General features: G+C 55.0%; 13 protein-coding genes across 13 annotated transcripts in view; all 13 read left to right on the top strand.

The window, feature by feature from the left end:
* The window catches only part of LOC311159465 (uncharacterized protein), a gene marked incomplete at both ends in the record, with an annotated part of 15,659 nt that extends 14,907 nt beyond the window's left edge, over positions 1-752 (top strand). Inside the window, 2 exons of the mRNA XM_084215563.1 lie at positions 1-661; positions 735-752. The exon at positions 1-661 is cut by the window's left edge and continues 1,804 nt beyond it. Of these exons, the coding sequence (XP_084071689.1) occupies positions 1-661; positions 735-752 (679 nt within the window). The remainder of the gene's footprint in view (positions 662-734) is intronic.
* Positions 753-3,119: 2,367 nt separating this feature from the next.
* Positions 3,120-18,737, top strand: LOC311159464 (uncharacterized protein; the record flags this gene model as incomplete). Its single annotated transcript, XM_084215562.1, has 6 exons — positions 3,120-3,176; positions 7,309-7,540; positions 7,609-10,197; positions 11,490-11,733; positions 11,820-14,322; positions 18,732-18,737. The coding sequence occupies 6 exons, from the start codon at positions 3,120-3,122 to the stop codon at positions 18,735-18,737; spliced, it is 5,631 nt and encodes a 1,876-aa protein (XP_084071688.1).
* A 1,311-nt stretch (positions 18,738-20,048) lies between these two features.
* Positions 20,049-27,975, top strand: LOC311159463 (uncharacterized protein; the record flags this gene model as incomplete). The annotated part of the gene is made up of 6 exons (XM_084215561.1): positions 20,049-20,325; positions 20,385-22,944; positions 24,335-24,445; positions 24,514-24,635; positions 24,732-27,220; positions 27,904-27,975. 6 exons carry the CDS (start codon positions 20,049-20,051, stop codon positions 27,973-27,975), a joined length of 5,631 nt encoding a protein of 1,876 aa, XP_084071687.1.
* Positions 27,976-45,759: 17,784 nt separating this feature from the next.
* On the top strand, positions 45,760-51,128 carry LOC311159462 (protocadherin gamma-B5-like; the record flags this gene model as incomplete). Its single annotated transcript, XM_084215560.1, has 5 exons — positions 45,760-45,805; positions 46,355-46,570; positions 46,630-49,181; positions 50,017-50,072; positions 50,747-51,128. 5 exons carry the CDS (start codon positions 45,760-45,762, stop codon positions 51,126-51,128), a joined length of 3,252 nt encoding a protein of 1,083 aa, XP_084071686.1.
* Positions 51,129-51,191: 63 nt separating this feature from the next.
* On the top strand, positions 51,192-54,646 carry LOC311159461 (protocadherin gamma-A12-like; the record flags this gene model as incomplete). The annotated part of the gene is made up of 2 exons (XM_084215559.1): positions 51,192-53,660; positions 54,551-54,646. 2 exons carry the CDS (start codon positions 51,192-51,194, stop codon positions 54,644-54,646), a joined length of 2,565 nt encoding a protein of 854 aa, XP_084071685.1.
* A 4,135-nt stretch (positions 54,647-58,781) lies between these two features.
* Positions 58,782-71,224, top strand: LOC311159460 (uncharacterized protein; the record flags this gene model as incomplete). Its single annotated transcript, XM_084215558.1, has 6 exons — positions 58,782-58,859; positions 59,057-59,109; positions 59,849-62,669; positions 64,064-64,148; positions 64,619-67,134; positions 71,141-71,224. The coding sequence occupies 6 exons, from the start codon at positions 58,782-58,784 to the stop codon at positions 71,222-71,224; spliced, it is 5,637 nt and encodes a 1,878-aa protein (XP_084071684.1).
* A 793-nt stretch (positions 71,225-72,017) lies between these two features.
* On the top strand, positions 72,018-81,317 carry LOC311159459 (uncharacterized protein; the record flags this gene model as incomplete). The annotated part of the gene is made up of 7 exons (XM_084215557.1): positions 72,018-72,095; positions 73,084-73,279; positions 73,339-75,872; positions 77,218-77,329; positions 77,698-77,785; positions 77,842-80,347; positions 81,294-81,317. 7 exons carry the CDS (start codon positions 72,018-72,020, stop codon positions 81,315-81,317), a joined length of 5,538 nt encoding a protein of 1,845 aa, XP_084071683.1.
* Positions 81,318-83,683: 2,366 nt separating this feature from the next.
* Positions 83,684-97,470, top strand: LOC311159458 (uncharacterized protein; the record flags this gene model as incomplete). Its single annotated transcript, XM_084215556.1, has 5 exons — positions 83,684-83,806; positions 86,047-86,344; positions 86,406-88,943; positions 90,900-93,409; positions 97,387-97,470. 5 exons carry the CDS (start codon positions 83,684-83,686, stop codon positions 97,468-97,470), a joined length of 5,553 nt encoding a protein of 1,850 aa, XP_084071682.1.
* Positions 97,471-98,613: 1,143 nt separating this feature from the next.
* On the top strand, positions 98,614-103,254 carry LOC311159456 (protocadherin gamma-B5-like; the record flags this gene model as incomplete). The annotated part of the gene is made up of 3 exons (XM_084215551.1): positions 98,614-98,688; positions 98,944-101,935; positions 102,938-103,254. 3 exons carry the CDS (start codon positions 98,614-98,616, stop codon positions 103,252-103,254), a joined length of 3,384 nt encoding a protein of 1,127 aa, XP_084071677.1.
* A 117-nt stretch (positions 103,255-103,371) lies between these two features.
* LOC311159455 (protocadherin gamma-A10-like) lies at positions 103,372-106,535 on the top strand (the record flags this gene model as incomplete). Its single annotated transcript, XM_084215550.1, has 2 exons — positions 103,372-105,834; positions 106,500-106,535. The coding sequence occupies 2 exons, from the start codon at positions 103,372-103,374 to the stop codon at positions 106,533-106,535; spliced, it is 2,499 nt and encodes an 832-aa protein (XP_084071676.1).
* Positions 106,536-108,592: 2,057 nt separating this feature from the next.
* Positions 108,593-112,147, top strand: LOC311159454 (protocadherin gamma-B5-like; the record flags this gene model as incomplete). Its single annotated transcript, XM_084215549.1, has 3 exons — positions 108,593-108,696; positions 108,782-111,554; positions 112,106-112,147. 3 exons carry the CDS (start codon positions 108,593-108,595, stop codon positions 112,145-112,147), a joined length of 2,919 nt encoding a protein of 972 aa, XP_084071675.1.
* A 905-nt stretch (positions 112,148-113,052) lies between these two features.
* LOC311159453 (protocadherin gamma-A10-like) lies at positions 113,053-121,428 on the top strand (the record flags this gene model as incomplete). The annotated part of the gene is made up of 3 exons (XM_084215548.1): positions 113,053-115,521; positions 119,513-119,569; positions 121,072-121,428. 3 exons carry the CDS (start codon positions 113,053-113,055, stop codon positions 121,426-121,428), a joined length of 2,883 nt encoding a protein of 960 aa, XP_084071674.1.
* A 118-nt stretch (positions 121,429-121,546) lies between these two features.
* Positions 121,547-129,519, top strand: LOC311159452 (uncharacterized protein; the record flags this gene model as incomplete). Its single annotated transcript, XM_084215547.1, has 4 exons — positions 121,547-124,039; positions 125,259-128,009; positions 128,723-128,740; positions 129,463-129,519. The coding sequence occupies 4 exons, from the start codon at positions 121,547-121,549 to the stop codon at positions 129,517-129,519; spliced, it is 5,319 nt and encodes a 1,772-aa protein (XP_084071673.1).
* Between the last annotated feature and the right edge of the window lie 8,373 nt (positions 129,520-137,892).

Below are 137,892 nucleotides of genomic sequence, written 5' to 3'. Positions count from 1 at the left end.
GGCGGTGGACGCGGACGCGGGGCAGAACGCGTGGCTGTCGTACGAGCTGGCCAAGGCGACGGAGCCGGGGCTGTTCCGCGTGGGGCTGCACAGCGGCGAGGTGCGCACGGCGCGCTCGCCGCTGGCCCGCGACGCGGCGCGCCACAGCCTGGTGGTGCTGGTGCGCGACCACGGGCGGCCGGCGCTGTCGGCCACGGCCACGCTGAGCGTGGTGCTGGCCGAGAGCGTGGCCGAGCTGCTGGCCGAGCTGGGCAGCGCGGCCGACGAGGCGGCGGCGCCGGCCGAGCCGGCCGCCGGCCTGACGCGCTGGCTCGTGCTGGCCGTGGCCGCCGTGTCGTGCCTCTTCGTGGCCTTCCTGCTGCTGCTGCTGGCGCTGCGCCTGCGCCGCTGGCACCGCCAGCAGCTGCTGCCGCCGGACAGCGGCGCCTTGCGCGGCGTGCCCGTTTCGCACTTCGTGGGCATCGACGGCGTGCGCGCCTTCCTGCAGTCCTACTCGCACGACGTGTCGCTCACGGCCGACTCGCGCAAGAGCCAGCTGCGCTTCTCGGCCGCCAGCTCCTGCGACACCCTCCCGGCCCGCCCGCCGCCCGACGAGCCCGCGCCGCTGCTCGGAGATGAGAATCCTGCCAGCGCCCCTCCCGCGGATTCCGCCTCTTTCGCGGTGAGTTCCTCCGTCCTGACTTCCTTCGTAACAATTTTCCCTTTTGCGCCTCTGTGGTCTGTGTGGTGCATAGGGAGTTTCGCTGACTTAGGCGGGAGATGCCCATACAATCAGTGTTCACGTCAGACTACTGGAGGAGCCTGGAGAAATAATGCTGCTTGTGCTTGGAGCTGTTAGCCGTGGATTAACTAAATAATTAATCGCGTCGTTATTATTTCTCATTCTATCCGCATATCTAATATCCCATGAAAACTGGCTCCTCTTTCCTCTTTAGGATCTTGGTAAGACTTACAAACGTAGATTACAATATTGCTTGCGCTTTACAAATTGCATAAAACCGCTTTTAGTTTGTCAGAGCCGATAGATGTGAATCCTGGGAGCCTTTCCCTGGGGGTCTCTTGCAGTATGCAAGAGAAGGGTTTGCTGCTGTTCATCATCAGTGCTCACAACTTTATGCAGTGTTATATCCCATAGAGCACTTCTTGTTAAATGTAGTTTTTGGACATGGGTGTAAAGATTGTATTAATGGCTGCAGAATGACTTGTCTTCCAAAATACCCATGTGCCAAGGAAGAATGACAGTGTTTCGGCGTTGATTCTGATTATTGAATCTTTATCCGAGCTACATATTGCTTATAACGCTTAGAACATTTCATGTTACTTGAAGTGAGTGTGTTGAGCAATGTCCTGTACATGGATCTATTTTGGGATCCTTGTTGTCCATAAGGAGATTTTGTGTGGAAAATGTCTTTCAGTGGTTTCTGCTTTCAAAGTAGATTGTCTTGATTCATGGTGTTTCAGCCTGCTGAGGTATTCTGTCTGCACAGAGTCAGAGCAGCAGGAAGACTTTGCTGTTGTGTAGTTTGAAATGTTGGTGTAAATGTTTATTTCACTCAAGTGGGCTTTTGATTCCCTTTGTTGATCTTCTGTGCATTTTCCTTTTCTTGTTCTCCAACGAGATGACTTGGAGATCTGTGCCTCTAGATGCTACATACTCTTCTTTTGTACATACTGAAAAAGGACTACTACTACTACTGCTGCTGCTGTTTGACATAGCCATAAATGTCAAGCTATGACTCCTTTACTGTTGGGTCTTTCCCATTGCTTCCTTGGTTACGGTGTTCTAAAACTGGTTATTTGTTTGGCCAGTAGTTCTAAAAATAGTTATGTATTCAAATTATAAGGCTGGCAGAGCAGTTTCCATCCATGCCTTGATGCTGTGCAGTGGCTAAGACAAAGACATTGATATCCAGGTGTGCCAATGTGGATTTATCTGAATAATGGTTTGATATCATTTCTGGTCCCAGAGTGTAGGAACACAGCTAGAAAGCCGAGCTGGGAGCACTGCCCAGCTCATGACAGAAGTGCATATGTTAGCATTAGTAGGCCACAAGCCTTGGCAACAGAAAGCAGGACCTTGGAGAAGGAATGCAGAAGTGAGCAGTGTGCTTGGTACGATGTGCCCGGTAGGCAGAACTCACATGAGATAACACATACCTGCACTGGTTAGTAGGAGGCTTTGGATTAAGCACTGTTACCTAGTTACATGTTATAGTTGTGCTGTTTGTAGTAACTGCTGGAAAGGTATATAAGCTCAGCTTTGCAAATCAGTACATGGCTTCATGTGTGCAAACCATGGAGTCCACGTCTCTCTAATCAGTCGCCATCACCAATGCCTCTGCCTTTTTTTTTCTATGATCCCGGTTTCCCTGTACTCAAAAGCAATGGTAGTCTTATAATATAGATTTTGTACAATAAATCTGCATTTAGAAAGATGATGCATGTGTAGATGTTGCAAATGAGCAATTTAGATCACTTAAAGAATCAGTATCAGAGCTGTTATTAAAACTGTTTTCAATATGACTTCATAGAAGTGCATCCTAACAAAGGTTATGGTAAGGTTCACTCTACTCCATGCTATATGGATTAAATATGAGGTGTTTGTTAGGGAATAGCAAGTCTTGAGAGTTGTCCCTGCTCAAGGGGAGAGTCACCTGACCTTGCAGGCCAGATGCACTTCAAGGAGAGATCAAATTGAATTCATCCAAAGATCTGATGTCAGCAAAATTGTCTCTGCCTTGAGGAGCAAGCTTATATCTCTCTGGAATGTTGTGATGGAGAGCTTCTTCACAGTTCTAATTGCACTTTATTTCAGGCCTTTCCCTCTTGGAATATTGTGGTTCCTTTTTTTTTTTTCCCTTTTCTGGACCATAATGCATTAGAAGCTGTGAGTGTTCTTTTGCAGTAAATTCCTCAAGCAACTGAGACAAAATTTCATATGCCAGGAACAAAGCAACAGAAGGTAAAATAGAACCTATTGCACATTCTCAGAAGATTCATTTTGAGAATCAGACCTATAATAAGGCTTTCAAACTTAAGGCTACTTATTTGTGTAAGATGAGCAGACGATAATGTAGGTAAATCAATGAGACATGATGACAGCTTAAAAAAATGCAACCATGTTCAGTGTGATCCAGAGTAAAACTTCATCTTCACACTTTCATCTTGAGACCTCAGTGAGCTCCAGGTGCTCTTGGGGATGAATTTCCATGCTGACAGTGAAGACTAGAATGTCCTCCTTGTCAGTTTCTCTGAAAACATTTCTTTCCATTGATCAATTGGTTTTGTCCTGGGATTTTTTTTTTTTTCCAGTTCCACCCTGTGTCCCACCCCCACCCCTTTTCTGCTCTTCTGTGTATGTAGGTTTCATTTAGGTAGTGATATATCTTCATTTAGAAATGTATTTTCTGGTCCTATTAATGCTGGTGGGGAGAGCAGGAGAGGGGGGTTCATTTCTGTTTCAGTATTGTTATGGGTTAATAGACCTACTCATACCCTTAGAAGAAGTTGCATCTTTGTGGAACTGTGCATGTGATAAATGGGAGAAGATATTCCCTCTAAACAAACAGTGAGATGATGTGGGAAGAGATTCCCTCTAAGCAAAGTGAGATTCCCTCTAAGCAAACAGTGAGATGATGTGGGAAATAGATTTGTAGAGGGTTTTTAGGGCCTGACAGAAGGCCCTAAGTAGAGGCCAATACCCAATCATGACAAATATTAGTGTGCGGCTACCAACAAGACCAATTCCATAACCAGTTAATATCATTGGACCCTTAATCTTCTTAAAACACCTTCTACACCTCAAAAATTGAAAATTCTCAGGTCTTCAGCAAAAGAATTTTGTGGTAAGTTTCGGTTCTGAAGAGATCCACAATTAAATGTTTCTCCCCATGATCCTGTGTACAGAAACTCAAGTTTGTAGTACAATTGGCCTACCTCAGTACCCCCTTATAGTGAAAATGCTGACCTAGATGAGTCCCCACTGCAATTGCCAAAAGGATATTGGCTCATTTGTGGAAATAGAACCTAACAAAACATTCCCTCAAAAATTAAAAGTACCCCATGTAACAACAGACAGCTCACTCTGATAACACCTAAAGTTTTAAAAGCCATCAAGAGAAGACACAGAGAAAAAAAATTGCCCATCAGTAAGAGGAAAACTGTAATAGGGGCCCTGCAAATTGACTTACATCAGCTTTATTTCTGCCTCAACTTGCCTCAGGTGAGGTATTGAAACAATTATACCAACTTAGGTGTTTGCTGAGGCAAGAAGTCAATGCAACTTCCATTAGAATTAGTGACATGATGACAGATGTTAGTGCTGCCAGATGTGCAACCTTATAGAACAAAACCACAATGGATTTTCTTTTAGTGGCACACGGACATGGTTTAAAAGACTGTGTTGTATGAACTTGTCTGATCATTCAGTGTCCATCCACAAACACCTTCAAAAACTGAGAGATTTAACACATCAATTTAAAACAAACATTAGAACATGGTTAGTCAACTTGTTTGGAGGATGGAGTTTTGTACCTTGGCTAAAAGAACTTTTCAAAATAGGTTTATATGCATGGATTGTTATAGTAACATAGTGATAGAGCCTTGTGTACTTCACTGCACACAGCAAATAATGAACAAGGCCATCAAAGAAGTTTTTTCTGTCCAAGAGAGAGGGGGAAATGTAGGAAATGGAATTGTAGAGAGTTTTCAGGGCCTGACAGAAAGCTCATATAGTCTGCATGCCCATGGAAACTTTGAGACAAGAAAAGTTGACTTAGAAATGCCATGGAATAGGACAGACATTGCTAAGAAAGAACTGGAGCTAGAAAGAAGTTTCAAAGGATGGCCTTTCAAATAAGTCTAGATTTGGAGAAATAGATCTATGAAAGATGCATTGTAGTGGGACCCACGATGGGTAGTTCTAGATGATTGGCTTTAAGACATCTACAGCACGGTGTGACAAAAGCTGATAAGCCAAGAAACGCTTCTAGTGTATTGTAACTAAGAAATAGTTGGCTGCTGATGGTGATGGAATTATAACATCTGTACTGTCTCACCCTTCTCATGAGACTGAAAATGGAATAAATGCTTTTAAAATGCCTCTTAGTTACCCCATCTCTGAGTCAAGAACAGGGTGCTGTCCAACAAGATGATCCATTCTCTGTTGGATGACTGCATGTCATTCTTCTGAGAATATCACTAAGCACACACATGTACATTCTTTCTTGGCATGATCATGATGCATTTTCATTTCATGAGTTATTTTTGCCAGTTATGTGCCTCAGAAGCAGACCTGCAAGTTCTGTAGAGTTGTAGATGTGAGAATGTTGATGTATGGGTAGAACAGGTTATGATTGCTGTGTGATGATTCCTTTCTCCATTTGTACCTCTCTGTGACTTTTTGATGGAGATTTTCATGAAAGCAGTAATGACATTTTCCCACCATGAACCTTCCTTCAGGTTTTGTTTCGTGGAAAGTTATGGTTCATGTTTTCTATCTGCAGACTGTTCTTTTGCATCTGTAGCTTGTGTTATTTTGCATGAAATACTGACCTGCCTTTCAAACCAAATCAAGACAGAATATTTTATGTGAGCAAAATTATACAGAAACTAAAGCCGAGGTTCCTGTGGTCCTATTCACATAAAGGCCTTTGATACTGCATTTAGACTTGTGGCTTAATATTTCTTGGAAGTTAACAGGCCACAAAGTATAAAATTTCACAAGAACTGACGAATTCCCAGGTATGGACCCCCCTGCAATGTAGTCCAAAGTAAGACCTATGGGCCTTGACTGCAGGCCTCCCTTCAGACCTCACTGATTTTTGGGTGCTCTGGGAGTTTGTGTTTTTAGGCAGAGATGTGTAAAACCAGCTGTACTTGAAAGGAGTCCAGTATTTACCTGGTAGGGGCCAGTAACAGCTTTTGGTTTTGTTTCTTAATAACCAGAAATGAGTGAGAGATTTGAGGTTCTTGCTTTGCCAGAGGGACCTTGGGGACAGCACTTGCACACAGCCCTACCTGCAGCTTACTCCAAGTGGGTAATAATCATTAAAAATTATCAAGGAGTTTTATTGCATAGCAGCACTCACCTCTGATCTCTCTCTGGCAAGCTGTGGAACGTTGTCCAGGCTGTTGAGTGCTGCTGGTCAAACCCCACCTGCCTAGGCATTGTTCTTATGTCTCTCAGGACTACCCGACTATGTGCCCCTCTGTGATTTCCTACACAGGACAGGCCTGGAAGTGGCACAACAGAGAATAAACAGTTCCACTTGGGAGAGTGGGAAGGGTTGGATTTGGTTTTACTTAGAAGCATTTTTCTTGTTCTGAATAAAAGCATTGTCCAAAATTTACTAAAATCATTAGGTGCAGTCAAGAGAGACCAAGCAGCCCTTTCAAATGTGTGCATCTTAGCCGGCTTAAATCTTGAGATTTTAGTGAGTGACCTTTCATCATCTTGGGGGCGATCCTTTTAAGGCAGAAATTGTGGCAAAACACTGAAGCCCATTATACTGTCCAAATAACTTCTTCAGCAAGGTCAGATAGAGATTTGGGGTTTTGATATTAATAATTCGAAATTGCTAAAAGTGTACATCTGTTCATGCTATCCTTTGGCACCTGGGTTGGCCAGTTGATAGGACTTCTGTTTTGCAGCAAAATTAAACCAATGCGAGTGTGAAATCAATTTTTATGGCAGGCCATAGAACTTGAGGTTTCAACCACCAGCACTGATTTTGATTTTCTCCTGGATTGGAGTCAGTGCAATGATTTGCAGTTTCTTTTATTCTGCAAGGTATGGACAGTAATACGGCTTTGAGTTCAGGTCTACTGACTGCAGGCTTCACATTTCCTTGTCAGTTTTAATAACTGTTCTAAATCAGGACTGAACCTTGACTTTATAAAGTAACATCAAATTCCCACTTTTGAATGGGATGCAGTGACAGGGACAGAAAAATGAAGTATTAGCAGTTTTGGTGTAAACTGACAGAATAGGTTTGGAAAAGGTGAAAGCAGTGGTTAGAAATGCAGGATTTCTGCATTCTGGTTGCAAACTCGAGTCAAGAGTTCAGTTCTTTGGCTGCAAGACAGGGACTTCCTAATTGTTCTGACGTGCATAATTGTTTCCTTCTCCGTTTTCATGACACCTCAATCAACAAGATGGAAAGGTCTGTGGCAGTACATAATACTAGTTTAAGGCTTCCTGCAGCTACAAGAAACTTTTCGGTATGGCACGACAGTTGTTGCTGTAATCATTATATTTTCCGCTCAACATAAAACAAGAGCTTCTTCTCCCGTTGATTTCAATAACAGAGAGCCCCCGGGGCCGGTGCAGCCGCCGAGCCCCGCCCCCAGCCGGGCCCCCTTGAGCGCGGCCATCCGGCGGCTGCAGTGGCGCGGCGGCGCCTCCGGGTGTCGCTGTTGGCCGCCGCCGAGCGGCGCTGGAGCCGCCGCCGCCGCCGCCGCAGCGTCCTGCCCCCGCAGGCTGCTCGCTCGCCCGGCGCCGGCCACAGCGGCAGCGGCACCGCCAGCAGCAGCAGCGGCGGCAAGAGGCAGCGAGAAGCGGCGAGCCGACCTCGGTGCCTTTCCGCGGAGTCTGTTGTCTCTGGCGAGAGCGGCTGGAAGGGAGGCAGGGCAGCGGCAGTCGGCAGGAGCGCGGCGAGCGCAGTGGGCAGAGAATGGCGGTGAGGCGGCGGCAGAGGCGCGGGCCGGGCGGCGGGCGAGCGCTGCTGGGCGCGCTGCTGCTGCTGCTGCTGTGCGTGTGGTGCCGGGCGGCGGCCGAGCGGGTCCGCTACGCCATCCCCGAGGAGCTGGGCAGGGGCTCGCTCGTGGGGCCGCTGGCGCGGGACCTGGGGCTCAGCGCGGACGAGCTGCCGGCGCGCAAGCTGCGGCTGAGCGAGGAGAAGCAATACTTCACGGTGAATGAGGAGAACGGGAACCTGTACGTGAACGAGAGGCTGGACCGGGAGGAGATGTGCGGCGAGTCGGCGACCTGCTCCGTCAGCTTCGAGGCGCTGGTGCACAACCCGCTGAACATTTTCCGCGTCGAGGTGGCGATCGAGGACGTGAATGACAACTCCCCGGTCTTCAGCAAGGCTGCTCTGGAGCTGGAAATCACTGAATTGACTGTTCCCGGGACTCGTTTTCCGCTAGAGATGGCCCGAGATGCGGACGCAGGAAGTAACTCTCAGCTGACTTACCAGCTCGCCAGCAACCCGTCCTTCTCTCTCATCCTGGATGAAAACCCGGGTGGAAAGAAGCAGCCCGAATTAGTACTGGAGAAAGCATTGGACCGGGAGAAGCAGAGCTTATTTGAGTTGGTGCTGATGGCGGTAGATGGCGGGGACCCCGCGAGGTCCGGGACTGTAGAGGTTCGCATAAACGTGACGGATGCAAATGATAACCAGCCCGTGTTCAGTCAAAGAGTATACGAGGCACGAGCAGCGGAGAATCTGCCGGTGGGATCGCTGGTGTTGCAGGTGGTGGCCACGGATGCGGACGCAGGCTCCAATGGGCGAGTCTTCTACTCCTTCGGCAACGTCCCGGATGGAATTCGAAGATTGTTCACTGTCGACAGTGATAGTGGTGAGGTCAGGTTGGTGGGTGCCCTCGATTTTGAGGAGAAAAATAAACACATCTTCGGCTTGGAGGCGAGGGACGGCGGCGGGCTCACCGGTCACTGTGAAGTGCAGGTAGACGTCACAGACGAGAATGACAACGCGCCCGAGATCACCATTCTGTCACTGTCGAGCCCGGTGCCCGAGGACGCGCCATCCGGCACTGTGGTGGCCCTGTTGAAAGTGCGGGACCGGGACTCCGGCGAGAACGGTCAGGTGTCGTGCGAGCTGTCGGGAGAGGCGCCGCTGTCCATCGTGGCCTCCTCGGGCGGCTCATACAAGGTGGTGACATCGGGCGCGCTGGACCGCGAGCAGGCGTCGGAGCACCGCGTGACGGTGGTGGCCCGGGACCGGGGCAGGCCGGCGCTGCGGAGCAGCAGGGAGCTGGTGCTGGAGGTGTCGGACGTGAACGACAACGCGCCGGTGTTCGAGGAGGCGGCGTACAGCGCGTACGTGGCGGAGAACAACGCGCTGGGCGCGCTGGTGCTGCGCGTGCAGGCGCGGGACGCGGACGCGGGCGCCAACGGGCGCGTGAGCTACTGGCTGGCGGGCGGCAGCGCGGGCGCGGCGGGCGCGGCGCCGCTCGTGTCGGTGGAGGCGCGGAGCGGCGCGCTGTACGCGCAGCGCTCCTTGGACTACGAGCAGTGCCGCGAGTTCACGGTGGCCGTGCGGGCGCAGGACGGCGGCTCGCCGGCGCGCAGCTCCACGGCCACGGTGCGCGTCTTCGTGCTGGACCGCAACGACAACGCGCCCAGGGTGCTCTGGCCGGCCGCGGCGGCTCCGGGAGAGGCTGCGGGAGGGGCGGCGCCGACGCCTTTCGAGGTGGTTCCGCGCTCGGCCGAGGCCGGCTACCTGGTGGCCAAGGTGGTGGCGGTGGACGCGGACGCGGGGCGCAACGCGTGGCTGTCGTACGAGCTGGTGCAGGCGTCGGAGCCGGCGCTGTTCCGCGTGGGGCTGCACAGCGGCGAGGTGCGCACGGCGCGCGCCGTGGGCGAGCGCGACGCGGCCAAGCAGCGCGTGGTGGCCGTGGTGAAGGACCACGGGCAGCCGGCGCTGTCGGCCACGGCCACGCTGCACGTGGTGCTGGCCGAGAGCTTGCAGGAGGCGCTGCCGGAGCTGAGCGAGCGGCCGGCGGGCGCCGAGGAGGCGGCGGCGGCCGAGCTGCAGTTCTACCTGGTGCTGGCGCTGGCGCTGCTCTCGGCGCTCTTGGTGCTGAGCGTGGCGCTGGCCGTGCTGGCGCGGCTGCGCCGGGCCGGGCCGCCCGCCGTGCTGCGCTGCCTGGGCGCGCAGCGCTTCTCGCTGGCCGGCGCCGCCTTCCCGGCCGACTTCTGCGAGGGCACCTTGCCCTACTCCTACAACCTGTGCGTGGCGCCGCCGGCCCGCGCCGTGCCCGAGGCCGCTTGGCCGCCGCCGCCGCCGCCGGTGCCCATCCTGTCGGCGGAGGAGCTTCTGGGCGGGGATTCCTGTGACAAGCCGAGCCCGAACAGCAGCGCCCTAACGGGAGAGGCGCCCGCCGACCCGGACCTACAGCAGGTCTGTAAACCTGAGTGCTCTTCTTGTTCTCTTTCTGAGTTTCTGGGGCATGGTCTCCTTTTCTCTTTGGGTTTTTTTCCCGCCTGGTTTTGCTCGGGTAATTAATCCTGGAAGGAGTGAAGTACTGTATCCTCCTTGCACTCTCAACAAGCCGGCAGTCGTGGCATTTGGTTATTTGGTGGTAATACATTGGAGCTATTGAAGTCTCGTTCTGAGTCATGAATTCGTTTAATTCGTGATCTTCCATTATAGACACTAATATAGATGCTTCGTGTTTCAGTTTTTTTCTTAGAATTCCCTTTTCCCTAAACTCGTTTACTCGGACCTGTTTAACAGTTGAACAAATGTTGAGTAATGCTTCTGTGCTGTTGGAAGTTATTTGATAATCCTTATCGAAGCTCTAGGGTGTGTCATGTTTCGCTGGAAAGCTGATTCAGAAGTGGTAGCATGCGACTGTTTTCTTCCAGGCATTGTTTCTCTAAAGGAAAATCGTTGGTATTGCTGTTTCCCGAAGGAAAATTACAGGTTATTCCTCCCTAGACAATGTTCCCCTGTTCTCCCATCTGTCTTCTGGTATTTGCATAAGGCTGCCACGTAAACGGCAGCATTAATGGATGCATAGATTTTATCCAGACATGAATTTTCTTATATTCCATACAGCTTCGCATTTTAATATTGATCACTAATTCTTATTCTGTATAATCAGATACGATTTTTTAATTACATAATAGGGAAAATGGAACATATTCTTGGTGTTGGATTTTTTTTTTCTTCCCTTCATGAAATTACCATGTTCTTATCGGGACGGGGAAGTTATTGGTCTTTCCTCCCTGCTGAAGGAAGAAAATGTAGGCCATGTTATAAGAGAAGGTGTCTGCAAGAATTATAGCCCATATAGACGGGTTAATTATCCCGGGCATTCTTTATAATCTGTGGTTGTTTGGTGGGGTTTTTTTCTTTGGATTCCCTGAAACCAGAAGAGTGGTATATAAACGAAGTACTTAAAGCAATACGTGTTAATTGCTTAAGGCAAATATTTGTTGACGAGCCTGATAGCTATGGATCTCGGGGGTACGGTCTGAATATCACGATTCCTAATTCAGAGCACGTTTCTTTGCTATATTTAGTTATTAATGCTACAAAAATTCGTGACGGAGATTGTACTTTTGGAGTAGTGAGATAAGATTCATAATACTATGCGCGTCGTATTATGAGAATATTTTTCACCTAAGATATATCCACTTTAGTAAGTGACTTTTCCCGAGCGGTAGAAAAAGCATAAACAGAGGAAAACTGTATATTTCTGCCGGCGATGATCAAATAAGGGTCGGGGGTCGGCTGCAGAAAAGCCAAAGAGCGTAGACGTCTCCGTGGCGAATGTCCAGCTCCCGCGAGCAGCCCATGGGAAAGGCAGAACCGGAGCGCCGGGCAGCGCTCGGTGCCTGCAGTGCCGGGAGGAGGCTGCGGGCGCCGCTGTTGACCGAGAGGAGCGAGAGGAAGCTCGGAGCGCTGCAGCCCCGCCCGCTGCGGACCCGCTCGATCGCAGGATCGCTGGATTCCTAGCTCCGCGACCGAGCGGACTGCGATCGTCCCGGCAGCGCGGAACCGATCTGCAGCGAAGCGGAGACAACGGCGGCACGGCCTGAAAGCGTGAGGGTCATTGGTGAGCGGTAGTGAGGAGCTGCCGGCAGCGGCGATGTGCGCGGCGGGGAGGCGCTGGGGCCGGCGGCAGCGAGCTCTGCTCTGGGCCGTCCTGCTGGCGGCGTGGGAGGCGGCGTGGGGGCAGCTGCGCTACTCGGTGCCCGAGGAGATGCCCAAGGGCTCGTTCGTGGGCGACGTGGTCAAGGACTTGGGGCTGCAGCTGCCTGAGATCCACAACCGCGGCGTCCACATTACAGAAAGAGGTAGGACTCAATACTTCTCTCTGCACGGGAAGACGGGACATTTAGTGACCGCGGAAAGGATCGACAGAGAGCAGCTGTGTGAGGACGTGCAGCAATGCGTGCTGCGCTGTGAGCTGATAGTGGAAGGGGAAATGAAGTTCTATGAAATAGAAGTGGAAATTACGGATATTAACGACAACTCCCCCAGCTTTCAAGACGCAGAAACAGAGCTTAGAATTAGCGAGATGACAGCCCCAGGGTCTCGATTTCCCCTTGACAGGGCTCACGATCCGGACTCGGGCCGGAATTCTCTGCAGAGCTACGAGCTGAGCGGTGACGAGCACTTCTCGCTGGCCGTGCAGGCGGGCCCCGGCGGCGATCAGCGTCCCGAGCTGGTGCTGGCCAAGGCGCTGGACCGGGAGGAGGCGGCGTTTCACGAGCTGGTGCTGAGGGCGAGTGACGGCGGCGATCCGGCACGGACGGGCACGGCTCGGATCCGCGTGACGGTGCTGGACGCGAACGACAACGCGCCCGTGTTCAGCCAGGCGGAGTACACGGTGCGTGTGCCCGAGGACGTGCCCGTGGGCTCCACGCTTGTCACTGTCACGGCCATGGACGCCGATGAAGGTCTGAACGGGCAAGTAAAATACTCATATAAAATAGTTTCTGTGAAAGCATCAAAGATATTCCATCTGGACGCCGAAACAGGAGCAATCACGCTGATGCGTAACTTAGATTTTGAGGAAGGCACCTCCTACGAGCTGGAGGTACACGTTCGAGACGGCGGGGACCTTTCCCTTTCCGACATAGCGAAAGTCGTGATCACTGTGACAGATATCAACGACAACGCACCGGAGATTTCCGTGCGGTCGTCATTAAGCGAGATCTCGGAAGACGCCCCGTCGGGAACTGTGGTGGCCCTTTTGTACGTTCAGGACCGGGACTCGGGGGCCAATGGCGAGGTGCGGTGCTCGATCGACGAGGACATCCCGTTCCGGCTGCAGAGCTCTCACGGCGGCTACTACAGCGTGGTGACAGCGAGAGAGCTGGACCGGGAGCAGGTGTCGGAGTACAACGTGACGGTGCGGGCGGCCGACGGCGGGTCGCCGGCGCTGCAGAGCAGCGCGGTGCTGGGGCTGCGGGTGCTGGACGTGAACGACAACGCGCCGGTGTTCGCGCAGGAGCGGTACAGCGCGCGTGTGGCGGAGAACAACGCGGCGGGCGCGCTGGTGCTGACGGTGCGCGCCACGGACGCGGACTGGGGGCAGAACGCGCGCGTGCGCTACCGGCTGGCGGAGGGGCGGGTGCGGGGCGCGCCGCTGTCGTCGTACGTGTCGGTGCAGGCGGAGACGGGCGCGCTGTACGCGCTGCGCTCCTTGGACTACGAGCAGCTGCGCGAGCTGCAGCTGTGGGTGCGGGCGGAGGACGGCGGCGCGCCGGCGCTGAGCAGCAACGTGTCGGTGCGGCTGCAGATCGTGGACGAGAACGACAACGCGCCGCAGGTGCTGTACCCGCCGCCGGCCGCAGCGGCGGGCTCGGGCTCGGGCTCGGGCTCGGGCTCGGTCTGGACGTGGTCGGGCGTGGAGCTGGCGCCGCGGCGCTCGGAGGCGGGCGCGCTGGTGGCCAAGGTGGTGGCGGTGGACGCGGACTCGGGGCAGAACGCGTGGCTGTCGTACGAGCTGGCCAAGGCCACGGAGCCGGGGCTGTTCCGCGTGGGGCTGCACAGCGGCGAGGTGCGCACGGCGCGCTCGCCGCTGGCCCGCGACGCGGCGCGCCACAGCCTGGTGGTGCTGGTGCGCGACCACGGGCGGCCGGCGCTGTCGGCCACGGCCACGCTGAGCGTGGTGCTGGCCGAGAGCGTGGCCGAGCTGCTGGCCGAGCTGGGCAGCGCGGCCGACGAGGCGGCGGCGCCGGCCGAGCCGGCCGCCGGCCTGACGCGCTGGCTCGTGCTGGCCGTGGCCGCCGTGTCGTGCCTCTTCGTGGCCTTCCTGCTGCTGCTGCTGGCGCTGCGCCTGCGCCGCTGGCACCGCCAGCAGCTGCTGCCGCCGGACAGCGGCGCCTTGCGCGGCGTGCCCGTCTCGCACTTCGTGGGCATCGACGGCGTGCGCGCCTTCCTGCAGTCCTACTCGCACGACGTGTCGCTCACGGCCGACTCGCGCAAGAGCCAGCTGCGCTTCTCGGCCGCCAGCTCCTGCGACACCCTCCCGGCCCGCCCGCCGCCCGACGAGCCCGCGCCGCTGCTCGGGGTCGAGGACCCTGTCGGCGCCCTCCCCTCGGACCCCACCCCATCCTCGGTGAGTTCCTCTGTCCACATTTTCTCAGCGACTCTTTCTCCTAATACTGCCCTGCCCTTTCCGCGCCTTGTTCTCTGGCTTGCATAGGAGGTTTTATCTAAAAGCACGGTAAAGTTTCCTTTAGTGAAATCTTGAATTCTGGTGCAAATTTCTTTTGATATGAGAGCATCGGGTGGCTCCTCTGCCTTCCAGTTCTTGAAGACGGAAGGAGGGAAAAGGCTGCTGGTGGCAGGCTGTTGGTTAGTTCGGAGGTTTGAGTATTGATCATGTTCCAGGTATTGTTCCCCTATATCAGCTGCGCTCTGTAGAATCTGTGTTTATGTTGTCATTAGCTCCTCTGAAGGGATGGATCTTGATATTTAGAAAGAGAACTTTTTAGCAGGTTCATGCGTCTTCTCAAGAGCACACGTGCTTGAATAGGTAGAATGTGTCTTGAACAAAATGCTGATGGCTTTGCTTGGAACCTCTCTGCACGTTGTTCTCACCCTTTATCATTCTCCATGATTCATAGTGGAGGTCAGAGGGAAAAGCTTTTGTGTCATCCATGCTTTGGTCTTTGTCACCAAGAGAGGATTGGACCAGGCAAGAAGTGGTCCTTGATTATGTCTGTCTGTCTGTTGTGAACATGAAGCATCGTCTTAAAGATATTCTTTGAAAAGCCTGTGGGTGGCTGCATGTGGAGGAGGAAATGCAGGAGGAAATTGAAGAACTGCTTTGGTAATTTTCTTGTTTTTTAAGGTTGAGCTATGTCAGATGGAGCTGGATGAGCCTTGGGTAGAAAATATTTAACACGGCAAGAGAATTGCCTGGATGGGAGGGAGAGAGTTAAGGTGCAGTTGGAGATTCAAGGGGGGCATAATTTCTCCTGAGCAGATATTCTCTGCCTCAGTTTCTCTTGGAAGACTGCTCGGTCTTTCCTTTGAGTCTTATGAAGTCTCTTCACAGAACTTCAGTGAGCAGCAAATGTAGCTTCCATAGCACAGAGGTGTCCAGACAGCTGTGTGAAATTGGTGTTGGGAAGAGAAATGGTCTGGGGAGCTGTGCCTCCACTGTCACATGTTTCAATGATAGATGGGTGAAAGGACACCATGGATGGTGTGAAGGGTTGGAAATGTGAGTGCTTGAGCTGTGTGTGAATGTCTGCTGGAAGACTCAAGGAAATGTTTTCCTCCATTCCCCGTCTAGTTCCTATCTCTAGGATGCAGCAATGTGAGGTTCTCATTCCCAAAGTAATTGTCTAGAACATCGGTATTTCAGCTGCATGGAGAACCCTGGAAGGATCTTAGTATGTGTTTTCATATCATCGTAATTGTGTCAATTCAAAGCTTAAATTTATACTTATGACAGGTGGGGTATGGGAAATGCCAGCTGTGCATTCAGTGCCTATAAAAAATGTCATCAATCATCTACCATGAGTTATATCAACCCAGAAGTGTCTTGTGAGCTCTTCAATTCTGCAGGTGTTAACTTTCTGTCTCATCCTTCTGATGATCTGAAAATGGTTCTTTCATGTTTATAGATGAAAATAGAGAGACGTCCATAGAGATGTTTCTTGAAAATGTCTCTTTAATAATAATGTGGTTCTTTCTTGTCTAATGGCCATGTTGAAATGTCAAATATTACCCATAGTAAGGAGATACTATCTGAGCTTCTTTCCTTTGATGGAGCCTCTCCAAATTCTGAAGATCTGTGCTAACCAATGGAGCTGTGAGGGTTTAGGAGGGAGTGTTGGGGGTGTGGTGTGTGAGGAGGCACTGGTGGAGACATGGCATGTGTTTTTTGATCCCCAGAGCTGTTGCTGACCTTCTGATAATGAGTCAGGAGGAGACTTATGATTTTCAATTGTTTGGTTTGGAGTGAAATGGCCTGGTTTGGGTTCCATATTCCTTTGCATCAAGAGTGGAAGTCACATGTGCTTTGGGGAGTCCATGTGCTGAAGACTGGGGTCCATGCGCTGAAGATTGGTGATGTTGCCTTTGAGGTGACACTTGGATGTGTGGGTCTTTGACAGAGCTGGTAATATTTTATGGCCTATATAACATTTTCCCACTTTTTGAAAGATTTGAGTGGAGCAGAATAGTCTTAGTTGTGATGCTTGGGCTCTGAGAAGCTGTGCAGATGAGTTTTCTTCTAATGATGTCTGTATGCAAAATTTGCTTTTATGTTATGTTTGGGCAGAGAGAAGTTCTGTGTATGCATGGACAGGGCTGGTGCCGGAGTTCACTGTGATACAGTTCAAAATGAATGAATGAATTTTGTCCAGTTCTACTTGTTCTGGTATTTAGATGAGGCCCCCAGCTGTGGTCCAAGCTTTTTCTTTCTCTTGCTATCCAAGGAAATGACACAGTCTGGAGCCTGTGTAGTGACTCCTGTGTGAGGCCCTTCTGTGCATTGGTTCCAGCCCAGTTCCTGGGTTGTGTAATTGCTGCAGTTGAGCCAATGTGAAGTGTGAGGCCATGACTGATACTCTCCTGGTGTTTTCCCATTCTTGAATGGGTTGCTTTAAGTTTTCTTGGACAATATGTTTGCTTTGTTTGAGTTGTTTGTTGGCTTTCTTGTATTTTTGTCATGGAGTAAAGTTGATCCCGATTGTGCCTGACAATCTTGCAAATTCCAAAATATAATTACCCTGTAGGGAGAGTATCTCTCATCCATCCCTTGAAGCTGTGCATGTAATCATATTATCCTTGAAACACAGAATCAGGGAATGGTTTGTGTTGCAAAGGACCTTACAGATCCTCTTGATCCACTTGCTCTGCCCTGAGCAGGGACATCTTCCACCACAGCAGGTGGCTCAGAGCCCCAGCCAGCCTGACCATGAATATTTCATTCATGAAATACAACTTCATGAATGGATGTTTCCCCAAGGTGTTCTTTTCTCTGTGGCCAACATAGAACCAAAATAGTGGTTTGTGTTGATGGTGAAAGTAAAGGCTGTGAATGCAGAGTGAGGAGGGTGAGAGCTCAGTTCTGTGCCAGGCAAATGTGGGACTCAGTGTGGGTCTGTCAGAGAAATGGTTTGATTTCATGCTTGGTGCCAAAGGCAGTGCCATTGCTGTTCTGATCCTGGTGTGTCTCTGTCATGAAAGACAATGCCAGTCCTCCAACAGTAACATTTTGCACAGTGACTGTTCATGTAGAACCATAATTGTTGTCTGTAAGTCGTAATTAATCCTGTGTGAAACTTCCATTATCCATCGGTATCTCTGTGCCACACTGTGATGCAGAGTTTCCTCAGAGTTGTAATTACACTTTCATTCAGGGCTTTGTTTCCAGGAAGGTTGCAGCTGATTTTCTCAATTCTGGTCAGTACTTTGAAATATGAAACAGTGACTGTTGTTTTTCAGCACATGCTCACATCAGTCCCTTAAGACTGAATGGTGTGTGGGGACTATGAAGCAGAAGGGATAAGGGAATCTGTTGTAATTTGTCAGAAGATTTACCTTGAGAAAGACGCTGATGAGAAGCTGTTTAACATGATGGTTTCATAACTGTGCAAGGTGAGCAGGGTGTGCAGTAGAAAATGTTGCTGAGGTGAGGACTAATTCTTCAAATGAACTTGCAGCTTGAGACCGTAGTGACTTCCAGGTGCTCTCGGAGATGGATTTTAAGGCCTGCAATGAAGGCCTAGAGCACTTCACTGTGAGCATCTGTGTCTCGTTGTTGTCTTCTAATGCTTCCTTACCTTATCTGATCCATGTTTTGCATATTTCTGTGGGCTTTTTTTGTTTTATTTTGTTTTCCCTTGATTTAGTCAGTATGTGATTATCCTTCCTATTATCCCCTACCCATATTTTTGAGCAACGTATGGTGTGTTAATGCCCCTGCCCATGCTCCAGTGGGAGTGGAAGGCAGGAGATATGAAAGTGATTTTGTGTTCTCTTCCTGTTGGGAGGAATAGATGCAAATATGACTTTAGTAGACATTGCATGTTTGTGGAAAAGAGCTTGTGATAAATACGGGGCGAACATTTCCTTGAAGCCAATGGTTTGACGTGCCATTCTCCTTTGGATGACTGATGATCTTTTATTATGATTATTTATCATTTCTGTGCTCTAGAATCCTACAGTTCCTTTTCATAATGGTGATGAGGAGAGAAATGTACCTCCTTTCTGGCTGTAGCTACAGTGCATTATCATCTGATGAGAGATTTGAGCAGTGAGGAGATGGCCACAAGCAGAACCTCACAGTGGCCTGGCATAGAAGAAACAGCAGAGAGGGGAGGTCAGTGTGTGAGGCTGGAGAAGAACTCGGTCACTGCCTTGCTTGTCACATGTCACAGATAACACCAGGCTGGGCCTGCTGGAGTCCAGGGTGATTTGAGTCACTTCTGTAGAGCAAGGCAGGCCTAGAAAATGTTCTTGCATCTGTCCATTTCCATGTGTTTCTGACTCTGGCATTGCTTGTAGTCATGAGCTCAGCCTCAGGGTGTCTGATCTCATGTGGGCCCTGACTGGGCCCAGGTCTGTTCAGCACCTCCATGGCCAAAGGGATTGAGGCACCTTCAGGCAATTTGCAGCTGACACCAACTGGAGCTGATTCACGGCAGGGCAGAGGTGGCAGCCAGGGACAGGCTGGAGAAGTGGCCCCGTGCAACCATCATGAAATGGATCAAAGTGCAAGGTCCTGCAGCTGGGCTGGGGCAATCCCCAGTTGAAAGAGAGAGTGGGGGATAGGGAAGAGCTTTGCAGAGAAGTGCTTTGGGTTAATGGTGGGTGATAAGGTGGGACATGATCTGCCCATGGGCAGCTGCTGCTGGAATTGTGTCCTGCACTGCATGACAAGCACTCTGCTTGGTCGAGAGAGGTCTTTCCCCCCTTTTAAACGCTTTATGAGAGCCCAGACTAAAGGCAGATCTTGGGCCAATATCCCAATGGACATGCTAGAGTTCCTAGAAGGATCATGGAAGTGGCCTGAGGGTTGGAACATCTATGCAATGCAGAAGGATTTAGGCAGTTTGGGTCTTCAAGCATAGAGAAATGATGCATATGTGTAGCCTTATCACTGTATTTTTGTGGTTTCAGTTAACGAATAAGCTTATAGGAAATGTGGACACAGTTCTTTTTATGAGTGCCAGTGGTCATAGGAGAGCATTCAAATGTTTTTAAGTAAAAGAAGCGAGGTTTTGATTATGAGAAATCTTTCCAATGTGGGTTGTGAGGAAATGGAAGATATTGCCAAGAAAATTTGTGGATATGCCTCTCATGTTCAAGTCTAGCCGAGAGTGCTCCTGCCCATGGCAGAGGTGTGAATTAAATGACCTTTAAAGAAACGTTTAAATTGGAAGCTGAAAGTACTGTTTTGCTCTATGAAGGGCTCAGTGTTCCTTTGCACTTTCCATTGTTAGGTGCTCAGATATGGATGAAAGAAACAACCCAGATGAAGCAACTTTCATGAGTCAGAAACAAAAGAGTAAATGTTATTCTGCTACATAGGCATGGGGGTTGCTCACTATGCTTAAGGCTGATCCATATCTCATACAAAATATATCTCAAGTAATGAATAAAAATTCAAGACATGTGCTAAAGTGTGAAAAATCTCTTGAAGTCTTCCCTATATAATCTTTCACGGCTACTGTAAATAGGCCAAGATTTTATTAAGAGCAGCTGAATTCCATTCCTTAGTGGGGTGCCATGAATATTTCCTTTTGACTGTAGAATGTGACTAAAAATAATGCCTTGAAAGCAGCCGACAGCACATCTCAGATAGAAAGGCCTTGGAGTGGAATGAAGGAAGAGCTTCTGCTCTGGCTGTTTGCGGTCGGGAGAGCCCCCGGGGCCGGTGCAGCCGCCGAGCCCCGCCCCCAGCCGGGCCCCCTTGAGCGCGGCCATCCGGCGGCTGCAGTGGCGCGGCGGCGCCTCCGGGTGTCGCTGTTGGCCGCCGCCGAGCGGCGCTGGAGCCGCCGCCGCCGCCGCCGCAGCGTCCTGCCCCCGCAGGCTGCTCGCTCGCCCGGCGCCGGCCACAGCGGCAGCGGCACCGCCAGCAGCAGCAGCGGCGGCGGCGGCGAGAGGAAGCCCGAGCGAACTGTCTGCCTTTCAGCGGTGTCTTTTGTGGCCGGCGAGAGCGGCTGGAAGGGAGGCAGGGCAGCGGCAGTCGGCAGGAGCGCGGCGAGCGCAGCGGGCAGAGAATGGCGGTGAGGCGGCGGCAGAGGCGCGGGCCGGGCGGCGGGCGAGCGCTGCTGGGCGCGCTGCTGCTGCTGCTGCTGTGCGTGTGGTGCCGGGCGGCGGCCGAGCGGGTCCGCTACGCCATCCCCGAGGAGCTGGGCAGGGGCTCGCTCGTGGGGCCGCTGGCGCGGGACCTGGGGCTCAGCGCGGACGAGCTGCCGGCGCGCAAGCTGCAGGTGGCGTCTGCCGGCAAGAAGCAGCTGAAATACTTCACGGTGAATGAGGAGAACGGGAACCTGTACGTGAACGAGAGGCTGGACCGGGAGGAGATGTGCGGCGAGTCGGCGACCTGCTCCATCGGCTTCGAGGCGCTGGTGCACAACCCTCTGAACATTTTCCACGTCCAGGTGGACATTCAGGACGTGAACGACAACTCCCCAGTTTTCAGCAAAGCTGCTCTGGACGTCGAGATCGGTGAATGGATCTCTCCCGGTGCTCGTTTTCCTTTGGAAATGGCACGAGATGCAGACTCAGGAAGCAACTCGCTGCTGACTTATCAACTCACGAGTGACCCATCCTTCTCACTGTCAGTGAAAGAAAAGCCGGGTGGAAAGAAGCAGCCAGAATTAGTACTGGAGAAATCGCTGGACCGAGAGAAGCAGGGTTCCTTTGAGCTGGTGCTGATAGCAGTGGACGGCGGGGAACCTGCGAGGTCTGGGACTGTCTTGATTCGTATCAACGTGACAGACGCAAATGATAACCCGCCCCTATTTAGTAAAAGCATCTACGAGGCGAGAGTGGCAGAAAATCTGCCGGCGGGTTCTCTGGTGCTGCAGGTGCGGGCCACGGATGCAGACGAGGGCTCAAATGGGCGAGTCTCGTATTCCTTCAGCAACGTCCCAGAGGATGTGTCCTCATTATTCGCTATCGACAGTGAGAGTGGAGAGATCAAGACGGTGGGTCCACTCGATTTTGAGGAGAAGAATAAATACGTTTTTGGCTTGGAGGTGGCAGACGGCGGTGGGCTCACTGATCACTGCGAAGTGCAAATCGACATCATGGACGAGAATGACAATGCCCCCGAGATCACAATTCTGTCACTGTCGAGCCCAGTTCCCGAGGATGCACCGGTGGGCACCGTGGTGGCCCTGCTGAATGTGAACGACCCAGATTCGGGTGAGAACGGTCAGGTGTCGTGCGAGCTGTCGGGAGAGGCTCCACTGGCGATCGTGGCGTCCTCGGGCGGCTCGTACAAGGTGGTGACATCGGGCCCGCTGGACCGCGAGCAGGCGTCGGAGCACCGCGTGACGGTGGTGGCCCGGGACCGGGGCAGGCCGGCGCTGTGGAGCAGCAGGGAGCTGGTGCTGGAGGTGTCGGACGTGAACGACAACGCGCCGGTGTTCGAGGAGGCGGCGTACAGCGCGTACGTGGCGGAGAACAACGCGCTGGGCGCGCTGGTGCTGCGCGTGCAGGCGCGGGACGCGGACGCGGGCGCCAACGGGCGCGTGAGCTACTGGCTGGCGGGCGGCAGCGCGGGCGCGGCGGGCGCGGCGCCGCTCGTGTCGGTGGAGGCGCGGAGCGGCGCGCTGTACGCGCAGCGCTCCTTGGACTACGAGCAGTGCCGCGAGTTCACGGTGGCCGTGCGGGCGCAGGACGGCGGCTCGCCGGCGCGCAGCTCCACGGCCACGGTGCGCGTCTTCGTGCTGGACCGCAACGACAACGCGCCCAGGGTGCTCTGGCCCGCCGCGCCACCGGCTCCGGGAGAGGCTGCGGGAGGGGCGGCGCCGACGCCTTTCGAGGTGGTTCCGCGCTCGGCCGAGGCCGGCTACCTGGTGGCCAAGGTGGTGGCGGTGGACGCGGACGCGGGGCGCAACGCGTGGCTGTCGTACGAGCTGGTGCAGGCGTCGGAGCCGGCGCTGTTCCGCGTGGGGCTGCACAGCGGCGAGGTGCGCACGGCGCGCGCCGTGGGCGAGCGCGACGCGGCCAAGCAGCGCGTGGTGGCCGTGGTGAAGGACCACGGGCAGCCGGCGCTGTCGGCCACGGCCACGCTGCACGTGGTGCTGGCCGAGAGCTTGCAGGAGGCGCTGCCGGAGCTGAGCGAGCGGCCGGCGGGCGCCGAGGAGGCGGCGGCGGCCGAGCTGCAGTTCTACCTGGTGCTGGCGCTGGCGCTGCTCTCGGCGCTCTTGGTGCTGAGCGTGGCGCTGGCCGTGCTGGCGCGGCTGCGCCGGGCCGGGCCGCCCGCCGTGCTGCGCTGCCTGGGCGCGCAGCGCTTCTCGCTGGCCGGCGCCGCCTTCCCGGCCGACTTCTGCGAGGGCACCTTGCCCTACTCCTACAACCTGTGCGTGGCGCCGCCGGCCCGCGCCGTGCCCGAGGCCGCTTGGCCGCCGCCGCCGCCGGTGCCCATCCTGTCGGCGGAGGAGCTTCTGGGCGGGGGTTCCTGCGACAAGCCGAGCTCCAGCAGCATCGCTGTCGAGGCAGAGGTGCCCGCCAATCCCGACGCACCGCAGGTCTGTAATGCGTGAGATTTTTCTGGTGTTTAATGCTTTCTGTAACATCATGTTTATTCTCCTGGTATTCTGTGCATGCTTTCAGTGGGGGGTCGTCATCTGTATTTCCCCCTAGCAGCGGAAATTTTTCATTTTTTCTCGGTAACAGCTTCAGATTACCGGCTCTGACTTGAGCTTTCTTCTTGATAAGTAGCTTCGTTTCTCCATGTTTCTCCTTGTTTCCCGGAGTCGTGGTTATGTGAGTTGCACAGTCCCGTCTCTGTGACTGACTGAATTATAGAACGGCCTATCCCCATTTCTTGCAGAGCAGAGAGGACTTGGTTCTTCATTGGTCACACGTTCATCTTCAGGTGCGAGGTTTTTTCTTCAACACTCGATCTCTAAAAATTCGAATGTGTTAGCAACATTGAAAGCAGATTCGTATTCTGTGGAAGGAGATTGGCTATTTCTGCCTGATGGTCTCAAATCAAAAACAAACAAACAAGGAAGCAGTGACATCTGGGGTTGACCACTTATCCTTCCTGACTGATTTGTCAGAAAGGGCCTGCTTGGAACTTGTGTATAGCTTTATCCTAAGCCGTTCGTTAAACTTTGTTTTGTCCCTGTTAGATTTAGAAAGGAAACGAATGTTGAAAGTTCATTTCGCTCTTTTTTCTGAGTGAAAGAAATGATAGTCACCTGTTTCGGGGGAGTGGAATGCAGTAGCGGGACTAAATGTCTTCCTTTATGTGTCCTGGCTTACAGTTCGTTCTGTTTTGCTCTTCATGATCTTTATTCATACCTTGGTGAGAGTGTTTAAAGATCTCTGTTCAGAGATTTTTATTTTTCTACCGTCTTTCCACAAAGATGTTAGGGGTTTAAACAGAAGTCGGGTATATCGAGAACAGAAAATTTTTGTAATTCTGTTTACTAGGATAGACATCTGAGATATAAAGGTAACCCATATCAGCGAGATTGGCCAGAGGAGGGTTTAGACAACTTGCATCAAGCCCATTTGCACATTGATTAATGGTCAGCACAGTTTCAAGACTTGTACTTTTCTTCAACGCTTCCATGATTGTTTTTCTGAACATAAATCGTATCAACATCATTAGAAGTACTTAGATTAATAGTTTGCTAACGAACTAGGGTGCTTTACACATTGATTTCAGGAAAAAATTAAAACCTAGAATGACTGCCAGAAGTAGCAATTGCTCTCGTCCCACTTGTGTTAGTGAACCTGATACCTCTGCTATTTGGGGTATGGTATCTTCCCGATTTCTCTGTGAGAACCTGTTGTTGAAGGTGCTTTTGAACAAAAAGGATAAGATTAATAATAATCTACAGTGTGAAATACTAAATATATGTTTTAATTTGCATATAATGACATTACTATGCGATGAGATTCCCGTGCGGTTAAAGAACCCCGCCCAGGGAATGCCTCTGCCTTCCTCCCGATGGTGATACCCTGGAGGATGAAAGCGGAGATGGGCTGGAGATATGCGGAGGCAGGAGATCGGCGCTGGACGAAAAGTGACGTCTCCGTGGCGACTGTGCCCTGAATGGAGCAAGGCAGGGCGGGCAGCGCTCGGTGCCTGCAGTGCCGGGAGGAGGCTGCGGGCGCCGCTGTTGACCGAGAGGAGCGAGAGGAAGCTCGGAGCGCTGCAGCCCCGCCCGCTGCTGATCGGCTCGCTCGGTTGCTCGCTCTCTCTCCGAACCTGCGGTCCGCGATCCTCCCTGAGATACTGGTCCATTCTGGAGCCAGTCGGAGGCACCGGCAGCTGCGCACGGTGCCGAAGCTGAGAGCATTGAGTGGCAGCGGGATTGGATCGGCGGTGCTGCGGTGCCGGGGGTTCCGCGGCGGAGATGTGCGCGGCGGGGAGGCGCTGGGGCCGGCGGCAGCGAGCTCTGCTCTGGGCCGTCCTGCTGGCGGCGTGGGAGGCGGCGTGGGGGCAGCTGCGCTACTCGGTGCCCGAGGAGATGCCCAAGGGCTCGTTCGTGGGCGACGTGGCCAAGGACCTGGGGCTGCCTCTGCCGGAGATACGAGATCGCGGCGTTCATATCTTAGACAAAGGTCGGACGCAGTATTTCGCTGTGCACGGGAAGACGGGACATTTAGTGACGGCAGAGAGGATCGACAGAGAGCAGCTGTGCGAGAGAGTGCAGCAATGCGTGCTGCGCTGTGAGCTGATAGTTGAGGGACAAATGCAGGTTTATGGGATCCAAGTGGAAATCATGGACATTAACGACAACGCGCCGAGCTTCAGGGAGGCAGAAAAAAAATTGAGAGTGAGCGAAACGACAGCCCTGGGGTCGCGGTTTCCCCTGCCAGACGCACATGATCCTGACTCAGGCCGGAATTCCCTGCAGAGCTACGAGCTGAGCGGTGACGAGCACTTCTCGCTGGCCGTGCAGGCGGGCCCCGGCGGCGATCAGCGTCCCGAGCTGGTGCTGGCCAAGGCGCTGGACCGGGAGGAGGCGGCGTTTCACGAGCTGGTGCTGAGGGCGAGTGACGGCGGCGATCCGGCACGGACGGGCACGGCTCGGATCCGCGTGACGGTGCTGGACGCGAACGACAACGCGCCCGTGTTCAGCCAGGCGGAGTACACGGTGCGTGTGCCCGAGGACGTGCCCGTGGGCTCCGTCCTCGTCACCGTCACAGCCAATGACGCCGACGAGGGGCTGAATGGACACGTGAAATACTTGTTCAAGAAAATCACAGAGAAAGCGTCACAGATTTTCCAGTTGGATGGCGACACTGGAGATATCAAACTACTGCGGAGCCTGGACTTCGAGGAAGGCGATTCCTATGATCTGGAGGTGCAGGCACATGACGGGGGAGACCTTTCCGACACTGCCAAAGTTTTGATTACCGTAACAGATGTGAACGACAACTCCCCCGAACTCACAGTGTCGTCGGCGCTTAGTGAGATCTCTGAGGATGCCCCGGCAGGGACCGTCGTAGCCCTGCTGCACGTACAGGACCGGGACTCAGGGGCCAACGGCCAGGTGCGATGCTCCCTTGACGAGGATGTCCCATTCCGGCTGGAGAAGTCCTTTGATGAATACTATCGCGTGGTGACAGCGAGAGAGCTGGACCGGGAGCAGGTGTCGCAGTACAACGTGACGGTGCGGGCGGCCGACGGCGGGTCGCCGGCGCTGCAGAGCAGCGCGGTGCTGGCGCTGCGGGTGCTGGACGTGAACGACAACGCGCCGGTGTTCGCGCAGGAGCGGTACAGCGCGCGTGTGGCGGAGAACAACGCGGCGGGCGCGCTGGTGCTGACGGTGCGCGCCACGGACGCGGACTGGGGGCAGAACGCGCGCGTGCGCTACCGGCTGGCGGAGGGGCGGGTGCGGGGCGCGCCGCTGTCGTCGTACGTGTCGGTGCAGGCGGAGACGGGCGCGCTGTACGCGCTGCGCTCCTTGGACTACGAGCAGCTGCGCGAGCTGCAGCTGTGGGTGCGAGCGGAGGACGGCGGCGCGCCGGCGCTGAGCAGCAACGTGTCGGTGCGGCTGCAGATCGTGGACGAGAACGACAACGCGCCGCAGGTGCTGTACCCGCCGCCGGCCGCAGCGGCGGGCTCGTGGTCGGGCGTGGAGCTGGCGCCGCGGCGCTCGGAGGCGGGCGCGCTGGTGGCCAAGGTGGTGGCGGTGGACGCGGACGCGGGGCAGAACGCGTGGCTGTCGTACGAGCTGGCCAAGGCCACGGAGCCGGGGCTGTTCCGCGTGGGGCTGCACAGCGGCGAGGTGCGCACGGCGCGCTCGCCGCTGGCCCGCGACGCGGCGCGCCACAGCCTGGTGGTGCTGGTGCGCGACCACGGGCGGCCGGCGCTGTCGGCCACGGCCACGCTGAGCGTGGTGCTGGCCGAGAGCGTGGCCGAGCTGCTGGCCGAGCTGGGCAGCGCGGCCGACGAGGCGGCGGCGCCGGCCGAGCCGGCCGCCGGCCTGACGCGCTGGCTCGTGCTGGCCGTGGCCGCCGTGTCGTGCCTCTTCGTGGCCTTCCTGCTGCTGCTGCTGGCGCTGCGCCTGCGCCGCTGGCACCGCCAGCAGCTGCTGCCGCCGGACAGCGGCGCCTTGCGCGGCGTGCCCGTCTCGCACTTCGTGGGCATCGACGGCGTGCGCGCCTTCCTGCAGTCCTACTCGCACGACGTGTCGCTCACGGCCGACTCGCGCAAGAGCCAGCTGCGCTTCTCGGCCGCCAGCTCCTGCGACACCCTCCCGGCCCGCCCGCCGCCCGACGAGCCCGCGCCGCTGCTCGGGGTCGAGGACACTGCCGGCGCCCTCCCCGCGGACCCCGGCTCACTCACGGTGAGTTACTCATGCGCGAAGGCAAAAATTCGATCGGCGTTGCTTTGCTTCGTCTTGCTACGGGATGGTGAAGTATAGTCAGTTCTTGGAGGAAATATAAGCGATGCTGTTCCCGGCTGCGCTGTTTTATCGGGTCTTTGATTTTTATCCTCTGCTACATCCCTTCTCGTTTTGTCACTTTACCTATATAATATAGTCTTCTCTGTGGTAATTCCTCCAAAGAGATGTATTGTCAGTTAAGAGGATTTCCCGTTATTAGCAGAATCAGCTCTGTTCCCGACTGCCGTTGTGCTCGAGTGGAATGATATCCTCTTGAATGAGATACTGACATTTTTTCTATTCCTTTAGTTTTTCTCATGATAATTCAGTGAGCCAGAACAATCTTTGCATTCATCTGTGTTCTGACCTTTCTGGATCTTTTGGAGGAATGCATCTAGTTGCATATGAAGGGCCTCTGGGGGAAATAGCAGAGATGGTTTGCTGATGTCATGTCTTATGAATTTGGTTTTTTTAAGGATGGATATGCCTTGGCTTGAAAATCCCTCTTATGGCAAGAGCTGTACTAGAGCAGAAGGGCACAGATTCAGGTTGCAGGTGACAGGGTGAGGAGGGAGAGGAATGTCCATGTACAGATTTTCACCATATTAGCCTCTTCTAGAAGGTTTCTTCTCTTTGCCTTCCAGAAGCTGGAGATTTCTGCACAGTTCTCTAATGACCAAACCGATGTATCCTCCACCTTCATTACAGAGATGTAAAGATAGCTCTGTGTGTGAAGTCCATGGTGTGATGGTGTGTGTTAAAGAGCATGGCCTAGGCCAGAAGGTGACTTCTGTCTTCAAAGATGCTTGACTAGAAGATTTTATTCCAGCTGTACTGGGAGCCCTGGGTGTTCCATCCTGTGTGTTTGCTGGCTGATGTGATTTTTGTAACTAATAGCTTAGTTGTGCAATTATGGCAATTGCCCTAATGTGAGCTTTGTGAAGAGGATACCCTGTATTCATTCCCTGCCAAAGACTGAGATGATGTCTCTACTCCAAGTGCCATAATCTAGAAGAGTTGGTTCTGACCTCTTATTTTCTGCTTGCTTTGTTGTTATGAGCTAAAAATGAGCCTAAAGATATCTTATTTTTGATATTGCATTTCTCAGATGTTTCTGGTCAAGCAGTTGCTCATCAGTCTGCTTTGTTGTAGTGTGATATTTCCTGTCAGTGGCAGTTATTGAGTGTCAGTGCACAGGGAACATCAAGGTTTGAGACTAACCTATCTTCCAAGTTACACAGTATGCTGAAGCAGGATGATGGTGTCTCTGAGCTGCTACTCTGATGACTGGGTTTTAATCAGATGTGCATATTGCTTAATCAGTTCAGGACATTTTAAATTTCTTTGAAGCATCATTCTTGGATGAAAGCAGGGCTTTGCCACCCCGAGATGTGTTAAAAGTCTCTGCTTCAGCCCGTGCATTGAAAGGATGAGTCAAAGCTTTTCAGTTTTCGGTCTTGGAGTTGTTTAGTAAATCTTATCTATAAAATTTTCCTCCTGCCCAGCCAAGGTCCTCTCAGCAGGACAGTCCCAGGCACTCTGCCTGCCCCCAGGGCAGTGTTATCTTTATATACTAAAAGCTACCTGTAACATGTTTACAATTTTTTTCCAATACCTATCACCTATGTTAGACAGTGAGCTTCTACTCTAAACCAATGCAAAAGTGCCAACATCACCACTGAAGATGGAGGCAGAGAAGAAGAAAAAGAAAGGCTAGACACGCCCAAATCCCTCCATCTTGTTCCCAAAAACCCCTATACTAAAAATCCCAAAAGCTACATTTACACCCTGTGATAACTGTATTATTACACTATTTAAACTGCTGTGGCTTTAGATCTTCATGTAAAGCTGGCAATTTGCTCCACGGTTCATAATCGAACCCACTGGTGTTCTGGGCTGTGTGCCAGGGTCTCTGAGCACCCTGGCAGGGGTCCCAGCAACTCCAGACTCCCAGAGGGATGTCCTGAGTTCTGACACATCATGATGAGCACAGATATATCTTTGTATGCATGCATGATGTGATCCTTGTTCTCAGTAAAGAGAAGTTGTGTGTGCCACTTTTCCCTCATGGTGTCTCATGAAGATAGAGCAACTAAAAACCTGTGCTCTGGTGTGATTAGAAATAACTGAAATATGTAAAGTTGAGATACAAATTCGGTTTGTCTTAGTTGTTAAATGAGGCCTGCAATGATGGTTCAGTACATTTTCCCTTGTGAGCTCCAGGGTGAAGGTTGTCTTGACTTTTTACCAAGTGGATACTCTGCTTGAGTACCTGCTACTGAAATATGAAGATATTGAAGCTTGCTGAGGGAGGTATTTCCCCACCTGGTGAATGTCCATGGCCTGATCATGGTGCACTCTACAGGGCTTTTTTTCTGTACATCTGGGAGATTCATGACATGTTCTTGCAACTTCTGAGGGTCAGAGGACCCTATATAAGTTTCAAAGGGCTGGACATAAGTGTCCTGGGAGCTGTCTGTGAAAGTCTCTTAAAATGCACAAGACATATGGTTTGCTCTTTTCCCTGAGCAATGCCCAGCTGCAGGATCATGCAATGTGAGTTTTGTCATCCCAAAGTGTTTAGCTGGATGACATCTTTTTCCACCTGTACAGGGAGCCCTGGGAGGTTCTTCTATGAGTTTGCATCTTTTCATCAATCTTAGCAACCTAAATTTGTAACAAATATCATAATGAAAGATTGGGGAAGATCAAACACTTTACTAAATGCTTAATAAATAGTGGAATTATGTAGCTACCCATAATCTAGGCCATAATCTAGAACTGTATGGGAAGATCCCTTCCATTATGCATGTGTTCATTTGTTGCCTTGCTTGACTTAATGAGCTAAAACTGGGCCTTTGTCTCTGAGAGTGTGTCAAGAAGACATCTGTTAGAGTCGTCTGTCTGACCTATGTGTGCTTTTCATGTTTTCAAATCTTAAAAAAAAGGCTTTCATAAATGTCTTTCTGCAAAACATCACTTTAAGAAATACTCTTTCTTGTCAGATATTCATGGTGAGAAGTCAGTGGAAGATCAGTGAGAGGTTGGCCTCAGAGCAGGAAAGGAAGGGTTTGCATGTTCCACTTGGCTCGGTGTGCTTTCTCAGCAATCCTGGTGCCAAGGCCTGTGTGACTTAGAGAATTCCCCCTTTTCCTGCCTCCCAAAAAGATACAGAGATGCATGAACTTGTCTGCAGACATACCCATGAAAATGCAATTATGCTTCAGAAATTCTGTGTCTAAGAATTGAGACTTTTCCAGGTGTATGTCCTTGTAAAACTGTGAGGTAAAGTCTTGTCTTAGGTGTTCTGAGCTTTCCCCATCCTTGACCGACCTTCAGAGGTTATTAATGCATCTTGCTCATATGAAGTAAGTGCTGACATTTTGTTTAGGATTTAAACTGCTTGTGTGTGAAGAATGTAGGGCGTGGGATGCTAGTTTTGATTGGAAGTTCTGGTTTGGGGTCTTGTTCATTTCACATTTCTTGAACTGAGTGTGAACAAAGAAGTTCACCTGTGTGGATCTGTGCTGTGATCATTATTCTCCATGAGGAGAAGTCGTGTGGGAAACATGACTTTGATGGTGTCTGTTTGCAAAGAAGTCCCTGTTTGAGCACTGAAGCTTTCTGTCTGCATAGAGACAAGGCAGGTAAAAGAGTTTGCCGTGGTGTAGTTTGAACTGTCTAGGAGGTTGGTATAAACATTCAATATCTCTGGGTTTTATTCCCATAGTTATGGTTCTGTGCATTTTCTTGTTTTCCAAATGAATTACTTAGAGAGCCACGCCTGTGGTCTTTGGCGTAAAGTCCTCTGTGATCCTCCTGTGTACTTCTTGCAAGGTAGATGCTGCTTCCTGTGTGCCTGCTCCACTTGACATAGTCTGAAATGTTAAGCCATGATTCTTAACCTCTGTGGCTTTCCTATTGTTTCCTCGTTTCTTATGTTCTACAAGTAGGCCTTTGCTTGGCTGATAGTCCCTTAAAGCAGAGATCTGTTCAGATTATCAGGTCGTGGGAGTTGTTCCCATCTATGTTCACCTATGAAGGTGTTCAGCTGCCAGTAGAAAGACTTTGATACATTTATATTTCCCATGAATATCACTGGATTGCATGTTCTTTTGCTCGTGGCTGATGTACAGCCAAACGTAGTGTACTGCCTGTAGTGCAACTGAGGTTGTGCATGCAGAGCAAGGAAGGTGCATGGAATGAGGAACATGGATGGGCCAATGTGTTTCTGGATGAGCATTGGTTTGGATTCATTCCTGGTGCCAAGGCCTGTGCCATTTGTGTTATGATCCCAAATTTCCTGTTTTGGAAGGCAATGGCAGTCATCTGACAGTGAGGTATTAGAATGTGGGTATCTACAACAATGATGTCTGAGTAGAATGGCCTGTGGTTCTTGTGAGGATCCTCCTTTATCCTCTTCTGTGTCCCTGGAACATTATGATACATGGTTTGCTCACAGTTGTAATTACACTTCCTTTTAGGCCTTTGTTTCCTTCAAGGTCATGGTTCATTTTCCCTGTTTCTGGAGAAAAAGCATTTTTCATTAGAAAATCCAAATGTTGTTTTGCAGCAAAAACTCACCTTATTAGTCTAAACCAAGATTTTTAGCATGAAGAAAATAAAGAAAAAGCTAATAGGAGTCTCTCATATCTTCCCATATTATAGGAGCAAAGCCCATTATAAGGTGTTTGCATTTAGAGAATTTTATTTGTAGGGAAGTTAAGAGGTCACATTATGGATAAAGAACACGTAAGAGCTGATGATTACCTCATAGAATGAAATTAGATGTGTACCATCTGATTTGTTTTGCTTCTGCTCAAGAAAAAACTCTTGCCTTGCTTTCTGGTTTGAGTGTGATCTCAGGGTATCTGATCCCACATGAAAGGTCCCATCTGTTCCTATTGTCCAAGTGCAGGTGGAGCTCAGAGTTGTAGACAGTATCTCAATGCCCACAGGAAACTAGCAATGTGTGGGGCCTTCAAGGGCCTGTACTTGGACCAATATATTCAGTATCTTCATCAGTGACACAGCTGATTGGATTGAGAGTGCTCTCTACAGGTTTGCAGCTGACACCAAGCTAAGTGGTGCCACCGATTCAGCAGAAGGATGGGATGTCATCCCCAGGGACCTGCACAGCCTGGAGGAGTGGGCTCATGTCAGCCTCATTAAGTTCAACCAGGTCAAGTGCAAAATCATGCACCTGGGTCAGAGCAATCCCCTTTCAGTACAAACTTGGGGGATTGAGAGCTGGCCTATGGAGGAGGACTTGGGGTCCTGGTGGGTGACAAAGGGATATGAGCTGGAAGGGAATTCTTGCAGGCCAGGAAGTGGCTCACATTCTGGGCTGGATAACCAATAGTGGGGCCAGAAGGACAGGGGAGGAGCAACTGACAGAAAAAGAGGAGAGAGTCTTGAGCTGTGCCTAGGGAAATATAGGCTGGATGTTAGCAAAAAAGTTTTTAATGGAAAGAGTAAACAAGTACTGGAGTTGTCTGCCCAGGGAGGTGGTGGAGTCACCATCCCTGGATGTGTTTTACAAAGCCTGGATGTGGCACTCAGTGCCATGATTTAGTTGAGGTGTTGGGGCTGGATTGGACTCAATGATCTTGAAGGTCTCTTCAACCTTGTCATTCTGTGATTCTGTAATTTTCTGTCTTCACTGTGCTATAGTGAGACCTGTCAGAGTATGTTCAGAGAGGGACAGCAGAAATTCTCAAAGGGATGGAACACCTCAGCCACATAGATGGGCAGAGTGAAGCTCTTCAGCCAGAGGTGAAAAAGTGCTGTGAAGAACTTACTGAGATGTTTACGATATAAAATGAGTAAAAGAAATATGGAGAGAGATTTCTGATAAGGCCCATCTTGATAGGAAAAGGTCAATGTTTTGAATCTGAGAGGAGATAGGTTTAGCCTGGTAAAATGTTTTTCCATGAGGGTGGTGAGACATAGGAACACATTGTCCAGAGAAGATACTGATGTACCATGTTTGAAAGGGTTCAGGGCTTTGAGAAACCTGACTAGAGAGGTGTGGACCACATGACCATCAAGATTCCTTCACACCCAAACTATGACATGATAGAAATTACTTTTCCTTCCATGTGTTTCTGAATATTATTGACTATTCCACACTACTACAACTATTATCTTGTAGGTATTTTTCTGATAAATATAACAATTAGAAATATCCTAGAGTAATAAAGAGCCTTTAAAGTCTTCCCTAGCTATACTGTCATTTCTTTTTGTAATAGTTCTACCTTCATTTTAATAAGAGCAGGTAACTTTATTACTCTGCCATAAATATTAGCTTCCGATTGTTCACTGCGACAAAAGCAGATGAGTTAAAAGTACCTAAAACGCCTTGTCAGATTTAATCTCCTTTAGAGTCGCATAAGGAGAGGGCTTCTGCTCTGTTTGCGGTCGGGAGAGCCCCCGGGGCCGGTGCAGCCGCCGAGCCCCGCCCCCAGCCGGGCCCCCTTGAGCGCGGCCATCCGGCGGCTGCAGTAGCGCGGCGGCGCCTCCGGGTGTCGCTGTTGGCCGCCGCCGAGCGGCGCTGGAGCCGCCGCCGCCGCCGCCGCAGCGTCCTGCCCCCGCAGGCTGCTCGCTCGCCCGGCGCCGGCCACAGCGGCAGCGGCACCGCCAGCAGCAGCAGCGGCGGCGGCGGCGAGAGGCTGCGCGGCGACCTCGGTATCTTTCCGCGGTGTCTGTTGTGGGCGGCGAGAGCGGCTGGAAGGGAGGCAGAGCAGCGGCAGTCGGCAGGAGCGCGGCGAGCGCAGCGGGCAGAGAATGGCGGTGAGGCGGCGGCAGAGGCGCGGGCCGGGCGGCGGGCGAGCGCTGCTGGCCGCGCTGCTGCTGCTGCTGCTGTGCGTGTGGTGCCGGGCGGCGGCCGAACGGGTCCGCTACGCCATCCCCGAGGAGCTGGGCAGGGGCTCGCTCGTGGGGCCGCTGGCGCGGGACCTGGGGCTCAGCGCGGACGAGCTGCCGGCGCGCAAGCTGCAGGTGGCGTCTGCCGGCAAGAAGCAGCTGAAATACTTCAGGATGAATGAGGAGAACGGGAACCTGTACGTGAACGAGAGGCTGGACCGGGAGGAGATGTGTGGCGAGTCGGCGACCTGCTCTGTCAGCTTCGAGGCACTGGTGCACAACCCCCTGAACGTATTCCACGTCGACGTGTCCATCGAGGACGTGAATGACAATGCGCCCCGATTTCTTAAGGACAACATGTATTTTGAAATTATTGAATCTACGCCTCCTGGTGCCCGATTTGCAGTGGGTGTTGCCGAGGACGCGGACGTGGGCAGTAACTCGCTGCAGAGCTATGAGCTGGAGGCCAACGGGTACTTCACGGTGGAGGTGAAGGACCGGCAAGACGGCAGCAAATCCGCGGAGCTGGTGCTGCGGCACTCGCTGGACCGGGAGAGCGAGCAGAGTCTGCGGCTGATGCTGACGGCTCTGGATGGAGGAGACCCGCCCCGTACTGGCACGGCCCAGCTGTGGATCAACGTCACCGACGCCAATGACAACCCACCCGTGTTCGCGCAGGACCGGTATCACGTGAAACTGCGTGAGGATACAACTCCAGGCTCTACAGTTCTCAACGTCTCTGCCTCCGACGTGGACGCCGGTAACAACGCCCACATAACCTACGGCTTCGGGAAGATGCCGGCTAAGGTGCTTCAGAAATTCCTGGTGAATGCAGAGATCGGGACGATCACATTGAATGAGGCGCTGGACTTTGAGGACACGAAAAGCTATACACTGCTGGTGGAAGCGAGGGATGGAGGCGGTTTGGTAGCTCACTGTGAAGTAGAAGTGGAGGTGCTGGACGTGAACGACAACATGCCCGAAATCACCATTCTGTCACTGTCGAGCCCAGTGCCCGAGGACGCTCCGGCCGGTACCGTGGTGGCCCTGCTGAACGTGAATGACCCGGACTCCGGCGAGAATGGTCAGGTGACGTGCGAGCTGTCGGGAGAGGCGCCGCTGTCCATCGTGGCATCGCCGGGCAGCTCGTACAAGGTGGTGACATCGGGCGCGCTGGACCGAGAGCAGGCGTCGGAGCACCGCGTGACGGTGGTGGCCCGGGACCGGGGCAGGCCGGCGCTGTGGAGCAGCAGGGAGCTGGTGCTGGAGGTGTCGGACGTGAACGACAACGCGCCGGTGTTCGAGGAGGCGGCGTACAGCGCGTACGTGGCGGAGAACAACGCGTTGGGCGCGCTGGTGCTGCGCGTGCAGGCGCGGGACGCGGACGCGGGCGCCAACGGGCGCGTGAGCTACTGGCTGGCGGGCGGCAGCGCGGGCGCGGCGGGCGCGGCGCCGCTCGTGTCGGTGGAGGCGCGGAGCGGCGCGCTGTACGCGCAGCGCTCCTTGGACTACGAGCAGTGCCGCGAGTTCACGGTGGCCGTGCGGGCGCAGGACGGCGGCTCGCCGGCGCGCAGCTCCACGGCCACGGTGCGCGTCTTCGTGCTGGACCGCAACGACAACGCGCCCAGGGTGCTCTGGCCCGCCGCGCCACCGGCGGCGGCTCCGGGAGAGGCTGCGGGAGGGGCGGCGCCGACGCCTTTCGAGGTGGTTCCGCGCTCGGCCGAGGCCGGCTACCTGGTGGCCAAGGTGGTGGCGGTGGACGCGGACGCGGGGCGCAACGCGTGGCTGTCGTACGAGCTGGTGCAGGCGTCGGAGCCGGCGCTGTTCCGCGTGGGGCTGCACAGCGGCGAGGTGCGCACGGCGCGCGCCGTGGGCGAGCGCGACGCGGCCAAGCAGCGCGTGGTGGCCGTGGTGAAGGACCACGGGCAGCCGGCGCTGTCGGCCACGGCCACGCTGCACGTGGTGCTGGCCGAGAGCTTGCAGGAGGCGCTGCCGGAGCTGAGCGAGCGGCCGGCGGGCGCCGAGGAGGCGGCGGCGGCCGAGCTGCAGTTCTACCTGGTGCTGGCGCTGGCGCTGCTCTCGGCGCTCTTGGTGCTGAGCGTGGCGCTGGCCGTGCTGGCGCGGCTGCGCCGGGCCGGGCCGCCCGCCGTGCTGCGCTGCCTGGGCGCGCAGCGCTTCTCGCTGGCCGGCGCCGCCTTCCCGGCCGACTTCTGCGAGGGCACCTTGCCCTACTCCTACAACCTGTGCGTGGCGCCGCCGGCCCGCGCCGTGCCCGAGGCCGCTTGGCCGCCGCCGCCGCCGCCGGCGGTGCCCATCCTGTCGGCGGAGGAGCTTCTGGGCGGGGATTCCTGCGACAAGCCGAGCTCCAACAGCAGCGCCGTAGGGGTGGAGTTACCCGCCAATCCCGACGCACCGCAGGTCTGTTCGCATTGAACCTTTTAAACCTTCATTTTCCTTCCCCACTGTTTCCCCGAGATGTTTCGGTCTCCTTCGGTGGTTTCAGTTTCTGGTTTAATTTGGGACTTTGACTGCCTCTCCCATATATATATTTTTTGCAGTGAGCTCGGTAAATTAATGGTATTGGAGATTTTTTGTTTTCTCTTTTTTTCCAAATTTATACTGTGGACCTCTTCGTCAGATGGGTGGTTAATGCTCTTTTGCCATGGGCCTGGCAAAGAAACCGTTCCTGTGATTTCATGAATCACGAAATTATCTATGGTCCCTAGCCCTTTCTCTTTATCCTCCCGTGTTTTGTAGGTATGCTGCTGTAGAAAATGGTAGCTTTATTGAGGGTGACTATTACTGTCGAGGAATTATTTATCTGATGTGAAATGGTTGGGACTGCTGTTTCACAAGTAAATATTGTAGATTGTTCCTTCGTAGTGAATATTTCTAATTTCGGCTGTGTGTCTTTCTGTCTTTTGCAAAGGCTAGTACAAAAATGGCAGCAGTAGTGGGATGGATAAATTATATCCAGGCCTGGCTTTCCCCGATATTTGTAAAGTTGTTTTCTTCCCCTCTAGAATGTCATTGTCAATTCTTTTTACAGAACACTGCTGTTTTAATGCAGACTTATGTTAAAGGACTTCACGTTTGGAATGGGATTTTTTTTCCCTTGAAGTGTAGCTATTTTTGCCATGAAAGTTTGTTCCTTCATGATGATGTAGTACAGTGTCTGTCATATTTTGGGCTTAGGTTTTTGCAGAACGGGGAGCCTAAGTGGGACAGGTTACTTATTCCAGGATGCTAGGCATTATTTCTCACTGCAGATATCTTTCTTCTGCCTTGCTGTTTATTTGGTTTCCTGGTTGGTTATTTGTTCAGGGTTTTTTTTTTCCATCCTCGGTTGTAGTTTTCTGTATTGAAGGAAGCAGTGAAGGTGCAGAGTGGGATATCAGAAGAAAAAATGTAAAATTCACAGTTGTAGGCTCAGTGAGTAGATTCTTGCTGTTCTGCTTCTTCTGAGTAAAATGTTAGAAGTGTTTTGATACTCCTCTTTTGATTCGTCACACATATGGGTTTGGCTGAGGATATTTGTTGATGAATATCGTCTGAATTTTTAGGAATTGCTTTACTCCATAAAATGAAATGCTTTCTGGAATCTGTCTTTCCGAAAGCAATATACTTGGACCTGGTTTATAGCTGGGTAAAACTCTGTCGTTTAATGCTCTTGAGATGTTGGACTTCCAAAGGAAGTGCGTGGGGATCCGTGAAAAGGAATTTACAGCTTGTTCCTCTGCCGTGTGCTTTCCCATCTTTTGAGGCTTTGAGCAGATGGCTACACTGTGGGACGTACTTCTTTATTTCATTATTTAGCTGAAGCTCAGTCATAGAATAGATCTTCAAAAGCATAAACCTCGGTTTTGCACTTCAGAATCTGTTTCCTATTCGTATGCCTCTTGTTTCAAAAAAACATTTGGTTTATCCTGGGTTTTGGGGTTATTTTGGAATGGATCACCGAGTTCCTGTGCCTGGCTGGTGCTGCTCTCTAAGAAATAACTGTGTAATCGTGTCATGTGTGTAACCACGAGCTGTAGTATTCCAGGCTACAATGAGCAATTTGAGAGTGATTGTTGGAGAATGTAAAACAGCACAGTTGATTCAGAGCATCCGACGGTGTCCAAGTGAAAACTTACAAAGTCCGTAAGGAAGGTCAGTACTTTAGAAAGATTCACTTCGAGCGGGGATCATCATCACCGTAGTCTGGCATGGTGGGGTTTGGTAGACGAATGACACTGATGACATTCCAGTCAGATGCCTTTTTGATTTATAAAAAGGCAGATATAAAATATATCAAGCAAGAAAGATGCAAAAGCTGTGCCATTCGTATCAGAAATACGGGTTTTGATATGACAAGAGTCGTGGTCACTGTGGCAGATGTCAATGACAATTTTTGAACGAATAGGGTAATAACTGTAATATTCTAGATGCCATATTAAAAGAACGTTGTCATAAACCAGCATTTCAAAAATATTTTCCAATGCGGTAAATGTAGTAGAATCACAGGAGTTCTATAATTGACGTCTGGTCGCGATCAGCTAAAGGATCGAAGACGAGATCTGCTGGACAAAAGCACAAGCGTCCCGGCTGAACGGGACCCCGCGACTCAGTGACGACTGTGTCACCCCCACGTCACGAGCTGCCCATGTTCAAGGCAGCGCCGGGCAGCGCTCGGTGCCTGCAGTGCCGGGAGGAGGCTGCGGGCGCCGCTGTTGACCGAGAGGAGCGAGAGGAAGCTCGGAGCGCTGCAGCCCCGCCCGCTACGGACCCGCTCGGTTCCTGGCTCGGCGGACCGGCGGTTTGCGATCGCCCCGGCAGTGCGGAGCCGTGGTGAAGCGAGGCGGACGGACAGCTGGGAGCGGCTGGAGCGGCGAGTCGGCTCTAAATCTGTGCCCAGGATCCGCAGGCTGTGTTACGGTGCTAGCGGCGCCGCAGCGGAGATGTGCGCGGCGGGGAGGCGCTGGGGCCGGCGGCAGCGAGCTCTGCTCTGGGCCGTCCTGCTGGCGGCGTGGGAGGCGGCGTGGGGGCAGCTGCGCTACTCGGTGCCCGAGGAGATGCCCAAGGGCTCGTTCGTGGGCGACGTGGCCAAGGACTTGGGGCTGCAGCTGTCGGCGCTCCGAGATCGAGGTGTTCGCATTGTCTCCGAAGGTAGGACTCAATACTTCTCTCTGCACGGGAAGACGGGACATTTAGTGACAGCAGAGAGGATCGACAGAGAGCAGCTGTGCGAGAGTGTGCAGCAATGCGTGTTGCGCTGCGAGCTGATAGTGGAGGGGGAAATGCAGGTTTATGGAATACAGGTGGAAATCATGGATATTAACGACAACGCGCCAAGCTTCAGGGAGGCAGAAACAGAGCTAAAAGTGATAGAAACAACAGCCCCGGGGTGGCGGTTTCCACTGACAGACGCTCATGATCCTGACTCGGGCCGGAATTCGCTGCAGAGCTACGAGCTGAGCGGTGACGAGCACTTCTCGCTGGCCGTGCAGGCGGGCCCCGGCGGCGATCAGCGTCCCGAGCTGGTGCTGGCCAAGGCGCTGGACCGGGAGGAGGCGGCGTTTCACGAGCTGGTGCTGAGGGCGAGTGACGGCGGCGATCCGGCACGGACGGGCACGGCTCGGATCCGCGTGACGGTGCTGGACGCGAACGACAACGCGCCCGTGTTCAGCCAGGCGGAGTACACGGTGCGTGTGCCCGAGGACGTGCCCGTGGGCTCCACCCTCCTGAGCATTTCGGCCACAGACGCAGACGAGGGTCTGAACGGGGAAATTAAATACTCCTTTAAGAAAATCACAGAGAAATCCTCGCAGGCTTTCCATCTGGATAGCGACACGGGAGCGATCACGCTATTGCGTAACCTGGACTTCGAGGAAGGCAACTCTTACAAACTAGAGGTGCAGGCGCAGGATGGGGGAGGCCATTTTGATACGACAAAAGTCGTGGTGACAGTGGCAGATGTCAATGACAATGTGCCAGAGATTGCCGTGCGCTCGGCACTGACTGAGATCTCGGAAGACGCCCCCTCGGGAACTGTGGTAGCTCTGCTGCACGTGAGGGATGCAGACTCCGGGGCTAACGGCGAGGTGCGATGCTCGATCGACAAGGACGTCCCGTTCCGACTGGAGAAATCCTTTGACGACTACTACCGCGTGGTGACAGCGAGAGAGCTGGACCGGGAGCAGGTGTCGGAGTACAACTTGACGGTGCGGGCGGCCGACGGCGGGTCGCCGGCGCTGCAGAGCAGCGCGGTGCTGGCGCTGCGGGTGCTGGACGTGAACGACAACGCGCCGGTGTTCGCGCAGGAGCGGTACAGCGCGCGCGTGGCGGAGAACAACGCGGCGGGCGCGCTGGTGCTGACGGTGCGCGCCACGGACGCGGACTGGGGGCAGAACGCGCGCGTGCGCTACCGGCTGGCGGAGGGGCGGGTGCGGGGCGCGCCGCTGTCGTCGTACGTGTCGGTGCAGGCGGAGACGGGCGCGCTGTACGCGCTGCGCTCCTTGGACTACGAGCAGCTGCGCGAGCTGCAGCTGTGGGTGCGGGCGGAGGACGGCGGCGCGCCGGCGCTGAGCAGCAACGTGTCGGTGCGGCTGCAGATCGTGGACGAGAACGACAACGCGCCGCAGGTGCTGTACCCGCCGCCGGCCGCAGCGGCGGGCCCGGGCTCGGGCTCGGTCTGGACGTGGTCGGGCGTGGAGCTGGCGCCGCGGCGCTCGGAGGCGGGCGCGCTGGTGGCCAAGGTGGTGGCGGTGGACGCGGACGCAGGGCAGAACGCGTGGCTGTCGTACGAGCTGGCCAAGGCCACGGAGCCGGGGCTGTTCCGCGTGGGGCTGCACAGCGGCGAGGTGCGCACGGCGCGCTCGCCGCTGGCCCGCGACGCGGCGCGCCACAGCCTGGTGGTGCTGGTGCGCGACCACGGGCGGCCGGCGCTGTCGGCCACGGCCACGCTGAGCGTGGTGCTGGCCGAGAGCGTGGCCGAGCTGCTGGCCGAGCTGGGCAGCGCGGCCGACGAGGCGGCGGCGCCGGCCGAGCCGGCCGCCGGCCTGACGCGCTGGCTCGTGCTGGCCGTGGCCGCCGTGTCGTGCCTCTTCGTGGCCTTCCTGCTGCTGCTGCTGGCGCTGCGCCTGCGCCGCTGGCACCGCCAGCAGCTGCTGCCGCCGGACAGCGGCGCCTTGCGCGGCGTGCCCGTCTCGCACTTCGTGGGCATCGACGGCGTGCGCGCCTTCCTGCAGTCCTACTCGCACGACGTGTCGCTCACGGCCGACTCGCGCAAGAGCCAGCTGCGCTTCTCGGCCGCCAGCTCCTGCGACACCCTCCCGGCCCGCCCGCCGCCCGACGAGCCCGCGCCGCTGCTCGGGGGCGACGAGGACCCTGCTGGCGCCCTCCCCTCGGACCCCGCCTCTTCCTCGGTGAGTTTTTTGTTCCGCACTTCTTTTCTAAAACCTCCCCCTTCTATTCTACTCTTCTGCTTCCCCCGTGTTCGGTATCCTGTGTAGGGAGGTTTGTTGGTAGGGGTAGTGGAGCTTTTTTCAATGCCATCTTGAAAGGTGTTCTCTCTTGTTCCAGGGAGGTAGAGGACGGGTCCGTGTTCTCACTTCCAGGTGTTTGGAGAGGAAGGCGTATTGCGGTTGATGGTGGCTAGAGCTTCGATAGAGGCTTTGAAGTTTCTTCAGGCACCCCGTCGTTTCTGTGCCCTGACGTGTGCAATACCCATGCTCCTTTCAGTATTAGCTCTTCTGAACAGATGTGTTGGATTTTTTGCAAATTGCTTTTCTTAGCTCGTTCAGGAGTTTTCCCGACTTTACATTTTCTTTAGTCGGGTGTAATTCTCTGTATTTTAGTCACGTAAGGTCCATGTGTAAATTCACTGCTCATCGTTTGTACTTTTCTCAGCCTTTACGTGTAAATGCAGTCAGTAGGAGATGTCTTTCCATTCATCTCATCCTGCTGGGGAATGGGCCGGCAACAACTTGTTCTACCGTATCTTTCTGCCAGAAAAGACGAAGGATCGTCTTGAAAGTTGTGACTGCTTGAAAAGCCTGTGTGTTGCTGCATGTGGAGGGGAAAATACAGGAAGAAATAGCTGAGATACTTGTTGATATCCTGTCTATCAAAGCTGAACTCTGTCAAATGGAGCCTGATGTGGGTTGGCTGTAAATACAGGTCATGGCAAGAGCCTTGGCGTGGGTGGGAGGGAAAGGATTCAAGGCGCAGGAGGAGACACAAGGAGAGGGCGATTGTCCCTATAAAAACATCGACCGACCCTGTCTCTTCTGGAGCTCTCACTCCTTTTCCTTTTAGAAGTCTGAGGTTTCTTCACAGAATAGCAGAGAGTAGAGAAATGCAGCTTCCTTTATCCGTAGATGTGAAGGTATCTGTGTGAAGTTGGTGACGTGATCTGGGAAACTGGGCATTATATTTCAAATGTTTATAAATTAGATGTGTCAAAAAGCACCGTGGATGTTGTGAAGGATTGGAGATTCGAGTCCTGGGACCTCGAGGGTTTGTTGAATGTTGCAAGGAAATGCTTTCTTCCTTTGCTTTTCATCTCTAGTCTCATGCAGTGTGAGGTTTTTCTTCATGAAATGTGTAGCTAGAAGACATGTATTCCAGCTGTATGGAAAGCTCATAGAGACTCTTCCAATGGGTTTGCATGTCATTAGAATTGTGTACCTTAATAGCGAATTATTTACACATGACAAAGGTCACATGGGACCTGTGGGAAGAGCAGAGTGTGTATTTACTGCTTACTAAATATCTGAATTAATTGCCCAGTTTAAGTTGCATGATCTAGGAAAGTGTGTTGTGATCTCTTCCTTGCTGCAGATGCTTATTTCTTATCTTACTCTTTTAATGATCTGAAGATCTGCCTTTACCTCTGCCAGGGGGTGTAAAATCAGATCTGTTACAACTGTCACACTGTTCCATATGTGCCTCTCAAGTTTCAGTTCAAATTTCTGAAAATAAGTCCAAAATTTTCTTATTTTTGATACTTCTTTATTCTGACTCAAATGGCTGAGTTCTGGGTTCAGCATTCCTTTGCATTAAGATTAGAGTCACACGCCTTCAAAATAGCCCATGTGCTGAAAAAGCTGCTTTTGAGATGATACTTGGATGATTGGTTCTTCAATTGAGCTGCTGATTGCCCTTTATAGGGTTTCACATATGTCAAATTCTTGGGATGAGCAGCATAATCTTTGTCGTGATTCTTGGGATCAGAGAAGCTTCGTGTGCAGGGTTTCTTTTAATGGTGTCTGCCTGCAGATTTAACTTTCCTGTTGTGTCATGTTTGGACAGAAAGAACTCCATGTGCCCAGAGACAGGGCCAGTGGAAGAGGTCACCGAGGTATAGTTTGAAAGGTTGAAAGGGCAAGTGGAGAAGTTCAGTTGTTCAGTTTGTCTGAGTCTTTACAGGGCAACAGATGCAATTCCAAACTTTTTCTTTTTGTCACCAATGAATTTTCCATGATTGGGATCTATGGTGTGAGCTCCTGTGTGAGCCTCCTGTGAATTTGCCACAAACCTGTTTCCTCTAGTTTCCTACTACAGTGACATCATCTGAAAGGTGGAGCTATGAATTACACACTTCTGGTGGTTTCCCATTCTTCTTTTCTGTATGGTTGCTTTTTTTGTTTGTATTTTGGTCTGGATTTTATTGATTGTCTGTTAGTATTTTGGTTGGGATTTTATGTTAGTGTTTCTGTTTTGCCAGGGAGTGAAACTGATCCTCATTGTGCCTGGCAATCCTGAGCACAACAAAATACATCTTATAATAATCCAGCAGGGAGAACAGTTTTCATGCATACCTTGAAAGTATGATAAATCTTTCCCTAAGATCTTTCCCTAAGGGATAAATCTTTCCCTAAGGGTCTTTTCCCTGGGGTCAACACACAGACAAAAATTTGGCATATGTTGAAGGTTTCTTGAGAGTTGGAAGTAGGTTTTTTTGAGGTCTTGGTTTACTGGAAGGTCGTGCCTAATTTTAACTATTCTGGTCACTACTTTTGAATTTCAAACCATGTATGTTGTTTTTCACCAAATCCTTACTTCAGCCACCTAGGACAGAATTTTGTGTGTGAACATTAAGGAAAAGGAAAACGAGAGTCTGCTTTACTTTCTCAGATGACTGAGCTTGAGAAAGAGGCACATGAGAAGCTGTTTAAAATAATGGTTTTGTAATTGTGCAAAGTGAACAGGCCATATAGTAGAAAAGACTGGCTGAGAGATGATGACTAATTCTTTAAATAAACCCCCTGTTATGTAATCCAAAGTCTTCAGGACCACACTTGCAGCTTGAGACTTCAACAATTTCATAATGCTCTCAGGAAATAATTTCAATGCTGTAGTAGAGACCTAGAAAACTTCCTGGTGAGCATCTCCCACAAACTCTGTCTTCTATTGCTTCCTCTTGGTTGTCTGATTTACGGGTTGTTGGGGTTTTTTCACTTCATTTTCTGCATATGTGGATTTACTTATAAGCACAGCCTCCTTTATAAATGTATCATACATTAGTGGGTCTTGCTTAAGGAGGAGTGAAAGGCAGGACATGTGAGAGTGACTTGGTGTTCTGTTATTGTTGGGAGAAATATATGTAAATATGACCTTGTTAGAAGTCATATCTCTGTGGAAAAGTGTCCATGATAAAAGAGGGGAAGATTTCTCCTAAAACTTTAATTTGATGAGCCGTTCCCTGATGGATGATTGCTAATCCTTTATTTTGGCTTCTTATCATTCATGTGGTTTAGAATCCTTCAGTTTTTTCCCAGGATGGTGGTGAGCAGACATGTACCAAGTGTATGGGAGTACCTTCCCTCTTGTTGTGATTGTAGTGCGTTATCATCTCATGATAAATGTCACTAATGATGAAATGGTCACAAGCAAAGCTGCCAGCTGAATAGTGTTGCAAGGAAGACAGGAGAGCTCTGTGTGTGAGCCTATAGAAGAACTTGGTAATTTCCCTGCTTGTCACATGTCATAGACATTAGAAGTTTGTGCCTTATGGAGTACTGTGGGGTGGAGTTGCTTCTGTAGAGTGAGATGCACAAAATGTTATTGCACTTCAACTTCTATATGTTTCTTACTCTTGCATTGCTGCTTGTCATGATCTGAACCTCAGGGTGTCTGATCTAAAGTGAAGGTCACATCTATTCTGGTTCTCTGTGTGTGGGTGAAGCTCCTGTGATGTTTAAAGCTGTAAAGAGGAGGAGTTCCACAAGCAGGTATATGCTCACCAAGGAACATTTTGTCTGTAGCATAATAATGCAAAAGCGTCTCTGCTGCAGTCCACTAAGGGCAGAGTGGCCACCCAGCCCAGCCATTTCCATGAACAGAACAAGGGCTGGTGTAAGAATGTGAGCAGGGTGTCCCCCATAAGGTGCCCCAGAACATGCTGGAGGCTGTTAAGTGGGTGAATAACTGGCTGAATGGCTGCATCCAAAGTGTCCTAGTCAATGGTTCATTGTCCAAGTGGAAACCAGTCCCTCAAGGGTCCATACTGGGAACAATAGCACTTAGTTATCTTCATAAACAATGTGATTTAGCAGACCCTTGGGAAATTTGAAGAGGACACAGGGCTGAATTAACAGGGAGGGCAGCTAAAGGAACCTTGATAGGTGGAGAAGTTGGCCCATACAAACATAATGAAATTCAACAAGGCCAAGCGGATGGTCCTGCACCTGGTTCAGGGTAAATTGTAATTTAAACAGAGAGTGGGGGACTGGGAAGAGCCTCACAATGAATAATCTGGGGGTGCTGGTGAGTGACAAATGGGACATGAGCTGACAATGTGCACTTGCTGCCCGGGAAGGGAGTCTCCTGATCTCTGAAACAAATAGTATGGCCAGCAGGATGTGGTGGATTGTTCTCCTCTACATTTCTTGGACCACAAAAATTGTCTAATAGCTGCGTGATCTCTGTTATTAAGAAGATCTGACAAATTTCACGTCCTACAACCTCAGAAAACTGGGTTTTGAAGAGAAAGCATTTCAGTTCTTTAATCCATAAAGTGCTTATAAGAAAGATTTAGGGACATTATAGCAGGGTCTGCAGAGACATTTATGTGTTGCCTGCAGGATGACACAGGGAGCAATGGATTAACACCGAAAGAGGGTTAGTTTTGATTAGACAAAATGCTTTCTAATGAGGGCAATGAGACACTGGAACATATACTCCAGAGGCATTTCCACTCTAGGGCACTCGGATTCCAGTCGGGGAGAGCCCCCGGGGCCGGTGCAGCCGCCGAGCCCCGCCCCCAGCCGGGCCCCCTTGAGCGCGGCCATCCGGCGGCTGCAGTGGCGCGGCGGCGCCTCCGGGTGTCGCTGTTGGCCGCCGCCGAGCGGCGCTGGAGCCGCCGCCGCCGCCGCCGCAGCGTCCTGCCCCCGCAGGCTGCTCGCTCGCCCGGCGCCGGCCACAGCGGCAGCGGCACCAACAGCAGCAGCAGCGGCGGCGGCGGCGAGAGGAAGCCCGAGCGGACTGTCTGCCTTTCAGCGGTGTCTGTTGTCGGCGGCGAGAGCGGCTGGAAGGGAGGCAGGGCAGCGGCAGTCGGCAGGAGCGCGGCGAGCGCAGCGGGCAGAGAATGGCGGTGAGGCGGCGGCAGAGGCGCGGGCCGGGCGGCGGGCGAGCGCTGCTGGGCGCGCTGCTGCTGCTGCTGCTGTGCGTGTGGTGCCGGGCGGCGGCCGAGCGGGTCCGCTACGCCATCCCCGAGGAGCTGGGCAGGGGCTCGCTCGTGGGGCCGCTGGCGCGGGACCTGGGGCTCAGCGCGGACGAGCTGCCGGCGCGCAAGCTGCAGGTGGCGTCTGCCGGCAAGAAGCAGCTGAAATACTTCAGGATGAATGAGGAGAACGGGAACCTGTACGTGAACGAGAGGCTGGACCGGGAGGAGATGTGCGGCGAGTCGGCGACCTGCTCCGTCAGCTTCGAGGCGCTGGTGCACAACCCTCTGAACATTTTCCACGTCCAGGTGGACATTCAGGACGTGAATGACAATGCGCCGCGTTTCCGGCGAGACAAATTTCAGTTGGAGATCAACGAATTTACTTCCCCCGGTGCCCGTTTTGCCGTGGGCATGGCTGACGACGCGGACGTGGGCAGTAATTCCCTGCAGGGCTACGAGCTGGAGGCCAACATGTATTTTGCGGTGGAGGTGAAGGAGAGCCAGGATGGCGCCATGTTCCCGGAGCTGGTGCTGCGCCACCCGCTGGACCGAGAGAATGAGCCGAGCCTCCAACTGACGCTGACGGCTCTGGATGGCGGAGACCCGCCCCGTACTGGCACCGCCCAGCTGTGGATCAACGTCACCGACGCCAATGACAACCCACCCGTGTTCGCGCAGGACCGCTACCGCGTCAGCCTGCGTGAGGACACGCCTCCGGGAATAATTGCGTTAAACGTCTCTGCCTCTGATGCCGATGCCGGCACTAACGCCCACATTACCTACGGCTTCGGGGAAACGCCGGCCAAGGTACTTCAGAAATTCTTTATAGAAGCCGAGACTGGTGCGGTCACGCTGAAAGAGACGCTGGATTTCGAGGAGACGCGAGGTTACGCGTTGTTGGTGGAGGCAAGGGACGGAGGCGGTCTGGTGTCCCACTGCAAGGTGGAAGTGGAGGTGCTGGACGTGAACGACAATCCACCAGAGATCACACTGCTGTCGCTCTCCAGCCCGGTTCCCGAGGATTCGCCGGCTGGCACGGTGGTGGCTCTCCTAAACGTGCGGGACCAGGACTCCGGCGAGAACGCTCAGGTGTCGTGCGAGCTGTCGGGAGAGGCGCCGCTGTCCATCGTGGCCTCCTCGGGCGGCTCGTACAAGATGGTGACATCGGGCGCGCTGGACCGCGAGCAGGCGTCGGAGCACCGCGTGACGGTGGTGGCCCGGGACCGGGGCAGGCCGGCGCTGTGGAGCAGCAGGGAGCTGGTGCTGGAGGTGTCGGACGTGAACGACAACGCGCCGGTGTTCGAGGAGGCGGCGTACAGCGCGTACGTGGCGGAGAACAACGCGCTGGGCGCGCTGGTGCTGCGCGTGCAGGCGCGGGACGCGGACGCGGGCGCCAACGGGCGCGTGAGCTACTGGCTGGCGGGCGGCAGCGCGGGCGCGGCGGGCGCGGCGCCGCTCGTGTCGGTGGAGGCGCGGAGCGGCGCGCTGTACGCGCAGCGCTCCTTGGACTACGAGCAGTGCCGCGAGTTCACGGTGGCCGTGCGGGCGCAGGACGGCGGCTCGCCGGCGCGCAGCTCCACGGCCACGGTGCGCGTCTTCGTGCTGGACCGCAACGACAACGCGCCCAGGGTGCTCTGGCCCGCCGCGGCGGCGGCTCCGGGAGAGGCTGCGGGAGGGGCGGCGCCGACGCCTTTCGAGGTGGTTCCGCGCTCGGCCGAGGCCGGCTACCTGGTGGCCAAGGTGGTGGCGGTGGACGCGGACGCGGGGCGCAACGCGTGGCTGTCGTACGAGCTGGTGCAGGCGTCGGAGCCGGCGCTGTTCCGCGTGGGGCTGTACAGCGGCGAGGTGCGCACGGCGCGCGCCGTGGGCGAGCGCGACGCGGCCAAGCAGCGCGTGGTGGCCGTGGTGAAGGACCACGGGCAGCCGGCGCTGTCGGCCACGGCCACGCTGCACGTGGTGCTGGCCGAGAGCTTGCAGGAGGCGCTGCCGGAGCTGAGCGAGCGGCCGGCGGGCGCCGAGGAGGCGGCGGCGGCCGAGCTGCAGTTCTACCTGGTGCTGGCGCTGGCGCTGCTCTCGGCGCTCTTGGTGCTGAGCGTGGCGCTGGCCGTGCTGGCGCGGCTGCGCCGGGCCGGGCCGCCCGCCGTGCTGCGCTGCCTGGGCGCGCAGCGCTTCTCGCTGGCCGGCGCCGCCTTCCCGGCCGACTTCTGCGAGGGCACCTTGCCCTACTCCTACAACCTGTGCGTGGCGCCGCCGGCCCGCGCCGTGCCCGAGGCCGCTTGGCCGCCGCCGCCGGTGCCGGTGCCCATCCTGTCGGCGGAGGAGCTTCTGGGCGGGGATTCCTGCGACAAGCCGAACCTGAGCAATACAGCAGTGACGGGGGAGTCCTCCGCCGAGCCGGACGCACTGCAGGTCTGTAATGTGTGAGCTTCTTCTGTTTTTACAAGTTCCCGAAACCTCGTCTTTTTTGCCCTGGTATTTTGTGCATGGTTTCAGTGGGTAGTCATCATCTGTACAATTACGTAGCAGCGGAATGTTTTTATTTTTCTTCGGGTATAGCTTCTGGTGACAGGCTTTGATTATAGCCTTCCTTTCTGCCAGTGGCATCGTTTCTCAGTGTTTCTCTTTGTTTCCCGCAGTCGTATTTATGTGAGTTGTACAGTCTCGTCTCTGTGACGGAGTGAATTAAGGAACGGGCTATCTCCCTGTTCATGGAGAGTAGGTTCTTCCTTGGTCATAGGTTCTTCCTTGGTCACAGGTTCAGCTTTAGGCGTGAGGTTTTGTCTTCAACATTCGAGCTCTAGAAATTCGAATGTGTGACTTATATTGAAAGCAGATTCGTGTTCTGTGGAAGGAGAATGGCTAGTTCTGCATGACGGAGTCGAGGGAAAAGAAAACGCACACTGACATCCGGTCTTGGAGATATTTCCTGACTGATTTGTTCAGAAAGGGAGTGCTTGGAACTCGTGTATAGCTTACCCAAATCCGTTCGTTAAAATTTGTTTTGTCCCGGATAGATACAGAGGGGAAACGAATGTGGAAAGTTCCTTGCACACTTTTTCTTCAGAGTGAAAGTAGAGATTGTCTCCCATTTTTGGGGGAATGCAGTAATGACACTAGATAGCTCCGTTTATGCGACCTGGCTGGCAGTTCTCTCTGTTTTGCTCTTCAAGACCTTTTTTAGTAAATTGGTGAGAGTGCTGAAAGATTTCTTTTTCATAGATTTTCATTTTTCTATCCTCTTTAGACAAAGATTGTGGGGGTTTTAGTAGGAGTCGGGTATATCGAGAATAGCAAATTTTTGTAATTCTGTTTACTTGGATAAACATCTAAATATAAAGGTAACCCATATCAGCGAGATTGGCTAGAGGAGGGTTTAGGCCCTTGCATCAAGCCTATTTGCACATTGATTAGTGGTCAGCACCATTTCCAGAGCTGTACTTTTGTTCTACCGTTCCATGATTATTTTGTTGAGCACATATCCAACCACCGTCTTTCAGATATACCTAGAAAAATAGGTTACTAAGGAACTAGGGTGCTTTACACATTGATTTTATGAAAAAAAGGAAACCTAGGATGTCTTGATTAAATACAAATCTGTGTAAACAGGCTAAGAAAACTATATGCGTATCTTAGGAAAGGATGTAAAATATTTCAAGTTCTGAAAGATTCCCTTGAGAGGTTCAGCTGCATCTTTATTTGTACTCATAATTGGATCCTGTAACAATTAATTCCCCGACTTCAAGAAGCATGTAATTGCTCTCATCCCGCTTCTGCTAATGAACCTGGTACCTCTGTTTCTTCGGGGTGCGGTATCTTCCCGATTACTCTCTGAGAGCCTGTTGTGGAAGGTGCTTTTAAACAAAAATGATAAGAGGACCAATAACTGCTGGGTAAAACACGAAAAAACACGAAAACTATGTTTTAATTTACGTATATTGACATTAGTAAGCGCTGAGTTTCCCGTGCGGTTAAAGAACCCCGCCCACGGAATGCCTCTGCCTTCCTCCCGATGGTGATACCGTGGAGGATGAAAGCAGAGATGGGCTGGAGAAATGCGGAGGCAGGAGATCGGCGCTGGACGAAAAGCGACATCTCCGTGGCGACTGTGCCCTGATATGGAGCAAGGCGGGGCGGGCAGCGCTCGGTGCCTGCAGTGCCGGGAGGAGGCTGCGGGCGCCGCTGTTGACCGAGAGGAGCGAGAGGAAGCTCGGAGCGCTGCAGCCCCGCCCGCTGCGGATCGGCTCGCTCGGTTGCTCGCTCCCTGTCAGAACCTGCGGTCCGCGATTCTCCCTGAAGTACAGGTCCATTCTGGAGCCAGTCGGAGGGACCGGCAGCTGCGCACGGTGGAGGAGCTGAGAGCATTGAGAGGCAGCGGGATTGGATCGGTGGTGCTGCGGTTCCGGCGGTTCCGCAGCGGAGATGTGCGCGGCGGGGAGGCGCTGGGGCCGGCGGCAGCGAGCTCTGCTCTGGGCCGTCCTGCTGGCGGCGTGGGAGGCGGCGTGGGGGCAGCTGCGCTACTCGGTGCCCGAGGAGATGCCCAAGGGCTCGTTCGTGGGCGACGTGGCCAAGGACTTGGGGCTGCAGCTGCCAGAGATCAGCGACCGCGGCGTCCGCATTATAGACAGAGGTCGGACGCAGTATTTCTCTCTGCACGGGAAGACGGGACATTTAGTGACGGCGGAGAGGATCGACAGAGAGCAGCTGTGCCGGCTGGTGGCGACATGCGTGCTGCGCTGTGAGCTGATAGTGGAAGGAGAAATGAAGGTATACGGAATACAGGTGGAAATTACAGACATAAATGACAACGCCCCGAGCTTCAAAGACATTGAACTGGAAGAGAAAATAGTCGAGACGGCAGCCCCGGGGTCGCGGTTTCCCCTGCCACATGCTCACGATCCGGATGCGGGCAGGAATTCCCTGCAGAGCTACGAGCTGAGCGGTGACGAGCACTTCTCGCTGGTCGTGCAGGCGGGCCCCGGCGGCGATCAGCGTCCCGAGCTGGTGCTGGCCAAGGCGCTGGACCGGGAGGAGGCGGCGTTTCACGAGCTGGTGCTGAGGGCGAGTGACGGCGGCGATCCGGCACGGACGGGCACAGCTCGGATCCGCGTGACGGTGCTGGACGCGAACGACAACGCGCCCGTGTTCAGCCAGGCGGAGTACACGGTGCGTGTGCCCGAGGACGTGCCCGTGGGCTCTGTCCTGGTCACTGTCACGGCCACGGACGCTGACGAGGGGCCGAATGGACACGTGAAATTCTCACTGAAGAAACAGACTGACATGGCATTGGGTTTTTTTAATCTGGATTCTGAGTCTGGAGCAATCACCCTTCTCCGAAGCCTAGACTTCGAGGAAGGTGATACCTACGAACTGGAGGTTCACTCCCGGGATGGCGGTGGCCTTTTCGACACTGCCAAAGTCACGATTACGGTGATAGATGTCAACGACAACGCGCCCGAACTCACAGTAACTTCTCAACTGAAAGCGATCTCCGAGGACTCTCCTCCGGGGACAGTGGTAGCCCTGCTGCACGCGGAAGACCGCGACGCGGGTGCGAATGGCGAGGTGCGCTGCTCACTCGACAAGGATGTCCCGTTCCGACTGGAGAATTCGCAGGGCAATTACTACAGCGTGGTGACAACCAGAGAGCTGGACCGGGAGCAGGTGTCGGAGTACAACGTGACGGTGCGGGCGGCCGACGGCGGGTCGCCGGCGCTGCAGAGCAGCGCGGTGCTGGCGCTGCGGGTGCTGGACGTGAACGACAACGCGCCGGTGTTCGCGCAGGAGCGGTACAGCGCGCGTGTGGCGGAGAACAACGCGGCGGGCGCGCTGGTGCTGACGGTGCGCGCCACGGACGCGGACTGGGGGCAGAACGCGCGCGTGCGCTACCGGCTGGCGGAGGGGCGGGTGCGGGGCGCGCCGCTGTCGTCGTACGTGTCGGTGCAGGCGGAGACGGGCGCGCTGTACGCGCTGCGCTCCTTGGACTACGAGCAGCTGCGCGAGCTGCAGCTGTGGGTGCGGGCGGAGGACGGCGGCGCGCCGGCGCTGAGCAGCAACGTGTCGGTGCGGCTGCTGATCGTGGACGAGAACGACAACGCGCCGCAGGTGCTGTACCCGCCGCCGGCCGCAGCGGCGGGCTCGGGCTCGGGCTCGGGCTCGGTCTGGGCGTGGTCGGGCGTGGAGCTGGCGCCGCGGCGCTCGGAGGCGGGCGCGCTGGTGGCCAAGGTGGTGGCGGTGGACGCGGACGCGGGGCAGAACGCGTGGCTGTCGTACGAGCTGGCCAAGGCCACGGAGCCGGGGCTGTTCCGCGTGGGGCTGCACAGCGGCGAGGTGCGCACGGCGCGCTCGCCGCTGGCCCGCGACGCGGCGCGCCACAGCCTGGTGGTGCTGGTGCGCGACCACGGGCGGCCGGCGCTGTCGGCCACGGCCACGCTGAGCGTGGTGCTGGCCGAGAGCGTGGCCGAGCTGCTGGCCGAGCTGGGCAGCGCGGCCGACGAGGCGGCGGCGCCGGCCGAGCCGGCCGCCGGCCTGACGCGCTGGCTCGTGCTGGCCGTGGCCGCCGTGTCGTGCCTCTTCGTGGCCTTCCTGCTGCTGCTGCTGGCGCTGCGCCTGCGCCGCTGGCATCGCCAGCAGCTGCTGCCGCCGGACAGCGGCGCCTTGCGCGGCGTGCCCGTCTCGCACTTCGTGGGCATCGACGGCGTGCGCGCCTTCCTGCAGTCCTACTCGCACGACGTGTCGCTCACGGTCGACTCGCGCAAGAGCCAGCTGCGCTTCTCGGCCGCCAGCTCCTGCGACACCCTCCCGGCCCGCCCGCCGCCCGACGAGCCCGCGCCGCTGCTCGGGGGCGAAGATCCTGCCGGCGCCCTCCCCGCGGATCAAGCTCCTCCCTCGGTGAGTTTTTCAGGCCGCATTCTGTCCGTGACCCTTCCTCCTGCTGCTTCCCTGTCCTTTTCCCCTCTGGTCTCTGTCCTGAGCAGGGACATATTCTGACAAATAAGGCAGAGCATCGGTGTGCGATGCGCTGATGCCTCTTGCTGCAGGGAGGTGGAGGAAGGCTCCTTGCTCTGCTTTTGGATTCGTTTCGGTGTTAGATGTAGTTGAGGTTGATGGTGGCTATAAGTTCGTGTGAATCTTTGGGGTTTCTTCAGGCACCAAGTAGCTTCTGTCCTGTGACGTGTAATGCCCATTATTCTTTCAGTATTAGCTGTTGTGAATAGATGGGTTGCATAAGTCCTAAGTTGTAGTTTTTGTTCTTTGCTGGTTCAGGTGTCTTCCCAAGCTTACATTTGCTTGACTGGGGTGAGAGTGTCTGTATTGTCATCTTGACAGATCTGAGTGCAACTTCGCTGCTGATGGTTTGTACCCTTCTCTGTCTTTATGTATAAATGGAAGCCAGTAGGAAATGTCTTTGCAGTTGTCTAAGCCTACAGGAGAATGGGCTGGGAACAGCTTCTCCCTCGATGATGTCTGTGTGACTGTTATGGAGATGAAGGATCCTCTTGAAAGCCACCCGCTGGTGCGTGCCTGAATGTGGAGGATGGATACAGGAAGAAGAAATGGCAGAGGTGCTTCTTTGGTTTGGTGTCTTTAAAGGCTGACCTCTGTCAGGTTGACCTGGGTGTGCCTTGGCTATGAAATACAGGTCATGGTAAGAGCCTTGGTGAGGGTGGGAGGGGAAGGATTCAAGGTGCAGAGGTAGACATAAGGAGAGGGTGATTGCCCCTATACAGACATTTACAGACCCAGGCTCTCCTGGAGCCCTGTTCCCCTTTGTCTTTTAGAAGTCTGAAGTTTTTTCACAGCAGAGCAGTGAGCAGAGAATAGCAGCTTCCTTTATCCAGAGATTTGAAGGTATCTGTGTGAAGTTGGTGGTGTGAAATGAACCGGTCTGGGAAACTGGGCCTTATATGTCATGTGTCTGTAAATTAGATGGGTTGAAGACCACCCTGGGGTTGTGCAGGATTGGAGATTTGAGTCCTGTAGTTCTGCGTGAAGATCTGTTGAAGGACAGAAGGGAATGCTTTTTCTCATTAAAGTTTTCATTACCCACCCATAGTATAGTTCAATGGGATGTCATCCTTCCCTAAATATTTGGCAAGAAGACATGTAATTCTGGCTGTATGAAATGCCCTGGAAGTTCTTTGTGTGTGTTTGCAGGTGGTCATAATTGTATAATATACCAGCTTACATATGGGCTCATGACATAAATCATGAAAGGTCATATGGGAGTTTTGGGAAGTGCAGTTGGTGCATTCACTGCTTAGTAAACCCCTGTAGTAATTACATACTCTTAGTTACAGGATCGAGAAGGTTGTGTCATGATCTCTTCCTTTCTGTAGCTGTTTGTTCCCTTCCTTGCTCTTTGATGATCTGAAGATGATTCTTTCTCTCTGCAAATGTGTGGAAAATCAGGTCTGTTGTGTTTGCCTGGCTGTTCTGTACATGGCTTTAATGTTTACAGCTGTAAAAAGACTTTCATAGACTTCTTTTAACATGTCTCTGTAATAAATACTCTGGGTTGTGCGTGCACACTATGTAAAGTCAAATATTACCTATAGTAAGGAGACATCTGAGCTTTTTTTTTATTATTATTTATTTGGTGGAGTCTCTCTGCCCAGTTTTGAAGATCTGTGGTAACCATGTGAGTTGTGCAGAATTTGAGGGGATTGTTGGGTGTGCACTGGGTGAGCTGGTACTGGTGGAAACACAGCATATGTTTTCTTGATTCCTAGGATTTAAACTTGGCTGTCTGGAAATAACTCTGAAGGAGAATTTTTTTTTACATTGTGTGGTTTGGAGGCAAATGGCCTAGTTTTGGGTTCAGCATTCTTTTGCTTTAGGAGTTATAAGTCAGCCAGCCTTTAGAGAGCTCATGTGTGATGTTTCCTTTGAGCTGATACTCTGATGACTGAGTCTTTATTAGATCTGCTAATAACTTATGGTCTTTAAAGCATTTTATATTTCTTCAAAACACTGGGAGGAAGAGAATAATCTTTGTTGTGATGCTTGAGATCGGAGAAGTTGTGTGTGCAGCTTTTATTTCAACAGAATTTCTCTGTAGATTTCATTTTCCTTTTGTGTGGTGTTTGGGATGGGGAAAGACCTTCATCTGTCCAGAGCCAGGGCCTGTGCAGGAGAGTGAAGTGGCTAAAAAGAAGGTGTAAAGCTACAGTTTATCCTGGATTTTAGACAAGCTGTGGTTGGGTTTTGTTTTCAGGGTCTAAGATACGACTGTATCTGGGGTGTATGGTGTGAGCTCCTGTGTGAGCACCCTGAACACTTCTTACAAACTGATTCCCTTTGTGCACCTCTGACAGCTGAGAGGATCTGAAATGTGGATCTATGGTTCATGGACTTCTGATGATTTCTCAATCTTTTTGTGTCGTATTTGTTTGTTTGTTTCTTGTGAAGGAGTAAAGCTGGACCTCATTGTGCCTGGCAATCCTGCAAACAAATAAAAGCTGGTGAAGCTCATGAGGAGAACAGGAGTTGTTTAGTCCCAAAAAAGAGGAGGCTCAGGGAGGACCTCATTGCTCTCTCTAACCACTTGAAATGAGATTGTAGTGAGGTGGGGGTTGGTCTCTTCTGCCATGTCTGAAGTGAAGGGCCAAGAGGAAATGGCCCTAATTTTTGCCAGGGGAGGTTCAGATCAGCTGTTTGAATATTCTTGTCTGAAAGAATGGTCAGGCACTGGAATAACTTAGGCCCAGAGAGGTGGAGTCACCATCTCTGAAAGTGTTTGAGAGGCTTCTGGATGTGATGCTTGGAGATATTGTTCAAGGGTGATTATGGTGGTGGTGGTCTGGACAAGATGACTTTGAAGGTCTCTTCCAACTTTGATGATTCTGTGATAATGTGAAACACCAAAAGATGTCTTGTAATTTTCAGGGTGGGAGAGCAGTTCTCATCCATACCATGGAGGTGGATATAGCTAAATTCAGGTTTCCCTCAAATGGGCCTGAATGAAATGCACTTTTCCCTGTGGCTGATATGTGATTAGAAGCTGGTTGTTGCTCATGATGCAAAAACAGTCTGTGAATGCAGAGATAGGAGACTGAGAAACTGAATTTAAATGCAGAAAATTGATGAGTCAGTGTGACTTTGGCCAGAAAATGATTTGAGTTCAGGCCTTGTACCAAGGTCCTTGCCATGGTCTATGCTGGTTTCTTTGATCCTGGTATCCCTATCCTGAAAGACAATGCCAGTCCTCCAGCAGTAAAGTATTTCCTGAAAGACTGTGCAGGTAGAGCCATGATGCTTGTGTAGAATGGCTTATAATTCCTGTATGAAAATTTCATCATTCATTTGTAACTCCCAGGAACACAGAGATGTATTGTGTCTTCATAGTTGCAATTAGACTTTCAGGTCTTTGGTTCCTGTAAGGTCTTGGTCTTTTTACCCATTGCTGGTCAGTGCTTCTTCTTTTGAAATGATGACTCTGGTTTGGCAGCACATACCTAATTCAACCACCAATTTCTGTGGGAGGAATGTGAAGGAAAAGGAAAAAGTGACTCTGTTGGAATTTCTTAGAAGGGTGACAGTGAAAAAGAGGCTCCAATATATTTGAGAGGCTTCATATATTTGAGAGGTCACACAATAGAATTGCTGAGAGCTGATGACTCTGTTTGGTAATGAACTTCACTTCAACACCGTCTAGTGTAAGACTTTAGGGCTGCACTTGTACCTGTCGGCCTCAGTGACTTCCAGGTGTTCACAGAGATCAGTTCCAAGTGAAGACCAAGAAGATTTACCAGTGAATTTCTCTAACTGGCCCTTGTCTTCTAAGGCTTCCTTGCCTTGCTTGTTTAATATATGTTTTGCTTTGTTTTGTTTTGTTTTTAATTCTTTGCCTTCTTTCTGTGAAAGCCTCCTTATAATTATCAGCCTTGCTTAATGCAGCAATGCATGCTGTGTTAGTGCCTCTTGTTCATGCTACAGCAGGTGTGAAAGGCAGGAAAGGTGCGGGCACCTTGAGTTCTGTTACTGTTGTGGGGAAGGGAGGTAAACATCACCTTAGCATTATCTCTGTGGAACACCGTGTGTGATAAAAGAGGGCAGGAGACTTCCTCTGAGCCATTAGTTAGATAAGCCATCTCTGTTGGATGACTGCTAATCTTTTAGTTTGGTTGTTAATCATTCATGTAGTTTAGAATCCTTTGGTTTCTTCTCAGAATGCTGGTGAGCAGCAAAATTTACCTTCCTTCCTGAGGTGATCATGGTGCTTTATTCCCTCATGATAAATTTTGCCAGTGATGTTAAGGGGCAGTAGCAAACCAACAGCTGTGCAGCATTGGAGGGAAGACAGGAGACCTCTGTATGTGAGAGCATAGAAGAAGTAATGGTAATTTCCCTTGCTGCAGTGTGCCACACATAACATGTGCTTGTGCCTGATGGAGTGCCATGAAACTGGAACTGCTGCTGCTCAGTAACTGTGGCCTACAAAACATTGTTGAACCCGGTCTGTATATTTCCATGTGTTTGTAACTCTTGTCTGTTCTCATGAGCTCAATCTCATGTGGAAGGGCTCCTCTGTCCCAGCTGCCCCAGTGCAGGTGCTGCTCCCACACACACCTGTGATGTTTACAGCTGTACAGAGGAAGGGTTTCAAAAGCACTCCTGGGGTGCTTACCCAGGAACATTTTGTCTGTGCTGTGAAATGCAGAAGGGCCTCTGCTGCAGTCACCTAAGCGCAGAGTGACCACCCAGCCCAGCCAGGATTCCCATGGACAGACCAGGGCCCCGTGGCAGAATGTGGACAGAGTGTTTCCCACCCAATCACCCAGACCATGCTGGGCACACACCCAAAGGCTGTCAAATGGCTGAGGAACAGGCTGGAGAGGCATGTCCAAAGAGTTATAGAGAGTGGCTCCATGTCCAGGTGGAAATCAGAGTTTGTGCTGTCTACACTGGGGTCAAAGCTATTCAGTACCTTCACAGACCATGGCATCAGGCACACCCTCAGTGAATTCACAGCTGACACTGAGCTGGGTTCATTAGTGACACGTCAGGGTGATGTTTATGGATAAGCTGGAGGAGGAGAGCTGTGCAAACCTCACAAAGTTCAAGAAGGCCAAGTGCAAGGTGCTGCAGGTGGGTCAGGGCAATTCCCAGTTTAAAAAGAGAGCTGGCCTTGCAGAGAAGTGCTTTGGGTCACTGCTGAGTGTGGAATGGGACATGAGCTGGTGATGTCCACTTGCTGCCCAGCTTGCATCTAGGGCTGCATAACAAGTAGGATGACCAGCAAGAGGAACGTGGTGATCTCCCTCTACATGTCTTTGACTGCATAGATTGTCAAAGAAATGCAGCACTTCTACCATGTAGAAGCTGTGGCAACACTCAGGTCCTTAAGCCTGAAAAAATAAAGCTTTGAGTAGAATTTATTGTGTCTTTTCAATTTCTAAAGAATACTTACAAGAAAGATTGAAAGACATTTTTAGGTGGTAGATAAGACAAAATGTTTTATGATGAGGATGGTGAGGGTCTGGAATGCGTTGGCCACAAATATTCTGGATGTGCCACCATTGGAAGGCTTCAAGGACAGGTTGGATGGGCTTTTCAGTAACCTGGTGTAGTGAAGGATGCCCCTGCCTGTGACTGATGAGTGGATTAAATTATTTTAAAGGATCCAGTCAATCCAGAGAATTCTTTGGGTCTATAAAAGACTCATGGTGGCTTTGCATTTCTGTCATCAGGTACTCAAATAGGGAGTTGCAAAAGAAGCAACTTCTCTGAAGCAGATACAAGAGAGAATTGTTATGCTTAGCATAAAGATAAAAACATTGTTTTAGACTCAACTATCCCTCAACTTAATACGACCCAAGACAGGAAAGCAAAACTGAAGATACATGACAGGGTACTTCCAGATTTCCCTGGCTATAGACATTTATAAAATTTCCTGTTTCCTTAGCTGTGCCTTGCTATTATTAAGACAATCGGAGTTCCTTTGCTTATTGCTTTGCCATAAAACTTTGCTTCTCTATATCTGTTGCGACTGAAAAAGACGACATAAAAGCATTAAACAGCGTATCTAAGATTTAGACGTATTTAAAGTCGCGTTCCGGGCCTGACCCCGCCCCCAGCCGGGCCCCCTTGAGCGCGGCCATCCGGCGGCTGCAGTGGCGCGGCGGCGCCTCCGGGTGTCGCTGTTGGCCGCCGCCGAGCGGCGCTGGAGCCGCCGCCGCCGCCGCCGCCGCCGCCGCCGCAGCGTCCTGCCCCCGCAGGCTGCTCGCTCGCCCGGCGCCGGCCACAGCGGCAGCGGCACCGCCAGCAGCAGCGGCGGCGGCGGCGGCGAGAGGGGGTGAGAGGCGCTCGCCGACCTCGGTGTCTTCCCGCGGAGTCTGTTGTCGGCGGCGAGAGCGGCTGGAAGGGAGGCAGGGCAGCGGCAGTCGGCAGGAGCGCGGCGAGCGCAGCGGGCAGAGAATGGCGGTGAGGCGGCGGCAGAGGCGCGGGCCGGGCGGCGGGCGAGCGCTGCTGGCCGCGCTGCTGCTGCTGCTGCTGTGCGTGTGGTGCCGGGCGGCGGCCGAGCGGGTCCGCTACGCCATCCCCGAGGAGCTGGGCAGGGGCTCGCTCGTGGGGCCGCTGGCGCGGGACCTGGGGCTCAGCGCGGACGAGCTGCCGGCGCGCAAGCTGCGGCTGAGCGAGGAGAAGCAATACTTCGCGGTGAATGAGGAGAACGGGAACTTGTACGTGAACGAGAGGCTGGACCGGGAGGAGATGTGTGGCGAATCGGCGACCTGCGCCGTCAGCTTTGAGGCGCTGGTGCACAACCCGCTGAACATTTTCCATGTCGAGGTGTCCATCGAGGACGTGAATGATAACTCCCCGGTCTTCAGCAAGGCTTTTCTGGACGTCGAGATTGGTGAATTAATCCCTCCCGGTGCTCGTTTTCCCCTGGAGATGGCGCGAGATGCAGACACAGGAAGCAATTCACTGCTGTCTTACCAGCTCACCGCCAATCCGTCGTTCTCTCTGTCCATGCAGGAAAAGCCGGGTGGAAGCCCGCTGCCAGAATTAGTACTGGAGAAAGCATTGGACCGGGAGAAGCAGAGTTCCTTTGAGTTGGTGCTGACGGCGGTAGACGGTGGAGACCCAACGAGATCCGGGACTGTCCAGGTTCGGGTCAACGTGACGGATGCAAATGACAACCCACCCGTGTTCAGCAAAAACCTCTACGAGGCGCAAGTGGCAGAGGATTTGCCGATGGATTCGGTAGTGCTTCGGGTACGGGCCACGGATGCTGACGCAGGCTCTAACGGGCGAGTGTCCTACTCCTTTAGCAGCGTCCCGGAGGCCGTCAAGGCGTTGTTTACTATTGACAGCGAGGGCGGGGAAGTTAGGACAACGAATGCACTGGATTTCGAGGAGAAGAATAAATATATCTTCGGCGTGGAAGCGAGAGACGGAGGCGGGCTCACCAGTCACTGCGAAGTGCAGATCGATATAACGGACGTGAATGACAACGCACCTGAGATCGCCATTCTGTCACTGTCGAGCCCCGTGCCCGAGGACGCACCGGTCGGGACGGTGGTGGCCCTGCTAAAAGTGCGAGACAGAGACTCCGGCGAGAACGGTCAGGTATCGTGCGAGCTGTCGGGAGAGGCGCCGCTGTCCATCGTGGCGTCGCCGGGCGGCTCGTACAAGGTGGTGACATCGGGCGCGCTGGACCGCGAGCAGGCGTCCGAGCACCGCGTGACGGTGGTGGCCCGGGACCGGGGCAGGCCGGCGCTGTGGAGCAGCAGGGAACTGGTGCTGGAGGTGTCGGACGTGAACGACAACGCGCCGGTGTTCGAGGAGGCGGCGTACAGCGCGTACGTGGCGGAGAACAACGCGTTGGGCGCGCTGGTGCTGCGCGTGCAGGCGCGGGACGCGGACGCGGGCGCCAACGGGCGCGTGAGCTACTGGCTGGCGGGCGGCAGCGCGGGCGCGGCGGGCGCGGCGCCGCTCGTGTCGGTGGAGGCGCGGAGCGGCGCGCTGTACGCGCAGCGCTCCTTGGACTACGAGCAGTGCCGCGAGTTCACGGTGGCCGTGCGGGCGCAGGACGGCGGCTCGCCGGCGCGCAGCTCCACGGCCACGGTGCGCGTCTTCGTGCTGGACCGCAACGACAACGCGCCCAGGGTGCTCTGGCCCGCCGCGGCGGCGGCGGCGGCTCCGGGAGAGGCTGCGGGAGGGGCGGCGCCGACGCCTTTCGAGGTGGTTCCGCGCTCGGCCGAGGCCGGCTACCTGGTGGCCAAGGTGGTGGCGGTGGACGCGGACGCGGGGCGCAACGCGTGGCTGTCGTACGAGCTGGTGCAGGCGTCGGAGCCGGCGCTGTTCCGCGTGGGGCTGCACAGCGGCGAGGTGCGCACGGCGCGCGCCGTGGGCGAGCGCGACGCGGCCAAGCAGCGCGTGGTGGCCGTGGTGAAGGACCACGGGCAGCCGGCGCTGTCGGCCACGGCCACGCTGCACGTGGTGCTGGCCGAGAGCTTGCAGGAGGCGCTGCCGGAGCTGAGCGAGCGGCCGGCGGGCGCCGAGGAGGCGGCGGCGGCCGAGCTGCAGTTCTACCTGGTGCTGGCGCTGGCGCTGCTCTCGGCGCTCTTGGTGCTGAGCGTGGCGCTGGCCGTGCTGGCGCGGCTGCGCCGGGCCGGGCCGCCCGCCGTGCTGCGCTGCCTGGGCGCGCAGCGCTTCTCGCTGGCCGGCGCCGCCTTCCCGGCCGACTTCTGCGAGGGCACCTTGCCCTACTCCTACAACCTGTGCGTGGCGCCGCCGGCCCGCGCCGTGCCCGAGGCCGCTTGGCCGCCGCCGCCGGTGCCGGTGCCCATCCTGTCGGCGGAGGAGCTTCTGGGCGGGGATTCCTGCGACAAGCCGGGCCCGAGCAGTGACCTCGTTGTGCGAGAGCCGCCCGCCAATCCCGACGCACCGCAGGTCTGTAAAGCGTGAGGGTCTTCCTTTTCTAAAAGTTCCCGAAATCTCATCTTTGTTTCCCGCGTGTTCTCTTCGTGCTGTCAGGGGGGATTCGTCATCTGTATCCCCACGTAGGGGCGGATTTTTTTCCTTTTTTTTTCCCTAAAAGGTTCAGGTATTAGGCTCTGACTTAAGCTCTCCTTTCGGCTTGTAGCAGCGTTTCTCCAAATTTCTCCTTTGTTTCCCGGAGTCGTGTTTATGTGAGTTGCACAGTCCTGTCTCTGTGACGGACTGAATTTAAGGAACGGGCTATCCCCTGTTCATGGAGATCAGGAAGCCCTTGATTCTTCCTCGGTAACAGGTTCAGCTTCAGGTGCGAGCTTTTGTCTTCAGCATTCGAGCTCTATAAATTCCAATGTGTAAGCAACATTGAAAGTAGATTCGTGTTCTGTGGAGGGAGAATGGCTGATTCTGCATGACCAAGTCAAGGGAAAAAAAGAGAGCACTGGCATCTGGTGTTGGAGATATTTCCTTCCTGACTGATTTGTTAAGAAAGGGTGTGCTTGAAACTCGTGCATAGCTTTACCCAAACCCGTTCACTAAAATTTGTTTTTTCCCTCTTACATTTCTAAAGGAAACGAATGTGGAAAGTCCCTTTCAGTCTTTTTTTCTGAGTGAAAGAAGAGATTGTCGCCCGTTTCAGGGGGAATGCAGTAGTGAGGTAGGATGAGTTTGTTTATGCGTCCAGGCTGGCAGTTCTGTTTTGCTCTTCAAGACCTTTACTTCGTACACTGGTGAGAGTGCTGAAAGATTTCTGTATCAGGGATTTCTTTTTTTTCTACCCTCTTCTCACAACGATATTGGGGATCTTAGCAGATCTCAAATATATCGAGAGGAGAAAATTTTTGTAATTCTATTTACTAGGATAAACATCTGAAATATGAAGGAATTCCATATTAAAGAGATTGGCCAGAGAAAGGTTTAGGCACTTGAATCAAGCCATTTGCACATTGATTAGTGGCCAGCAGATTTTCGAGATTTGTACTTTTGTTCTACGGTTCCATGGTTGTTTTCTTGAACAAATATCTTATAAATGTCATTAAGAAATACTTAGCTGAATAGTTTACTAACCAATTACGGTGCTCTACACAGTGATTTTAGGGAAAAAAAAGGAAACCTAGAAAGTCTTGATTAAATACAAATCTGTATAAACTAAGGAAACACTAAGCATATCCACTAGGAAAGGATGTAAAATATTTCAAGTCCTGAAAGATTCCCTTGAGAGGTTCAGCTGCATCTTTATTTGTACCCATAACTGAATCGTGTAACAATTAGCTCCCTGACTTCAAGAAGCATGCAATTGCTCTCGTCCCGTTTGTATCAATGAACCTGATATCTTTGTTTCTTCGGGATAGTCTCTCTTCCCGATTTGTCTCTGCAAGCCTGTTGTTGAAGATGCTTTGGAACAAAAAGAGAATAAGATTAACAATCAGCTGCTGGGTAACATACGAAATAGGTGTTTTAATTTACGTATATTGACATTAGTAAGTGCTGAGTTTCCCGTGCGGTAAAGAACCAAGCCCAGGGAATGCCTCTGCCTTCCTCCCGATGGTGATACCCTGGAGGATGAAAGCAGAGATGGGCTGGAGAAATGCGGAGGCAGGAGATCGGAGCTGGACGGAAAGTGACATCTCCGTGGCGACTGTGCCCTGAATGGAGCAAGGCAGGGCGGGCAGCGCTCGGTGCCTGCAGTGCCGGGAGGAGGCTGCGGGCGCCGCTGTTGACCGAGAGGAGCGAGAGGAAGCTCGGAGCGCTGCAGCCCCGCCCGCTGCGGATCGGCTCGATCGGTTGCTCGCTCTCTGTCCGAACCTGCGGTCCCCAATCGTCTCTGCAGTGCTGGTCCGTTCTGGAGGAAAGCGGAGGCACCGGCAGCTGCGCACGGTGCCGAAGCTGAGAGCAGTGAGTGTCAGCGGGATTGGATCGGCGGTGCTGCGGTTCCGGCGGTTCCGCAGCGGAGATGTGCGCGGCGGGGAGGCGCTGGGGCCGGCGGCAGCGAGCTCTGCTCTGGGCCGTCCTGCTGGCGGCGTGGGAGGCGGCGTGGGGGCAGCTGCGCTACTCGGTGCCCGAGGAGATGCCCAAGGGCTCGTTCGTGGGCGACGTGGCCAAGGACCTGGGGCTGCCTCTGCCGGAGATACGAGATCGCGCCATTCATATCTTGGACAAAGGTCGGACGCAGTATTTCGCTGTGCACGGGAAGACGGGACATTTAGTGACAGCAGAGAGGATCGACAGAGAGCAGCTGTGCGAGAGAGTGCAGCGATGCGTGCTGCGCTGTGAACTTATAGTGGAGGGACAGATGCAGGTTTATGGGATACAAGTGGAAATCACGGACATTAACGACAACTCCCCCAGCTTTCGTGAGGCTGAGACAGAGCTGAGAATGAGCGAAATGACAGCTCCAGGGTCGCGATTTCCCCTGGCCGAGGCTCATGACCCGGATGCGGACCAGAATTCCTTGCAGAGCTACGAGCTGAGCGGTGACGAGCACTTCTCGCTGGCCGTGCAGGCGGGCCCCGGCGGCGATCAGCGTCCCGAGCTGGTGCTGGCCAAGGCGCTGGACCGGGAGGAGGCGGCGTTTCACGAGCTGGTGCTGAGGGCGAGTGACGGCGGCGATCCGGCACGGACGGGCACGGCTCGGATCCGCGTGACCGTGGTGGACGCGAACGACAACGCGCCCGTGTTCAGCCAGGCGGAGTACACGGTGCGTGTGCCCGAGGACGTGCCCGTGGGCTCAACCCTCATCACCATTACTGCCAGCGATGCCGACGAGGGGTTGAACGGACATGTGAAATACACGTTTAAAAAAATCACAGAGAAAGCCTCACAGATTTTACAGCTGGATGCCGACAGGGGAGCAATCACGCTGTTGCGTAGCCTGGACTTCGAGGAAGGCGATTCCTACGAACTAGAGGTGCAGGCACAAGACGGTGGCGCTCTTTCCGACACTGCCAAAGTAGCAGTTACCGTAACAGATGTGAATGACAACGCCCCCGAACTCACAGTGTCATCGGCGCTGAGCGAGATCTCCGAGGGTGCCCCGTCCGGAACTGTGGTAGCCCTTCTGAACGTGCAGGACCGGGACTCGGGAACCAACGGCGAGGTGAGCTGCTCGCTAGACGGAGGCTCCCCGTTCCGACTGGAGAAATCCTTTGAAGACTACTACCGTGTGGTGACAGCGAGAGAGCTGGACCGGGAGCAGGTGTCGGAGTACAACGTGACGGTGCGGGCGGCCGACGGCGGGTCGCCGGCGCTGCAGAGCAGCGCGGTGCTGGCGCTGCGGGTGCTGGACGTGAACGACAACGCGCCGGTGTTCGCGCAGGAGCGGTACAGCGCGCGTGTGGCGGAGAACAACGCGGCGGGCGCGCTGGTGCTGACGGTGCGCGCCACGGACGCGGACTGGGGGCAGAACGCGCGCGTGCGCTACCGGCTGGCGGAGGGGCGGGTGCGGGGCGCGCCGCTGTCGTCGTACGTGTCGGTGCAGGCGGAGACGGGCGCGCTGTACGCGCTGCGCTCCTTGGACTACGAGCAGCTGCGCGAGCTGCAGCTGTGGGTGCTGGCGGAGGACGGCGGCGCGCCGGCGCTGAGCAGCAACGTGTCGGTGCGGCTGCTGATCGTGGACGAGAACGACAACGCGCCGCAGGTGCTGTACCCGCCGCCGGCCGCAGCGGCGGGCTCAGGCTCGGGCTCGGGCTCGGTCTGGGCGTGGTCGGGCGTGGAGCTGGCGCCGCGGCGCTCGGAGGCGGGCGCGCTGGTGGCCAAGGTGGTGGCGGTGGACGCGGACGCGGGGCAGAACGCGTGGCTGTCGTACGAGCTGGCCAAGGCCACGGAGCCGGGGCTGTTCCGCGTGGGGCTGCACAGCGGCGAGGTGCGCACGGCGCGCTCGCCGCTGGCCCGCGACGCGGCGCGCCACAGCCTGGTGGTGCTGGTGCGCGACCACGGGCGGCCGGCGCTGTCGGCCACGGCCACGCTGAGCGTGGTGCTGGCCGAGAGCGTGGCCGAGCTGCTGGCCGAGCTGGGCAGCGCGGCCGACGAGGCGGCGGCGCCGGCCGAGCCGGCCGCCGGCCTGACGCGCTGGCTCGTGCTGGCCGTGGCCGCCGTGTCGTGCCTCTTCGTGGCCTTCCTGCTGCTGCTGCTGGCGCTGCGCCTGCGCCGCTGGCACCGCCAGCAGCTGCTGCCGCCGGACAGCGGCGCCTTGCGCGGCGTGCCCGTCTCGCACTTCGTGGGCATCGACGGCGTGCGCGCCTTCCTGCAGTCCTACTCGCACGACGTGTCGCTCACGGCCGACTCGCGTAAGAGCCAGCTGCGCTTCTCGGCCGCCAGCTCCTGCGACACCCTCCCGGCCCGCCCGCCGCCCGACGAGCCCGCGCCGCTGCTCGGGGTGGAGGACACTGCCGGCGCCCTCCCCTCGGACCCCGCCCCTTCCTCGGTGAGTTTCATTGTCGAGCTTTTCTCAGCGACTCTTTCTCCTCATGATGCCCTGCCCTTTACCCGCCTTGTTCTCTGGCTTTCATAGGAGATTTTCTCTAAAAGCTTGGTAAAGTTTCCTTCGATGAAATTCTGAAGGCTGTTGCCCGTTGCTGTCTCTATGTGAACATGGGGTTAGTCCTCAGCCTTCCAGTGAGTGAAGAAAGAAGGAGGGAGAATGCGGCTGCTGTTGGCAGGCTGTTGGTTATATCGGAGGTTTGGGCATTGATCAGGTTCCAGGTGTTGTTCCCCTATATCAGCTGTGCTGTGTAGAATCTGTGTTCCTGATAGCATTATCTCTACTGAAGGGAGGGGTCCCATTCTTGAGTAAAACAAGTTTTTAGTAGGTTTGTGAGTCTTCCCAAGAGCACATGTGCTTGAATAGGTAGAATGTGCCTTGAACAAAATGCTGATGGCTTTGCGTGGAACCTCTCTGCACGTTGTTCTCAGCCTTCATCATTCTCCATGATACATAGTGGAAGTCAGCAGGAAAAGTGTCTGCATCATCCATGCTTTGGTCTTTTTTGCCAAGAGAGGGTTGGACCAGGCAACAAGTGGTCCTTGTTGATGTCTGTCTGTTGTGAAGGATCCTCTTGATGTTGTGTCTCTTTAAAAAGCCTGTGGGTGGCTGCATGTGGAGGAGGAAATGCAGGAGGAAATGGCAGAACTGCTTTGGTTTGTTCTTGTTTTATCAAGGAAGAGCTTTGTGAGATGTAGGTGGATGAGCCTTGGCACGAATATATTTAGCATGGCATGAGTACTGCGTGGATGGGAAGGAAGGAGAGATTCAAGGTGCAGTGGGAGATACAAGGTGGGCATAACTCCCCGTGAGCAGATATTCACTGAGTCAGTGTCTCTTGGAAGACTGCTTGGCTTTTCTTTGAGACCTTTTGAGTCTCTTCATAGAACTTAAGTGAATAGCAAAAGTAGCTTCCATAGCACAGAGATGTCCAGATAGCTGTGTGAAATTAGTGCTGGGAAGAGAAATGGCCTGGGGAACTGGGCCTCCACTGTCGCATGCTTTTAAGATAGATGGGTGAAAGGACACCATGGATGGTGTGAAGGGCTGGAAATGTGAGTGCTGTGAGCTGTGTGTGAATGTCTGCTGAAAGACTCAAGGGAATATGTTCCTCCATTCCCTGTCCAGTTCCTATCTCTGGGATGAAGCAATGTGGGTTTTTTCTTCCCAAAGTAATTGTCTAGAACATCGGTATTCCAGATAAATGGAGAACCTTGGGAGGTTCTTGCTAAGTATTTTCAGGTCATCGTAATTGTGTCACTTCAAAGCTTAATTTTGGACTTATGAGAGATAGCGTGTGGGAATTGCAAGCTGTGTATTCAGTGCCTCTAAACAATGTCATCAATCATCTACCATCAGTTATATAATGCAGAAGTGTGTTGTGAGCTCTTCAATTCTGCAGGTGGTAATTTTCTGTCTCATTCTTCTGATCATCTGAAAATGGTTCTTACAGGTCTAGAGGTGAAAAGACAGAGATATTTCCATAGACACATTTCTCTAAAAAGTCTCTGTAATCAATGGATTTTCCTGTCCCATGGGTAGGATGTGAAGTGAAGTATTATCCATGGCAAGGAGATACTGTCTGAGCAACTTTCTTCTTGGTGAAGGCTCTCTAAAAGCTGAAGATCTGTGCTAACCATGGGAGCTGTGAAGGGTTAGGAGGGAGTGTTGGGGGTGTGCTGTGTGAGGAGGTCCTGGTGGAGACATGGCATGTGTTTTGTTGATCCCCAGGGCTATTGCTGGCCTTCTGAAAATGAGTCTTATGATTTTCAATTGTGTGGTTTGGACTGAAATGGCCTAGTTTGAGTTCCATATTCCATTGCAACAAGAGTGGTAGTCACACATGCTTTGAGGAGTCCATGTACTGAAGAATGGTGATACTTGGATGTGTGGGTCTTTGGCAGAGCTGGTAATAATTCATGGCCTATATAACATTTTCCCATTTTTTGGAAGATTTGAGTGGAGCAGAATAGACTTAGTTGTGATGCTTGGGCTCTGAGAAGCTGTGCACACAACTTTTCTTCTAATGATGTCTGTATGCAAATTTGCTTTTATATTATGTGAGGCCAGAGAGAAGGAGTCTGTGTATGCAGGGCCAGGGCTGGTCCCGGAGTTCACTGTGATACAGTTCAGAATGAATGAATGAATGGTGTCCAGTTCTACTCGTTCTGGTATTTAGATGAGGCCCCCAGCTGTGGTTCCAAGCTTTTTCTTTCTCTTGCTATCCAAGGAAATGACAGCCTGGGGCCTGTGTAGTGACTCCTGTGTGAGGCCCTTCTGTGCATTGGTTCCAGTCCCATTTCCTGGGTTGTGTATATACTGCAGTTGAGCCAATCTGAAATGTGAGGCCATGACTGACACTCACCTGGTGTTTTCCCATTCATGGCTGGTTTGGTTTAAGTTTTCTTGGACAATAGGTTTGCTTTGTTTGGGTTGTTTGTTGGTTTGCTTGTATTTTTATCAAGGAGTAACATTGATCCTCATTGTGTCTGACAATCTTGCAAATTCCAAAACTACCTAGTAGGGAGAGTTTCACTCATGCATCCTTTGAAGCTGTACATGCAATCATATTATCCCAGAAAAAAAAATCACAGAATGGTTTGTGTTGTAAAGGACCTTACAGATCCTCTTGTTCCAACTCCTCTGCCATCCCTGTGGGGCAGGGACATCTTCCACCACAGCAGGTGGCTCAGAGCCCCAGCCAGCCTGACCTTGAATATTTCATTCAAGAAATACAACTTCATGAATGGATGTTTCCGCAAGGTGTTCTTTTCTCTGTGGCAAACATGGAATCAAAATTGTGGTTTGTGTTGATGGTGAAAGTAAAGGCTGTGAATGCAGAGTGAGGAGGGTGAGAGCTCAGTTCTGTGCAAGGCAAATGTGGGACTCAGTGTGGGTTTGTCAGAGAAATGGTTTGATTTCATGCTTGGTGCCAAAGGCAGTGCCATTGCTGTTCTGATCCTGGTGTGTCTGTCATGAAAGACAATGCCAGTCCTCCAACAGTAACATTTTGCACAGTGACTGTTCATGTAGAACCATAATTGTCTGGAAGTTGTAATTAGTCCTGTGTGAAACCTCCATTTTCCACCTGTATCTCTGTGCTACGTTGTGATATGGAGTTTCTTCAGAGTTGTAATTCCACTTTCATTCGGGCCTTTGTTTCCAGGAAGGTTGCAGCTCATTTTCACATTTCTGGTCAGTACTTTTAAATATGAAACAGTGACTGTTGTTTTTCAGCACATGCTCACGTCAGTCCCTTAAGACTGAGCAGTGTGTGGGGACTATAAAACAGAAGTGATAAGAGAATCTGTTGTAATTTGTCAGAAGATTTACCTTGAGAAAGACACTGAGATGAGAAGCTGTTTAAAATGATGGTTTCATAACTGTTCAAGGTGAGTAGGCCATGCAGTAGAAAATACAGCTAAGGGGAGGACTAATTCTTCAAATGAACTTGCAGATTGATACGTCAGTGACTTTCAGGTGTTCTCGTGGATGGATTTTAAGGCCTGCAACGAAGGCCTAGAGCACTTGATAGTGAGCATCTCTGACTCCTTGTTGTCTTCGAATGCTTTCTTGCCTGAACTAAATCCATGTTTTTGAGATTTCTGCAGGTTTTTGCTTTGTGTTGTTTTTCCTTGATTTACTCAGTATGTTGGTATACTTGCAATAATCCACATTCGTTCTTTTTTGAGTAATGGATGGTGTGCTGATGTGCCTTGCTCTTGTTGCAGTGGGAGTAGAAGGCAGGAGATATGAGAGTGACTTTGTGTTCTGTTTTTGTTGGGAGAAATAGATGTAAATTTGACTTTAGTAGACATTGCATCTTCATAGAACAGAGCATGTTATAAGGATGGGGAGGAGATTCCCCCAAGCCAATGTTTGATGAGCCATTCTCCTTTGGATGACTGCTGCTCTTTTAGTATGATTGTTTGTCATTTGTGTGCTCTAGAATCCTTCAGTTCCTCATGATAATGGTGGTGAGCAGACAATTGTACCTCCCTTCTGGGTGTGTCTGCAGTGCATTATCATCTGATGTGAGATTTGAGCACTGAGGAGATGGCCACAAGCAGAACCTCACAGTGGCCTGGTGTGGAAGAAAAAGCAGAGAGGGGAGCTCAGTGTGTGAGGCTGGAGAAGAACTCGGTCACTGCCTTGCTTGTCACATGTCACAGATGACACCAGGCTGTGCCTGCTGGAGTCCAGGGTGATTTGAGTCACTACTGTAGAGCAAGGCAGACCTAGAAAATGTTCTTGCATCTGTCCATTTCCATGTGTTTCTGACTCTTGCATTGCTTGTAGTCATGAGCTCAGCCTCAGGGTGTCTGATCTCATGTGGAAGGTCTCCTCTGTCCCAGCTGCCCGAGTGCAGGCACAGTTCCCACACACACCTTGGATGTTTACAGCTGTACAGAGGAAGGGTTCCATAAACAATCCTGGTGTGCTCACCCAGGAACACTTTGTCTGTGTTGTAAAATGCAGGAGCTTCTTTGCTACAGTTTTCAAAGTGTAGAATTGCCACCCAGCCCAGCCAAGATATCCATGTACAGATCCGGAACCAGTGGGAGAATATGGACAGAGTGTTTCCCACCCAATCACCCAGACCATGCTGGGCACACACCTGGAGGCTGTCAAATGGCTGAGGAACAGGCTGGAGAGTCACCTGCAGAGAATCACCTGCAGACAGTAGCTCCATGTCCAGGAGGTTTTGTGCTGTCTATACAGGGATCATTGCTATTCAGTACCTTCACAGACCATGGCATCAGGCACACCCTCAGTGAATTCACAGCTGACACCGAGCTGAGTTCGTTAGTGACACATCAGGGGTGATGTTTATGGATAAGCTGGAGGAGCAGACCTGTGCAAACCTCACAAAGTTCAAGAAGGCCAAGTGCAAGGTGCTGCAGGTGGGTCAGGGCAATTCCCAGTTTAAACAGAGAGCTGGCCTTGCAGAGAAGTGCTTTGGGTCACTGCTGGGTGCTGAATGGGACATGAGCTGGTGATGTCCACTTGCTGCCCAGCTTGCCTCTAGGGCTGCATAACAAGTAGGATGGCCAGCAAGGAGAGGAAGGTGGTGATCTCCCTCTACACGTCTTTGACTGCATAGATTGTCAAAGAAATGCAACATCTCTGCCATGAAGAAGCTGTGGCACCACTCAGGTCCCTAAGCCTGAAAAAATAAAGCTTTGAGTAGAATTTGTGTCTTTTCAATTTCTAAAGAATGCTTACAAGAAAGATTGAAAGACATTTTTAGGGGGTAGATTAGACAAAATGTTTTATGATGAGGATGGTGAGGCTCTGGAATGCGTTGGCCACAAATATTCTGGATGTGCCACCATTGGAAGGCTTCAAGGACAGGTTGGATGGGCTTTTCAGTAACCTGGTGTAGTGAAGGATGCCCCTGCCTGTGACTGATGAGTGGATTAAATTATTTTAAAGGATTCATTCAACCCAGAGAATTCTTTGGGTCTATAAAAGACTCATGGTGGCTTTGCATTTCTGTCATCAGGTGCTCAAATAGGGAGATGCAAAAGAGGCAACTTTTCTGAAGCAGAAACAAAAGAGAAATGTTATGCTTAGCATAAAGATAAAAACATGTTTTAGACTCAACTATCCCTCAACTTAATACGACCCAAGACAGGAAAGCAAAACTGAAGATACATGACAGGGTACTTCCAGATTTCCCTGGCTATAGACATTTATAAAATTTCCTGTTTCCTTAGCTGTGCCTTGATATTATTAAGACAATCGGAGTTCCTTTGTTTCTTGCTTTGCCATAAAACTTTGCTTCTCTATATCTGTTGCGACTGAAAAAGACGACATAGAAGCATTAAACAGCGTATCTAAGATTTAAACGTATTTAAAGTCGCGTTCCGGGCCGGACCCCGCCCCCAGCCGGGCCCCCTTGAGCGCGGCCATCCGGCGGCTGCAGTGGCGCGGCGGCGCCTCCGGGTGTCGCTGTTGGCCGCCGCCGAGCGGCGCTGGAGCCGCCGCCGCCGCCGCCGCAGCGTCCTGCCCCCGCAGGCTGCTCGCTCGCCCGGCGCCGGCCACAGCGGCAGCGGCACCAACAGCAGCAGCAGCGGCGGCGGCGGCGAGAGGAAGCCCGAGCGGACTGTCTGCCTTTCAGCGGTGTCTGTTGTCGGCGGCGAGAGCGGCTGGAAGGGAGGCAGGGCAGCGGCAGTCGGCAGGAGCGCGGCGAGCGCAGCGGGCAGAGAATGGCGGTGAGGCGGCGGCAGAGGCGCGGGCCGGGCGGCGGGCGAGCGCTGCTGGGCGCGCTGCTGCTGCTGCTGCTGTGCGTGTGGTGCCGGGCGGCGGCCGAGCGGGTCCGCTACGCCATCCCCGAGGAGCTGGGCAGGGGCTCGCTCGTGGGGCCGCTGGCGCGGGACCTGGGGCTCAGCTCGGACGAGCTGCCGGCGCGCAAGCTGCAGGTGGCGTCTGCCGGCAAGAAGCAGCTGAAATACTTCACGGTGAATGAGGAGAACGGGAACCTGTACGTGAACGAGAGGCTGGACCGGGAGGAGATGTGCGGCGAGTCGCCGACCTGCTCCGTCAGCTTCGAGGCGCTGGTGCACAACCCGCTGAACGTCTTCCGCGTAGAGGTGTCCATCGAGGATGTGAACGACAATTCCCCGGTCTTCAGCAAGGCTTTTTTAGACCTCGAGATTGGCGAATGGACGCTTCCCGGAACTCGTTTTCCGCTGGAGATGGCCCAAGATGCTGACTCGGGAAGCAATTCGCTGCTGAGTTACCATCTCACCAGCAACCCTTCCTTCTCTCTGGTCATGAAGGAGAGCCCTGACGGAAGCAATCAGCCGGAATTAGTGCTGGAGAGAGCGTTGGATAGGGAGAAGGATAGCTCTTTTGAGCTGGTGCTAGCGGCGGTGGATGCCGGGGATCCAGTTAGATCCGGAACTATTAGAATTCAGATAAATGTGACAGACGCCAACGATAATCCACCCGTGTTCGGGCAGGAGCGGTACCGTGCGAGATTGCGTGAAGACGCAGCCCCGGGGTCAAGAGTGTTAAACGTCTCTGCCTCCGACGCTGATACCGGCAACAATGCTCGCATCACTTACGGCTTCGGTAAAATGCCTGCCAAGGTAATTCAGAAGTTCATGATGGACGCGGAGAGCGGAATGATCACGCTGAAAGAGGCTTTGGACTTCGAGGACACAAGAGGCTACACATTACTGGTGGAGGCGAGGGACGGCGGAGGTCTGGTGGCACAGTGCCAGGTGGTGGTGGAGGTGCTGGACGTGAACGACAACCCGCCTGAGATCACAGTTCTATCCCTGTCGAGTCCAGTGCCGGAGGACACGCCAGCGGGCACCGTGGTGGCCGTGCTGAATGTGAACGACCCGGACTCCGGCGAGAACGGTCAGGTGTCGTGCGAGCTGTCGGGAGAGGCGCCTCTGTCCATCGTGGCGTCGCCGGCTGGCTCGTACAAGGTGGTGACATCGGGCCCGCTGGACCGCGAGCAGGCGTCCGAGCACCGCGTGACGGTGGTGGCCCGGGACCGGGGCAGGCCGGCGCTGCGGAGCAGCAGGGAGCTGGTGCTGGAGGTGTCGGACGTGAACGACAACGCGCCGGTGTTCGAGGAGGCAGCGTACAGCGCGTACGTGGCGGAGAACAACGCGTTGGGCGCGCTGGTGCTGCGCGTGCAGGCGCGGGACGCGGACGCGGGCGCCAACGGGCGCGTGAGCTACTGGCTGGCGGGCGGCAGCGCGGGCGCGGCGCCGCTCGTGTCGGTGGAGGCGCGGAGCGGCGCGCTGTACGCGCAGCGCTCCTTGGACTACGAGCAGTGCCGCGAGTTCACGGTGGCCGTGCGGGCGCAGGACGGCGGCTCGCCGGCGCGCAGCTCCACGGCCACGGTGCGCGTCTTCGTGCTGGACCGCAACGACAACGCGCCCAGGGTGCTCTGGCCCGCCGCGCCGGCGGCGGGAGAGGCTGCGGGAGGGGCGGCGCCGACGCCTTTCGAGGTGGTTCCGCGCTCGGCCGAGGCCGGCTACCTGGTGGCCAAGGTGGTGGCGGTGGACGCGGACGCGGGGCGCAACGCGTGGCTGTCGTACGAGCTGGTGCAGGCGTCGGAGCCGGCGCTGTTCCGCGTGGGGCTGCACAGCGGCGAGGTGCGCACGGCGCGCGCCGTGGGCGAGCGCGACGCGGCCAAGCAGCGCGTGGTGGCCGTGGTGAAGGACCACGGGCAGCCGGCGCTGTCGGCCACGGCCACGCTGCACGTGGTGCTGGCCGAGAGCTTGCAGGAGGCGCTGCCGGAGCTGAGCGAGCGGCCGGCGGGCGCCGAGGAGGCGGCGGCGGCCGAGCTGCAGTTCTACCTGGTGCTGGCGCTGGCGCTGCTCTCGGCGCTCTTGGTGCTGAGCGTGGCGCTGGCCGTGCTGGCGCGGCTGCGCCGGGCCGGGCCGCCCGCCGTGCTGCGCTGCCTGGGCGCGCAGCGCTTCTCGCTGGCCGGCGCCGCCTTCCCGGCCGACTTCTGCGAGGGCACCTTGCCCTACTCCTACAACCTGTGCGTGGCGCCGCCGGCCCGCGCCGTGCCCGAGGCCGCTTGGCCGCCGCCGCCGGTGCCCATCCTGTCGGCGGAGGAGCTTCTGGGCGGGGATTCCTGCGACAAGCCGAGCCTGAGCAACACAGCAGTGACGGGGGAGTCCTCCGCCGAGCCGGACGCGCTGCAGGTCTGTAATGTGTGGGCTTCTACTGTTTTTAAAAGTTCCCAAAACGTCATCTTTTTTCCCCGGGTATTCTGTACATGTTGTCAGTGGGTACTCGTATTTTGTATACTCACGTAGTGGAGGAAGGTTTTTATTTTCCCGCAGTAATAGCTTCAGGTGGCCGGCTTTGATTAGAGCTCTCCTTTCGGCTAGTAGCAGCGTTTCTCAGTGTTTCTCTTTGCTTCCCGGTGTCGTGTTTATGTGAGTTGCACAGTCCTGTCTCTGTGACGGAGGGAATTAAGGAACGGGCTATCCCCGGTTCATGGAGAGCGGGAAGCCCTTGGTTCTTCCTTGGTCACAGGTTCAGCTTCAGGCGCAAGGTTTTGTCTTCAAATTCGAGTTCTAGAAATTCGAATGTGTTAGCAAGAATCTTGCTTTCTGGAAGGAGAATGGCTGACTCTGCATGATGGAGTCAATGGGAAAAAAAAAAAAAAAGAAAGCACTAACATCTGGTGTTGGAATTTTTATCTTTCCTGAATGATTCACTTCAGAAAGGGCGTGCTTGGAACTCGTGGATAGCTTTATCCTAGGCTGTTCGTAAAACTTTGTTCTTTCTCTCTTCGATTTTAAAAGAAAACGAAAGTGGAACGTTCCCTTCTCCATCCCGACAGAAAAAAAGATATTTTCGCTCCTTTTGGAGCGGATGGTAATGCAGTAGTGGGACTAGATGACTTCGTTTATGCGTCCTGGTTGGCTCTGTTTTGCTCTTCATGATCTTTATTTCCTACAGTGGTTAGAGTGTTGAAAGATTTCTGTTTCAGAGATTTTATTTTTCTCTTCTCAGAATAATGTTGGGGGTTTTAGCAAATCTCAAGTATATCGAGAAGAGAAAATTTTTGCAACTCCGTTTACTCGGATAAACATCTTAGATATGAAAGTATCTCATATCAGGGAGATTGGCCAGAGGAGGGTTTAGGTTCTTGAATCCAGCCCACCTGCAAATTGAATGATGGTGAGTTCAGTTTCAAGAGTTGTAGTTTTGTGCTACGATTCCATGATTGTTGTCCTAACAGATATCATATGAAGGTCATTAAGGAATACTTAGATGATTCGTTTAGTAACCAACTACGGTGCTTTACACATTGACTTTAGAAATAAAAGGTAAACTAGAATGACTTAATTGTAAACCTGGATAAGCTAAGGAAACACTTGCTGTATATTAAGAAGGGATAACATATATTTTATGTCCAGAAAACTTCCCTTGAGAGTTTTAGCTGCACCTTTATTTGTACGTGTAACTCAACTGTGTAACAATTAGCACCCTGACTTCAAGGACCATGCAATTTCTCTCGTCCCGCTTGTGTTAAAGAACCTGATAGCGCTGGATTTTCGGGATATGATATTTTCCCGTTTTCTCTGTGACAGTGTGTTGTTGAAGATGCTTTTGAACAAAAAGGATAAGAAGACCAATAAGGTGATGGGTAAAATATGAAAAAATATTCTTTAAATTCACAGATAATGACATTAGTAAGCGCTGAGTTTCCCGTGCGGTAAAGAACCCCGGCCACGGAATGCCTCTCCCTTCCTCCCGATGGTGATACCCTGGAGGATGAAAGCGGAGATGGGCTGGAGAAATGCGAAGGCGGGAGATCGGCGATGGACGAAAAGTGACATCTCCATTGCGACTGTGCTCTGAATGGAGCAAGGCAGGGCGGGCAGCGCTCGGTGCCTGCAGTGCCGGGAGGAGGCTGCGGGCGCCGCTGTTGACCGAGAGGAGCGAGAGGAAGCTCGGAGCGCTGCAGCCCCGCCCGCTGCGGACCCGCTCGATCACTCGCTCGCTCGGTATCAGGCTCGGCGGCGGGCGGGGACGTCTGCGAGGGTGTCCGCGTTGCGGAGCCATTCTATAGCAAGACGGAGGAGCCGGTGGCTGAAATACCGTGCAGAAGCTGGGAGCAGAGTCGGAGCCGGAGCTGTCTGGGTTGGTGGCGAGTAGCTGCAAGCGAACGAGCGGTGCCGCGGCGGAGATGTGCGCGGCGGGGAGGCGCTGGGGCCGGCGGCAGCGAGCTCTGCTCTGGGCCGTCCTGCTGGCGGCGTGGGAGGCGGCGTGGGGGCAGCTGCGCTACTCGGTGCCCGAGGAGATGCCCAAGGGCTCGTTCGTGGGCGACGTGGCCAAGGACCTGGGGCTGCAGCTGCCGGAGATCCGAGATCGCGGCGTTCACATCTTGGACAAAGGTAGTACGCAGTATTTCTCTCTGCACGGGAAGACGGGACATTTAGTGTCGGCGGAGAGGATCGACAGAGAGCAGCTGTGCGAGAGAGTGCAGCAATGCGTGCTGCGCTGTGAGCTGATAGTGGAGGGACAGATGCAGGTTTATGGGATCCAAGTGGAAATCACGGACATTAACGACAACGCGCCCAGCTTTCGAGAGGCTGAGACAGAGCTGCGAATGAGCGAGACAACAGCCCCGGGGTCGCGATTTCCCTTGCCAGACGCTCATGATCCTGACACGGGCCAGAATTCTCTGCAGAGCTACGAGCTGAGCGGTGACGAGCACTTCTCGCTGGCCGTGCAGGTGGGACCCGGCGGCGATCAGCGTCCCGAGCTGGTGCTATCGAAGGCGCTGGACCGGGAGGAGGCGGCGTTTCACGAGCTGGTGCTGAGGGCGAGTGACGGCGGCGATCCGGCACGGACGGGCACGGCTCGGATCCGCGTGACCGTGGTGGATGCGAACGACAACGCGCCCGTGTTCAGCCAGGCGGAGTACACGGTGCGTGTGCCCGAGGACGTGCCCGTGGGCTCTGTCCTGGTCACTGTCACAGCCATGGACGCCGACGAGGGGTTCAACGGACACGTGAAATACTTGTTCAAGAAAATCACAGAGAAAGCCTCACAGATTTTCCAGCTGGATGCCGAGTTAGGAGCGATCACTCTATTGCGTAGCCTGGACTACGAGGAAGGCAATTCATACAAACTGGAGGTGCAGGCACATGATGGTGGGGGTTTTTTTGACACGACGCATGTTGTGATTACCGTAACAGATGTGAACGACAACGCGCCCGTACTCACTGTATCATCGAGGCTGAATGAGATCTCTGAAAATGCTCCGTCGGGGACTGTGGTAGCTCTGCTGCACGTGCAGGACCGGGACTCGGGAGCCAATGGTGCCGTGCGCTGCTCGCTCGAAAAGGATGTCCCGTTCCGGCTGGAGAAGTCCTATGACGACTACTACAGCGTGGTGACAGCGAGAGAGCTGGACCGGGAGCAGGTGTCGGAGTACAACGTGACGGTGCGGGCGGCCGACGGCGGGTCGCCGGCGCTGCAGAGCAGCGCGGTGCTGGCGCTGCGGGTGCTGGACGTGAACGACAACGCGCCGGTGTTCGCGCAGGAGCGGTACAGCGCGCGTGTGGCGGAGAACAACGCGGCGGGCGCGCTGGTGCTGACGGTGCGCGCCACGGACGCGGACTGGGGGCAGAACGCGCGCGTGCGCTACCGGCTGGCGGAGGGGCGGGTGCGGGGCGCGCCGCTGTCGTCGTACGTGTCGGTGCAGGCGGAGACGGGCGCGCTGTACGCGCTGCGCTCCTTGGACTACGAGCAGCTGCGCGAGCTGCAGCTGTGGGTGCGGGCGGAGGACGGCGGCGCGCCGGCGCTGAGCAGCAACGTGTCGGTGCGGCTGCAGATCGTGGACGAGAACGACAACGCGCCGCAGGTGCTGTACCCGCCGCCGGCCGCAGCGGCGGGCCCGGGCTCGGGCTCGGGCTCCGGCTCGGGCTGGACGTGGTCGGGCGTGGAGCTGGCGCCGCGGCGCTCGGAGGCGGGCGCGCTGGTGGCCAAGGTGGTGGCGGTGGACGCGGACGCGGGGCAGAACGCGTGGCTGTCGTACGAGCTGGCCAAGGCCACGGAGCCGGGGCTGTTCCGCGTGGGGCTGCACAGCGGCGAGGTGCGCACGGCGCGCTCGCCGCTGGCCCGCGACGCGGCGCGCCACAGCCTGGTGGTGCTGGTGCGCGACCACGGGCGGCCGGCGCTGTCGGCCACGGCCACGCTGAGCGTGGTGCTGGCCGAGAGCGTGGCCGAGCTGCTGGCCGAGCTGGGCAGCGCGGCCGACGAGGCGGCGGCGCCGGCCGAGCCGGCCGCCGGCCTGACGCGCTGGCTCGTGCTGGCCGTGGCCGCCGTGTCGTGCCTCTTCGTGGCCTTCCTGCTGCTGCTGGCGCTGCGCCTGCGCCGCTGGCACCGCCAGCAGCTGCTGCCGCCGGACAGCGGCGCCTTGCGCGGCGTGCCCGTCTCGCACTTCGTGGGCATCGACGGCGTGCGCGCCTTCCTGCAGTCCTACTCGCACGACGTGTCGCTCACGGCCGACTCGCGCAAGAGCCAGCTGCGCTTCTCGGCCGCCAGCTCCTGCGACACCCTCCCGGCCCGCCCGCCGCCCGACGAGCCCGCGCCGCTATTCGGGGGCGACGAGGACCCTGCCGGAGTCCTCCCCTCGGATTCCGCCCCTTCCTCGGTGAGTTCCTCTGTCCACGTTTTCTCCGCGTCGCTTTCTCTTGATACTGCCCTGCCTCTCCCCGCCGTCTTCTCCGGCTTGCATAGGAGGTTTTGTCTAAAAGCATGGAAAAGCTTCCTTCGATAAAATTCTGAAGGCTGGCGCCCATTGTTGTTACTATGTGAACCTGGGGTTTTTCCTCTACCTTCCAGTAAGTGAAGAAGGAATGAGGGAGAAGGCTGCTGCTGGCAGGCTGTTGGCTAGCTTGGAAATTTGGGTAGTGGTCAGGTTGCAGGTATTTTTTCCCCTGCATCAGGTGTGCTGTGTAGAATCTGTGTTCCTCTTAGCATTACCTCCCCTGAAGGGATCGATCACATTATTAAGAAATTCAGTTTTTTAGAAGGTTCATGTGTCTTCCGAAAAGCTGATGTGATTGAGTAGGTAGAATGTGTCTTGAACAAAATGCTGATGGCTTTGCGCGGAACCCGTCTGCACGTTGTTCTCAGCCTTTATCTCTTTCCATGATACATAGTGGAGGTCAGCAGGAAAAGTGTTTGTGTCATCTGTGCTTTGATCTCGGTCACCAAGAGAGGTTTGGACCAGGCAACAAGTGGTCCTTGATGATGTCTGTCTGTCTGTTGTGAACATGAAGGATCCTCTGAAGTTGTGATTCTTTGAAAAGCCTGTGGGTGGCTGCATGTGGAGGAGGAAAATGCAGGAGGAAATTGCAGAACAGCTTTCGTTTGTACTTGTTTTTTAAGGTAGATTTTTGTCAGATTGAGCTAGATGAGCCTTGGCTTGAAAATATTTAGTGTGGCAAAAGAATTGCCTGGATGGGAAGGAGAGATTCAAGGTACGGTGGGAGATACAAGTTAGGCATGATTCCCCTAAGCAGATACTCACTGAGTCAGTGTCTCTTGGAAGACTGCTCAGCTTCTCCTTTGAGACCTGTGAAATCTCTTCACAGAACTTCAGTGAGCAGCACATTTAGCTTCCATAGCACAGAGATGTCCAGATAGCTGTGTGAAATTGGTGCTGGGAAGAGAAATGGTCTGGGGAACTGGGCCTCCACTGTCACATGTTTCAATGATAGATGGGTGAAAGGACACCATGGATGGTGTGAAATGGGTTGGAAATGTGAGTGCTGTGAGCTGTGTGTGAATGTCTGCTGGAAGACTCAAGGGAATGTTTTCCTCCATTCCCTGTCTAGTTCCTATCTCTAGGATGACGCAATGTGAGGTTCTCGTTCCCAAAGTAATTGTCTAGAACATCAGTATTTCAGCTGCATGGAGAACCCTGGGAGGTTCTTGCTAAGTACTTTCCTGTCATCATAATGGTATCTCTTCAAAGATTGATTTTGTTCTTATGAGAGATGGCGTGTGGGAATTGCAAGCTGTGCATTCAGTGCCTATAAACAACGTCATCAATGTTCTATTCTGAGTTATATAACCCAGAAGTGTGTTGTAACCTATTCAAGACTGCAGGTGATAATATTCTGTCTCATTCTTCTGGTGATCTGATGATGGGTCTTTCATGTTTATAGGTGAAAAGAGAGAGACTTCCATAGAGATGTTTCTTGAAAATGTCTCTTTAATAAATGCTTTTTCTTGTCCTGTGTCTAGGATGAGAAAACAAATATTATCAGTAGTTAGGAAATACTGCCTTAGCAACTTTCCTTTTGATGGAGTCTCTCTAAATTCTGAAGATCTGTGCTATCCATGGGAGCTGTGAAGGGTTAGGAGGGAGTGTTGGGTGTGGTGGTGAGGAAGTGGAGCCATGGCATCCCCAGGGCTATTGCTGACTTTCTGAAAATGAGTCAGGAGGAGAGTTATGGTTTTCAATTGTGTGGTTCGGACTGAAATCACCTTGACAGGGTTCCATATTCGTTTGCATGAAGATTGGTAGTCCCACATACTTTGGTGAGTCCATGTGCTGAAGATTGGTGATGTTGCTTTTGAGTAGATACTTGGATGTGTGAGTCTTTGACAGAGCTGGTAATAATTTGTGGCCTATATAATATTTTCCACTAGTTTAAATAATTGGGAGGAACAGAATAATCTTAGTTGTGATGCTTGGGCTCTGAGAAGCTGTGCACACAAGTTTTCTTCTAATGATGTCCGAATGCAAAATTTGCTGTCATGTTATGTTGGGTTAGAGAGCAGAAGTCTGTGTATGCATGGACAGGGCTGGTGCTGGAGTTCACTGTGATACAGTTCAGAATGAATGAATAAATTGTGTCCAGTTCAGTTTGTCCTGGTATTTAGATGAGGCCCCCAACTGTGGTTTCAAGCTTGTTCTTCCATATATTTGGCAAGGAATGACAGTCGGGGGCGTGTGTAGTGAGCTTCTCTTTGAGGCCTTTCTGTGTATTGGTTCCAGTCCCATTTCCTGCGTTGTGTATATACAGCAGTTGACCCAATCTGAACTGTGAGGCCATGACTGATACTCTTCTGGTGTTTTCCCATTCTTGGCTGGATTGACAAATTTATTTCAGATTATTTGTTTGGTTTGGTTTCTGTTGTTTTTTGGTTTGCTTGTACTTTTTTTTAAGGAGTAAAGCTGATCCTCATTGTGCCTGGCAATCCTGCTAACTCCAAAATATATAGTTATCCAGTTGGAAGAGTATCTCTCATCCATCACCTGAAGCTGTACATGTAATCATATTTTCCTTGAAACACAGAACCAGAGAACGGTTTGTGTTGCAAAGGACCTTACAGATCCTCTTGATCCAGTTACTCTGCCATGGGCAGGGACATCTTCCACCAGAGCAGGTGGCTCAGACCCCCAATCAGCCTGATCTTGGATATCTCATTCAAGAAATACAACTTCATGAATGGATGTTTCCCTGAGGTGTTGTTTTCTCTGTGGCAAACATGGAATCAAAATTGTGGTTGGTGTTGATGGTGAAAGTAAAGGCTGTGAATGCAGAGTGAGGAGGGTGAGAGCTCAGTTCTGTGCCAGGCAAATGTGGGACTCAGTGTGGGTTTGGCAGGGAAATGGTTTGATTTCATGCTTGGTGGCAAAGGCAGTGCCATTGCTGTTCTGATCCTGGTGTGTCTGTCATGAAAGACAATGACAGTCCTCCAACAATGACACTTTTCACATCAACTGTTCATGTAGAACCTTAATTCTTGCCCAGAACTGCCATATAATCCTGTGTGAAACCTCCATTATGCATCTGTATCTCTGTGCAACACTGTGATGTAGAGTTTCTTCAGAGTTGTAATTACACTTTCATTCGGGCCTTTGTTTCCAGGAAGGTTGTAGCTTATTTCCACATTTCTGGTCAGTACTTTTAAATATGAAACAGTGACTGTTGTTTTTCAGGACATCCTTGCTTCAGTCACTTAAGACTGAATGGTGTGTGGGGACTATGAAGCAGAAGTGATAAGGGACTCTGTTGTAATTTGTCAGAAGATTTACCTGGAGAAAGAAGCTGATGAGAAGCTGTTTAAAATGATGGTTTCAAAACTGTGCAAGGTGAGCAGGGTGTGCAGTAGGAAATGTTGCTGAGGTGAGGAGTAATTCCTCAAATGAACTGACTATGCTATTTTCCCATGTGAGTCCTCAGGGCCACACACTCGCAGCTTCTCAGTGACTTCTCCATGCTCTCAGGTGTGAATTTCAAGGCCTGCAATAAAGGCCTAGGAGACTTCACTGTGAGCATCTCTGACTCCTTGTTGTCTTCTAGTGTTTCCTTGCCTTGTCAGATTCATGTTTTCGGGTTTCCTGTAGGAGTTTTGTTTTGTTTTGTTTTCCCTTGATTTACTCACTATGTGGGTATACTTACAATTATCAACAACCCATCTTTATTTAGTAACATATGATGTGCCCATGTCCCCTGCTCTTGTTGCAGTGGGAGTGGAAGGCAGGAGATATGAGAGTGACGTTTTTAATGTTCCTGTTCCAAGAAATAGATGTAAATATGACTTAAGTAGACTTTGCCTCTCTGTGGAGCAGAGCATGTGATAAGGATGGGGAGAAGATTCCCTCAAAGCCAATGGTTTGATGAGCCATGCTCCTTTGGGTGACTGCTGAACTTTTATTATGATTTTTTATCATTTGTGTGCTCCAGAATCCTTCAGTTCCTCATCATAATTGTGATTATTAGCAGACAATTGTACCTCCCTTCTGGGTGTGGCTGTAGTGCATTATCATTTTATGAGAGATTTGAGCAGTGAGGAGATGGCCACAAGCAGAACATCACAGTGGTCTGGTGTGGAAGAAACAGCAGAGAGGGGAGCTCAGTGTGTGAGGCTGGAGAAGAACTCGGTCACTGCCTTGCTTGTCACATGTCACAGATAACACCAGGCTGTGCCTGCTGGCGTCCAGGGTGATTTGAGTCACTTCTGTAGAGCAAGGCAGACCTAGAAAATATTCTTGCATCTGTCCATTTCCATGTGTTTCTGACTCTTGCATTGCTTGTAGTCATGAGCTCAGCCTCAGGGTGTCTGATCTCATGTGGGCCCTGACTGGGCCCAGGTCTGTTCAGCACCTCCATGGCCAAAGGGACTGAGGCACCTTCAGGCAATTTGCAGCTGACACCAACTGGAGCTGATTCCCGGCAGGGCAGAGGTGGCAGCCAGGGACAGGCTGGAGAAGTGGCCCCGTGCAGCCATCATGAAATGGATCAAAGTGCAAGGTCCTGCAGCTGGGCTGGTGCAATCCCCAGGTGGAAAGAGAGAGTGGGGGATAGGGAAGAGCTTTGCAGAGAAGTGCTTTGGGTGATTGGTGGGTGATAAGGTGGGACATGAGCTGCCCATAGGCACCAGCTGCTGGAATTGTGTCCTGCCCTGCATGACAAGCACTGTGCCTGGCAGCTCGAGGAAGGTCCTTCCTCTCTTCTAAACTCTTTTTGTGAGAACTTAGACTGCATGGATATCTTGGGCCAATGTCTCAATGGACATGCTAGAGTTCCCAGAAGGATCATGGAAGTGGCCTGAGGGTTGGAACATCTTTGTTATGCAGAAGGACTGAAGCAGTTTGGGTCTTCCAGCACAGAGAAATGATACATCTGTGTAGACTTATCACCTTTTTTTTGCTGTTTCTCTTTAAGCTTATTGGAAATATGGACAAAGCTCTTTTTATGAGTGCCAGTGATCACCGTACAGCAGTGAAGTGTTTTTAAATAAAAGAAGGGAAGTTTTGATTACGAGAAAACTTTTCAGTATTGGTTGTGAGAAAAGGGAAGATATTGCCCAGAGAAGTTTTGAATATGCCTCCAATGTTCCAGTCTAGCAGAAAGTTTTCCTGCCCATGGCAGAGGTGTGAATTAAATGACCTTTGTGGAATCTTTTATACTGAATACATTGGTTTGCTCTGTGAAGGACTCAGCATTGCTTTGTACTTTCGGTTGTCAGGTGCTCAGAAATGGAAATGTAGATGAAGCAAGTTTAATGAGTCACAATCAAAAGATGAAAAGTTTTTCTGCTATCTTGGCATAAGGTGATGCTTACATTGCTTTAGGCTGATCTTTATCTTACAATAAATAGTCTCAAATAATGAATAACATAATGAATAGCAATTTAAGACATGTGACAAAGTGCCATCAAGCTCTTGAATTCTTCCCTATATTATCGTTTATTGCTGCTGTAGATGGGCCGTGATTTTAGTAAGAGCAGCAGAATTCCATTATTTACTCCCCTGCAATGAATATTTCCTCCTGACTGTAAAATGTTACTGAAAAGAATGCCCTATAAACACCCGACACCACATCTCAGATTGCTATGCCTCGGAGTGGAATGAAGGAAGAGCTTCTGCTCTGGCTGTTTGCGGTCGGGAGAGCCCCCGGGGCCGGTGCAGCCGCCGAGCCCCGCCCCCAGCCGGGCCCCCTTGAGCGCGGCCATCCGGCGGCTGCAGTGGCGCGGCGGCGCCTCCGGGTGTCGCTGTTGGCCGCCGCCGAGCGGCGCTGGAGCCGCCGCCGCCGCCGCAGCAGCGTCCTGCCCCCGCAGGCTGCTCGCTCGCCCGGCGCCGGCCACAGCGGCAGCGGCACCGCCAGCAGCAGCAGCAGCAGCGGCGGCGAGAGAGGAAGCCCGAGCGGACTGTCTGCCTTTCAGCGGTGTGTGTTGTGGGCGGCGAGAGCGGCTGGAAGGGAGGCAGGGCAGCGGCAGTCGGCAGGAGCGCGGCGAGCGCAGTGGGCAGAGAATGGCGGTGAGGCGGCGGCAGAGGCGCGGGCCGGGCGGCGGGCGAGCGCTGCTGGCCGCGCTGCTGCTGCTGCTGCTGTGCGTGTGGTGCCGGGCGGCGGCCGAGCGGGTCCGCTACGCCATCCCCGAGGAGCTGGGCAGGGGCTCGCTCGTGGGGCCGCTGGCGCGGGACCTGGGGCTCAGCGCGGACGAGCTGCCGGCGCGCAAGCTGCGGCTGAGCGAGGAGAAGCAATACTTCACGGTGAATGAGGAGAACGGGAACCTGTACGTGAACGAGAGGCTGGACCGGGAGGAGATGTGTGGCGAGTCGGCGACCTGCTCCGTCAGCTTCGAGGCGCTGGTGCACAACCCGCTGAACGTCTTCCACGTCGAGGTGGCGATCGAGGACGTGAATGACAATTCCCCGGTCTTTAGCAAGGCTGCTCTGGACCTCGAGATTGGTGAGTGGATCCCTCCCGGTGCTCGGTTTCCACTGGAAATGGCGCTAGATGCAGACGCAGGAAGCAACTCGCTGCTGACTTACCAACTCACCAGCAACCCGTCGTTCTCACTGTCAGTGAAGGAAAAGCCGGGTGGAAAGAAGCAGCCGGAATTAGTACTGGAGAGAGTGTTGGACCGGGAGAAGCAGAGTTCCTTTGAGTTGGTGCTGGCAGCCGTAGACGGTGGGGATCCCCCGAGGTCCGGGACTGTCCAAGTTCACATCAACGTGACGGATTTAAACGACAACCCTCCCGTGTTCAGCAAAAGTGTGTACGAGGGGCGAGTGGCAGAGAATCTGTCAGTGGAATCGGTGGTGCTGCGAGTACACGCCACGGATGCTGACGCAGGCTCCAACGGCCGAGTGTCCTACTCCTTTGGCAGCGTCCCGGACTTCGTCAGGGCCTTGTTCACTATCGACAGCGAGAGCGGGGAAGTGCGGACAGCGGGTGCCCTCGATTTCGAGGAGAAGAATAAATACATCTTCACTGTGGAGGCGACGGACGGCGGCGGTCTCAGCGATGACTGCGAAGTGCAGATCGACATCACGGACGTGAATGACAACGCCCCCGAGATCACCATTCTGTCGCTGTCGAGTCCCGTGCCCGAGGACGCGCCATCCGGCACCGTGGTGGCCGTGTTGAAAGTGAGGGACAGAGACTCCGGCGAGAACGGTCAGGTGTCGTGCGAGCTGTCGGGAGAGGCGCCGCTGTCCATCGTGGCGTCGCCGGCTGGCTCGTACAAGGTGGTGACATCGGGCGCGCTGGACCGCGAGCAGGCGTCCGAGCACCGCGTGACGGTGGTGGCCCGGGACCGGGGCAGGCCGGCGCTGCGGAGCAGCAGGGAGCTGGTGCTGGAGGTGTCGGACGTGAACGACAACGCGCCGGTGTTCGAGGAGGCAGCGTACAGCGCGTACGTGGCGGAGAACAACGCGTTGGGCGCGCTGGTGCTGCGCGTGCAGGCGCGGGACGCGGACGCGGGCGCCAACGGGCGCGTGAGCTACTGGCTGGCGGGCGGCAGCGCGGGCGCGGCGGGCGCGGCGCCGCCCGTGTCGGTGGAGGCGCGGAGCGGCGCGCTGTACGCGCAGCGCTCCTTGGACTACGAGCAGTGCCGCGAGTTCACGGTGGCCGTGCGGGCGCAGGACGGCGGCTCGCCGGCGCGCAGCTCCACGGCCACGGTGCGCGTCTTCGTGCTGGACCGCAACGACAACGCGCCCAGGGTGCTCTGGCCCGCCGCGGCGGCTCCGGGAGAGGCTGCGGGAGGAGCGGCGCCGACGCCTTTCGAGGTGGTTCCGCGCTCGGCCGAGGCCGGCTACCTGGTGGCCAAGGTGGTGGCGGTGGACGCGGACGCGGGGCGCAACGCGTGGCTGTCGTACGAGCTGGTGCAGGCGTCGGAGCCGGCGCTGTTCCGCGTGGGGCTGCACAGCGGCGAGGTGCGCACGGCGCGCGCCGTGGGCGAGCGCGACGCGGCCAAGCAGCGCGTGGTGGCCGTGGTGAAGGACCACGGGCAGCCGGCGCTGTCGGCCACGGCCACGCTGCACGTGGTGCTGGCCGAGAGCTTGCAGGAGGCGCTGCCGGAGCTGAGCGAGGGGCCGGCGGGCGCCGAGGAGGCGGCGGCGGCCGAGCTGCAGTTCTACCTGGTGCTGGCGCTGGCGCTGCTCTCGGCGCTCTTGGTGCTGAGCGTGGCGCTGGCCGTGCTGGCGCGGCTGCGCCGGGCCGGGCCGCCCGCCGTGCTGCGCTGCCTGGGCGCGCAGCGCTTCTCGCTGGCCGGCGCCGCCTTCCCGGCCGACTTCTGCGAGGGCACCTTGCCCTACTCCTACAACCTGTGCGTGGCGCCGCCGGCCCGCGCCGTGCCCGAGGCCGCTTGGCCGCCGCCGCCGCCGGTGCCCATCCTGTCGGCGGAGGAGCTTCTGGGCGGGGATTCCTGCGACAAGCCGAACCTGGACAGTGAGCTCGCCTTGGGAGACCAACCCGCCAATCCCGAGGCACCGCAGGTCTGTAAAGCCTGAACTTCTTCCTTTTCTAAAAGTTCCCGAAACGTCATCTTTTTTTCTCGCGTGTTCTCTGCGTGGTGTCAGTGGGGATTGGTCATCTGTGTTCCATGTAGCGGCGGAAGTTTTTCATTTTTTGTTGGTAACAGCTTCTGGTGACAGGCTGTGTCTTTAGCTCTCCTTCCGGCTAGCAGCAGCGTTTCTCAGTGCTTCTCCTTGTTTCTTGGAGTTGTGTGTGTGAGTTCTACAGTCTCGTCTCTTAACTTAATTAATGAACTTCATGAATGAACGGGCCATATCCAGTTCCTGTAGAGCACGAAGCCCTTGGTTCTTCCTTGGTCACAGGTTCAGCTACAGGCTCCAGGTTTTGTCTGCAACACTCGAGCTTCATTAATTTAAATGTGGTAACAACATTGAGTGCAGATTCGTATTGTGCTGAAGGAGAATGGCTGATTCTGCATGGTGGAAGTCGAGGGGGAAAAAAAATCCGACCAAGGAAGCAGTGACATCTTTTTTTGGAGATATTTCCTTCCTGTTTGATTTATTTAGAAAGGGTGTGCTTGGAACTCGTGTATAGCTTTACCCAAACCCGTTCTTTAATATTTTTTTTTTTATCCCGGTTAGATTTAGAATATAAACGAATGTAGTAAGTTCATTTCACTCTTTTTCTGAGTGAAAGAAGAGATCGTCTCCCATTTCGGGGGAGAGGAATGCAGTGTGAGTCCAGACGCTTCGTTTATTCGTCCTCGCTGGCCCAGTTCGCTCTGTTTTACTCTTCATGGTTTTTTGTTCGTGCACTGGTGAGAGTGCTGAAGGAGTTCTGTATCAGAGATTGTTATTTTTCTATCGTCTTTACACAAAGATGTTAGGGGTTTTAATTGAAGACGGGTATATATAGAACAGCAAATTTCTGCAATTCTGTTTACTAGGATAAACATCTGAGGCATGAAGGGACCACACATTAGAAAGATCGGCCAGAGGAGGGTTTAGGCAGTTGAATCGAGCCCATTTGTACATTGATTATTGGTCAGCTCATTTTCAAAAGTTGTACTTTTGTTCTATGGTTCTATAATTTCTTTCTTGAATGCATATCCAACAAATGTGATTAAGAAATACTTACAAAAATAAGTTACTAACGAACTACGGTGCTTTACACATTCATTTCAGAAAAAAAGGAAACTTAGATTGACTTGATTAAATAACTAAGAAAACACTAGGGATCTCTTAGGAAAGGATGTCGTTTATTACAAGTCCTGAAACTTTACTTTGAGAGTTTCAGCTGCATCTTTAGTTTACCTAAAATTGGATCCTCTAACAATTTGCTCCCTGTCTTCAAAAAGCATGCAATCGCTCTCGACCCTCTTGTGTTAATGAACCTGATACCTTTGTTTCTTCGGGGTTCGGTATCTTCGTGATTTCTCTCTGAGAGCCTGTTGTTGAAGATGCTTTTGAACAAAAAGGATAAGAAGACTAATTATCTGCTGGGTAAAATGCGAAAACTGTGTTTTAAATTATGTTTAATGAGATTGGTAAGTGATGAGTTTCCCACGCGGTTAAAGAACCACGCCCAGGGAATGCTTCTGCCTTCCTCCCGGTGGTGATACCCCGGAGGATGTAAGCAGAGATGGGCTGGAAAAATGAGGAGGCAGGAGATCGGCGATGGACGAAAAGTGACATCTCCATTGCAACGGTGCCCTGAATGGAGCAAGGCAGGGCGGGCAGCGCTCGGTGCCTGCAGTGCCGGGAGGAGGCTGCGGGCGCCGCTGTTGACCGAGAGGAGCGAGAGGAAGCTCGGAGCGCTGCAGCCCCGCCCGCTGCGGATCGGCTCGCTCGGTTGCTCGCTCCCTGTCAGAACCTGCGTTCCGCGATCCTCCCTGAGGTACTGGTCCATTTTGGAGCCCGGCGGAGGCACCGGCAGCTGCGCACTAAGCTGAGTGCCTAAGCTGAGAGCATTGAGTGTCAGCGGGATTGGATCGGCGGTGCTGCGGTGCCGGCGGTGCCGCAGCGGAGATGTGCGCGGCGGGGAGGCGCTGGGGCCGGCGGCAGCGAGCTCTGCTCTGGGCCGTCCTGCTGGCGGCGTGGGAGGCGGCGTGGGGGCAGCTGCGCTACTCGGTGCCCGAGGAGATGCCCAAGGGCTCGTTCGTGGGCGACGTGGCCAAGGACATGGGGCTGCCTCTGTCGGAGATCCGAGAGCGCGGCGTCCGCATTGTATCGGAAGGTAGGACGCAGTATTTTGCTTTGCACGGGAAGACGGGACATTTAGTGACGGCGGAGAGGATCGACAGAGAGCAGCTGTGCGAGAGAGTGCAGCAATGCGTGCTGCGCTGTGAGCTGATAGTGGAGGGACAAATGCAGGTTTATGGGATACAAGTGGAAATCACGGACATTAATGACAATTCCCCCAGCTTCAGGGAGGCAGAAAAAGAACTGAGAATGAGCGAGACGACAACACCGGGGTCGCGGTTTCCCCTAACGGAGGCTCACGATGCTGACTCGGGCCGGAATTCTCTGCAGAGCTACGAGCTGAGCGGTGACGAGCACTTCTCGCTGGCCGTGCAGGCGGGCCCCGGCGGCGATCAGCGTCCCGAGCTGGTGCTGGCGAAGGCGCTGGACCGGGAGGAGGCGGCGTTTCACGAGCTGGTGCTGAGGGCGAGTGACGGCGGCGATCCGGCACGGACGGGCACGGCTCGGATCCGCGTGACCGTGGTGGACGCAAACGACAACGCGCCCGTGTTCAGCCAGGCGGAGTACACGGTGCGTGTGCCCGAGGACGTGCCCGTGGGCTCCACCCTTGTCTCTGTCAAGGCCAGTGACAGTGACGAGGGTTTGTATGGACACGTGAAATACTCGATTCAAAAAATTACAGAGAAAGCCTCACAGATTTTACAGCTGGATGCCGACACGGGAGCAATCACCCTGTTACGGAACCTGGACTTCGAGGAAGTCGATTCCTACGAACTGGAGGTGCAGGCACATGACGGGGAAGGCCTTTTTGACACGGCAAAAGTTGTGGTCATTGTAACAGATGTGAACGACAATGTACCAGAGATTTCGATGCGGTCGTCATTGAGCGAGATCTCAGAAGACGCCCCCTCGGGAACTGTGGTGGCCCTGCTGCACGTGAGGGATGCAGACTCCGGGGCTAACGGCGAGGTGCGATGCTCCCTCGACGGAGGGGGCCCGTTCCAACTGGAGAAATCCTTTGACAACTACTACCGTGTGGTGACAGCGAGAGAGCTGGACCGGGAGCAGGTGTCGGAGTACAACGTGACGGTGCGGGCGGCCGACGGCGGGTCGCCGGCGCTGCAGAGCAGCGCGGTGCTGGCGCTGCGGGTGCTGGACGTGAACGACAACGCGCCGGTGTTCGCGCAGGAGCGGTACAGCGCGCGTGTGGCGGAGAACAACGCGGCGGGCGCGCTGGTGCTGACGGTGCGCGCCACGGACGCGGACTGGGGGCAGAACGCGCGCGTGCGCTACCGGCTGGCGGAGGGGCGGGTGCGGGGCGCGCCGCTGTCGTCGTACGTGTCGGTGCAGGCGGAGACGGGCGCGCTGTACGCGCTGCGCTCCTTGGACTACGAGCAGCTGCGCGAGCTGCAGCTGTGGGTGCGGGCGGAGGACGGCGGCGCGCCGGCGCTGAGCAGCAACGTGTCGGTGCGGCTGCAGATCGTGGACGAGAACGACAACGCGCCGCAGGTGCTGTACCCGCCGCCGGCCGCAGCGGCGGGCCCGGGCTCGGGCTCGGGCTGGACGTGGTCGGGCGTGGAGCTGGCGCCGCGGCGCTCGGAGGCGGGCGCGCTGGTGGCCAAGGTGGTGGCGGTGGACGCGGACGCGGGGCAGAACGCGTGGCTGTCGTACGAGCTGGCCAAGGCCACGGAGCCGGGGCTGTTCCGCGTGGGGCTGCACAGCGGCGAGGTGCGCACGGCGCGCTCGCCGCTGGCCCGCGACGCGGCGCGCCACAGCCTGGTGGTGCTGGTGCGCGACCACGGGCGGCCGGCGCTGTCGGCCACGGCCACGCTGAGCGTGGTGCTGGCCGAGAGCGTGGCCGAGCTGCTGGCCGAGCTGGGCAGCGCGGCCGACGAGGCGGCGGCGCCGGCCGAGCCGGCCGCCGGCCTGACGCGCTGGCTCGTGCTGGCCGTGGCCGCCGTGTCGTGCCTCTTCGTGGCCTTCCTGCTGCTGCTGCTGGCGCTGCGCCTGCGCCGCTGGCACCGCCAGCAGCTGCTGCCGCCGGACAGCGGCGCCTTGCGCGGCGTGCCCGTCTCGCACTTCGTGGGCATCGACGGCGTGCGCGCCTTCCTGCAGTCCTACTCGCACGACGTGTCGCTCACGGCCGACTCGCGCAAGAGCCAGCTGCGCTTCTCGGCCGCCAGCTCCTGCGACACCCTCCCGGCCCGCCCGCCGCCCGACGAGCCCGCGCCGCTGCTCGGGGTCGAGGACCCTGCCGGCGCCCTCCCCTCGGACCCCACCCCATCCTCGGTGAGTTTCTCTTCTCAGATTTTCTCAGCGACTCTTTCTCCTAATGGTGCCCTGCCCTTTCCGCGCCTTGTTCTCTGGCTTGCATCGGAGATTTTCTCTAAAAGCATGGTAAAGTTTCCTTCGTTGAAATTCTGAAGGTTGGTGCCCGTTGCTGTCTCTATGTGAACATGGGGTTAGTCCTCAGCCTTCCAGTGAGTGAAGAAAGAAGGAAGGAGAAGGCGGCTGCTGTTGGCAGGCTGTTGGTTATGTCGGAGGTTTAGGTATTGATCATGTTCCAGCTATTGTTCCCCTATATCAGCTGTGCTGTGTAGAATCTGTGTTCCTGATAGCATTTGCTCTACTGAAGGGATGGGTCCCATTCTTGAGAAACACAAGTTTTTAGCAGGTTTGTGTGTCTTTCCAAGACCACAATGTGCTTGAATAGGTAGAATGTGTCTTGAACAAAATGCTGATGGCTTTGCGTGGAACCTCTCTGCACGTTGTTCTCAGCCTTTATCATTCTCCATGATACATAGTGGAGGTCAGCAGGAAAAGTGTCTGCATCATACATGCTTTGGTCTTTTTTGCCAAGAGAGGTTTGGACCAGGCAACAAGTGGTCCTTGATGATGTCTGTCTGTCTGCTGTGAACATGAAGGATCCTCTTGAAGTTTTGATTCTTTGAAAAGCCTGTGGGTGGCTGCATGTGGAGGAGGAAATGCAGGAGGAAATTGAAGAACTGCTTTGGTAGTTTTCTTGTTTTTTAAGGTTGAGCTATGTCAGATGGAACTGGATGAGAGTTAGCTAGAAAATATTTAGAATGACAAGAGAATTGTCTGGATGGGGAGGAGAGATTCAAGATGCAGTGGGAGATACAAGGTGGGCATGATTCCCTGTGAGCAGATATTCACTGAGTCAGTGTCTCTTGGAAGACTGCTCAGCTTTTCCTTTGAGACCTTTTGAGTCTCTTCACAGAATTTCAGTGAGCAGCAAGTGTAGCTTCCACTGCACAGAGGTGTCCAGACAGCTGTGTGAAATTGGTGCTGGGAAGAGAAATGGTCTGGGGAACTGGGCCTCCACTGTCACATGTTTTTAGGATAGATGGGTGAAAGGACACCATGGATGGTGTGAAGGGTTGGAAATGTGAGTGCTGTGAGCTGTGTGTGAATGTCTGCTGAAAGACTCAAGGGAATGTTTTCCTCCATTCCCTGTCCAGCTCCTATCTCCAGGATGAAGCAGTGTGAGATTTTTCTTCCCAAAGTAATTGTCTAGAACATCAGTATTCCAGCTAAATGGAGAACCCTGGGAGGTTCTTGCTAAGTATTTTCATGTCATCGCAATTGTGTCACTTCAAAGCTTAATTTTGTATTTACGTCAGGTGGGGTATGGGAAATGCCAGCTGTGCATTCAGGGCCTATGAACAATGTCATCAATCATCTACTCTGAGTTATATAATGCAGAATTATTTTGTGAGCTCTTCAATTCTGCAGGTGTTAACTTTCTGTCTGATTCTTCTGATCATCTGAAAATGGTTCTTTCATGTTTAGAGGTGAAAAGACAGAGACATTTCCATAGGCATGTTTTTTGGAAATGTCTCTTTAATAAACGTTTTTTCCTATCACATGCCTAGGGTCTGAAGTCAAATATTATCCATGATAAGGAGATACTGTCTGAGTAGCTTTCTTCTTGGTGGAGGCTCTCTAAATTATGAAGATCTATGCTATGCATGGGAGCTGTGAAAGGTCAGGAGGGAGTTTTGGGAGCATGGTGTGTGAGGAGGTCCTGGTGGAGCCATGGCATGTGTTTTCTTGGTCCCCAGGGCTATTGCTGGCCTACTGAAAATGAGTCAGGAGGAGTCTCATGATTTCCAATTTTATGGTTTGGACTGAACTGGCCTAGTTTGGGTTCCATATTCCTTTGTATCTAGAGAGGAAGTTACACATGGTTTGGTTGAGTCCATGTGCTGAAGAATGAAGATGTTGGCTTTGACGTGATACTTGGATGTGAGGGTCTTTGGCAGAGCTGGTAATAATTTATGGCCTGTATGACATTTCCCAATTTTCAGATAATATGGAGGAACAGACTAATCTTAGTTGTGATTCTTAGGCTCTGAGAAGCTGTGCACATGAGCTTTCTTCTAATGATGTCTGAATGGAAAATTTGCTGTCATGTTATGTTTGGTCTGAGAGCAGAAGTCTGTGTATGCAGGGACAGGGCTGGTGCTGGAGTTCACTGTGATACAGCTCAAAATGAATGAATGTCCAGTTTCCTGGGTTGTGTATATACTACAGTTGACCCAATCTGAAATGTGAGGCTGTGATTAATACACTTCTGGTGTTTTCCCATTCTTGGCATGGTTGATTTCAAGGGGTTTTTTTTGATATTTTTTTTAGTTTGGCTCGCGTTGGTTTTTGGTCTGTTTGTATATTTGTTAAGGGGTGCAGTTTATTATCATTGTGCTTGGCAATCCTGCAAATTGCAAAACATATAATTACCTAGTAGGGAGAGTATCTCTCATCCATCCCTAGAAGCTGTAATCATAATATATAATCATAGCATGTAATCATATTATCCCAGAAACACAAAACCAGAGAATGGTTTATGTTGCAAAGGACCTTACAGATCCTCTTGTTCCTGCTGCTCTGCCAAGGGCAGGGACATCTTCCACCAGAGCAGGTGGCTCAGAGCCCCAGCCAGCCTGACCTTGAATATCTCATTCAAGAAATACAACTTCATGAATGGATTTTCCCCAAGGTTTCCCCAAGGTGCTGTTTTGTCTGTGGCCAACATGGAATCAAAATTGTGGTTTGTGTTGATGGTGAAAGTAAAGGCTGTGAATGCAGAGTGAGGAGGGTGAGAGCTCAGTTCTGTGCCAGGCAAATGTGGGACTCAGTGTGGGTCTGTCAGAGAAATGGTTTGATTTCATGCTTGGTGCCAAAGGCAGTGCCATTGATGTTCTGATCTGTTCTGATCAGTTCTGGTTTCTCTATCATGAAAGACAATGACAGTTCTCCAACAGTAACATTTTGCACAGTGACTGTTCATGTAGAACCATAACTGTTGTCTGGAAGTCGTAATTTCTCCTGTATGAAACCTCCATTTTCCACCTGTATCTCTATGCCACAATGTGATATAGAGTTTCTTTGGAATTGTAATTACACTTTCATGCAGGCCTTTGTTTCCAGGAAGGTTGCAGCTCATTTTCACATTTCAGGTCAGTACTTTGAAATATGAAACTGTGACTGTTGTTTTTCATCACATCTTTGCTTCAGTCACTTAACACTGAACGGTGTGTGGGGACTATGAAGCAGAAGTGATAAGGGAATCTGTTGTAATTTGTCAGAAGATTTACCTTGAGAAAGAGGCTGTTGAGAAGCTGTTTAAAATGATGGTGTCATAACTGTGCAAGGTGAGTAGGGTGTGCAGTAGGAAATGTTTCTGAGGAGAGCACTAATTCTTCAAATGAACCCGCTCTGCTGTTGTGCCATGTAAGTCCTCAGGGCCACACACTCGCAGCTTCTCAGTGACTTCTCCATGCTCTCAGGTGTGAATTTTAAGGCCTGCAATAAAGGCCTAGAAGATTTCACTGTGAGCATCTCTGACTTCTTGTTGTCTTCAAATGTTTCCTTATCTGATTGATGATTTTGGGGTTTCTATGGGTTTTTTGCTTTGTTTGGTTCTTCACTGATTTACTCAGTATGTGGGTTTACTTGCAATTATCAACAACCCATCTTAGTTTAGTAACATATGATGTGCCCATGTCCCCTGCTGTTATTGCAGTGGGAGTGGAAGGCAGGAGATATGAGAATGACTTTGTGTTCTGTTCCTGTTGGGAGAAATAGATGTAAATATGACTTCAGTAAACTTTGCCTTTCTGTGGAACAGAGCATGAGATAAGGATGGGGAGGAGATTCCCTCAAAGCCAATGGTTTGATGAGCCATTCTCCTTTGGATGACTGCTGATCTTTTAGTATGATTGTTTATCATTTGTGTGCTCTAGAATCCTTCAGTTCCTTTTCATAATGGTGCTGAGCAGACACTTGTGCCTCCCTTCTGGCTGTGTCAGCAGTGCATTATCATCTGATGAGAGATTTGAGCAGTGAGGAGATGGCCACTAGCAGAACCTCACAGTGGCCTGGTGTGGAAGAAAAAGCAGAGAGGGGAGCTCAGTGTGTGAGGCTGGAGAAGAACTCGGTCACTGCCTTGCTTGTCACATGTCACAGATGACACCAGGCTGTGCCTGCTGGAGTCCAGTGTGATTTGAGTCACTTCTGTAGAGCAAGGCAGGCCTAGAAAATGTTCTTGCATCTGTCCATTTCCATGTGTTTCTGACTCTGGCATTGCTTGTTGTCATGAGCTCAGCCTCAGGGTGTCTGATCTCATGTGGGCCCTGACTGGGCCCAGGTCTGTTCAGCACCTCCATGGCCAAAGGGATTGAGGCACCTTCAGGCAATTTGCAGCTGACACCAACTGGAGCTGATTCACGGCAGGGCAGAGGTGGCAGCCAGGGACAGGCTGGAGAAGTGGCCCCGTGCAGCCGTCATGAAATGGATCAAAGTGCAAGGTCCTGCAGCTGGGCTGGGGCAATCCCCAGGTGGAAAGAGAGAGTGGGGGATAGGGAAGAGCTTTGCAGAGAAGTGCTTTGGGTGATTGGTGGGTGATAAGGTGGGACATGAGCTGCCCATGGGCAGCTGCTGCTGGAATTGTGTCCTGCCCTGCATGACAAGCACACTGTCCGGCAGTTTGAGGGAAGTCCTTCCTCTCTTCTAAACTCTTATGAGAGTACAGACTGAATGCAGATCTTGAGCCAATATCCCAATGGAGATGCTAGAGTTCCCAGAAGGATCCTGGACGTGGCCTGAGGGTGTCTGCAGTGCAGAAGGACTGAAGGAACTTCCGTCTTCAAGCAGGAGAAATGATATCTCTGTTTAGGCTTTTGAAGTTATTTATAAACAGCCTAAAGGAATGATGGGACAAGCTGTTTTACGATGTCCAGTGATCATAGGACAGCAGAATGTTGTTTTCTACTAAAAGCAGGGAGGTTTTGAGTAGGAGAAAGCTTTTTAGTGTGAGTTGTGTCAAAAAGGAAGATATTGCCCAGAGAAATTTTGGAGATGTGCCTCCAACATTCAAGTCTAGTTGAAAGTCTTCCTGCTCGTGTCGGAGCTGTGGATTAAATGGGCTTTAGAACAATTTAAGTTGGAAAGTGAAAATATTGTTTGGCTCTATGAGGGAGTCAGCGTTGCTTTGCACTTTCCATTGTCAAATGGTCAGATATGTAGATGCAGATGAAGCAAGTTTAGTGAGTCAGAAAGAAAGGAGTAAATCTTATCCTGACGTCTTGGCATAGGGGATGCTTACATTGCTTTAGGTGGATCAGTATCTCCAACTAATTCTTCCCAGATAATGAAAGAACAGTTCAGGACAATGTGAAAAAGCTCTTGAAATCTTCCCTATGTTATCGGTTATTGCTGGTGTTAATGGCCAATTATTTTACCAAGAGCGGCTGAATTCCATTTTTTACTGCCCTGCAATGAATATTTCCTTCTGACTGTAGAATGTGACTGAAAAGAATTTCTTAAAAGCACCACCGGCCAACATATCTCAGATTGCTATGCCTCGGAGTGGAATGAAGGAAGAGCTTCTGCTCTGGCTGTTTGCGGTCGGGAGAGCCCCCGGGGCCGGTGCAGCCGCCGAGCCCCGCCCCCAGCCGGGCCCCCTTGAGCGCGGCCATCCGGCGGCTGCAGTGGCGCGGCGGCGCCTCCGGGTGTCGCTGTTGGCCGCCGCCGAGCGGCGCTGGAGCCGCCGCCGCCGCCGCCGCAGCGTCCTGCCCCCGCAGGCTGCTCGCTCGCCCGGCGCCGGCCACAGCGGCAGCGGCACCGCCAGCAGCAGCGGCGGCGGCGGCGAGAGAGGAAGCCCGAGCGGACTGTCTGTCTTTCAGCGGTGTCTGTTGTCAGCGGCGAGAGCGGCTGGAAGGGAGGCAGGGCACAGCGGCAGTCGGCAGGAGCGCGGCGAGCGCAGTGGGCAGAGAATGGCGGTGAGGCGGCGGCAGAGGCGCGGGCCGGGCGGCGGGCGAGCGCTGCTGGCCGCGCTGCTGCTGCTGCTGCTGTGCGTGTGGTGCCGGGCGGCGGCCGAGCGGGTCCGCTACGCCATCCCCGAGGAGCTGGGCAGGGGCTCGCTCGTGGGGCCGCTGGCGCGGGACCTGGGGCTCAGCGCGGACGAGCTGCCGGCGCGCAAGCTGCGGCTGAGCGAGGAGAAGCAATACTTCAGGGTGAATGAGGAGAACGGGAACCTGTACGTGAACGAGAGGCTGGACCGGGAGGAGATGTGCGGCGAGTCGGCGACCTGCACCGTCAGCTTCGAGGCGCTGGTGCACAACCCGTTGAACGTTTTCCACATTGAGGTGGCGATCGAGGACGTGAATGACAACTCCCCGGTCTTCCGGAAGTCTGCTCTGGACCTCGAGATCGGTGAATGGACGCTTCCCGGTGCTCGTTTTCCGCTGGAGATGGCCCGAGATTTAGACGCAGGAATCAACTCGCTGCTGACTTATCAACTCACGAGCAACCCGTCCTTTTCATTGTCAATGAAGGAAAAGCCGGGTGGAAAGAAGCAGCCGGAACTAGTTCTGGAGAGAATGTTGGACCGGGAGAAGCAGAGTTCCTTTGAGCTGGTGCTGATGGCGTTAGATGGTGGGGATCCGGCGAGGTCCGGGACTGTCCAAGTTCGCATCAACGTGACAGATGCCAACGACAACCCACCCGTATTCAGCAAAAGCGTCTACGAGGCGCGAGTGGCAGAGAATCTGCCAGTGGAGTCGGTGGTGCTGCGGGTACGGGCCACGGATGCTGACGCCGGCACCAACGGCCGAGTGTCCTACTCCTTTGGCACCGTCCCGGATGGCGTCAGCGCTTTGTTTACTATCGACAGTGAGAGCGGGGAAGTTAGGACAGTGGGTGTCCTCGATTTCGAAGTCCAGAGTAAATACATCTTCGGTGTGGAGGCAACGGATGGAGGCGGGCTCACCGATGACTGCGAAGTGCAGATCGACATCACTGACGAAAATGACAATGCACCCGAGATCACCATTCTGTCGCTCTCCAGTCCCGTAACCGAGGACGCTCCGGTAGGCACCGTGGTGGCCGTGCTGAAAGTGCGGGACCGGGACTCCGGCGAGAACGGCCAGGTGTCCTGCGAGCTGTCGGGAGAGGCGCCGCTGTTGATTGTGGCATCGCCGGGCGGCTCGTACAAGGTGGTGACATCGGGCGCGCTCGACCGCGAGCAGGCGTCGGAGCACCGCGTGACGGTGGTGGCCCGGGACCGGGGCAGGCCGGCGCTGCGGAGCAGCAGGGAGCTGGTGCTGGAGGTGTCGGACGTGAACGACAACGCGCCGGTGTTCGAGGAGGCGGCGTACAGCGCGTACGTGGCGGAGAACAACGCGCTGGGCGCGCTGGTGCTGCGCGTGCAGGCGCGGGACGCGGACGCGGGCGCCAACGGGCGCGTGAGCTACTGGCTGGCGGGCGGCAGCGCGGGCGCGGCGGGCGCGGCGCCGCTCGTGTCGGTGGAGGCGCGGAGCGGCGCGCTGTACGCGCAGCGCTCCTTGGACTACGAGCAGTGCCGCGAGTTCACGGTGGCCGTGCGGGCGCAGGACGGCGGCTCGCCGGCGCGCAGCTCCACGGCCACGGTGCGCGTCTTCGTGCTGGACCGCAACGACAACGCGCCCAGGGTGCTCTGGCCCGCCGCGGCGGCTCCAGGAGAGGCTGCGGGAGGGGCGGCGCCGACGCCTTTCGAGGTGGTTCCGCGCTCGGCCGAGGCCGGCTACCTGGTGGCCAAGGTGGTGGCGGTGGACGCGGACGCGGGGCGCAACGCGTGGCTGTCGTACGAGCTGGTGCAGGCGTCGGAGCCGGCGCTGTTCCGCGTGGGGCTGCACAGCGGCGAGGTGCGCACGGCGCGCGCCGTGGGCGAGCGCGACGCGGCCAAGCAGCGCGTGGTGGCCGTGGTGAAGGACCACGGGCAGCCGGCGCTGTCGGCCACGGCCACGCTGCACGTGGTGCTGGCCGAGAGCTTGCAGGAGGCGCTGCCGGAGCTGAGCGAGCGGCCGGCGGGCGCCGAGGAGGCGGCGGCGGCCGAGCTGCAGTTCTACCTGGTGCTGGCGCTGGCGCTGCTCTCGGCGCTCTTGGTGCTGAGCGTGGCGCTGGCCGTGCTGGCGCGGCTGCGCCGGGCCGGGCCGCCCGCCGTGCTGCGCTGCCTGGGCGCGCAGCGCTTCTCGCTGGCCGGCGCCGCCTTCCCGGCCGACTTCTGCGAGGGCACCTTGCCCTACTCCTACAACCTGTGCGTGGCGCCGCCGGCCCGCGCCGTGCCCGAGGCCGCTTGGCCGCCGCCGCCGCCGGTGCCCATCCTGTCGGCGGAGGAGCTTCTGGGCGGGGGTTCCTGCGACAAGCCGAGCCCGAGCAGCAGCGCCCTGACGGGAGAGCCGCCGGCCGACCTGGATGCAGCTCAGGTCTGTAACGAGAATCCTCCCTTCTGCGCCTTTAAATTACGGCATGCGGGTGGCAGCGAGCTCTTGTAGGCTTTTCTTCCTTGAGTCTCTTAGTGGTTATATTTTATTCCATGATACCGCGAAATAATCCCCTATCATGCTTCTTTTTTCACCAAGTGTTGCAAATGGGCAATTTCTGCCTCATCTGCTGTAAGATTGGACGGCTCAGTGGGAGATTCTTCCCCTTCAGCAGTTTTGAAGTACATTTAAAGTCGTAACACATTCTGTTTAGCTGAAATATTTTATTTTGGAAAATTTTGTTTTCCTAATTGTTATGCGTTATTAACGAAGGAGGTGGATTTTTATTGTGTAGCATGAGATGTACATGATGGGCTTGGTGTGGAGAGTTTTCTTTCCCGACAGCTTTTTGTCGAATCTTTGTGTTTTTACCTTCTGATAGGTGGACCAAACCCCTTCTTTTGAGGGAAGGCTACTAGTCCGGTTAAATTAGGATTTCAAAAAAGCTCTCTGTGGGTGGAGCCAACTCTGTATTTATTTCCTGCTAAGTACCAGGACTCTGTCCCTTACCTTATTGCCATCATCATCTACATGATGCCGATAATTCACTTAATTTCCAAGTATTAAGTCATCAGAATGAGCGTTGTCATGCCTGTATTGAGTAAAATTGTAATGAAAAATTGTGAAGTGGTGACTAGAGAACGGGGAGTAACGCAGATTTAGTAGGAGTGTGGGATGTGCAGGCGCAAAATAGCAACGACCTTCCCTGTAGTTCTGGATTCCGTGACCATTGTGAACAGTGTGACTGTTCACGAGTAGTTCTCCTATTCCTTAACAGTATTGGATCCGCTGAAAGGCTGTTCTTCAAGCTCGACTCGTATTAAAACTGGAATTGGTTGAGGAGTTTGCGCTTTTGATGGTATGCAGTAAATATCGTGATACCCCAGACTCGCATTCAGAGAGAGTTTCATCCATGTAAATACGATCAAAGACTTTTTCGGGCGGTAGGAATCGCATAAGCACAGGAGGCGTGCTACTTCTGTCACGTCCTCAGGGGTGGAGGATGAAACCAGAGATCAAAAGCCCAAGCAGGAGGTCCGCGCTGGACGAAAAGCGGCGTTTTCTCAGCGGTTATGTCCCGCCCTGCGAGCTGCCCGTGGGCAGGCAGGGCGGGCAGCGCCGGGCAGCGCTCGGTGCCTGCAGTGCCGGGAGGAGGCTGCGGGCGCCGCTGTTGACCGAGAGGAGCGAGAGGAAGCTCGGAGCGCTGCAGCCCCGCCCGCTGCGGACCCGCTCGATCACTCGCTCGCTCGGTATCAGGCTCGGCGGCCGGGAGGTCTGCGAGGGTGTCCGCGTTGCGGAGCCATTCTATAGCAAGACGGAGGAGCCGGTGGCTGAAATACCGTGCAGAAGCTGGGAGCAGAGTCGGAGCCGGAGCTGTCTGGGTTGGCGGCGAGCAGCTGCAAGCGAACGAGCGGTGCCGCAGCGGAGATGTGCGCGGCGGGGAGGCGCTGGGGCCGGCGGCAGCGAGCTCTGCTCTGGGCCGTCCTGCTGGCGGCGTGGGAGGCGGCGTGGGGGCAGCTGCGCTACTCGGTGCCCGAGGAGATGCCCAAGGGCTCCTTCGTGGGCGACGTGGCCAAGGACCTGGGGCTGCAGCTGCCGGAGATCCGAGATCATGGCGTCCGCGTTGTCTCTGAAGGTAGTACGCAGTATTTCGCTTTGCACGAGAAGACGGGACATTTAGTGACGGCGGAGAGGATCGACAGAGAGCAGCTGTGCCGGCTGGTGGAGAAATGCGTGCTGCGCTGTGAACTCATAGTGGAGGGACAGATGCAGGTTTACCGAATCGAGGTGGAGATCACGGATATTAACGACAACGCGCCGAGCTTCAAGGACGTTGAGCTGGAAGAGAGAATAGGTGAGACGACATCCCCGGGCTCGCGATTGCCCTTACCCGAGGCTCATGACCCGGACTCGGGCCGGAATTCCCTGCAGAGCTACGAGCTGAGCGGTGACGAGCACTTCTCGCTGGCCGTGCGGGCGGGCCCCGGCGGCGATCAGCGTCCCGAGCTGGTGCTGGCCAAGGCGCTGGACCGGGAGGAGGCGGCGTTTCACGAGCTGGTGCTGAGGGCGAGTGACGGCGGCGATCCGGCACGGACGGGCACGGCTCGGATCCGCGTGACCGTGGTGGACGCAAACGACAACGCGCCCGTGTTCAGCCAGGCGGAGTACACGGTGCGTGTGCCCGAGGACGTGCCCGTGGGCGCCACCCTTGTCACTGTCACAGCCACGGACGCCGACGAAGGGCTGAATGGTCATGTGAAATACTCGTTGAAAAAAGTGTCGGACGTGGCATCGAGTATCTTCCATCTTGACTCTCAGAGTGGAGCAATCACCCTGTTGCGGAGCCTGGACTTCGAGGAAGGTTACTCTTACGAACTGGAGGTGCAGGCACGGGACGGAGGAGACCATTTCGACACTGCCAAAGTAACGATCGCTGTCACGGACATAAACGATAATGCGCCGGTAATTTCGGTGAGGTCGGCATTAAGTGAAATTTCCGAGGACTCCCCGTCAGGGACGGTGGTAGCCCTGCTGCACGTGCAGGACCGGGACTCGGGGGCCAACGGCGAGGTGCGCTGCTCGCTCGACAAGGACATCCCGTTCCGGCTGGAGAAGTCTTTTGATGACTACTACAGAGTGGTGACAGCGAGAGAGCTGGACCGGGAGCAGGTGTCGGAGTACAACGTGACGGTGCGTGCGGCCGACGGCGGGTCGCCGGCGCTGCAGAGCAGCGCGGTGCTGGCTCTGCGGGTGCTTGACGTGAACGACAACGCGCCGGTGTTCGCGCAGGAGCGGTACAGCGCGCGTGTGGCGGAGAACAACGCGGCGGGCGCGCTGGTGCTGACGGTGCGCGCCACGGACGCGGACTGGGGGCAGAACGCGCGCGTGCGCTACCGGCTGGCGGAGGGGCGGGTGCGGGGCGCGCCGCTGTCGTCGTACGTGTCGGTGCAGGCGGAGACGGGCGCGCTGTACGCGCTGCGCTCCTTGGACTACGAGCAGCTGCGCGAGCTGCAGCTGTGGGTGCGGGCGGAGGACGGCGGCGCGCCGGCGCTGAGCAGCAACGTGTCGGTGCGGCTGCAGATCGTGGACGAGAACGACAACGCGCCGCAGGTGCTGTACCCGCCGCCGGCCGCAGCGGCGGGCTCGGGCTCGGGCTCGGTCTGGACGTGGTCGGGCGTGGAGCTGGCGCCGCGGCGCTCGGAGGCGGGCGCGCTGGTGGCCAAGGTGGTGGCGGTGGACGCGGACGCGGGGCAGAACGCGTGGCTGTCGTACGAGCTGGCCAAGGCCACGGAGCCGGGGCTGTTCCGCGTGGGGCTGCACAGCGGCGAGGTGCGCACGGCGCGCTCGCCGCTGGCCCGCGACGCGGCGCACCACAGCCTGGTGGTGCTGGTGCGCGACCACGGGCGGCCGGCGCTGTCGGCCACGGCCACGCTGAGCGTGGTGCTGGCCGAGAGCGTGGCCGAGCTGCTGGCCGAGCTGGGCAGCGCGGCCGACGAGGCGGCGGCGCCGGCCGAGCCGGCCGCCGGCCTGACGCGCTGGCTCGTGCTGGCCGTGGCCGCCGTGTCGTGCCTCTTCGTGGCCTTCCTGCTGCTGCTGCTGGCGCTGCGCCTGCGCCGCTGGCACCGCCAGCAGCTGCTGCCGCCGGACAGCGGCGCCTTGCGCGGCGTGCCCGTCTCGCACTTCGTGGGCATCGACGGCGTGCGCGCCTTCCTGCAGTCCTACTCGCACGACGTGTCGCTCACGGCCGACTCGCGCAAGAGCCAGCTGCGCTTCTCGGCCGCCAGCTCCTGCGACACCCTCCCGGCCCGCCCGCCGCCCGACGAGCCCGCGCCGCTGCTCGGGGTCGAGGACCCTGCCGGCTCCCTCCCCTCGGATTCCGCCCCTCCCTCGGTGAGTTACCTGGGCCAATTTTTTTGTTCGACGCTTCCCTTCACTTCTCCCCTCTCCTTTCTTCCCGTGGTCCGTGTACGGCGGAGTTAGAATTGCAGAGAAGGAAGGTAATGACACGTCCATCGGCACTCTGGGGCCTGGTTCTTCTTGCCGCGGGGAGGTGGACGTGGGGTCCCTGTTCAGCCTTAAATTTGGTGGGCATGATTGGAAAAGGGAGGATGCTCTTGGCTGGAGGTTTGTTCTTATAGGGTTACGTTTTTTTTCTTTTCTTGTCCTGACACGTGTCATTCCTCTCAGCATTCCCTATTCTCAATGGATGTGTTGGATCACATGACAGTGGAATTTTCATTGTTTGGAGGGTCTGGTGTTTCTCCGACGACACATGTTCCTAAATTGATAGACCTTGTTTTGAAACGACACTAGTCGTCCGGTGTGTAACATCACTTTAAACTTAAGAAATAAACTTTAAGAATCATGTACCTTCAATGTTAGCCATGTGCTGAAGGAGGATGAGCAGTGTTTGTGATGACAGGATCCTTGTTAGAGCTGTGTATCGCATATGCTCTTGAGAGTATTTTATTTTAGTTAGTAGTGCTCATTTCCTTTGCGTATCAGTGATTATTCTCAGACACTGAGAGGTTTTGTGTGCCGCTTTTCTTTCAAAGGAGGCTGACTGCGTTTTTAACTGTCCTGTGGCATAATGTTTGACCAGGGCGAAAAGTCTCTTTTTGTAGGTACAGGGCAGATTAGGAGTTTGCTGCGTTGTTTTTTTTTTTTTTTAATTTAAAAAGGTGTAAAGATGGTGTAGAAATTCAATTTGTCCTAGTTGTTATATGAGACCCACATTTGCGGTGCCTCGCATTCTTCCTTTTTTACTGTACAAAGAAATTACATTGAGGACTTGTGGGCATGGCCTTTGGTGTGAGCTCCTGTGTGAGTGGTTTCTTTTGACGTGTCACTCCCTAGATACCGTTCCCCTGTACCTACTCCTGTTGAGATATTCTGAAATGCCAGGTTCTTGAGCCTTGCAGAGAAATCCAACTCCCCTTCCCGGTAAATGTGGATGGCCTGATGGTGGTGGATGTTCAGGATGTTTTAGCTGGGGTTTATTACATGTTATTGCAGATTATGAGAGTCAGAGAATACCCTGGATGTTGTTCAGGGCTGCAGACAAGAGTGCTGTGACCTGAGTGTCGAGGTTCTTTAAAAAGGAGAGACATTGTTTGCTCTTTTCCTTGTTCAGTGTTCAGCCCTACTTTTGTGCAATATGATTTTCTTCTTCCCTTGTAAATTTGCCATAACAGATTTAAACTGAGCTGTGTGCTAAGCCTCGGGAGGTTCTTCCTGTGTGCTCGCAGTTTTTGTGGTTTTTTAATGAATGGTTTAATTAGGTTCTTGTGGCAAGTGCCATAAAGGGAATTTTGGCTGGAGCCAACTCTGTATTCATTACCTCCTAAGTACCCGAACTCCGTGTTTGACCTTGCTGCCATCATCATCATCAAGAGTCTTTCTTGATCCCCTCCTTTCTGCAGATGTCAACCTCTTGCCTTGCTCGCTTTCATAGAGTTGTTTTCTTAAAGATTTACTGGAAGAACTACTCATGCTTGTCACGTACTCAGGCTGAGAAGTGAAACTGTGCTGGACAAAGATGGTGTTATACCTTTGAGTGGATCACAAATTGAGCTGCTGATGTCTTATAGCCTTTACAACATTTTGGAATTGTTGAGATTATTGTGATGAGCAGAAAAATTGGTGTGCATGCATTTGTGTTGTGATTCTTGGGATTTGAAAAGATGTGAGAGAGACTTTTGATAGTGTCTGTGCTCAAGATTTGATTTTTATTGTGTGATGACAGAGAAAAGTCTGTCTATCCAGAGACAGGGACAGTGTAGGAGTTTCCTGTAGTATGGTTTGAAATGGATAAAAGAAATGTGTAAAGTTCCATTTGTCCTTGTAGTTTGATGAGGGACTCGCCTGTGGTTCCAAGTTCTTTTTCTTTTTTCATGGTCCAAGGAAATGACTGTGGCTGGGGTGTGTGGTTTGAGGTCCCATATGCTTGCCATAGGACAGTTTCCTTTGTTGTGTAGCTACTGCAAGTGGCAGAATAGGAAACACGAATTTATACATTGTGGTGCTTTTAGGAGTGTTGTCTAAATACCCAGTCCCATGCTGGATGTGTGTGAAGACTTAGACTGCAGTTCTAATAGGCTGAGAGACTGGCTTTGATCCAGAAAATTGGTGTGCCAAAGGGGTTTATTTAGGAAAATGCTTCGATTTCATCTCTGGGGTCTAGGCCTGTGTCATTTTTTCCCGGTGATCCCTTCGCTGAAAGTGAATGACAGGCATCCAGCAATAAGGAACCATGTTGCTCGGATACAATGGTTTATATTTCCGATAGGAAAATTATTTATTTGGCTCTATGAAAGACTCGGAAATGGCTTTGCACTTACTCACTGTAAGGCTGTCAAGTATGGAGACACAAAAGAAGACATTTCATGATGCAGAAAAAAATAATAAGCGTTTTTCATTCTGATCATAGAGTTCTAAGCTTTGTTTTAGGATGATATGTTTCTCAAGGTAATGTGTCCCATTAAGGGAAGCAGAATTCAAGACGCATGAGGGACAGTTGAAAGGTTCCCAACGTCATCCCATTCTATAATATCATTTCTTGCTCTTACAGATTAACTACGAATTTTTAAAGAGCAGCTTAGTTCCATTCCCTATTGCTCGGCCACGAATACTTGCATCTGGGGTTTCAATGGGACTAAAGGACATGAACAGAAAGAATGCCCAGAAGCGCATGTGTCTTAGTACCGCCTCTGGAGTCACACGGAGTCAGAGTTTCTGCTCTGGCTGTTTGCGGTCGGGAGAGCCCCCGGGGCCGGTGCAGCCGCCGAGCCCCGCCCCCAGCCGGGCCCCCTTGAGCGCGGCCATCCGGCGGCTGCAGTGGCGCAGCGGCGCCTCCGGGTGTCGCTGTTGGCCGCCGCCGAGCGGCGCTGGAGCCGCCGCCGCCGCCGCCGCAGCGTCCTGCCCCCGCAGGCTGCTCGCTCGCCCGGCGCCGGCCACAGCGGCAGCGGCACCGCCAGCAGCAGCAGCAGCGGCGGAGAGAGGAAGCCCGACCGGACTGTCTGCCTTCTACCGGTGTCTGTTGTCGGCGGCGAGAGCGGCTGGAAGGGAGGCAGAGCAGCGGCAGTCGGCAGGAGCGCGGCGAGCGCAGCGGGCAGAGAATGGCGGTGAGGCGGCGGCAGAGGCGCGGGCCGGGCGGCGGGCGAGCGCTGCTGGCCGCGCTGCTGCTGCTGCTGCTGTGCGTGTGGTGCCGTGCGGCGGCCGAGCGGGTCCGCTACGCCATCCCCGAGGAGCTGGGCAGGGGCTCGCTCGTGGGGCCGCTGGCGCGGGACCTGGGGCTCAGCGCGGACGAGCTGCCGGCGCGCAAGCTGCAGGTGGCGTCTGCCGGCAAGAAGCAGCTGAAATACTTCACGGTGAATGAGGAGAACGGGAACCTGTACGTGAACGAGAGGCTGGACCGGGAGGAGATGTGCGGCGAGTCGCCGACCTGCTCCGTTAGCTTCGAGGTGCTGGTGCACAACCCGCTGAACATTTTCCACGTCGAAGTGGCGATCGAGGACGTGAATGACAATTCCCCGTCTTTCAGCAAAGCTGCTCTGGAACTGGAGATTGGTGAATGGACACTTCCTGGTGCTCGTTTTCCCCTGGAGAGGGCACAAGACGCTGACGTGGGAACGAACGCACTGTTGACTTACCAACTCACCAGCAACCCATCATTTTCTCTGGCCTTAAAGGAGAGCTCTGAGGGCAGCAAGCAGCCGGAATTGTTGCTGGAGAGAGCGTTGGATCGCGAGAAGCAGAGCTCCTTTGAGTTGGTGCTGACGGCAGTGGACAGTGGGGAACCTGCGAGATCCGGGACTGTCCAGGTTCGGGTCAACGTGACGGACTTAAATGACAACCCGCCCGTGTTCAGCAAAGGTGTCTATGAGGCGAGAGTGGCAGAGAATTTGCCAGCGGGGTCGCTCGTCCTGAGGGTTCGGGCGGCAGATGCAGACGCAGGCACCAACGGGCGGGTCTCCTACTCCTTCAGCAACGTCCACGGTACCATCAGCTCGTTGTTCACTGTGGACAGCGAAAGCGGGGAGGTCAGGACGGCGGGTCCCCTCGATTTCGAGGTGAAGAATAAATACATCTTCGGCTTGGAGGCGAAGGATGGTGGGGGTTTAGTGTCACATTGCAAAGTGCAGATAGATATCACGGACGAGAACGACAACGCGCCCGAGATCACGCTGCTGTCCTTGTCAAGCCCGGTGCCTGAGGACGCTCCGATCGGCACCGTGGTGGCTCTGCTGAACGTGGACGACCCGGACTCCGGCGAGAACGGTCAGGTGTCGTGCGAGCTGTCGGGAGAGGCGCCGCTGTCCATCGTGGCGTCCTCGGGCGGCTCGTACAAGGTGGTGACATCGGGCGCGCTGGACCGCGAGCAGGCGTCGGAGCACCGCGTGACGGTGGTGGCCCGGGACCGGGGCAGGCCGGCGCTGCGGAGCAGCAGGGAGCTGGTGCTGGAGGTGTCGGACGTGAACGACAACGCGCCGGTGTTCGAGGAGGCGGCGTACAGCGCGTACGTGGCGGAGAACAACGCGTTGGGCGCGCTGGTGCTGCGCGTGCAGGCGCGGGACGCGGACGCGGGCGCCAACGGGCGCGTGAGCTACTGGCTGGCGGGCGGCAGCGCGGGCGCGGCGGGCGCGGCGCCGCTCGTGTCGGTGGAGGCGCGGAGCGGCGCGCTGTACGCGCAGCGCTCCTTGGACTACGAGCAGTGCCGCGAGTTCACGGTGGCCGTGCGGGCGCAGGACGGCGGCTCGCCGGCGCGCAGCTCCACGGCCACGGTGCGCGTCTTCGTGCTGGACCGCAACGACAACGCGCCCAGGGTGCTCTGGCCCGCCGCGGCATCGGCGGCGGCGGCGGGAGAGGCTGCGGGAGGGGCGGCGCCGACGCCTTTCGAGGTGGTTCCGCGCTCGGCCGAGGCCGGCTACCTGGTGGCCAAGGTGGTGGCGGTGGACGCGGACGCGGGGCGCAACGCGTGGCTGTCGTACGAGCTGGTGCAGGCGTCGGAGCCGGCGCTGTTCCGCGTGGGGCTGCACAGCGGCGAGGTGCGCACGGCGCGCGCCGTGGGCGAGCGCGACGCGGCCAAGCAGCGCGTGGTGGCCGTGGTGAAGGACCACGGGCAGCCGGCGCTGTCGGCCACGGCCACGCTGCACGTGGTGCTGGCCGAGAGCTTGCAGGAGGCGCTGCCGGAGCTGAGCGAGCGGCCGGCGGGCGCCGAGGAGGCGGCGGCGGCCGAGCTGCAGTTCTACCTGGTGCTGGCGCTGGCGCTGCTCTCGGCGCTCTTGGTGCTGAGCGTGGCGCTGGCCGTGCTGGCGCGGCTGCGCCGGGCCGGGCCGCCCGCCGTGCTGCGCTGCCTGGGCGCGCAGCGCTTCTCGCTGGCCGGCGCCGCCTTCCCGGCCGACTTCTGCGAGGGCACCTTGCCCTACTCCTACAACCTGTGCGTGGCGCCGCCGGCCCGCGCCGTGCCCGAGGCCGCTTGGCCGCCGCCGCCGGTGCCGGTGCCCATCCTGTCGGCGGAGGAGCTTCTGGGCGGGGATTCCTGCGACAAGCCGAGCCCGAGCAGTACCGCCGTGACGGGCGAGCCGCCGGCCGACCTGGAAGCAGTTCAGGTCTGTAATGTGAGTTCCTTCCTCTTGCGCCTTTAAATAATAGCGTGGTGATTGCCGCGAGCTCTTGCGTTATTATCTTCCCTGAGTCTGTTAGTGGTTATATTTTATTCCATGATGCCGGGAAATAATCCCTTCTCATGATTCTTTTTGCATCAAGTGTTGCGAATTTGCAGTTGCCACCTTATCTGCTGTAGTATTGGTTGGCTCATCGGGAGGTTCTTGCCGTTCAGCAGTCTTGAAGCACATTTGATTCCTGACACATTCTAGTCTAGCTGAAAGATTTTCTTTGGGAAAAATTATGTTTTCTTAATTCTTACTTGTTATTAAGGAGGAAGGTGCATTTCTTTTGTGTAGAATGTAATGTACATGACTGGCTAGGTGTGGATAGTCTTCCTTCCCAACAGCTTTTTGCGTCCTTCTTATAGGTGGACCAAACCCCTTCTTTTGAGGGAAGGCTGCTGTAGGAATTCTTACAGTACTTGTCCGGTTAATTTAGGATTTCAAAAAGCTCTCTGTGCCTGAGACTAACTCCGTATTTATTACCTGCTAAGTACCCGAACTCTGCGCCTGACCTCAGTGCCATCATCATCTAGATGATGCCGATGCTTAACTTAACACCCAAGTATTAAGTCATCCGAGTTAGCGTTGTCATGCATTCAATGAGCAAAACTGTAATGAAAAATTGCGAAGTTGTGATTGAAGAAGTGGGAGTAACGCAGATTTATTAGGAGTAGTGTGAGATGTGCAAGCGCAAAATAGCAGCGACCTTCCCTGTAGTGCTGGATTCTGTGACCATTGTGAACAGTGTGACTGTTCACGAGTAGTTCTCCTGTTCCTTAACACTATTTGATCGGCTGAAAGGCTGTTCTTCGAACACAATTCTGTTAAAACTGGAATTGGTTGAGGAGTTTGCACTTTTGATCGTATGCAGTAAATATCGTGATACCCAAGAGTCACAATCAGATATAGTTTTATCCATGCAATACGATCATGACAAAGACATTTTCCCGGGCGGTAGGAATAGCATAATCGCAGGAGGCGTGTTACTTCTGTCACGTCTTCAGGGGTGGAGGATGAAACCAGAGATCAAAAGCCCAAGCAGGAGGTCCGCGCTGGACGAAAAGCGGCGTTTTCTCAGCGGTTATGTCCCGCCCCGCGAGCTGTCCGTGGGCAGGCAGGGCGGGCAGCGCCGGGCAGCGCTCGGTGCCTGCAGTGCCGGGAGGAGGCTGCGGGCGCCGCTGTTGACCGAGAGGAGCGAGAGGAAGCTCGGAGCGCTGCAGCCCCGCCCGCTGCGGACCCGCTCGATCACTCGCTCGCTCGGTATCAGGCTCGGCGGCCGGCAAGTCTGCGAGGGTGTCCGCGTTGCGGAGCCATTCTATAGCAAGACGGAGGAGCCGGTGGCTTAAATACCGGGCAGAAGCTGAGAGCAGAGTCGGAGCCGGAGCTGTCTGGGTTGGTGGCGAGCAGCTGCAAGCGAACGAGCGGTGCCGCAGCGGAGATGTGCGCGGCGGGGAGGCGCTGGGGCCGGCGGCAGCGAGCTCTGCTCTGGGCCGTCCTGCTGGCGGCGTGGGAGGCGGCGTGGGGGCAGCTGCGCTACTCGGTGCCCGAGGAGATGCCCAAGGGCTCCTTCGTGGGCGACGTGGCCAAGGACCTGGGGCTGCAGCTGCCGGAGATCCGAGATCATGGCGTCCGCGTTGTCTCTGAAGGTAGTACGCAGTATTTCGCTTTGCACGAGAAGACGGGACATTTAGTGACGGCGGAGAGGATCGACAGAGAGCAGCTGTGCCGGCTGGTGGAGAAATGCGTGCTGCGCTGTGAACTTATAGTGGAGGGAAAGATGCAGGTTTACCGAATCGAGGTGGAGATCACGGATATTAACGACAACGCGCCGAGCTTCAAGGACGTTGAGCTGGAAGAGAGAATAGGTGAGACGACATCCCCGGGCTCGCGATTGCCCTTACCCGAGGCTCATGACCCGGACTCGGGCCGGAATTCCCTGCAGAGCTACGAGCTGAGCGGTGACGAGCACTTCTCGCTGGCCGTGCGGGCGGGCCCCGGCGGCGATCAGCGTCCCGAGCTGGTGCTGGCCAAGGCGCTGGACCGGGAGGAGGCGGCGTTTCACGAGCTGGTGCTGAGGGCGAGTGACGGCGGCGATCCGGCACGGACGGGCACGGCTCGGATCCGCGTGACCGTGGTGGACGCGAACGACAACGCGCCCGTGTTCAGCCAGGCGGAGTACACGGTGCGTGTGCCCGAGGACGTGCCCGTGGGCGCCACCCTTGTCACTGTCACAGCCACGGACGCCGACGAAGGGCTGAATGGTCATGTGAAATACTCGTTGAAAAAAGTGTCGGACGTGGCATCGAGTATCTTCCATCTTGACTCTCAGAGTGGAGCAATCACCCTGTTGCGTAGCCTGGACTTCGAGGAAGGTTACTCTTACGAACTGGAGGTGCAGGCACGGGACGGAGGAGACCATTTCGACACTGCCAAAGTAACGATCGCTGTCACGGACATAAACGATAATGCGCCGGTAATTTCGGTGAGGTCGGCATTAAGTGAAATTTCCGAGGACTCCCCGTCAGGGACGGTGGTAGCCCTGCTGCACGTGCAGGACCGGGACTCGGGGGCCAACGGCGAGGTGCGCTGCTCGCTCGACAAGGACATCCCGTTCCGGCTGGAGAAGTCTTTTGATGACTACTACAGAGTGGTGACAGCGAGAGAGCTGGACCGGGAGCAGGTGTCGGAGTACAACGTGACGGTGCGTGCGGCCGACGGCGGGTCGCCGGCGCTGCAGAGCAGCGCGGTGCTGGCGCTGCGGGTGCTGGACGTGAACGACAACGCGCCGGTGTTCGCGCAGGAGCGGTACAGCGCGCGTGTGGCGGAGAACAACGCGGCGGGCGCGCTGGTGCTGACGGTGCGCGCCACGGACGCGGACTGGGGGCAGAACGCGCGCGTGCGCTACCGGCTGGCGGAGGGGCGGGTGCGGGGCGCGCCGCTGTCGTCGTACGTGTCGGTGCAGGCGGAGACGGGCGCGCTGTACGCGCTGCGCTCCTTGGACTACGAGCAGCTGCGCGAGCTGCAGCTGTGGGTGCTGGCGGAGGACGGCGGCGCGCCGGCGCTGAGCAGCAACGTGTCGGTGCGGCTGCTGATCGTGGACGAGAACGACAACGCGCCGCAGGTGCTGTACCCGCCGCCGGCCGCAGCGGCGGGCTCAGGCTCGGGCTCGGGCTCGGTCTGGGCGTGGTCGGGCGTGGAGCTGGCGCCGCGGCGCTCGGAGGCGGGCGCGCTGGTGGCCAAGGTGGTGGCGGTGGACGCGGACGCGGGGCAGAACGCGTGGCTGTCGTACGAGCTGGCCAAGGCCACGGAGCCGGGGCTGTTCCGCGTGGGGCTGCACAGCGGCGAGGTGCGCACGGCGCGCTCGCCGCTGGCCCGCGACGCGGCGCGCCACAGCCTGGTGGTGCTGGTGCGCGACCACGGGCGGCCGGCGCTGTCGGCCACGGCCACGCTGAGCGTGGTGCTGGCCGAGAGCGTGGCCGAGCTGCTGGCCGAGCTGGGCAGCGCGGCCGACGAGGCGGCGGCGCCGGCCGAGCCGGCCGCCGGCCTGACGCGCTGGCTCGTGCTGGCCGTGGCCGCCGTGTCGTGCCTCTTCGTGGCCTTCCTGCTGCTGCTGCTGGCGCTGCGCCTGCGCCGCTGGCACCGCCAGCAGCTGCTGCCGCCGGACAGCGGCGCCTTGCGCGGCGTGCCCGTCTCGCACTTCGTGGGCATCGACGGCGTGCGCGCCTTCCTGCAGTCCTACTCGCACGACGTGTCGCTCACGGCCGACTCGCGCAAGAGCCAGCTGCGCTTCTCGGCCGCCAGCTCCTGCGACACCCTCCCGGCCCGCCCGCCGCCCGACGAGCCCGCGCCGCTGCTCGGGGTCGAGGACCCTGCAGGCGCCCTCCCCTCGGACCCAACCCCTTCCTCGGTGAGTTCCTCTGTCCACGTTTTCTCCACGACGCTTTCTCCTGATACTACCGTTCCCTTTGCCCGCCGTGTTCTCTGGCTTGTATAGGAGATTTTCATTAAAGCATGGTAAAGTTTTCTTCGGTGAAGTCTTGAAGGTGGTGCAAATTGCTGTCAGTATGCGAACATAGGGTGAGTTCTCAGCCTTCCAGTAAGTGAAGAAGGAAGGACGGATAATTTTGCTTCTGGCACGCTGTTGGTTAGATTGGAAGTTTGGGTATTAATCAGGTTCCAGCTATTATTCCGTGGTATCAGCTGGGCTGTGTAGAATCTCTATTCCTGTTAGTATTAAATCCTCAGAAAAGCTAAATTGTGTTTTAGGAAATACAACTTTTTTAGAGGATTCATATATCTTCCCAACAGCACATGTGCTTCAATAGGTAGAGTGTGTCTTGGTGATGGCTTTGTGTGGAACCTCTGTGCATGTTGTTCTCCGCCTTTATTGCTCTCCATGATACATAGTGGAGGTCAGCAGGAAAAGCTTTTGTGACATCCGTCCTTTATTCTTCATCGCCAAGAGCGGATTGGACCAGGCAACAAGTGGTCCTTGATGATGTCTGTCTGTGTTGAACATGTAGGATCCTCTAGAAGTTGTGATTCCTTGAAAAGTCTGTGGGGGGGCTGCATGGAGACGAGAAAATAGAGAACTGCTTTGGTTTGTACTTGTTTTTCGAGGTAGAGCTGTGTCAGATGGAGGTGGATGAGCCTTGGTTAGAAAAATCTTAGCATGGCAAGAAAATTGCCTGGATGGGAAGGAGAGATTCAAGGTGTAGTGGGAAATACAAGGTGGCCATGATTCCCCATGAGCAGATATTAAGGCCCTCAGTGTCTCTTGGAAGACTGCTCAGCTTTTCCTTTGAGTCTTATGAAGTCTCTTCACAGAACTTCAGTGAGCAGCACATGTAGCTTCCACAGCACAGAGGTGTCCAGACAGCTGTGTGAAATTGGTGCTGGGAAGAGAAATGGTCTGGGGAACTGGGCCTCCACTGTCACATGTTTTTAGGATAGATGGGTGAAAGGACACCATGGATGGTGTGAAGGGTTGGAAATGTGAGTGCTTGAGCTGTGTGTGAATGTCTGCTGAAAGACTCAAGGGAATGGTTTTGTCCATTCCCTGTCCAGTTCCTATCTCTGGGATGAAGCAATGTGAGGTTTTTCTTCCCCAAGTAATTGTCTAGAAGATCTGTATTCCAGCTGCATGGAGAAGAACTCTGGCAGGTTCTTGCTCAGTGTTTTCATGTCATCATAATTGTGTCACTTCAAAGTGTAATTTTGTCCCTATGTAAGATGGGGTATGGGAGGTGCAATCTGAGTATTCAGTGCCTATAAGCAACGTCATCAATCATCTACTCTGAGTTATACAACCCAGAAGAGAGTTGTGAGCTCTTCAATTCTGCCAGTGATAATTTTCTGTCTCATTCTTCTGATGATCTGAAGATGGTTCTTTCATGTTTATAGTTGAAAAGAGAGAGACTTCCATAGTGATGTTTATTGAATCTGTCTCTGTAATAAATGCCTTTTCTTGTCCCATGGCTAGGGTGAGATATCAAATATTATCAGTAGTAAGAAGATACTGAGCATGGTTCATGGTATAGAGTCTGAGCAACGTTCCTCTTGGTGGAGTAACTCAAAATTCTGAAGATCTGTACTATCCATGGGAGTTATGAAGGATCAGGAGGGAGTGTTGGGTGTGGGGTGTGTGAGGAGGCACTGGTGGAGCCATGGCATGTGTTTTGCTGGTCCCCAGGGCTATTGCTGGCCTTCTGAAAATGAGTCAGGAGGAGACTTATGATTTTCAATTGTGTGGTTTGGACTGAAATGGCCTGTTTTGTTTTCCATATTCCTTTGCATGAAGAGTGGTAGTCACACATGCTTTGGGAAGTCCATGTGCAAAAGATTGGTGATGTTTCCTTTGAAGTGATACTTGGATATGTGGGTCTTTGACAGAGCTGGTAACTATTTCTGGCCTATATAACATTTCCCACATGTTCAAATAATTGGGAAGAGCAGAATAATCTTAGATGCTTGTACTATGAGAAGCTGAGCACATGAGCTTTCTTCTAATGATGTCTGTATGCAAAATTTGCTGTCATGTTATGTTTGGAAAGAGAGAAGTCTGTGTATGCATGGACAGGGCTGGTGCTGGAGTTCACTGAGATACCGTTCAAAATGAATGAATGAATTGTGTCCAGTTCTGTTTGTCCTGGTATTTAGATGAGGCCCACAGCTGTGGTTCCAAGCTTTTTCTTTATCTCACTATCCAAGGAAATGACAGGCCTGTGGCCTGTGTAGTGAGCTTCTCTTTGAGGCCTTTCTATGTATTGGTTCCAGTCCCATTTCCTGGGTTGTGCATTTGCTGCAGTTGAGCCAATCTCAAATGGTTTAAGTTATCTTGGACAGTTTGTTTGGTTTGGGTTGTTTGTTGGTTTGCTTGTATTTTTATCAAGGAGTAACATTGATCCTCATTGTGTCTGACAATCTTGCAAATTGCAAAACATCTAATTACCTAGTGGGGAGAGTATCTCTCATGCATCCCTTGAAGCTGTACATGTAATCATATTATCTCAGAAACACAGAATCAGGGAATGGTTTGTGTTGCAAAGGACCTTACAGATCTTCTTGTTCCTGCTGCTCTGCCACAGGGAGGGACATCTTCCACCAGCGCAGGTGGCTCAGAGCCCCAGCCAGCCTGACCTTGGATATTTCATTCAAGAAATACAACTTCATGAATGGATGTTTCCCCAAGGTGCTGTTTTCTCTGTGGCCACCGTGGGACCAAAATTGTGGTTTGTGTTGATGGTGAAAGTAAAGGCTGTGAATGCAGAGTGAGGAGGGTGAGAGCTCAGTTCTGTGCCAGGCAAATGTGGGACTCAGTGTGGGTTTGTCAGAGAAATGGTTTGATTTCATGCTTGGTGCCAAAGGCATTGCCATTGCTGTTCTGATCCTGGTGTGTCTCTCATGAAAGACAATGACAGTCCTCCAACAGTAACATTTTGCCCAGGAACTGTTCATGTAGAACCATAATTGTTGTCTGGAAGTTGTAATTAATCCTGTGTGAAACTTTCATTATCCACCTGTATCTCTATGCCACATTGTGATATGGAGTTTCTTTGGAATTGTAATTACACTTTCATTCGGGCCTTTGTTTCCAGGAAGATTGCAGCTCATTTTCACAATTCTGGTCAGTACTTTGAAATATGAAACAGTGGCTGTTGTTTTTCAGGATGTCCTTGCTTCAGTCACTTAATACTGAACGGTGTGTGGGGACTATGAAGCAGAAGTGATAAGGGAATCTGTTGTAATTTGTCAGAAGTTTCACCTTGAGAAAGAGGCTGTCGAGAAGCTGTTTGAAATGATGGTGTCATAACTGTGCAAGGTGAGCAGGCCATGCAATAAGAAATGTTGCTGAGAAGAGGACTAATTCTTCAATGAACCCGCTCTGCTGTTGTGCCATGTAAGTCTTCAGGGCCACACACTCGCAGCTTCTCAGTGACTTCTCCATGCTCTCAGGTGTGAATTTCACGACCTGGAATAAATGCTTAGAAGACTTCACTGTGAGCATCTCTGACTTCTTGTTGTCTTCTAATGTGTCCTTATCTGATTAACGATTTTGGGGTTTCTATGGGTTTTTTGCTTTGTTTGGTTCTTCATTGATTTACTCAGTATGTGGGTTTACTTGCAATTATCAACAACCCATCTTAGTTTAGTAACATATGGTGCACCAATGTCCCTTACTTGCTCTTGTTCCACTGGGAGTGGAAGGCAGGAGATATGAGAGTGACTTTGTGTTCTGTTCCTGTTGGGAGAAATAGATGTAAATATCACTTTAGTAAACTTTGCCTTTATGTGGAACAGAGCATGAGATAAGGATGGGGAGGAGATTCCCATGAGCCATGCTCATTTGGGTGACTACTGATCTTTTATTATGATTGTTTATAATTTCTGTGCTCTAGAATCCTTCAGTTCCTTATCATAATGGTGCTGAGCAGACAATTGTGCCTCCCTTCTGGGTGTGTGTGCAGTGCATTATCATCTGATGACAGATTTGAGCAGTGAGGAGATGGCCACAATGAAAATTTAACAGTGGCGTGGCGTGGAAGAAACAGCAGAGAGGGGAGCTCAGTGTGTGAGGCTGGAGAAGAACTCGGTCACTGCCTTGCTTGTCACATGTCACAGATAACACCAGGCTGGGCCTGCTGGCGTCCAGGGTGATTTGATTCGCTTCTGTAGAGCAAGGCAGGCCTAGAAAATGTTCTTGCATCTGTCCATTTCCATGTGTTTCTGACTCTTGCATTGCTTGTAGTCATGAGCTCAGCCTCAGGGTGTCTGATCTCATGTGGGCCCTGACTGGGCCCAGGTCTGTTCAGCACCTCCATGGCCAAAGGGACTGAGGCACCTTCAGGCAATTTGCAGCTGACACCAACTGGAGCTGATTCACGGCAGGACAGAGGTGGCAGCCAGGGACAGGCTGGAGAAGTGGCCCCATGCAGCCATCATGAAATGGATCAAAGTGCAAGGTCCTGCAGCTGGGCTGGGGCAATCCCCAGTTGAAAGAGAGAGTGGGGGATAGGGAAGAGCTTTGCAGAGAAGTGCTTTGGGTGATTGGTGGGTGATAAGGTGGGACATGAGCTGCCCATGGGCAGCTGCTGCTGGAATTGTGTCCTGCCCTGCATGGCAAGCACACTGTCCGGCAGTTTGAGTGAGGTCCTTCCTCTCTTCTAAACTCTTTTTATGAGAGCACAGACTGCATGCAGATTTTGGGCTGATATCCCAATGGAGATGCTAGAGTTCCCAGAAGGATCCTGGACGTGGCCTGAGGGTGTCTGCAGTGCAGAAGGACTGAAGGAACTTCCGTCTTCAAGCAGGAGAAATGATACCTCTGTTTAGGCTTTTGAAGTTATTTATAAACAGCCTAAAGGAATGATGGGACAAGCTCTTTTACGATGTCCAGTGATCATAGGACAGCAGATTGTTGTTTTCTATTAAAAGCGGGGAGGTTTTGAGTAGGAGAAAGCTTTTTAGTGTGAGTTGTGTCAAAAAGGAAGATATTGCCCAGAGAAATTTTGGAGATGTGCCTCCAACATTCAAGTCTAGTTGAAAGTCTTCCTGGTCGTGTCAGAGATGTGCATTAAATGGGCTTTAGAACAATTTAAGTTGTAAAGTGAAAATATTGCTTGGCTGTATGAGGGACTCAGCATTGCTTTGCACTTTCCATTGTCAAGCAGTCAGATATGTAGATGGAGATGAAGCAAGTTTAGTGAGTCAGAAAGAAAGGAGTAAACGTTATCCTGATGTCTTGGCATAGGGGATGCTTACATTGCTTTACGCGGATCAGTATCTCCAACTAATTCTTCCCAGATAATGAAAGGACAGTTCAGGACAATGTGAAAAAGCTCTTGAAATCTTCCCTATGTTATCATTTATTGCTGGTGTTAATGGCCAATTATTTTAGCAAGAGCAGCTGAATTCCATTTTTTACTGCCCTGCAATGAATATTTCCTTCTGACTGTAGAATGGGACTGAAAAGAATTTTTTAAAAGCACCCACCGGCACATCTCAGATAGAAACGCCTCGGAGTGGAATGAAGGAAGAGCTTCTGCTCTGGCTGTTTGCGGTCGGGAGAGCCCCCGGGGCCAGTGCAGCCGCCGAGCCCCGCCCCCAGCCGGGCCCCCTTGAGCGCGGCCATCCGGCGGCTGCAGTGGCGCGGCGGCGCCTCCGAGTGTCGCTGTTGGCCGCCGCCGAGCGGCGCTGGAGCCGCCGCCGCCGCCGCAGCGTCCTGCCCCCGCAGGCTGCTCGCTCGCCCGGCGCCGGCCACAGCGGCAGCGGCACCGCCAGCAGCAGCAGCAGCGGCGGCGGCGAGAGGGGGTGAGAGGCCGCTCGCCGACCTCGGTGCCTTCCCGCGGTGTCTGTTGTCGGCGGCGAGAGCGGCTGGAAGGGAGGCAGGGCAGCGGCAGAGGCAGGAGCGCGGCGAGCGCAGCGGGCAGAGAATGGCGGTGAGGCGGCGGCAGAGGCGCGGGCCGGGCGGCGGGCGAGCGCTGCTGGCCGCGCTGCTGCTGCTGCTGCTGTGCGTGTGGTGCCGGGCGGCGGCCGAGCGGGTCCGCTACGCCATCCCCGAGGAGCTGGGCAGGGGCTCGCTCGTGGGGCCGCTGGCGCGGGACCTGGGGCTCAGCGCGGACGAGCTGCCGGCGCGCAAGCTGCAGGTGGCGTCTGCCGGCAAGAAGCAGCTGAAATATTTCACGGTGAATGAGGAGAACGGGAACCTGTACGTGAACGAGAGGCTGGACCGGGAGGACATGTGTGGCAAGCTGGCGACCTGCTCTGTCAGCTTCGAGGTGCTGATGCACAACCCGCTGAATGTTTTCCAAGTCGATGTGTCCATTGATGACGTGAACGACAACTCCCCAGTTTTCAGCAAAGCTGCTCTGGACGTCGAGATCGGTGAATTAATCCCTCCCGGTGCTCGTTTTCCTTTGGAAATGGCGCGAGATGCCGACTCAGGAAGCAACTCGCTGCTAACTTATCAACTCACGAGCGACCCGTCCTTCTCACTGTCAGTGAAAGAAAAGCCGGGTGGAAAAAAGCAGCCGGAATTAGTCCTGGAGAGACCGCTGGACCGGGAGAAGCAGAGTTCCTTTGAGCTGGTGCTGACAGCAGTGGACGGCGGGGAACCGCCGAGGTCTGGGACTGTCCTGATTCGCATCAACGTGACAGATGCCAATGACAACCCACCGGTATTCAGTAAAAGCGTTTACGAGGCGCGAGTGGCAGAGAATCTGCCTGCGGGGTCTCTGGTGCTGCAGGTGCGGGCCACGGATGCAGACGTGGGCTCCAACGGGCGAGTTTCCTACTTCTTTGGCAACGTCCCAGACGACGTGCCCTCGTTGTTCGCTATCGACAGCGAGAGTGGAGAGATCAGGACGGTTGGTCCGCTCGATTTCGAGGAAGGAAATAAATACACTTTTGGCTTGGAGGCAACGGACGGCGGTGGGCTCACTGATCACTGCGAAGTGCAGATCGACATCACAGACGAGAATGACAACGTGCCAGAGATCACCATTCTGTCACTGTCGAACCCGGTGCCCGAGGACGCACCGGTCGGCACCGTGGTGGCCCTGCTGAATGTGAACGATCCGGATTCGGGTGAGAACGGTCAGGTGTCGTGCGAGCTGTCGGGAGAGGCGCCGCTGTCCATCGTGGCGTCCACGGGCAGCTCGTACAAGGTGGTGACGACGGGCGCGCTGGACCGAGAGCTGGCGTCGGAGCACCACGTGACGGTGGTGGCCCGGGACCGGGGCAGGCCGGCGCTGCGGAGCAGCAGGGAGCTGGTGCTGGAGGTGTCGGACGTGAACGACAACGCGCCGGTGTTCGAGGAGGCGGCGTACAGCGCGTACGTGGCGGAGAACAACGCGTTGGGCGCGCTGGTGCTGCGCGTGCAGGCGCGGGACGCGGACGCGGGCGCCAACGGGCGCGTGAGCTACTGGCTGGCGGGCGGCAGCGCGGGCGCGGCGGGCGCGGCGCCGCTCGTGTCGGTGGAGGCGCGGAGCGGCGCGCTGTACGCGCAGCGCTCCTTGGACTACGAGCAGTGCCGCGAGTTCACGGTGGCCGTGCGGGCGCAGGACGGCGGCTCGCCGGCGCGCAGCTCCACGGCCACGGTGCGCGTCTTCGTGCTGGACCGCAACGACAACGCGCCCAGGGTGCTCTGGCCCGCCGCGGCGGCTCCAGGAGAGGCTGCGGGAGGGGCGGCGCCGACGCCTTTCGAGGTGGTTCCGCGCTCGGCCGAGGCCGGCTACCTGGTGGCCAAGGTGGTGGCGGTGGACGCGGACGCGGGGCGCAACGCGTGGCTGTCGTACGAGCTGGTGCAGGCGTCGGAGCCGGCGCTGTTCCGCGTGGGGCTGCACAGCGGCGAGGTGCGCACGGCGCGCGCCGTGGGCGAGCGCGACGCGGCCAAGCAGCGCGTGGTGGCCGTGGTGAAGGACCACGGGCAGCCGGCGCTGTCGGCCACGGCCACGCTGCACGTGGTGCTGGCCGAGAGCTTGCAGGAGGCGCTGCCGGAGCTGAGCGAGCGGCCGGCGGGCGCCGAGGAGGCGGCGGCGGCCGAGCTGCAGTTCTACCTGGTGCTGGCGCTGGCGCTGCTCTCGGCGCTCTTGGTGCTGAGCGTGGCGCTGGCCGTGCTGGCGCGGCTGCGCCGGGCCGGGCCGCCCGCCGTGCTGCGCTGCCTGGGCGCGCAGCGCTTCTCGCTGGCCGGCGCCGCCTTCCCGGCCGACTTCTGCGAGGGCACCTTGCCCTACTCCTACAACCTGTGCGTGGCGCCGCCGGCCCGCGCCGTGCCCGAGGCCGCTTGGCCGCCGCCTCCGCCGGTGCCCATCCTGTCGGCGGAGGAGCTTCTGGGCGGGGATTCCTGCGACAAGCCGAACTTGAGCAGTACCGCCGTGACGGGAGAGCCGCCGGTCGAATCCTCCGTACCGGAGGTGTGTAATTCCGTAAGCTCATTCTCTTCAAACCTTTACCTCCTAAGAGCGTGAAGCAGTCTATGCTGGGTTTTGGTTTTTCTTTTTGAACTGCTCATACTGGATTGTGTTTCGGGTAATTCCTTTAAGTATCCCATCCCGTATTTCCCAGCAGCCAGCTTTATGAACGGGCTCTTTTTGTCTCATCATCTCATGATGAGACTTAGGCTCAATGGATCGTCTCTTTACTTTCAGCTATACTGAGTAAAATCTTTCAGGATTGGTGATGATCCTATTTACATTTTCCTTTCTTCGTTTTCCATTTAGAACTACCAGGCAAAGACGGCAGCTTTTCTTTCATGCGTTTGTGAGGATTGTCGAAACTTATCTGAAACGCTGAAAGTTACTAATGATGAAGGCAGATTTTTAGAGTGTAGAACGAGATTCGTTTATTGACGCCCGATATTTGAGATTTAATTTTCTGAGCTCTGCTTCTTTGTCTGCCCCTGAGTAACAACAATCCTCTTTATTTACTGCTCTTTCGGTGCTCCTCTGTTAAATGGAACCTGCATATGCATCACTGAGTGTGATTGTGACGGGTTATACTTTTCTAATGAGTGCTCCTCCTTTTTTCCCTCCCCCTCCCTCTTACATCTTTTGAGGGAAGGCAGCTGCAAAATACCGGGTTTTAATGAACAACTGAAATAAGCATGTTCCGTGTCAATTCCTGCCTTATCGCTGTTTATACGTGTATGGCACGATTTTGCCGTTCAACTTGTGTTTTCCGAAATATTTCGGGTTCACCGTAGCTCTTCTTTTGGATAATCATAGGTTCAGGTTCACTTGGAAAGTTTTGTCTAAAAAGCTAGGCTTGTCTGAAATGTTAGGATTTACCAAAATTCCAGGAGGATTTTACACCATACAATAAGATCTGCTAATTCTACATGATGGGTTTAGGAAAACGGAGTGGATGTTTCCTCTTGCGTCATCTTTATTTCTCAAATCGAGCGAGATACTGAGACTTTGATTGCTGCTGGGTAATATCCCGTTGGTTAATGGGTGTTTTCTGCTGTACTCCAAAACGATCATATCTTTGTCTCTCTAAAAGAAGTTGAGATCTGTCCCATCCCTTTTTTTTTTTTTTTTTTTTTTTTTGCTGGAAGGCGGCTGCAGAAATGACAGCTTTACACAGCTGGCCACACCTTTCGGTGACGGCTGTCCCCTCCCCGCGAGCTGCCTGTGAGCGAGGCAGGGCTGGAAGCGCCGGGCAGCGCTCGGTGCCTGCAGTGCAGGGAGGAGGCTGCGGGCGCCGCTGTTGACCGAGAGGAGCGAGAGGAAGCTCGGAGCGCTGCAGCCCCGCCCGCTGCGGACCCGCTCGATCACTCGCTCGCTCGGTATCAGGCTCGGCGGCCGGGAGTCTGCGATCTTCCCGGCGGTGCAGAGCTGTTCTGCAGGGTGGCAGAGAAGCCGGCGACAGCAGCCGGGATTGGCGAGTCGGAGCGCGAGTGGTACGAGGTGGAGCGGTGCCGCGGCGGAGATGTGCGCGGCGGGGAGGCGCTGGGGCCGGCGGCAGCGAGCTCTGCTCTGGACCGTCCTGCTGGCGGCGTGGGAGGCGGCGTGGGGGCAGCTGCGCTACTCGGTGCCCGAGGAGATGCCCAAGGGCTCCTTCGTGGGTGATGTGGTTAAGGACCTGGGGCTGCAGCTGCCGGAGTTTCGAGACCGGGGCATCCGTGTTGTCTCGGAAGGTAGGACGCAATATTTCGCTTTGCACGGGAAGACGGGACATTTAGTGACGGCGGAGAGGATCGACAGAGAGCAGCTGTGCGAGGGTGTGCAACAATGCGTGCTGCGCTGTGAGCTGATAGTCGAAGGGGAAATGAAATTCTATGAAATCGAAGTGGAAATCACGGACATTAATGACAACGCTCCGAGTTTCAAGGAACTTGAGCTGGAAGAGAGAATGAGCGAGACAACAGCCCCGGGGTCGCGATTTCCCCTGCCAGATGCTCATGACCCGGACTCGGGCCGGAATTCCCTGCAGAGCTACGAGCTGAGCGGTGACGAGCACTTCTCGCTGGCCGTGCAGGCGGGCCCCGGCGGCGATCAGCGTCCCGAGCTGGTGCTGGCCAAGGCGCTGGACCGGGAGGAGGCGGCGTTTCACGAGCTGGTGCTGAGGGCGAGTGACGGCGGCGATCCGGCACGGACGGGCACGGCTCGGATCCGCGTGACGGTGCTGGACGCGAACGACAACGCGCCCGTGTTCAGCCAGGCGGAGTACACGGTGCGTGTGCCCGAGGACGTGCCCGTGGGCTCTGTCCTCGTCACTGTCACTGCCACGGACGCCGACGAGGGGCCGAATGGACAGGTGAAATACTCGCTAAAGAAAATAAAAGAAAGAGCCTCTAATATCTTCCATCTGGACTCTGAGACGGGTGCGATCACCCTGTTGCAGAGCCTGGACTTTGAGGAAGGCGACTCTTATGAAATGGAGGTGCAGGCACGAGACGGAGGACAGCTTTTCGACACTGCCAAAGTCGCGATCACCGTCACAGATATAAATGATAACACACCAGTGATTTCTTTACGGTCAGCGCTAAATGAGATTTCTGAGGACGCCCCGTCGGGGACGACGGTCGCTCTGCTGCACGTGCAGGACCGGGACTCAGGGGCCAATGGTGCCGTGCGCTGCTCGCTCGACGGGAATGTCCCATTCCGGCTGCAGAGCTCTCACGGCAGCTATTACAGCGTGGTGACAGCGAGAGAGCTGGACCGGGAGCAGGTGTCGGAGTACAACGTGACGGTGCGTGCGGCCGACGGCGGGTCGCCGGCGCTGCAGAGCAGCGCGGTGCTGGCGCTGCGGGTGCTGGACGTGAACGACAACGCGCCGGTGTTCGCGCAGGAGCGGTACAGCGCGCGTGTGGCGGAGAACAACGCGGCGGGCGCGCTGGTGCTGACGGTGCGCGCCACGGACGCGGACTGGGGGCAGAACGCGCGCGTGCGCTACCGGCTGGCGGAGGGGCGGGTGCGGGGCGCGCCGCTGTCGTCGTACGTGTCGGTGCAGGCGGAGACGGGCGCGCTGTACGCGCTGCGCTCCTTGGACTACGAGCAGCTGCGCGAGCTGCAGCTGTGGGTGCTGGCGGAGGACGGCGGCGCGCCGGCGCTGAGCAGCAACGTGTCGGTGCGGCTGCTGATCGTGGACGAGAACGACAACGCGCCGCAGGTGCTGTACCCGCCGCCGGCTGCAGCGGCGGGCTCGGGCTCGGGCTCGGGCTCGGGCTCGTGGTCGGGCGTGGAGCTGGCGCCGCGGCGCTCGGAGGCGGGCGCGCTGGTGGCCAAGGTGGTGGCGGTGGACGCGGACGCGGGGCAGAACGCGTGGCTGTCGTACGAGCTGGCCAAGGCCACGGAGCCGGGGCTGTTCCGCGTGGGGCTGCACAGCGGCGAGGTGCGCACGGCGCGCTCGCCGCTGGCCCGCGACGCGGCGCGCCACAGCCTGGTGGTGCTGGTGCGCGACCACGGGCGGCCGGCGCTGTCGGCCACGGCCACGCTGAGCGTGGTGCTGGCCGAGAGCGTGGCCGAGCTGCTGGCCGAGCTGGGCAGCGCGGCCGACGAGGCGGCGGCGCCGGCCGAGCCGGCCGCCGGCCTGACGCGCTGGCTCGTGCTGGCCGTGGCCGCCGTGTCGTGCCTCTTCGTGGCCTTCCTGCTGCTGCTGCTGGCGCTGCGCCTGCGCCGCTGGCACCGCCAGCAGCTGCTGCCGCCGGACAGCGGCGCCTTGCGCGGCGTGCCCGTCTCGCACTTCGTGGGCATCGACGGCGTGCGCGCCTTCCTGCAGTCCTACTCGCACGACGTGTCGCTCACGGCCGACTCGCGCAAGAGCCAGCTGCGCTTCTCGGCCGCCAGCTCCTGCGACACCCTCCCGGCCCGCCCGCCGCCCGACGAGCCCGCGCCGCTGCTCGGGGTCGAGGACCCTGCCGGCGCCCTCCCCTCGGATTCCGCCCCTTCCTCGGTGAGTTACCTGGGCCAAATTTTTTGTTTGACGCTTCCCTTCACTTCTCCCCTCTCCTTTCTTCCCGTGGTCCGTGTACGGCGGAGTTAGAATTGCAGAGAAGGAAGGTAATGACACGTCCATCGGCACTCTGGGGCCTGGTACTTCTTGCCGCGGGGAGGTGCACGTGGGGTCCCTGTTCAGCCTTCAATTTGGTGGGCATGATTGGACAAGGGAGGATGCTCTTGGCTGGAGGTTTGTTCTTATAGGGTTACGTTTTTTTTCTTTTCTTGTCCTGACACGTGTCATTCCTCTCAGCATTCCATATTCTCAATGGATGTGTTGGATCACATGACAGTGGAATTTTCATTGTTTGGAGGGTCTGGTGTTTCTCCGACGACACATGTTCCTAAATTGATAGACCTTGTTCTGAAACGACACTTAGTCGTCCGGTGTGTAACATCACTTTAAACTTAAGAAATAAACTTTAAGAATCATGTACCTTCAATGTTAGCCATGTGGTGAAGGAGGATGAGCAGTGTTTGTGATGACAGGATCCTTGTTAGAGCTGTGTATCGCATATGCTCTTGAGAGTATTTTATTTTAGTTAGTAGTGCTCATTTCCTTTGCGCATCAGTGATTATTCTCAGACACTGAGAGGTTTTGTGTGCTGCTTTTCTTTCAAAGGAGGCTGACTGCGTTTTTAACTGTCCTGTGGCATAATGTTTGGCCAGGGCGAAAAGTCTCTTTTTGTAGGTACAGGGCAGATTAGGAGTTTGCTGTGATTTTTTTTTTTAATTTAAAAAGGTGTAAAGATGGTGTAGAAATTCAATTTGTCCTAGTTGTTATATGAGACCCGCATTTGCGGTGCCTTGCATTCTTCCTTTTTTACTGTACAAAGAAATTACATTGAGGACTTGTGGGCATGGCCTTTGGTGTGAGCTCCTGTGTGAGTGGTCACTTTTGATGCTTCACTCCCTAGATACCGTTCCCCTGTACCTACTCCTGTTGAGATATTCTGAAATGTCAGGCTCTTGAGCCTTGCAGAGAAATCCAACTCCCCTTCCCGGTAAATGTGGATGGCCTGATGGTGGTGGATGTTCAGGATGTTTTAGCTGGGGTTTATTACATGTTATTGCAGATTGTGAGGGTCAGAGAATACCCTGGATGTTGTTCAGGGCTGCAGACAAGAGTGCTGTGACCTGAGTGTTGAGGTTCTTTGAACAGGAGAGACATTGTTTGCTCTTTTCCTTGTTCAGTGTTCAGCCCTACTTTTGTGCAATATGATTTTCTTCTTCCCTTGTAAATTTGCCATAACAGATTTAAACTGAGCTGTGTGCTAAGCCTCGGGAGGTTCTTCCTGTGTGCTCGCAGTTTTTGTGGTTTTTTAATGAATGGTTTAATTAGGTTCTTGTGGCAAGTGCCATAAATGGAATTTTGGCTGGAGCCAACTCTGTACTCATTACCTCCTAAGTACCCGAACTCCGTGTCTGACCTTGCTGTCATCATCATCATCAAGAGTCTTTCTTGATCCCCTCCTTTCTGCAGATGTCATCCTCTTGCCTTGCTCGTTTTCATAGAGGTGTTTTCTTTAAAATTTACTGTAAGAAATACTCATGCTTGTCACGTACTCATGCTGAGAAGTGAAACTTTACCCATGGCAATGGGAACCTGTGTGAGGAACTTTTCTTTTGATGGCGCCTCTCCACCACAAGAAGGGGTTGAAGAGAGATTTGTTTGTGAGAATGTCATGTTGGAGACAAGGCATGCATGTTTTTGATTCATGTATTTATTAATGACTTTCTGAAAATTGTCTAAAGGTGTCTTCATTTTTTGATATTCAATCATTTGACTCAAAGGGCCAGGCTGTGTGTTCACCAGTTTGGTTTTCAGTTTCATGATGTTTTCTGGTAATGGTAATTTTGGGGTGTAGAGGGAAACCTTGCATTCAGAGTAGGAGATTTAGCGAACCTTCAGAAAACCCACGTGCTGGACAAAGATGGTGTTACCTTTGAGTGACACTTTGATGACTGGATCACAAATTGAGCTGCTGAGGTCTTATGGCCTTTACAACATTTTGGAATTGTTGAGATTATTGTGATGAGCAGAAAAATTGGTGTGCATGCATTTGTGTTGTGATTCTTGGGATTTGAAAAGATGTGAGAGAGACTTTTGATAGTGTCTGTGCTCAAGATTTGATTTGTATTGTGTGATGACAGAGAAAAGTCTGCCTCTCCAGAGACAGGGACAGTGTAGGAGTTTCCTGTAGTATGGTTTGAAATGGATAAAAGAAATGTGTAAAGTTCCATTTGTCCTTGTAGTTTGATGAGGGACTCGCCTGTGGTTCCAAGTTCTTTTTCTTTTTTCATGGTCCAAGGAAATGACTGTGGCTGGGGTGTGTGGTTTGAGGTCCCATATGCTTGCCATAGGACAGTTTCCTTTGTTGTGTAGCTACTGCAAGTGGCAGAATAGGAAACACGAATTTATACATTGTGGTGCTTTTAGGAGTGTTGTCTAAATACCCAGTCCCATGCTGGATGTGTGTGAAGACTTAGACTGCAGTTCTAATAGGCTGAGAGACTGGCTTTGATCCAGAAAATTGGTGTGCCAAAGGGGTTTATTTAGGAAAATGCTTCGATTTCATCTCTGGGGTCTAGGCCTGTGTCATTTTTTCCCGGTGATCCCTTCGCTGAAAGTGAATGACAGGCATCCAGCAATAAGGAACCATGTTGCTCGGATACAATGGTTTATATTTCCGATGGGAAAATTATTCATTTGGCTCTATGAAAGACTCGGAAATGGCTTTGCACTTACTCACTGTAAGGCTGTCAAGTATGGAGACACAAAAGAAGACATTTCATGATGCAGAAAAAAATAATAAGCGTTATTCATTCTGATCATAGAGTTCTAAGCTTTGTTTTAGGATGATCTGTTTCTCAAGGTAATGTGTCCCATTAAGGGAAGCAGAATTCAAGACGCATGAGGGACAGTTGAAAGGTTCCCAACGTCATCCCATTCTATAATATCATTTCTTGCTCTTACAGATTAACTACGAATTTTTAAAGAGCAGCTTAGTTCCATTCCCTATTGCTCGGCCACGAATACTTGCATCTGGGGTTTCAATGGGACTAAAGGACATGAACAGAAAGAATGCCCAGAAGCGCATGTGTCTTAGTACCGCCTCTGGAGTCACACGGAGTCAGAGCTTCTGCTCTGTCTGTTTGCGGTCGGGAGAGCCCCCGGGGCCGGTGCAGCCGCCGAGCCCCGCCCCCAGCCGGGCCCCCTTGAGCGCGGCCATCCGGCGGCTGCAGTGGCGCGGCGGCGCCTCCGGGTGTCGCTGTTGGCCGCCGCCGAGCGGCGCTGGAGCCGCCGCCGCCGCCGCCGCAGCGTCCTGCCCCCGCAGGCTGCTCGCTCCCCCGGCGCCGGCCACAGCGGCAGCGGCACCGCCTGCAGCAGCAGCAGCAGCGGCGGAGAGAGGAAGCCCGACCGGACTGTCTGCCTTCTACCGGTGTCTGTTGTCTCTGGCGAGAGCGGCTGGAAGGGAGGCAGGGCAGCGGCAGTCGGCAGGAGCGCGGCGAGCGCAGCGGGCAGAGAATGGCGGTGAGGCGGCGGCAGAGGCGCGGGCCGGGCGGCGGGCGAGCGCTGCTGGCCGCGCTGCTGCTGCTGCTGCTGTGCGTGTGGTGCCGGGCGGCGGCCGAGCGGGTCCGCTACGCCATCCCCGAGGAGCTGGGCAGGGGCTCGCTCGTGGGGCCGCTGGCGCGGGACCTGGGGCTCAGCGCGGACGAGCTGCCGGCGCGCAAGCTGCAGGTGGCGTCTGCCGGCAAGAAGCAGCTGAAATACTTCACGGTGAACGAGGAGAACGGGAACCTGTACGTGAACGAGAGGCTGGACCGGGAGGAGATGTGCGGCGAGTCTGCGACCTGCTCCGTTAGCTTCGAAGTGCTGGTGCACAACCCGCTGAACATTTTTCGCGTCGAGGTGTCCATCGAGGATGTGAATGACAATTCGCCGGCCTTCAGCAAGACTTTGCTAGATCTCGAGATCAGTGAATGGACGCTTCCCGGAACTCGTTTTCCCTTGGAGATGGCCCGCGATACAGACATAGGAAGTAACTCGCTGCTGACTTACCAGCTTGACAGCAACCCTTCTTTCTCTCTGTCCTTAAAGGAGAGCACTGATGGAAGCAAGCAGCCGGAATTAGTACTGGAGAGAGCGTTAGACCGGGAGAAGCAGAGTTCCTTTGAGCTTGTGCTGACAGCAGTGGATAGCGGGGAACCCATGAGGTCTGGGACTGTCCAGATTCGGGTCAACGTGACAGATGCAAATGACAACCCTCCCGTGTTCAGCAAAAGCGTCTACGAGGCGCGAGTGGCAGAGAATCTGCCAGCGGGGTCGCTGGTGCTGCGGGTGCAGGCGACGGATGCTGACGCGGGTTCAAACGGGCTAGTATCCTACTCCTTCAGCAACGTTCCAGGCGCCATCAGTTCCTTGTTCACTGTGGAGAGCGATAGCGGGGAGATAAGGACGGTGGGTCCACTCGATTTCGAGGACAAGAGTAAATACAGCTTCGGTCTGGAGGCGAGAGACGGCGGGGGTTTGGTATCACACTGCAAGGTGCAAATAGACGTCACGGACGAGAACGACAACGCGCCAGAGATCACGATCCTGTCGCTGTCGAGCCCGGTGCCCGAGGATGCACCGGTCGGCACCGTGGTGGCCCTGCTGAACGTGAACGACCCGGACTCCGGCGAGAACGGTCAGGTGTCGTGCGAGCTGTCGGGAGAGGCGCCGCTGTCCATCGTGGCGTCGTCGGGCAGCTCGTACAAGGTGGTGACATCGGGCGCGCTGGACCGAGAGCAGGCGTCGGAGCACCGCGTGACGGTGGTGGCCCGGGACCGGGGCAGGCCGGCGCTGCGGAGCAGCAGGGAGCTGGTGCTGGAGGTGTCGGACGTGAACGACAACGCGCCGGTGTTCGAGGAGGCGGCGTACAGCGCGTACGTGGCGGAGAACAACGCGTTGGGCGCGCTGGTGCTGCGCGTGCAGGCGCGGGACGCGGACGCGGGCGCCAACGGGCGCGTGAGCTACTGGCTGGCGGGCGGCAGCGCGGGCGCGGCGGGCGCGGCGCCGCTCGTGTCGGTGGAGGCGCGGAGCGGCGCGCTGTACGCGCAGCGCTCCTTGGACTACGAGCAGTGCCGCGAGTTCACGGTGGCCGTGCGGGCGCAGGACGGCGGCTCGCCGGCGCGCAGCTCCACGGCCACGGTGCGCGTCTTCGTGCTGGACCGCAACGACAACGCGCCCAGGGTGCTCTGGCCCGCCGCGGCGGCGGCTCCGGGAGAGGCTGCGGGAGGGGCGGCGCCGACGCCTTTCGAGGTGGTTCCGCGCTCGGCCGAGGCCGGCTACCTGGTGGCCAAGGTGGTGGCGGTGGACGCGGACGCGGGGCGCAACGCGTGGCTGTCGTACGAGCTGGTGCAGGCGTCGGAGCCGGCGCTGTTCCGCGTGGGGCTGCACAGCGGCGAGGTGCGCACGGCGCGCGCCGTGGGCGAGCGCGACGCGGCCAAGCAGCGCGTGGTGGCCGTGGTGAAGGACCACGGGCAGCCGGCGCTGTCGGCCACGGCCACGCTGCACGTGGTGCTGGCCGAGAGCTTGCAGGAGGCGCTGCCGGAGCTGAGCGAGCGGCCGGCGGGCGCCGAGGAGGCGGCGGCGGCCGAGCTGCAGTTCTACCTGGTGCTGGCGCTGGCGCTGCTCTCGGCGCTCTTGGTGCTGAGCGTGGCGCTGGCCGTGCTGGCGCGGCTGCGCCGGGCCGGGCCGCCCGCCGTGCTGCGCTGCCTGGGCGCGCAGCGCTTCTCGCTGGCCGGCGCCGCCTTCCCGGCCGACTTCTGCGAGGGCACCTTGCCCTACTCCTACAACCTGTGCGTGGCGCCGCCGGCCCGCGCCGTGCCCGAGGCCGCTTGGCCGCCGCCGCCGGTGCCGGTGCCCATCCTGTCGGCGGAGGAGCTTCTGGGCGGGGATTCCTGCGACAAGCCGAACTTGAGCAGTACCGCCGTGACGGGCGAGCCGCCGGCCGACCTGGAAGCAGTTCAGGTCTGTAAAGCGGTTTCCTTCCTTCCGCGCCTTTAAATAACAGCGTGGTGGTTGCCGCGAGCTCTTGCGTTATTTTCTTCCCTGAGTCTGTTAGTGGTTATATTTTATTCCATGATGCCGTGAAATAATCCCTTATCATGCTTCTTTTTACATCAAGTGTTGCGAACTGGCAGTTGCTACCTCATCTGCTGTAGTATTGGTTGGCTCATCGGGAGGTTCTTCCCGTTCAGCAGTCTTGAAGCACATTTGATTCCTGACACATTCTAGTCTAGCTGAAAGATTTTCTTTGGGAAAATTATGTTTTCTCAATTCTGACTTGTTATTAAGGAGGAAGGTGCATCTCTTTTGTGTAGAATGTAATGTACATGACGGGCTTGGTGTGGATAGTCTTCCTTCCCGACAGCTTTTTGCGTTCTTCTTATAGGTGGACCAAACCCCTTCTTTTGAGGGAAGGCTGCTGTAGGAATTCTTACAGTACTTGTCCGGTTAATTTAGGATTTCAAAAAAGTTCACTGTAGCTGAGGCTAACTCCGTATTTATTACCTGCTAAGTACCCGAACTCTGCGCCTGACCTCAGTGCCATCATCATCTAGATGATGCCGATGCTTAACACCCAAGTATTAAGTCATCCGAGTTAGCGTTGTCATGCCTTCAATGAGCAAAACTGTAATGAAAAATTGCGAAGTTGTGATTGAAGAAGTGGGAGTAATGCAGATTTATTAGGAGTTGTGTGGGATGTGCAGGCGCAAAATAGCCATGACCTTCCCTGTAGTTCTGGATTCCGTGACCATTGTGAACAGTGTGACTGTTCACGAGTAGTTCTCCTATTCCTTAACTCTATTTGATCCACTGAAAGGCTGTTTTTCAAGCACGACTCGTATTAAAACTGGAATTGGTTGAGGAGTTTGCACTTTTGATCGTATGTAGTAAATCTCGTGATAACCAAAACTCACAATCAGAGATAGTTTTATCCATGTAATTCGATCATGATAAAGACATTTTCCCGGGCGGTAGGAATAGCATAAGCACAGGAGGCGTGTTACTTTATCACGTCTTCATGGGTGGAGGATGAAATCAGAGATCAAAAGCCCAAGCAGGAGGTCCGCGCTGGACGAAAAGCGGCGTTTTCTCAGCGGTTATGTCCCGCCCCGCGAGCTGCCCGTGGGCAGGCAGGGCGGGCAGCGCCGGGCAGCGCTCGGTGCCTGCAGTGCCGGGAGGAGGCTGCGGGCGCCGCTGTTGACCGAGAGGAGCGAGAGGAAGCTCGGAGCGCTGCAGCCCCGCCCGCTGCGGACCCGCTCGATCACTCGCTCGCTCGGTATCAGGCTCGGCGGCCGGGAGGTCTGCGAGGGTGTCCGCGTTGCGGAGCCATTCTATAGCAAGACGGAGGAGCCGGTGGCTGAAATACCGGGCAGAAGCTGGGAGCAGAGTCGGAGCCGGAGCTGTCTGGGTTGGCGGCGAGCAGCTGCAAGCGAACGAGCGGTGCCGCGGCGGAGATGTGCGCGGCGGGGAGGCGCTGGGGCCGGCGGCAGCGAGCTCTGCTCTGGGCCGTCCTGCTGGCGGCGTGGGAGGCGGCGTGGGGGCAGCTGCGCTACTCGGTGCCCGAGGAGATGCCCAAGGGCTCGTTCGTGGGCGACGTGGCCAAGGACCTGGGGCTGCAGCTGCCAGCGATCCGAGACAGCGGCGTCCGAGTGGTCTCCGAAGGTCGGACGCAGTATTTCACTCTGCACGGGAAGACGGGACATTTAGTGACGGCGGAGAGGATCGACAGAGAGCAACTGTGCCGGCTGGTGGAGAAATGCGTGCTGCGCTGTGAGCTGATAGTGGAGGGACAGATGCAGGTTTACCGAATAGAAGTGGAAATCACGGACATTAACGACAACGCACCGAGCTTCAAGGAAATTGAGCTGGAAGAGAGAATAAGCGAGACGACAGCCCCGGGGTCGCGGTTTCCCTTAAGTGAGGCTCACGACCCGGACTTTGGACGGAATTCCCTGCAGAGCTACGAGCTGAGCAGTGACGAGCACTTCTCGCTGGCCGTGCAGGCGGGCCCCGGCGGCGATCAGCGTCCCGAGCTGGTGCTGGCGAAGGCGCTGGACCGGGAGGAGGCGGCGTTTCACGAGCTGGTGCTGAGGGCGAGTGACGGCGGCGATCCGGCACGAACGGGCACTGCTCGGATCCGCGTTACGGTGCTGGACGCGAACGACAACGCGCCCGTGTTCAGCCAGGCGGAGTACACGGTGCGTGTGCCCGAGGACGTGCCCGTGGGCTCCGTCCTCGTCACCGTCACGGCCACGGACGCCGACGAAGGGCTGAATGGACAGGTGAAATACTCGTTGAAAAAAGTGTCCGACATGGCATTGAATATATTCCATCTGGATTCTGAGAGCGGAGCGATCACTCTGTTGCAAAGCCTGGACTTCGAAGAAGGCCACTTTTACGAACTGGAGCTGCAGGCACGGGACGGAGGAGGCCTTTTCGACACTGCCAAAATCACCATCTCCGTGGTAGATAAAAACGATAATGCGCCGGTTATTTCGGTGAGGTCGTCAATAAGTGAGATAACTGAGGACGCCCCGTCGGGGACGACGGTTGCCCTACTGCATGTACATGATCAAGACTCGGGGAAGAATGGCGAGGTGCACTGCTCGCTCGATGGAGGCGTCCCATTCCGACTGGAGAAATCCTTTGATGACTACTACCGCGTGGTGACAGCGAGAGAGCTGGACCGGGAGCAGGTGTCGGAGTACAACGTGACGGTGCGGGCGGCCGACGGCGGGTCGCCGGCGCTGCAGAGCAGCGCTTTGCTGGCGCTGCGGGTGCTGGACGTGAACGACAACGCGCCGGTGTTCGCGCAGGAGCGGTACAGCGCGCGTGTGGCGGAGAACAACGCGGCGGGCGCGCTGGTGCTGACGGTGCGCGCCACGGACGCGGACTGGGGGCAGAACGCGCGCGTGCGCTACCGGCTGGCGGAGGGGCGGGTGCGGGGCGCGCCGCTGTCGTCGTACGTGTCGGTGCAGGCGGAGACGGGCGCGCTGTACGCGCTGCGCTCCTTGGACTACGAGCAGCTGCGCGAGCTGCAGCTGTGGGTGCGGGCGGAGGACGGCGGCGCGCCGGCGCTGAGCAGCAACGTGTCGGTGCGGCTGCTGATCGTGGACGAGAACGACAACGCGCCGCAGGTGCTGTACCCGCCGCCGGCCGCAGCGGCGGGCTCGTGGTCGGGCGTGGAGCTGGCGCCGCGGCGCTCGGAGGCGGGCGCGCTGGTGGCCAAGGTGGTGGCGGTGGACGCGGACGCGGGGCAGAACGCGTGGCTGTCGTACGAGCTGGCCAAGGCCACGGAGCCGGGGCTGTTCCGCGTGGGGCTGCACAGCGGCGAGGTGCGCACGGCGCGCTCGCCGCTGGCCCGCGACGCGGCGCGCCACAGCCTGGTGGTGCTGGTGCGCGACCACGGGCGGCCGGCGCTGTCGGCCACGGCCACGCTGAGCGTGGTGCTGGCCGAGAGCGTGGCCGAGCTGCTGGCCGAGCTGGGCAGCGCGGCCGACGAGGCGGCGGCGCCGGCCGAGCCGGCCGCCGGCCTGACGCGCTGGCTCGTGCTGGCCGTGGCCGCCGTGTCGTGCCTCTTCGTGGCCTTCCTGCTGCTGCTGCTGGCGCTGCGCCTGCGCCGCTGGCACCGCCAGCAGCTGCTGCCGCCGGACAGCGGCGCCTTGCGCGGCGTGCCCGTCTCGCACTTCGTGGGCATCGACGGCGTGCGCGCCTTCCTGCAGTCCTACTCGCACGACGTGTCGCTCACGGCCGACTCGCGCAAGAGCCAGCTGCGCTTCTCGGC

This window comes from Fringilla coelebs, assembly GCF_963513975.1.
Source record: "Fringilla coelebs genome assembly, chromosome: 15".
Lineage (NCBI taxonomy): Eukaryota > Metazoa > Chordata > Aves > Passeriformes > Fringillidae > Fringilla > Fringilla coelebs.
Note: the sequence above shows the minus strand (reverse complement) of the source record. Positions and strands in the feature narration are given on the sequence as shown.